At 40.7% G+C, this 144179-nt stretch overlaps 12 protein-coding genes across 14 annotated transcripts in view; 11 read left to right on the top strand and 1 right to left on the bottom strand.

Moving 5' to 3' along the window:
- Positions 1-37680: 37680 nt before the first annotated feature.
- Positions 37681-42981, top strand: LOC102701288 (pectinesterase-like). The gene is made up of 2 exons (XM_040526667.1): positions 37681-38776; positions 42076-42981. Exons 1-2 carry the CDS (start codon positions 37846-37848, stop codon positions 42810-42812), a joined length of 1668 nt encoding a protein of 555 aa, XP_040382601.1. The 5' UTR covers positions 37681-37845; the 3' UTR covers positions 42813-42981.
- LOC102701569 (pectinesterase-like) lies at positions 42917-45310 on the bottom strand. Its single transcript, XM_006659401.3, has 3 exons — positions 44192-45310; positions 43946-44106; positions 42917-43861 (listed from the first exon to the last, which is right to left on the bottom strand). The coding sequence occupies exons 1-3, from the start codon at positions 45136-45138 to the stop codon at positions 43161-43163; spliced, it is 1809 nt and encodes a 602-aa protein (XP_006659464.2). The 5' UTR covers positions 45139-45310; the 3' UTR covers positions 42917-43160.
- A 9801-nt stretch (positions 45311-55111) lies between these two features.
- LOC102701848 (1-phosphatidylinositol-3-phosphate 5-kinase FAB1B-like) lies at positions 55112-65286 on the top strand. Of its 2 annotated transcripts, none has more exons than XM_006659402.3 (11): positions 55112-56200; positions 57012-57704; positions 57947-58100; positions 58222-58566; positions 59081-59968; positions 60040-60368; positions 60437-60560; positions 60636-60806; positions 60927-62363; positions 63596-63859; positions 64532-65286. In XM_006659402.3, exons 1-11 carry the CDS (start codon positions 55524-55526, stop codon positions 64853-64855), a joined length of 5406 nt encoding a protein of 1801 aa, XP_006659465.1. In that variant the 5' UTR covers positions 55112-55523; the 3' UTR covers positions 64856-65286. The 2 variants fall into 2 exon arrangements, with proteins under 2 accessions (XP_006659465.1, XP_040383025.1); XM_040527091.1 differs by having other exon boundaries at positions 56088-56200; positions 57053-57704.
- Positions 65287-66196: 910 nt separating this feature from the next.
- Positions 66197-66772, top strand: LOC102712286 (transcription factor MYB77-like). The gene has a single exon (XM_040527171.1). It carries the CDS (start codon positions 66197-66199, stop codon positions 66770-66772), a length of 576 nt encoding a protein of 191 aa, XP_040383105.1.
- Positions 66773-67727: 955 nt separating this feature from the next.
- LOC102712564 (conserved oligomeric Golgi complex subunit 3) lies at positions 67728-78778 on the top strand. 2 transcript variants are annotated; one of them, XM_006660117.3, is made up of 25 exons: positions 67728-68148; positions 68257-68340; positions 68973-69071; positions 69262-69306; positions 69386-69460; positions 69563-69658; positions 70524-70601; positions 71227-71312; positions 71400-71466; positions 72090-72152; positions 72227-72328; positions 72441-72545; positions 72653-72745; positions 73305-73393; positions 73959-74178; positions 74716-74799; positions 75123-75239; positions 75349-75381; positions 75511-75597; positions 75687-75749; positions 76668-76784; positions 76992-77084; positions 77431-77556; positions 77628-77728; positions 78495-78778. In XM_006660117.3, exons 1-25 carry the CDS (start codon positions 68071-68073, stop codon positions 78622-78624), a joined length of 2331 nt encoding a protein of 776 aa, XP_006660180.1. In that variant the 5' UTR covers positions 67728-68070; the 3' UTR covers positions 78625-78778. The 2 variants fall into 2 exon arrangements, with proteins under 2 accessions (XP_006660180.1, XP_015696109.1); XM_015840623.1 differs by lacking the exons at positions 67728-68148; positions 68257-68340 and adding an exon at positions 68784-68810.
- Positions 78779-93242: 14464 nt separating this feature from the next.
- Positions 93243-94545, top strand: LOC107304733. The gene is made up of 2 exons (XM_015840140.2): positions 93243-93787; positions 93919-94545. Exons 1-2 carry the CDS (start codon positions 93420-93422, stop codon positions 94097-94099), a joined length of 549 nt encoding a protein of 182 aa, XP_015695626.2. The 5' UTR covers positions 93243-93419; the 3' UTR covers positions 94100-94545.
- A 2576-nt stretch (positions 94546-97121) lies between these two features.
- On the top strand, positions 97122-97448 carry LOC121055207. The gene has a single exon (XM_040527172.1). It carries the CDS (start codon positions 97122-97124, stop codon positions 97446-97448), a length of 327 nt encoding a protein of 108 aa, XP_040383106.1.
- A 1782-nt stretch (positions 97449-99230) lies between these two features.
- On the top strand, positions 99231-100734 carry LOC102702122 (probable E3 ubiquitin-protein ligase RNF217). Its single transcript, XM_040527133.1, has 2 exons — positions 99231-100172; positions 100268-100734. Exons 1-2 carry the CDS (start codon positions 99265-99267, stop codon positions 100338-100340), a joined length of 981 nt encoding a protein of 326 aa, XP_040383067.1. The 5' UTR covers positions 99231-99264; the 3' UTR covers positions 100341-100734.
- Positions 100735-102159: 1425 nt separating this feature from the next.
- LOC121055197 (probable E3 ubiquitin-protein ligase ARI9) lies at positions 102160-103581 on the top strand. The gene is made up of 2 exons (XM_040527124.1): positions 102160-102940; positions 103242-103581. The coding sequence occupies exons 1-2, from the start codon at positions 102342-102344 to the stop codon at positions 103249-103251; spliced, it is 609 nt and encodes a 202-aa protein (XP_040383058.1). The 5' UTR covers positions 102160-102341; the 3' UTR covers positions 103252-103581.
- A 2251-nt stretch (positions 103582-105832) lies between these two features.
- LOC102713112 (subtilisin-like protease SBT1.5) lies at positions 105833-108650 on the top strand. The gene has a single exon (XM_040526548.1). The coding sequence runs from the start codon at positions 105866-105868 to the stop codon at positions 108263-108265; it is 2400 nt and encodes a 799-aa protein (XP_040382482.1). The 5' UTR covers positions 105833-105865; the 3' UTR covers positions 108266-108650.
- Positions 108651-130652: 22002 nt separating this feature from the next.
- On the top strand, positions 130653-131566 carry LOC102713390 (auxin-responsive protein SAUR76-like). The gene has a single exon (XM_006660119.3). The coding sequence runs from the start codon at positions 130679-130681 to the stop codon at positions 131078-131080; it is 402 nt and encodes a 133-aa protein (XP_006660182.2). The 5' UTR covers positions 130653-130678; the 3' UTR covers positions 131081-131566.
- An 11415-nt stretch (positions 131567-142981) lies between these two features.
- The window catches only part of LOC102713660 (dnaJ homolog subfamily C member 7 homolog), a 1950-nt gene continuing 752 nt past the window's right edge, over positions 142982-144179 (top strand). The window contains exons 1-5 of the mRNA XM_015840341.2: positions 142982-143143; positions 143261-143357; positions 143559-143626; positions 143752-143808; positions 143896-144003. Of these exons, the coding sequence (XP_015695827.1) occupies positions 143048-143143; positions 143261-143357; positions 143559-143626; positions 143752-143808; positions 143896-144003 (426 nt within the window). The 5' untranslated portion in view covers positions 142982-143047. The remainder of the gene's footprint in view (positions 143144-143260; positions 143358-143558; positions 143627-143751; positions 143809-143895; positions 144004-144179) is intronic.

Here is a 144179-nt window from a genome sequence, read left to right on the forward strand (position 1 = left end):
TGCTGTCACTTTTTTTTATTGGCTAGGATTGCCAATTAGCATACCCTATAAACATGTATATAGTTAGATACTGCTACCTCCGCTTCATAATATAAGATGTTTAACTGTTTTGGTTATAATGTTTGACCATTTGTCTTATTCAAAAATTTAGTGCAAATATAAAAAATGACAAGTCATGCTTAAAGTTTTTTTTGATAATAAAGTAAGTCACAAGTAAAATAAATGATATTTTCATAATTTTTTGAATAAGACAAATAATCAAACTTTGCAAGCCAAAAAGTCAAAATTTGCATATTTGTTTAATGATTTTGTGGTTAGTTAGCAATTTGTGTGGTGTGCAAGGGGTAATACACCACTAGATGCTGATGGTATATATCCAGTAGAAGTTACAAATAATGGTGGTGGTAGTTATTGTTCAAACTTGAAAGGGAGTTTATAAGCATGGTGCAGGCTTGGATCAGTGGATATTCAGAAGCTACAGATCATCTCACTTTCTTTTCAGAGAGTAGAGAAATTAATATTGATTGGTGTAGTGTGCACATAATGATTAAACTGGGCAGTTGGTTTGCAAATGGGATATAAATGTAAATATGGTTACAACTTACAAAAATATTAATCCTTATAAACATGCATTCTGGGTAGAGATGGTGTCAAAAATGCTTGCGAGATTGTAGGAAATTGAACACAAGACAAGATCAAGATGACAGGAAAATTAATGATGCACCCAAGAGAAGGAAAGGGGAAAAAATAATGTTATCTTGAGGGAGAGAGGAGGAACAGAGAAACCTAAACTAGAAAAAGAAAAGAGAAGCTCTAGTTTTATTTGTGTACTTGAGACTAATGAAAGTCATGTGTGGATTCGCACTTTGCCACCATTGTGGTGCTCATGCAAGCTTCATCATGATGTCCTGCCATCGATTGGTCAATATTTAAATGAGATGGTAGTATCAAAGCTCGATCTAGAAGAACTATTCTAACAATGGTAAGGTTAAGCCTCCTTAATTTGAGCATGGTAATTTTCATGACTTCTGTAGGAATTGAACTGAATTTTTGTAAAAAACCCGCAAAATTCTTATATAAATATGGCAAAACCCACGCAACCAAAATTACTACTCCATCCAGTTTAATAATTCTTGTCATTTTGGACAATGATATTTTCTTCAAAATATATGTTTGACTATGATTTTCCACTAAAATATATGAAAAAATAACTAAAAGTTTACTTCTATTAAAATACTCTTCAAGACTCATCTATAGTTATTCCAGTATTTTCAAACTAAATACTTTACAATTTATTAATAGTTAAAGTTTTAAAAGTTTGATCATACTCTTATCTAAAATGACAAGAATTATGGAACTATAGGGAGTAATCTTTTGTTTGTTAGCTTATCGGTCACATCTCAAATTTGAATTTTGAAAATAGTTTGGATTTTTTTTCATCACAATATATTTTATAGACTTGAATTTAATCAATGAGTGATATATATAAATATAAAAAGATTTCCCCGTAAAATATTTTCTAGACTAGTGGGGTTGACCAGGATCATTTGGGTCGCTTTGCAAAAGTTAGATTAGGAGCCAGAAGCTCTCCCAACTACGTCTGTAATTCGCTCTCCACCTTCATTAAAGGTTTTTATTACTGGTATGTGTGCTGTGGTGATGTGAATTAATTAATGAAAACGAGTGGATCTTTCTTGGAAAATTTGAGTATTTGTTGCCGACCTTTTTAAACACCCCCAACCCCTCGGTCATTCTACAAGGTGAGTAGACCAATGTTCACATAGCATCCCACTTACACTTGTTGTTTTTGTTTTATATAAAAGGATTAACTCAGAGATACTATGCTTGAGGTGAACTGGGTATATAAATCGATCTAAATCTATAAACTTTTTATGTAAGACTAATCCCACCACACGAGCACTTAGGTCAAACGGGCCTAACAGGACGAATCGAAATGAGAACACATGGGTTGTGGTATTACACTCCCCCATTAACGTTGACACCCCCAACAACTTACTGCTACTTTGCAGGTGAATACCCATGATCACTCCTTAGTATCACGATGCTACAACGTGTCCCTCCAATGGCCACCATGTACGCACACTCGTGCAGCATGGGTTGAGGTTTTGATATCACTTGTAACATCCTGGCTCTCAAATTCTCATAGGCCACTCTACACGGTGAGTAGGCTCACATTCAAATAGCACAGCACTTACATTTTCATCCTCATTTGGTGTAAAAAGGTTAACCGGAAGGTGAACTGGGTATATAAGCTAGCCCAAATATATAAACTTTTTATGTGGGACTACCACCAACCGAACATATGGTGCTAACAGGCCGAATTGGAACGAGAACACACGCGGGCTAGGGTATTGCACCTTTAGTATGGAGCTCGGCTCCTCGATAAATACTCTCTCCATATTTTTTTATATGACACAGTTGATTTTTGAATTTATGTTTGACCATTTGTCTTATTTAAAATTTATATCTAAATATGTAAAATTATAAAGCATACCTAAAATTTCTATAATAATAAATCATATTATAATAAAATAATTAATAATTATATATTTTTTAATAAGATAAAAGGTTAAACATGGAACTAAAAGTCAACGGCGTCATATAAAAAATATGGAGGAAAGGGAACGTATAGTATTTGTGAAGAATGCACTATACAGAATGAATATGAATAGAAGCAGAGAAAGTCATAAAGAAAATGAACTTGAAAATAAGATAATTTGCTTGTCATGATTTAAGCATGTATATACTTAACTCATTATATATGTTTGGTGTATCCTGGTAGCCCGGCATAATAACAGACATGAAAGGCAAAAAAAAAAAAAAGATTCAAGCATGGGACCTGCAAGCAGGTGCGGATCTATGGGGGTCCCAGTGGGGCAAAAAAAATTCTAATATAAGGTATACATTTATGTGAAAAAATGAAAATAATTCTAAATAAATAGAAAAATGGAATAATCTCTTAATAACGTGTTATAATATTTTTTAGTTATTGTTTAACTTGTACGATATATTTGATTTGACATATTATTTATGGTATTTAAATAAATTTATATAAGTTGGACCAACCAAACTAAGAATTTTAGAGACGCCACCACCTACAAGAGCCTACATATATATGACAATGCAAACATGAGTTCCTGTCACTATATCAGCATAGGTATATCGCACTGGTCGGTCTTGCAACGTCTTGCAGAGCGACAGCTTATTAACACTTATTGAACAAAAAATAATGAGGATGGAAGATTAGTTAGCTGCTGCTGCTGCTGTGTTAGTTGGCCTTTACCAGCTTTTCATGTTATGACCCATGCATTAACGAGTGAATTTAATCAGTGGGCTGGTTTGTGGAGGCTGACACAAAGAGATCAACTAACCCATCCATGTTCTCAAGCAAAATGCTATAGGAGTAAGAGCTCACATATGTACTTGTGTCTGCAGAAACTTGTGTTAATTTCCTAGCCTCTTTTCTGATTTCACTGTTGAGTTAATTGCATGCCTATGCTTAGCTTTAACCATCCTAACCTAACGCTATCGAAGACCAAATTTTTAGTGGTGTGACACTTATAGGTATTATCCTAATTAATGGGCTTGCAACTGATCTTCAATTATATCTGAGAACGTACGTGTTTTAAGCCATGCAGGGTGTGTATGTGCTCCCATTTCTTGGTCCAATTTGTCATGAAAAGTTTTAAGTTAATTCAATAACATGATAGAACCTCATCTTTTTGGCTTATATTAACCATAAGCAAAAAAGACTTATTGATGATTAAAAAATATTTTATGAATAAAACTTTTATATACATATTCTTAGTGATTTAAAAGCAAAGGCTAAAAAATAAACTACGATGAAAAACCTCATAATCAACTCCAAATTTATGTTTTAGAATTCATTTTGGCTTTTAAGCATAAGCATAATAGAAAAGATTTTGTTTAAAAAAAAGAACAAAATATATACTAGATTGTAGTATTATCTATCACTATATACATATGAAATGTCAAAATTAATATAATCATCTAAAAAATATCAATTCGCATTTGCATCTGGATATTTTTTTCATAAATATGTACAAAGTGTTTTTAACCTGCATGTACGTATGGTGACATAATATTCTTGACCATTTTTTTTCAAAACTATTGATAACTATTTGGACAGTTAGCAATCGAGAAAGGAGGAGACATATATGCACTCAAGGTTTTAAAATCCATATCCATTATAATCGTAATTCCAATTCATTTTAATTTCTAGGATATGTATGTTGTGTGGGATTCTGTTTGGCTATTTTGTGAAAGAAGCTGCAATTACCTGAACATTGTTTGGCTTTTTCATGCAAAAAGTCAGACGATATACTTACAAATGAAAAACAATTTATGAATAAAAGTTTTATGTATGTATTCTTAGCAATCTAAAAGACAAGGCTGGAAAATAAACTTCAGTAAAAAACTTCAAAATCAACTACAAATTTAAAGTTAAGAATCCAAATTTTGGCTTAAAAGCATATGCAGAACTGAAAAGAGATGGTGGTTTCTAAGTTGAAAATTCAAATTTTGGTTTATAACTAAACATGTTGGTGTACATGAAACATATTTAATTCGAAAAAGAACCTTATGGGCGCATGCCTGCATGTTTGAACTGAAAGTACAAGTACTAGATAGTAAATATGTGTACCTAGGTATAAATATACTTGGTAAAGTACATTCATGATCACCAAAGGGAATCCCCTATTGGGTGCCACCTCAGGTGTTCCACACTTATCTCTAAGCTACGCCTAGTGTCTTATGTATATACGTGAATTGCAATACAAATAAACAGACACAATATAGCTGTACTTAGTACCTACTTTCTGCACTACCCATCTCTTCTCATGAGTTTTGATGACTTGAACAAACCCAACTAGTTTGATTCAAGATACATTGAACGCAACTAGTCTGTTAATATTATTTGTTTTCTCTAATTGTTAATATAGGCAAATAAAGTAACCAGGGTCTACTATTTTAGAATAAGTAACTATACCAGGGGTTACTTAAATTTCCATTTTTTTAAAAAAAAGTTAAAATCAGTTACTTTGAATGAAATTATCAAAATTTGGAATTTTTGCTAAATTTGAATATTTTTCTATTAAATAAAAAATATTTTTTCAGTCGGTAGAACATCCTATGAGAACCTACCAAAATTTTGTTCCAAAATTATTAACCCTGGATATAATATGGGAAATTCTAATATCAATTTGTTGATACCAAAATTTGGACCTAGTGATAATATGACAAGATTTGGCCTCACTAGGAACATCCCGAGCCTTTTCTAACAAATTAAGGCAGATTACTTACCCATGGGTTACGAGACAGGCAACATAGTGGTGGTCCGGCCAGTAGCTCTGATGGTCTGATTGACAGACTCCAAGACTGAGTCTAATTGAGGTCTTTCTCATGTTTCCTTCTGTGCACACAAGGTTTCCTATGTAGTTAATCCTAAGACCTAATAACTAGGACGCACATGGTGAAGGCTTTATGGAGGCAAACTAGCTCAACCCTTTTATAAGGGTCTAAGACCAGATCAATTGAAACAACCAATAACACAATCAACAATCAATCCAATTAGCCTGGTGAACCATTCTTTTCAATTTACCTCTCTACCTGTTCCCTAGTTTGCACATCTTTGTTTTGTCTATGTTATAAGGTATCCGTCCTTTGCCATGAGAGTATGGATATCCTTTTAGGTTTATCTCATAAATCTTCTATTTTGATCTCGAGACAAGCCATATCCACAAAAGCATTTTTTTCATCCTTGAGGAGGTACCATGAGGTATTACTGTTTTCTATATAAAATTTGATATCTTCTAGTATCTAAGATATCAAGAGGTACCAAATTCTATATAAAAAACAGTGGTACCTCCTGGTACCTTCCTAAGGATGATAAAATTGCTCTATCTCCAATCTATTGGGATTAGCTCCACTGGCCAGTTTTCATTTTGAAAACCCATCTTAATATATGTCGACGTTGTGACGACTCCGTAACACAGTGAATCTTTAGGTGACACCATGTTGGTTAGAAAAAGCTCCAACACAAATATTTGAGAATTAATGCATGATTGATCACAAGAAGGATCGACGAGAGACAAAAAGTATTGTTCGCCAGGTATGACAGATGTATGTGTGTCAAGGCCGGAAACCTTAGTACAAGTTTGAGTTATGCATAGCACACTAAGCATTAAAGATGATGTAAATATATATGAACTCGAATGGAGATGATTGCGATGTCCGGCTGTTGGGTGCGCTCTCGCCCAAATTAATTCTAGAACAAATTAATTATCTACAAGTACATGTACCATGCTGGTTCATCTTTTCATACCTTTTTCCATTTCTTTCATTAATTTATGCCTTGACAAGTTTTAAAGCATTTCATCTTCATATGGAATCCATCCATTCCTGTGTGCAATCTAATCTAGTGCTCCACACCCACCACCTTTCCCATTTTTTTCTCCTTTGTTTATTTTCTTCTCTCTCTTTTTTTTCCCTTTCAACAGTTCAACTACTTGATCACTATAATCTGTAGAAAATCATGAAAAACTTGTAGTGTCACTACTCACACCTAACAGCTGCATCTTGGAAGAACAAAACACATATATATAGATAGAACAGAAATATACATACAGTGTAATTAAATTTATAAAATCACTCATGAACTGGATTAAGTGATATCTGGAAAAAGCACATACATACATCACTATATATTGGGCATCCGTTGAGAAATGAGAGAGATCTTGAAACAAGATATGCCTTTGGGCAGTGATGTCACATTAACATTAAAGCCCATAACTTTGGCTCCTTGCTGCACAATTATGCAGGTCCCAGCACCTTTACTTGCAGCACAAAAGCTAGGTACCATGCAAAGCTAGATCATATTACTGATCATGTAGCAGTCAGTACCCATGCATGCACTGGGATTCTGATGAAGAAGTAATTAGTGAAGGTTAATTAAAGAACATGTAATTCTGCCTTCTAGCTCCAAGTGTTTGGGTGTGTGACAATAGTTTATGAATATGTTGGAAAGGCTAGCTAGCTGAGCAATCCAGCCATGCACCTTTAGTAACGTGTCACCAAGTTTGTCCAGGGAGGTGAATCTGTGCCACTCATGTCAAATTGTCATTTGTGTTTATGCTTCTGCCACTAGCTTCTTTTCTTTTCTCCCCCTCTCCTTCTTTTCCTCTTTCTTTCTTTCTCTCTCCCTTTCTCTCCCTTTTTTTTTTCTTGATTGCCTGCACTAGACTTGTAGCAGCTTGTTGATAGATCCTACAGATTTGTAAAGGCTGCCAATTTGAGATCTCCGGTAGATCCAAGGGCGAAACCAAAAATTTACTAAGCCTATGGTAAAAAAATGAAATATAAATCATTTGATAAAATTTTAACTAAAAATAGTAATTTTCCAATGTAATTTTTTAGCTAGGCGTGGGGCTCCAGCCTAAACTACTTCACGGCTGGTACCGCCCTTGGGTAGATCAATTGTATATTTTTGTTTGAAGGGCATTTAATATAGTACAACCAAAATCAGCTAGCTAGTTACCTTTGCATGACATGAAAAAAGTATAGCGGTACTTGTTCAGTTTTTTCCCAACAGCTACCATCTATTGCATGCCTGACCTGGCTGCAAATAATCATGATGTGAGCCCTCCCAAAGGTTTAGTATAGTGACTATAAAGGGCTGTGGTGTTAAGTTTCATGTTTCTGGCTGGTGTGCTATCTTTACTTAAAGAAAAGAGATTTGCTTCAGTCCAACAAAAAATATCTCGAGGTATCGGTATCTCGCGGTACCAAATCATTTATGATCATTGGATCTAATAGTGCACATCATACTCAACTAGATCCAATGGTGGGAAATGATTTAGTATCTCGAGATACTTTTTATTAGACCAGAGCAAATCTCTTTAGAAAAATCGCGCAGATTGTAAAGCAATGCAGCGATATGTGCCTATCCAGAGATCGTCACAGATGTTTACAGATCCATATGGTTTTCTTTTTCAATCTATCGACATAGTGCAAAGCATGCTTATGGTAGGGGCAATCCTTTTGGTGCAATGTGTGGTAGTGAAGTTGACTATCATGTGCTGAGCCCCTGAGATATATATCCTAGACTAATGAGCTAATTAACTAGTGGCACATGATTTGTAATGTTGCAGTTGTGTTTCTGGCCTTAAATGGTGGAGAGGTTAATTCTTTTTATGTGGATGATGTACTTTGTGCTTGTTTAATTATTGGCTGTGAGCATATGATGGGTGATTACAAGGGGGGTAGACCCAACTGCTACCTTCAGAATCTAGTGAGGCAATTGAGGGCAGGCACTTGATTTGTTTTCTTGCAACCATATGTGTGCAACTGCATGCATCTCTCTCAACTCCCATATCATGTGAAGTTATTCCAGCATCAACTAAAAATTTTTGTTGCATTCAGATATATGCTCCAAATTAAAAAATAATAATCCCAGATACCACTGCTAGAGTGTGCTCCACTCATCCACTAGGGATTAATTTGCTACTCATGAGTCATTTTCACATATCAAGCACATACAAATTAATTGGAGCAATTTTACAGCCCAACAAAAAGTAATAAAAAGTACCTCGAGGTACCGGTACCTCGTGGTACCAAATCGTTTCTGATCGTTGGATCTAACAGCGCACATCCTACTCAGCTAGATCCAAATAATTTGGTACCTCAAGTTAGGTACCGGTAGCTCGAGATACTTTTTATTGGACCGGAGCAAATCTTAATTAATTGGGGACCATTTGTACACATTTTTTTCGCAATCGATCGATCGAATGAGGCCGCGGATTGATGGATTTGTACATAACAATCGAGCATGCACACATGGCCTGATGGCGATGCCTCAGTGTCGATCTGCTAGCTAAGCCAGCACTTGTTCTTCGAGATCATCATCGATCGATCCAGTGCCCAGGGAATAAATGTCAAGTCGAATAAGATCGGTGGATTAATTATTTTTGATCATGAAATGATCGATCGATATTGATCCCCACAAACATGATCCATGTTTGGTTATAATCGCATACCCTTTTATGGCCTATATATATAGATGTGATTCCTGAAGTTATTGGTCATACTCATACCATGCAATAATTAATCCTTATCGATCGATTAGCTTTGGAGAATCCCATGCAATTGGCATGCGCTGATCTGATCAATCAGGTGTTAATGGAAAGGGCCAACTCCGGTATATTTTACTAGTATTAGAATTTAATCCATACCGTTGATCTATTTTTATCGAACGGATGTAATTAAATTATACTATCAATAATATTATGTGTAGTAAGAATTTAAAGGGGTAATATCGTTCTTTTTATCGTGATCTTTATTGCAAAAAAAAACAAAATTACAGAATACCGCTAATAAGTAATTAACAAAGTTCAAAAATACTATTTTTCTACTGGTAGTATAATACTACCAGTAAAATGTACCGAAGAGTTGCCCTAATGAAAAAGCTAGTGCATATGACTGCACATATATATTAGTTCTATGCTGTGCTAATGCTATTGCTAGCTTCATGAATCTGAAAGAAATATCTGATTATTAATTAGCATTCCTTTCTTCCAAGACCAGCATATTTATATAGGAATCTAGGAAGAACATGCATGCTAACTGACTAGCTAATAGGTAGAGAAATGTGTATGTATTACGCTTTGCATATATTGACTAAGCTTTATAGACAATTCTCTCTAGCTCTCTGATTCAATTGGTAAAATGAAAGATTCTACTATCTAAACAATTCTCTCTAGAGATCGATCGATGTACACATGTGTCCTCAAGGAACATAGGGAACAATAATTCTACGAGAATATATCAACTTTCTTTGGGTTTGCAAGAACAATTAAAGAGTTGGTCCATTGAAAAAAAACACTTAAAGGAGTTGGACCAAAAAGTTGTAGAGAGATAGATAGATAGCTCGTAGCTGGATGGATAGATTCTTGTGGTTGCTTGTGTACATGTAACCTAATATGTCTCTGCTATGTCTTTAGGTCTTGGCCCCTAGCAGGGTATCTTCCTTTCCTGAATGCTTGCCTGTATATATAATCTATGGGGTTAATAAGAGCATGGCAGGCATCTTTTTCATGGTTGTTGTGAAACTAAAACCAGATGCATATATGCCAAGACTCATACACGAAGGCACATGCTGCCCACCATTGATTGATTCTTCATGGATGCATATATGTGTGTGTGAGTGCATCTAGACATGCAGTTTATATATATACTACCTCCGTTCCTAAATATTTGACGCCTTGACTTTTTTATACACGTTTGACTATTTGTCTTATTCAAAAAATTTATATAATTATTAATTATTTATATATAATTTCATTTATTGTTAAATATACTTTTATGCATATATGTAGCTTTATATATTTTTTAAAAAATTGAATAAAACGAATAGTCAAACATGTATAAAAATGTCAACGGCGTCAAATATTTAGGGATAGGAGGAGCATTTTTTTATGATATATATGCAGGACATGTACAAACAACAAAAGCCATTGCAACCTGATAGAGAGGACTAATCAACTTACTTTTGGGCTATGTGAGGGGGTGTCTGTCTGTGTGCTGAAGATCAAGAGGGGAATGAGTGAAAGGGAATTCAACTCTTCAAAATCCATGTGCTCACTCAGAACCAATCACCCCTCCTTTTGTGCAATGGCAGTAGCTAGCAGCCAACAATGAGACAGAAAGCCTAGCAAAAGGGAGGAAAAGAAGGGGAAAAGGGAGGCTATTGTTTGTGGGTGCTGCAGGGAGAGGATGAGTCAATTGGATTCTCAAGTACATACATTATAAGGAGAAGAATGGTTTTGGCTAGCCATGCATGCAAGAATGTATCCAGCACTACCAGCCATAGAAACAGGAGCATCAATTCAGTACTCCTCATTTGTTTATATATGTTTTATGAGTTTTACTTACATCATTCCTTTTGAACCGCGAGGTACTATACCGTGAGGTATTAATATCCTCACTCGTGTTATTCGTCCCATGACCAAGCTGGTATCTCGAGGTACCATGCAATCGTGATCGTTCGATCTATCATCACCAGTAGTCGGGATTTTAATACCAACTTGATCGTGAGGTAGATAGCATGAGTGAGAATTTTAGTACCTCGCGGTACAAAGGAAGGATGAGAGTAAAGCTTATGTTTTATATATGTAAAAGGCTAATTAATGTTTGCCTAGTCATATATACACAGACACACGAACCTCATTCATGCCTGTAACAAAGTGGCCATGAAAACATGTTAGGAAATATGTTACATGTCATACCGTACATTAGTAGACACACATTGGATCACTTTATGTTTAGGATAGATTAGGACATGTCATATATTATAAATACTCACACACTCTTTTTTTTTCTTTTGAAGTGAATGGGAAATTAAAAAGGAGGAAAGAAGCAGACAATGGATGACCAACCGGGTCCCCTAAGAGATGCTGCATGCCTCACTCCATATATTTCTCTTTCTCCTTCACAAGCGAGGAAATGGTACAACAATCTCGATCACTCAATCATGACCACTGGGAGAGTACAAATTAATTAGGCAAAAGTCTATTTTATAACTTGAATTTTTATGAGAGTTTGAGAACACCATCATGAGCTATCAGAACATGGTGGTAGCTGCAAAAACAACATTTTGGTCGATTGTTTTTCATTGAAGTGATCACTAGAAGACCTTGCTTCACATCTTGGAAGACCTTAATCAAGGAGGATTTTACTCCACTTCTGCATAGAGTAAAAGAAACAGACAACATTTTGTAATCTCCTTTTGACTTGTTTTCTTCCTCTAGTGGTATACAATCTATTTTACATATTTGTCAACTCTTATATTTAATATAGCACAGTAGGATACTCTCCTGCTATTTCAGATCATAAAAAAAGAATCAAAACTGCCAACCTCTCATCATTGTCAAAAAATTAGAGAAGTTTTGGGAGACGACGTGAGTTGTGCGTTGCTAATTAATGTGGCCCAAAGCATATACAAAATTTAAAATTTATAACATAAATAGAAATTGGATTTAAATATTTGAAACAAAAAAGAGACTACCACCAGAGTATTATACCCTAGAGAAATTTGGTACAAATAAACAAATACATTACAGTTACCTTGTTTGCGTAAAATACAGTACAATTACCTGACAAAAGTAGTTCCTAAACTAAATAGGACCACTTTGTTTTGCTATTGATCAAATTGATTTTGATTTCAACTACGTACTCCTATGCACAACTAGGATTTTTTTTTTGTCATTTTTATGGAATTTACTAGTTATAAGTATTAGAATACCATTTTAGCCATTGGTATTTTTTTTGAATCTTTACAAATTGTGATGACAAGGTTGAACAGTAAATGGTTTAAGTAATTTAAGTTTGGAGGCTGTCCAGTTTGAAGTTCTAAGTTATACACAATTGGTGTTTCTTACATATTAAGACATTGAGAAAAAACAAAGGAGAAAGAGGGGGTGGGAAGAAAGCCACCCTTTGTACTCCTCACCCCTTTACAAAAGAAGTCAATGTCAATATCTTGATACCTTTTCTTTTTTTGAGAAAATGAAAATCATTTGAGCTTCCACATTTCATTGCATCTTCCAGGATCTACCATTTTTTTTATTTGACATCTTAGAATTTGTCATGTCAAATTTACAATTATATATATGTTTATATAGATAGATTGATTGGTCGTGGGTGGTTCCTAATGGTGGGGGTCAGTGCTCACCACAGATACTGAAGAACAAAATTAATTGTACAAATAGTATATATATATATATATATATATATATATATATATATATATATATATGTGTGTGAAGTTACAAACATAAATAATATATAGGGAGATGTGTAGAATAGATTGCATAGATAGATAGATGGTATGGTGATACCCACCAGATCTTGTACTTGTGATCTGCACTTGCTTCAATTGGCCCAAATGCAGCTGTGGACAAGCCACCACCTGCACCCCCATTCAACAGAACATATCAAACCCTCTCCTCACATATAATATCTGAATCACTTTTCCAAGCCATAAAATTATTAAATTATTTTATGATTAGCTACCCCTGTCCATCCTGTGCTACACACATGCATACACAGGGGCATGAATCATCATCAACCTGCATATGCCAACTAAAGTGTGGCATGCACTCAGGGGCACAGGTACATAAAACATACATTGTGGCCAATCTCATCTAGACAGCACTTAATTAAGCCCCATTTAGTACATAGTAATTAAGGAGCTAGTGCAGAATATGTTAACTAATTCATCGATAGTATTAATTAATTAGCTACTTTTTAGGAATATTATATATTAATCAATTTGTTGTTTCTGGAATAGTGTATTAGCTATACTTGGATGCTCCTATGCACAAGTGGTGCAGTCCAACCAGACTAACAATATTCCTCATGTGATGAGCTACACATGGGAATAAAGGAAGGTTATATTCTGCAGAACAATTAAGCATACAATTCAAGGGGAGAAGGGTGGTATATGTACTTGCTGAATCAGACATGTCAACCATAGCCACGTGCCTGCCCATTTCCTGGTCGTTTTCCCAAGCACATTTTTTGTTCCTTTTTTTTATTTTTTTCTAAGAAGTGACAAGAAGACATGTAGAGCTGTCTGTGATGCTTGAGCTCCATACCCAAAAATAAACTTGAGCTAAGCCCAAGGAAGCCTTGATTGTAGCTCAAACCTAGAGATTTTAGGATCAAACATGATCGGCCAACCCGATATCGAGCGGCCAAACTAGCTACTACCTCTGTCCCATAATAACTTTATTTTTTGATTTTTGTGTCCAAAATTTGACCGTTTATCTTATTTTAAAAAATTATAAAAAAACTTTAAAAAAAACTAGTCACGCATAAAGTAATATTCATGTTTTTACCATCTAGTAACAATAAAAAATATTAATCGCAAAAAAAATTAAATAAGACAAAGAGTCAAAACATTGTATCTAAAAACTGAAAATGAACTTATATGAGACGGAGGTAGTAGTTAGGATGGCAGAATTTGCTATTGAGCATTGTGTAGGATAATTGTTTGTTGCTTAGCACTTCCAATGCCGTCGTACGACACTAAAATTTTGTGTTTATTTGTCTAGGACATTAAAAATAGTTTTCGAGAAGTCAGGACATGCATACAGAGAAATTAATGTCCTGCATACCATGGGTTTGTCTATCTCCCTCGAAGGCATTATGTGGGCCCAACATGTCATCATCCCTTCCCCAATCCTCCTCCACAATCCCTTTTGATGTGGAGACCACATATACATCGGCTGCGTTCGTTTGGAGGGGAGGGTGAGTTAGTTATCCGGCGCGGAAAACGTAGTAATAGATTATTACATGATTAATTAATTATTAATTATTAAAAAAATATAAAATAGATTAATATGATTTTTTAAAATAACTTTCCTATCAAAAATTTTCACAAAAAATATACTGTTTAGTAGTTCGGGAAACGTGCGCGCGAAAAAAGAGGGGTGTTAGATATCTAACTTGAGTTGCCGAACACGGCCATAGTAATGGATATGTTCTTATTTGATGTGTTATGGTAGGAAATCTATTTGTAATATTCTTTTTATTCATCTATTTACAAGAAGAACCTATTTTTTAAAAAAAATGCAAAATATACCCATTCTACTAGCACAAGCGATATCTGGCCAAACCAACTAGGCAACATACAGTAGTCGTCATCCCCCATTTTCCAAAGTATGTTACCCTGCAACATGCACCAATTTCCATCTCCCAAGACATGCATGCTTCCCATGCACAACGTCACCGCTTCCCTGGCAACAAAGGTGTGAAGCAAATACATTCAATAATTCATGTTTCAATATATATGTAACGCATGCATACTCCACACTATAGTTTTCAACACCATGTTATCCCTCCTTTTGGCTATAATGCATGTGAGGCAATCAAGTATTTTAAAAAGACACGCCATTCTAGCAAATTGTGAAGAATAAGGGATATTTTTTAGAAAAATCTTATGGTAGTGATAACATATAACACAGCTCTCTGAAGTGTGCAATAAGGTGGTCACCTATAACATGGCTTTACCACTAGAGTTACCTAAGACCCGGGGCATGTTATTCAATGATATTGGAAAAATGGAAGCCTAACCACTTATTATCAAAGTAGATGCCTTTTGAATATGAGTGGGGTTCCTAGTCTAAGTCGCGCCTTGCATAGAAAGTTTGTGCGCATTGGATACTTTTCCATTGCGGATATGGTGGTGTGTGTAGACACAAATCCCTTAGCAACTCCCCCGCCCTGTCGGCAAAACAAGCATCTAGATAATACTAGCAATGCATTTGTCTTCTTCACTCTAAACATAGCCATAGCCATAGCCACACATACATTAATTGACCTAATCAAATTTGATTGAATTAAAGTTGTTACCTATATCTAGCACGATAACAATTTTGAAGGGTGGACTTAAAGCAATTGAGCAAATAAACACAAACATTGATAGCATTAATTATAATATAAACCAAACAAACTCAAAAGGGACATATTATCATAAGAATGTGATTTGATGTTGTTATTTGTATCATAAACATATAGTTGGCACACCGACAACAAAACCAACTTTCAAAGTAACAGCATAAATTACAAATACTCATATTTCTTTATACTAATTGAAGGATCTCTTAGAAGTCAACCCATTTTTCTTAGGAGGTTAAAATTCTATAAATTTGCATGTTAATATAAAAAAAAACTCTTAGGGCTTGTTCACTTTGCTGCCAAAATCAACATTTACAAAAAAAAATTGCTAATACCGAATTTTGGCACATTTTTGTATTACAAAATTTTGTTAACTTTTGGTGTGCTTGGTTTGGAGTCTTTCCAAATACTTATAGTGTTTTTATGAGAGGAAACTTCGAGAACTTCCAAATTTTTGTAGTGTAACACCATGTCATCATGTACTCAGCAAAACCACCTATAAAACCACTCTAGGGGATATTTGAACTTGTTTCGTACTTTAGGGGGTAGAATATCTAGTTTTATATATTAGGGGGTTAAGTAGACCAACCCTGATAGTTCAGGGTTTGAAGTAGACTTTTTCCTATTTAAATATGTTGAAATGATGGATGAATTTACCTTTTGTGGGATATATAGATGAATGTATGTTAAATATGTTGAAATGATGGGTAAATATACGTTGAAATATTATGAAAATAATATAGAGATGATGATTTGGCATGCCTACATATTAATCTTTAGAATCTAATAAATTGTAGATGATGCGGCATGCTTGTATGAGCTTTAAATATAATAGTTGTTAGTGGGTGATGATATGACATGTTCGCATGTTAAGCTTATTTAGAACGCTTGCATGAGCTTTAAATATAATAGTTGCTAGTCGATGATGACATAATATGTTTGCATCTTGAGCTTTATAGCTAGTGGGTAAGAACTATATAGGAAGAATACATATGTACTTAATTATGACAAACACATGATATGTTGTAACATTAATAGGGACTAGCATGGTTTCATGTTCAAATAATTCTAACAAGAAATTAGTTGGCTATTCCATTTAGAAAATTAAATAAACCATAAAAATTTAGCTTAGAATTTTATAACCCGTAGTACTTAAAAATAGGTTCGGGACTAGCTTGTTAACAAATAATAGGAAGTGGTTTTCCACACCTTAAGGGGCAGATATCTCCTCATTGTCGCATGTTATACGCGTAGCAGTGAAAAAAGTACAAACATAATAAGATGGATTAATATGTGATATATCATTAGGCAAGGTGGTGAGAACTGAGGGAAGGAAGGCACGGCGAGGGTGGTGGGCATTGTTGAGGCTAGCATTGGACAGTCGTTCCCAAGCTGGCAAGAGCTCTAGATCTAGGTGAGGGAGGGAGGCCAGTCATGGCAGGATTTTGAACTTGTGACCTCTCCCCCTCATGTGCTCACATTATTTATCAACTCACTTGCAAATAAGTGTTGTTAGTATTAGGGGCACAATTAGGCCTAGGACAACTAGCGCGCAAGCCCTGGGCCTAGGATTCAAACTCCGGATAAATTCCTTACAAATTTTAGAAGAAAATAGTGAATTTGTAAAAAGTTTGGATAAAATAGCAGATTTGAGCCCTAGACGGGGCTCCTAACCGGTTTTGCCCCTGGTTAGGATGATATGCACGTATTTGTCCTGTTGACCCTTCCAATCAGAGATTTGAATCGCATATTTGGGCATTAAAATGACTTGAAATAAAAAAATATATCGATTACAAAATTCTACTGCCTCCGTTTTATAATGTAAGATGTTTGACTTTTTTGGTTACATCGTTTGATCATTCGTCTTATTCAAAAATTTAGTATAAATATAAAAAATGATAAATCATGCTTAAAGTTCTTTTAATAATAAAGTAAGTCACAAGCAAAATAAATGATATTTCCATAATTTTTTGAATAAGATAAATGATCAAACATTGCAACTAAAAGAGTCAAACATCTTACGTTATAAAACGGAGGGAGTAGATCTCATCGAGAGATACAGTTTCATGTACTATTTATCTTGATCTAAGTTTATATGAAAAAAAAGTTATGTTCGTATCAAACCGGAAGTAATATGAAAGGGGTGATCAGTGTTGATTCATAGGAGAATTAATTCACATAGATGAGGCACTCAGTAGTAGTGCCACTTTATATCTAGAACCGACACTAATAAGGTCGACCAAAATTTAAACCGGTTCGTTCCTGCCATGAACCGGCACACGGTATCTCACTAATTTAGTGCCGGTTCATTCCCACAAGCGGCATTAATTACTATAATCATGTCCATCGGTGCTGGTTTATTCCTCAAACTGGTATCAATATTTGTTATCAATATAATGCTGGTTTTTGTCTGAGCAGAAAATTCCCATCAGTGCCAGCTTTTGTCCGGCTAGCAAATTCTGTGGTAGTGACCAAATTAAAGAAACCACGCTGGGTAGGTTTACTGTTAATTACACACCTATCTAACTTTTTAGCCCATGTAAAAAAATTAAACAATGGTACATGGGATATAAAGTTGAATTCGCAAGACCATATATATTGGATATTCATTTCTAAATTAATTGCAGTGTTCTTGAACCTAACCTACACATGTTCAATCAGAGAATCAGACCATATCAGGGAACCAGGCTGAATCTACTTAGAGATTTTAGTTAGTGTGCATGATGGAACACTGATTAGAAAACCTACATACACACGTCAAAGCTAGTGTTAAAATATGTGTCAACATATATACATAGGTTTTACAAATGTTGTGTGAGCTGTCATTTTGCACCGGCTTGACTAAACTTTCTGTGCAATTTTTTTCCCTCCCATGTGTATTTTACTGGTAGTATTATACTACCAGTATAACAATCTTAGTCATTGATTAAAAATGATATTTTTATACTTTATTAATTAATTGATTAATAGTATTTTATAATTTTATTTTTTTGCAATACAGGTCACAATAAAAAGGATGATACTACCCCTTCAAATTTCTAATACATCTAATATTGTTGGTAGTATAATTTAATCACGATACTACCCCTTCAAATTTCTAATACACCTAATATTGTTGGTAGTATAATTTAATCACAGTCTTTCGATAAAAATAGATATCTCACAGTGTTGATTAAATTTTACTGTCAGTAGAATGCACTGAAGTCGACGGGCCCTATTTTTTCCTCTATTCTCCTTTTGATTTTTTGGATCATGGAATCATACAAAGACTAGGGCATCAATCCTTGGTCTAGCTAAACCATGTAGCTTTAGCCAGTAGAGCTGAATAAAATGCAGATACGGCCGCCCTAAGCATCTAGGGCTAGAGCAATTCGATTGATCGATTGGAGCAACTTTTAGAATCTATTACTTGCGTTAGCATCAAGGCAACACATCAGCTTGTAACATTAACCATCCCTTTAGCATGAGAGTGATCGAGATAAATTAGTGTGTGTTCTATATACAAGTATATAGTACACTAGGCCACTGTGGCCGACAAAAGTTGGGGCCTCTGGATTTCACAAACTTTGGCATCATCACAAACCTCATGTAAGTGCATGGTATCCGTAGGAATTAATGGTTTTCAAACATCACAATGGAGTATTCTAGATGATATATTCGCTTTTTAAAAAATATCTTGTTTTTCTTTTTGTTTTACATGAATAAAACCACATTCAAGATTTTGCACAAATAACCCAATAATGGGCATTGTTACGGTACGTACCAGACGGCTCGGAATCATTAAAGAGTACCTTAAAAATCTCATAATAATAACTGCACTGCCAAGCGGAAAAAGGGATAATTTTCCATTGGAAGAGAGAGTTGATCTTAGTCATTTCCAAGCCGAAGTTTACTACATCAGAGCATATGCATGTCAACAACATAAAGGACTAAGGGAATACAAAATTAATGACTGTGGAACCACAGTGCTAATTGCAAGTGTGATTATGTTGTTTATTCTTGTAAAATGGAAAAGTGATTGTTATTTTATTATAGTCATAATTTGAGGAATTGCTATGTGCCTATATGTTGAACTGTGGAGCTATGCATTTAACTTAGATTAGTTCTATAGATTTGATGATCAACTATGCTATCAACTGATATTGGTTTTGACAATGTAATATACTCTATATATATATATATATATATATGCAGGATATGATCTGATTCCTTGACATGGATGAATAATTTCACAGTAGGAATTGAAGATTTCCTGATCTTATCAATCAGTTGGGTCCCCCAAAACTCTCACTTCCAAGTAGTGGATTTGTGACCATTGTGCATGAGTATGTAGGAAGTGACGTAAGTGTTAGTACACCTGGAGTAGCTAGGTCTTTTTCTGGCCTATAATCTAGCCATTATGAGCATATCAAAGGTGAAGCACTAGATAAAATAATTTTGCATTTTTGGACGTCGCTTCCTGTCCATTCTCTATTGGTAATGGAGCAAATCTGGAGCTGATGTTGTATCCTAGGACAAATTATGGCTCCCACTTACAATCAAACTTTCCACTGAAAAGTTCTAAACAGAGGTCATAGGATAAATACTACTCTGTTAGATCAATAAAATATTTGATTATCAATAGCACTCAACCCAGCTCCTCAGGGCACTCCCAATGCGGTACCAATAGTAGTTTCTATCTCTATTTATTATGTTGTCATATAAGCAAATTGATGATGTGGCAGGTCATTTATTGAAAAAAGAGATAAAAATAAAGAAATTGGTTCTAGATTAAGACCCAGTATGTCTTCAAGTAAAACAAGACTGTATGTGAAAGCGACAAGTGGGGTCATATTGTATGTAAAAGCGACAAGTAGGGTCATATGATAACAAGATACAGAAGTTACACTGTGATAAATAGTTTCTTAACATAATATACTAGAGTATAGAAATCAAGATAGTTTCTAGCATTGTGAGTGCCCTCAGCTGGTCAAGCGGCTGCTCGGGCTCAATAAGGGTGTGGGATCGACTAGCCGTTGGAAAACACCGTAAAATAAATACCGCCGACGGGTACTATAGTTCTTCACTGCTTAGGCTCAGTGTTCCTGGATCCACCACTTACCCCAGAAAGTTCTTATTTCTTTTCTTTTAATTAATTCCTCAACCATTGTTTAGGCCGGTATTGGAGAATGATATTACATCTCCAGCTTCACAGCCATAGAATTAGTCAGCCAAAGTGGAAATTAACTAGAGGTACTTGTTGAGGGATATAGTTCACACATATTTAAAACTTTCTAACCTTGCCTAAATTCACCAATTGATAAATGTATATAATTTATATATATGTCTAGATTCATTAGCGTACATATGAATCTAGACAAGGTTAGAAAGTCTTACATTATGAAACGGGGGAGTATGAAACTATCGAAGAAAGTTTCCATCGTATCCCGTGGCATTGGCCCAAAGAAGTTTCAAGGGCAAATGAGTAGTTGATTTAGAGTTTTAATTCCAACAAGTAGCAAGCAATTAGCTGATATGCATGTCTTCATCAGAAGGTGAAACATGTGTCATGATTTTTAGCACAAAAGTTTCACTCTGAAATTAAATGTGTCTATTAGATGATTTGCTAACTAAGTACAAACTTCGAAGTATAAAATATCGCACATCTGATGGCTTAAGTAAAGATATATAAATTTATTTTTAGTTCCAGTTTGTTTGTTTCTTCCCATATTTATTTCACACTAACTAGGTTTATTTGCTTTTCCACTGGTTTTTGTCTCCTGCATGATTCTCCGTTTGTGCACCCTCGGTATATGATCAACCATGGGCAGGAGAACAGTAGAAGATTAAACAAAGTTAGATTAATTACACTTAAATCAATCATAGCGAGCTTCAAACTGAGAAATAGACTCTAAGTGTGTTAAACGTTATTACCCTCTATTCCATATTGAAAGTCATTTTAGTTTTGTGCTTAATCAAATTTCTCTAACTTCGACTGAGTGATCTTAAAAAATAAATGCACTGACATATACAATATAACAAGTAAATACACAGTCAATATATTTCACGGTGAGAGACTAATTTCATATCGTAGACATTAGTACATTAATTTTTATATAAACTTTGTCAAACTCAGAGAAGTTTGATTTAGACGAAACTAAAAAAAATATAGTATAAAATATAGGGAGTAGGTGGCAAGTACAATAAATCAGATAACAAATTCAAGCATTCATTCTACTTTATACTTTTTCCGTCTCTAAATATTTGACGCCGTTGACTTTTTTATACACAATTGACCATTCGTCTTATTCAAAAAATTTACATAATTATTAATTATTTTTATATCATTTTATTTATTGTTAAATATATTTTTATGCATATATATATAACTTTATGTATTTTAAAGAAATTGAATAGGACGAATGGTCAAACGTGTATAAAAAAGTCAACGGCGTCAAACATTCCGAACAGAGGTAGTACCAGCCAGTGAGACAGCAACAGCGGTTTGGCCGGTATGCATGCATCTATGCTAAACATTTATATGCATGCTGCCGTACCCGGATACATGACGAGATATTCTGTGGGCAACCGAAAGTTAAATATACCAGGAGAAAAGTGGTAAAGTGAGTTTGAATTTAATAGATGCCTAACTAAAATTAGTCCAATTCTTAAATTAATTAACAGGGGGATCTGTACTTAAAGTAAGTTATCTAGGGTAGAGGAGTGGGCAGGGATGTATTCTCCAAAATCCAACTTACATTGGTGATGATCAATAATGATCTTGATTTGCGCAATAAAAAGCTCTCTCAAGTCTAGTTAAAGTTAATTATGCCCTACATTGAAGCCCAGTTGCTTAATTAAATTCCCACCAAAGAAAAAGGTTCTTGGTGAATTTGATAGTTCTGCTCAATTTGGTTGATTTGCATCAATACCCAGGGCCAACCTATCTCTCTCTCTCTCTCTCTCTCTCTCTCTCTCTCTCTCTCAAACTAGATGTTATAGAAAGTGTGTGGTCTACTTTTCAAAACACTAACAATTATTTGTTATAGACTAAAGTATTTAGATATGCCAAGAGAATTATATTGGTAGAGTTGCCATCATAAGTTTCATTGCACATGTACATTTGACAGTTGGTTTTCTAATCATATGTTAGTGGAAATTATTTAAAATAATGGTACATAGAAATCATAGCGATGATTACACTCACTATTTTCTTTTTTTTTATGTGACAGATCATCGTACTAGTACTTTTGTTTATGCTAATAATGGTACATAGAAATTTTTCGTGGTCTAGCTGCAGATATTCTTTACAATTTTATATCTATTTGAGAAGAGTAAGTTCACTGTACAACTCTTTACAATTATAGTTAAAGGTGTCTATAGCGAGCTGTATTAAACAACATCTGTTTAGGAATTAATTAAGAGTGATAGATGACAAATTAACCTGATTGCACCGATATTTAGTCACAAAACATAGTTTATCTTTAAAAATATAGTTGTATATGCATCCTAATTTATGCTGAAGTCAGAAGTACTACCTTTGATTTATTTTTTTAATTTGACAAAATTAACTTTTGAATCTACATTTAATCATTCATCTTATTCAAAATTAAATTTTTATTAATTATTTTCTTGTGAATTGTTTTATCATTAAAGGTATTTTAAGCATTGCTTATAATTTTGCACATTGGGCCAAAAATTTTAAATACAAAGAATGGTCAAACGTTGATTCAAAAGACAACAGAACCAAATAAAAAACACGAAATAGTAATACTTACATTATCTGAAATAGAAACATCATTTTTATGAAAAAAATATGTCCGTTCTTGACTTTGACTTCATCTCAAAATGTCAAATTAAACCCAGATGGAAAGATAAATTAACAATGATTGATTTGTTTTGTTTGAGTTATAGCTAGGTTGCTAATTTTAGTGTATAGCATAGTTTGGTGGATAATAGCCTCTCATTATCATGAATCATTCCTTGTTTAAGTGGGTGTTCATTTTTTTAATTCTTGGGTGTAGGTACAGCAAGGATTAATTTGTCCTTTCTGCAATGGATTGGTTTGGATTGCGAAGTTCAGGAATGCTTTGTGTAAGATATACATTATATAGGAGTAAATAGTGGAGCCTTTTAGAAAAGAAATAAAAATAAATATGGGGTTTAGCACCTACAAATCTTCAGTGCAACTCGTAGCAAACTACTCCCCCTAAATTAACAAATAATTCCAAAAGAATCTTTCAGATATGAGCAAATCTAACTAGCTATAGCAGCTAGTGCAACGAAAAATAGTTGGTGCCTTCTTCTTTTCCATCTTTTAATCAATATAGATTAGTTAATTAATTGATTAATTAATCATATCATTTTTGCGGTGCTATAAGCTATGGGGCAGCTAACTAATTAATTCAACTGCATTTTCCTCTCCTGCAGCCTCAGCATGATGACCACATCGATCCCTATTCCTTTTGCATCTCTCTATGCAAAAATTGGAGATATGCCGTCCTGACCCAAATATCATTGACTCATGTCATTGAGATACCAATGGCATATCCCTAACTTTATAAAATTATAATGGCACGTTTGGAAATTTCCCTAAAAAAATTCTAAGGATGTCATTATAATTTGGGAAAATTCCAAGGATGCCGTTATAATTTTGCAAAATTGGAGATATGCTATCCTGACCTAAATGTTATTGACTCATGCGGGTCCTACATGTCATTGAGATACCAATGGTATATCTCCAACTTTGTAAAATTATAATGGCACGTTTAGAAATTTCCCAAAAAAATAAAGCTGATCACTACTACTGTTGCTGCTACGACAAATTTCAATGTTCAAAGTTCTATATATTCTGAACTTCTTCTTCTGCGATGTAAAAGGAATTTGTACTCAACATGTGCCGTCGATGGCGATGCATGTATATGTGTGTATGAGATCACATCAGACACCATAGTTCTTCGATGCCTTTTCAATTTCCTCCTCCTAAATTGGGAGGTTTAATTGATTCTGGAATTGTTAATAGCACCTATTCCCAATGTGTTCAATACCATCGTTGCCTACGGTCGCACACGGAAGAATATATACGAATAAATCTCTTCAAGTATTAAGAAATATCTAATGGTTCCGGGCAAACACCAGTGCATTTTGGCACTTTCTAGTGTATAGAGTATTGTTAGTATTAGGTGAAATTATCCGGTTCACTTTTTTCGGTGTCGTTATGACTTCGTCAATCTTAATATATTCATTCTAGTCGTTGGAGGTGCTCAATGAGTAAATTTTGTCCAAAGTTTATCAGGTGAGTGTGTATACATTATGAGTGACTTGAGTTTATAATGTGTTTTGTATAATAAAGTTAGAGATACTTGCGCATACACCCACACACACCGTACTCATGTCTACACACGCCAATAGAGGTGTATCCTACACACATCCAAAGATATTGGAGGCATAGCCTCACAAAACGTGGTTACATGCCTTAACAACATGCATATGTACTATTCCTCATGAGATTTATCTTAGAAAACAAGAATGCCACGCCAAGTTTAGGACTTGATTGATGTTGCAATATAAGACCCTACGCATTTTTACATTATTGAGTCAGATTGTTATAAGTTGGGTTATTATAAGCTGAATTAGATAACATACAGCATAATAGGTAATTATTTTAAAGTATCCGAGAGTAGTGGGTCTTAAATCACTCAATAATCTAAAAAGCACCCTTGTAGGAGTTTATCATATTACAGTAATATGTGCTCTAGATTATAATAATATAATATAATCTATTTTTTATTTTAGAGTATTTCTAATACTCTAAATTACAATAATCCTAAGCGGTAACAAACAGACCCTAAATCGTTCCATTCAGTTCAGCATTGGAATCATGTTGTGAAGCACATATTAGCAAATAATGCTACGGACTACTGGTCTCAGAAATTTATTGACCTTTTGGAACATGGGAAAATTTAAGGATTTTTAGGGGCCCTGTCAAACACAGGATATGAAAAAAAATGGAAAAAACACAGAATTTTGATGTGAATACCAATGTGAAACAGAAGAAAATTTCCATGAGGTTGGAGATCATGCTAGCTTTCCTTCAAAATCTCCATTTCTTTAGCTATAGGATTCAAATCCTGCAAATTTTCTATGGTTTTTCAACGATCAAATATTCAATCCTATGGATAATATTCCTTCAAAATCCTATGGAATGAGTTGATTCATAGAAATTTAATTTGGAGAAAAACTAATGTGAGGTCTCACCTCATAGATTTATCTTCTTGTGTTTTCAATTCATAGTTTTTCTTGTATGTCATCCAAACAACTATTTTGGAATAATCATGTTTTTTTTCTGTTTCATGTAGAATTTCTTATTCTTGTGTTATCACAATCCCTCATTTCAAAGGAGCCCTTAGAAATTTCAAAAGAACTTTTTTTTAATTTTTTGCTCATGCTAATATCTTGTCAAGCAATTATATGATGATAAAATTTCTTAACTAACCTTTCCAAAATCTCAGGAATTCAGACATCCTGATCTGAGATTTCAATCTTAGTAACGTTAAGTTCTCAAACATTTTCTGTGATGTTAGAAGAAATCCAATTTCTTTATAAAAAAAACAGATTTGTTGTCTGACATTCAACAAAAATTAGGAGAAAATAGGTCTTTTATTGGCGATTGAATGCACACGGAGAAGCGAAATTAGGAGGGAAATATGACCCCTTCTTTAGCCGTTGGATGCATGCCGAGGAAAGAAAAAATCGCTACACATTTGGGAAGTCAACTTGCAACCTCATCATGTACACACACCTCCTACTACGCCAAAAATGATTTTTGCAGACAATGGGACAAAAATTACGAGCGGAAGAATCATCGGGTATCTATAAAAAATAATATAACTGATGGTTAGATTATGCGCCATGCGGTCCATAAGGATGTCTGCCTGTAAATTCCATTACTTTTGCATGTCGGTAACCTTATGGGCCGCGTGTAAAAATCATTTTTGCATGCGGATCTCTTTATGACCGTCGCTTACAAAAATCATTTTTGTTGGCAGGCCATGTCTACTACTTATTATATGGAGATAAGATCACATATTCATCCCTCTCTCGTCCACTCTCTCTCTCGCCTCTCCACGCATTGTTCCTACCTCTCCTCCACGTCCTCTCTCTCGGCGACGATGAGTAGCGTGTGGTGGCTCGGCGACGGCGGCGCGAGGATCCAACGCGTGGTAGCTCGGCGCACCCATGGAGGTGGCTACGGCAGCGGTGACCTGATCCAGCCACGGCGACCCCTGGGAGGCTGCATCTGTCAATGGCGACCTTGAGGAGGCTAGATCCGATGGTGGTGGTGACAACGGCGATGGGCGTGATGTGCCACGGAGGTAGTGACGTTGGCGGTGGCCGGATCTGGCTGCAGGACCACGGGGAGGCCAAATCCCACAGGGGTGGTGATGACGACAATAGCGGCGAGCCACACATGGACTAGCACAGGCAGCGATGACGACATCAGTTAAATCCAGCCATGTCGGTCGCAATGAGACTAGATCTGGCGGAGGTGGCAAAGACGCTGATGACGACGTCAATGGTGACAACGAGCTAGCAACCGACACTAGATGGAGCAATTAGGTGATTTTTTTGTGAATTTTTAGGATTTCTTTGGATTATTTTTGTCACGATTATTATTACAGGTGGTAGATAAAGAGCACCATCTGTAAAAATAGATTTACAGGTGATGAATGAAACGGATCACCTACAAAAATGCATATTTGCGGGTAGTGGATGGGTGCACCGCCTGTAAACATGTATTTTCGCAGGTGACTGCCCAGCTGCTTTGGAAGATTGACCGCATGTAAAAATTGTTCACGAAGTAGTGTCCCCCTCTAAGCGACAATGAGTTTTATGTGGTTACATACAACTTACACCCTAGTCGTAATGTAATTACATGTTGGTTACATAGTACTCACACTAGGATAATATTTTAGTTATATTTGGTAGATTTGAGGGGGGTGTTCTATAAAATGTTAGATAGACAGCCCGCCAAAATCCTCTTCGAAATAAGTTGCAGCCTTACCGGGCTGTTTGTTTTCGAATCTTAATTACAAAATGTCCAAAATGTTGAAAGAAAATCCGATGAGTAATATATATGTAATATAATTGTCCAAATTAAAACAGTGTAGTCCGAGAGGTAAGTTCCCTTTTGTCTTGGAGCTAGCTACCACAGTTTGAATTCCACCAACTATATGAGCAACTAAGGGCATATTTAAAGGTAGAGTTTAATAAGAACTTTTATTTGATCCACATCAGTAATAAGAATCTATTTTATGATGGTACGTATAAAGGTTGAGTCATGTATAGTTTCTTTATTAATATAACAAAATAATTTTTACTACACTACTTTTATTTTTATTTATCCTCATGCAACAAAGTTTTATTTAATAAATGCTAAAAGTCGACTCTAAGTTGTTGTTGTCATGTGTAACAATGATTTTTTTTCTCTTCTTTCATCTTGATTTTTCTTTTTTCTCCACATCACCAAATTTGCTTGTACGGTGATTAGTGGAGTAAGCTAATAAACAGCTTTGTACATGATGTAATAAATCATTTACATCCTTGAAAGAAATTGAGTTCGGTGACCAATAGAGCTTCACCTTAACTCGAAAGTGGAGGGACAAATGCAACTTTTCACTACCAAGTTAGGTTTATTGTGTATTTATCTGCACTTGTTTGTGTGATATGTCTTGGCTGCTAATCTTTTAATTATCTGGGTTTGTTTGTGTGGCATGTCTTGGTTGCTACGCTTTAAGAATGACTGTGATAACCCATTATGCCTCTTGCAAACAAAAACAAACCCAAGTTGGAAGAGTTTGGCCCTCTCCTTGAGATGTCAAATCATATGTAGTAACAAAAAATACTATGGCAGCAAACCAGCTTGAGATGACACACTTGTGATTGATTAAGCATGACAGGCCATGATGCATGCACAACGTACATGCCTTTGCTAATCCACCTTTGGATTCAAAAGAATTGGTTAGTTTCTCTAGCTTTCCTCTGCACTTGTAGCCAGGATTGATGCCACTGCAATTCTTTCTTTAATTTTTTCTCTCTCTTGGGGGTCAGAATTAGTGATGGGTGATGATACCATTACCAGCATCTGATTTTAGCATGGACATCTGGTCTTGATTTGGCAAATCAATCACCCCCCATATTTTACGAAATCTCTTCCCTGACAAAAGAAAAGGCAAATGGCACTTTGATATCAGCATGCATTACGCATTAGTTTTAATTATTGGTGACGGAATCATTTGCAGCGTGAGCGAGTTGGGGAGTTAGTTCTTGGATTAGTTTTAAGAGGCAAGGCCCAATACCAACTAGGCTAGTTGCATCAAACTCCCCAAAGCTGATCTGATCTTCGATCTCTTTCTTCTCCTTCATCTCCAGCAACTTTACTTTGAGTGAGCATGCACATCTGCTCATCCTTTCCCTGTACCATTGAATAGTTAATGGAAGTGAAGATATCATTTGGGTTTCCAAAAGAAATTGAGGATATCACTTAGGGGGGGCGTCATCTCGCTTTTGCACGTTGCGTGTTATGGCTCAACTAGAAGTCTAGAACACTTCACCATTGTCCTGAGGTACAAAGGCTACATTCGGCTCTCTCCTTTCTAAGAGCAATTTTACCATCCTTGAGGCGGTACCAAGAGGTATCACTGTTTTCTATGTAAAGTTTCATACCTCTTGGTACCTTAGGTCCTAAAAGGTACTAAATTTTATATACAAAATAGTGGTACCTCATGATACCTCCTTAAGGATGAAAAAAAAAGTTTCCTTTCTAACCCCAAATTTACTCATTTTTCCTGGTATAATTTTTACGAAAAATTTCTATAGAAAATTTATTTTTAAAATCATATTAATCTATTTTAATTTTTTTAATTAATAATTAATTAATCATGTACTAATCTATTATTATTTTTACGTTTTTCATGCCAGATAACTATCGTTCTCCTCACGCCAAACATGGCCGGTGTCTTGTTCTCTCCGATGCCAAATATAAAGTCCATATTGAAACACGGGGCAGGAAAAACGTATGGATTGAAGTGGTATGTTTCAAATTCTAACGCAAAGGAAAAGTTTCCAAAAGATTGGACCTCTTATATATGAGCTATAGGAATGCAGTCCTATAAAAAGATTCCATCCTTTCGTATAAATCGATGGGTTCCGTAGGAAAAAATTAAGGGTTTCTTTGGAATGCATGATTCTTAAAACACAGGAATAGAAAATAAAATACAAGATTAGAGTCCTGACAACCTAAATCCTATGGGTTAGAGAAACACATGAAAATACAGAAAAACCGTTTGAGGCTCTTTTGGAATGTAGGATTTTTGAAACAGTGGAACAGAAAAAAAAAAAAGGGTATGACTGAGATGTCCCGTATAAGCAAATCTCATGCGAATGCAAAACACGTGAATTTGCAAGATAATGTGTTTGGATAGCTCATAGCAAAAAAAACAAAGAAATTTGGGTTGCTTTTAGAGATAAAGAGAGATAAAGGGGGGAAGAAGCATTGGAATTTCAAGGGAATATTAAAATGAGGTTGGAGTTCATGGGCAAAATTCCTATGGAATTGGGGTATAGGATTGCAATCCAAAGGAATTTAGCTAGCTTCAATCATATGTCCCAAACAATCTGTAAGGAAAATTTCCTTAGGATTTGGATCTTTTGAAATTCCTACGAAAATAACCCATTCCCCCAAAGTAATCCTTGGATCGAACACAGGAATTAGGAAAAGATGGAGATAAAAAGAAATTTTTCCAAGAGATTGGAACTCATGTTTAAAATCCTCTAAAATTCCTATGTTTGGAGACATTCCTAAGAAATTTCAAAGGAATTTGGAAGAAGCATTTCTTTGTTCCAAATGGTCATTTAGGAATTTTTTTTTTCAATAGAAATCTAATCCTTCAAAATTACTTTGTTCCAAAAAAGCCCTAAGTTGAGTCCTCCATACTCTCTATGGCAATCCTCCATCGAAGGGTCCCCGAGTCATTTTAGCTTTGCTTGCTCTTTACTTGTTTCCAATAAATCATTTTACAAGTTCACTTCGAAGCACTTCTTATATATATTCAAATGTTCCTCACAAATAAACGACGTGTCTCCTTAAAATATAGTGTGATTGAGGAGTACAAAATCATTCGAGTTATGTTCCTAGTTCCTGTATACAACTCTAAAACGATGGAATAACTAGAACTGCACTACCCAAAAGTGAATACTGTTAGAGAAGGGTATTTTTACCCAGCATATATATCCAATGGAATATATGCAGCTATTTTTTTAATTTTTAAATCTAGGAACTAGCCCAAGTAGGAAACTAGCTCGTCACTGCAACCACTAGTCCACATGCCCTTTCACTACAACCAAAAGTGCATACTTGGTTGCAAAATATTTAAAAGGATAACTGCAACTTAGTTGCAATCTTCAACATACGCTGCCGTCCCTGATAGTTAACAAAATATTTTCCACTTAGCAGTTCCTATCGTTCATAAAAACAAACACCACCTTATCTTTCTGTCTCTTTCTTTGCCAGCATATCGTGTGCATTTTTAATCGATTGAATTGCATGATGTGAAACCACGCATCGAGCCAAAATGCTGCAACTGTTATGCAGAACTATAGTTATGGCTGGACTTAAATGAAGTGGTTCACTTCTCTTGTAAACAAGAAAAAAGGATGAGGAACCAACTGGTCCACGTTGAGTCTGCCCAAAGAAAGGGGATACAGCATCTATCTAGAAATAAACAAACAGTGCAAAGATAATTCATAATCAATCAGATGAAAAGAAAGGTTTGACATTGCACTACTGTTTAATTGGGGGCATTATGCATATGAACTCAGCAAAGCAAATAGAAGAGACAGAGAGAGAGAGAGAGAGAGAGAGAGAACAGGAACCTGAGAGTTGGTAAAGGCAGGCATGCTGCCCCTTGCCCCTGGGTGGCCAATGACAGGCCAACATAGTGGTCTATCCGTTCGGCCACGAGCTCCATGCCAGCGACAACACACAACACACAGCACGCCTCCAATCTCTATCTCAAGCCAAGGAGACCGTGGGCCGGCGCGACGGATTTGGTGGGGTTGAGCAAGTCGATGGGGACATGTACAAGGAAGAACCCACTGTTGGGAGTTGGGACACGTCCGCTTGGGCCTGGAAGGGCTGAACTGAAAGCTCAGGCTCAGGGAGCCGCTTTGCAATGCTCCCATTCTGATCCTGACAGCTGCAACCGCACAAGTACCACCTAACTCTGCAATTTGTAACTCAGAAACCACTACCAGAGCATCCATCTTACTCTCCTTTCCACGCGCAAGACGAAGATCTTCGAGTGGGAGCCCGATGCACATGGCAGTTGGCACATTCCTTTTCTTATAAATAACAAGAAAAGGTGTTCCTCTCATTTCTGTTCCCAGGTAAGATGCAGCAGTGGTTTGTGTGCCAATGCTTGATTGTTGAAGCATCCAGTCTCAAGCTATAGGTTTTGCAGTGTGTCTGTGAGCATACATTGCTTTCAATCTTGACATATCTTGGCGCGCTGACCCTCCTCTTTCTTTGCTCTTGTCATTACCTGCACATGGTTGTGGCGTTATGTGCATGCGGCATGCTCTTCGAGAAGAATTCAACCGATCTAACAGCAACCTACAACTAGCTACTGTGGAATCAGAGTGCAATGGACTGGACTGTGGATATGCCTGCAAGGTGGTGCCTTTTTCTTCACGCTTGCCTCCCTAATGGGGAAAACAGAACTTCCGTTCAACTCCCTGCCTTGATCATTCTGCCAGGTACAGTAAGAGATTGTTAAGGAAACAGTCAACAGAATGTGAAAGATTCTTCTGAAACCGTATCAAAGCGCAAAAGAAAACTTACTGTTCTATCAGCTTGCTGAATAGCTGTATCCAAAGGTTGTCATATTATTCCTTGACACGTTTTTTATGAGCAGACCTTCGAAACTCCTCCCGTCTATGAACTTGCATCAGTAGATAGGCCATCAAGTTTTCGGAAGCGTTTTTGATGTGACTGCTCCTTCAACTACATTAAGTATTTAACTACATTGGCAAATTGCTCATGGCAATTGAACAGAACAACAACGGGTCGGGCATCTAAATCAAACGAGCAATTTTTATCCTTAAGACTTAAAAAATATCGGGAGGTACCACTGTTTTCTATATAAAATTTATTACCTCTTGATATATTAGATAAAAAAAATGCTGAAATCAAACCGTTTACTCATGTTGGTGCGCATCTGGATCCAACACTCTTGGAACCTGTGGCTTCTCCAGGTACGTATTCTTATATTCATGATAAACATGTTCATAGATATTACTTTTATAGTTAGCATGTTGTCTTCTCGCTAATGGTTCATAAGCCAAATTTGGGATCTTAACCTTAAACATGGAGTTGATTTTAAGATTTTTTTATTTAATTTTGTTTTCAGTATTTGCTTTTAGATCACTGAAAACACATATAAAATGTTATTTATAAATTATTTTTTATTTGTAAATATGTCGCCGGACATGCGAATTCTGACGATCTGTCGATTCCGATTGCAGCAAATAGTGCACGGCGCTCGATTGGTCAACTGGTTGCGTTCCTTTTGCTATATGAATACGAGGACGAAAGATTTTAATTTTGTTGACACATGTTTAATAGTGTAAATGTTGGAATTAACTGCAAAGTTAAAAATATACTTTAGAATTATGAATGGTGAACTTTATATTTTTAAAAAACACATAATTTTAGTAATTCAAAAAACATGGTAAAAAAGGAAAAATATATGTAAAACAACACACTCTAGATGAACCACCCAGTACATAACGAGTTTAGAGCTCGACTAGAGAAAGACAGAGACCATACGGTGTGAGCTTAAAATATGTTACATAAAGAGTTTTTTTAGTAAAGTTTATTTTTTAACCTTTGTTTTTAATTGCTCAACATATATATATATATATATATATATATATATTATTTATAAATTATTTTTTATGTATAAATATGTCGTTTGATTTTTTTTAGAATGGACTGCTGACGTCTGTCCATGCCTCCGCTGGATGGAGCATGCACGTGAGAACAATTTTTTATTTTTTAATAGTATAAATAATTTTATTACTAAACCTTAAAGAAAATATTTTCATCGTTGGTATGGCCAAAAGGTTCCCACGGTAAAAATATTTTTTTCAAGGTCTAGTAATAAAATTATTTATTAAAAATATATTTAAAAAATTAAAAAAAAAAAAGTCCCGCGAGGTCATACAGAGCTACCGAGATGCATGGAAATGGATGCTGTGGTGTGTGCGTGCAGCATGCATGCATATGGTCTCTCATCTATAGGAATGGCAATGGGTTGGGTCAGATCGGGTATGGGTAGAGTAGAGACATATCCGATCCGATACCCGTACTTCTATATCTGACCCGTACCTAAAATTACTCGCAGGCAAAAATCTCTACCTAGGCCTGTACCCGACGGGCGCCCGGGTACCCACTGGGTACCCGCCGGCTGCCCGCCACAGATGGCCGCCCGAGCCGCTCAATCCGGCCGTCGCGTCGAGTGCCCGTTGTCGACGCCGCCCGACCCGTTGCGTGGACCAGGCCGCTGTTGGCATCGCCGCTGCCTGCACAAGTCTGCCGTCGACGCTGCCCAAGCCGTCAACGCCGCCTGAGGCCTCGAACCGCCGCCACCGGTCGCCTGAACCATCGTGCCGCCTGAGTCTAGTGTCGCCGCCGCGCCAAGTGCCCACCGTCGGCACCGCCCGAGGCCTTGAGCCGCCGCTGGCCGGTCCACGCGCCGTGCCGAGTGCACGCCGTCGACACCGCCTGAGCCGTCGCGTGGACCGGGCCACCGTCGGCGTCACTGCCGCCAGCACGAGTTCGTTGTCGGCGTCGCCCAAGGCCCCGAGCCACCGCCACCAGCTGCCCGAGCCGTCGCGCCGCTCGAGTCTGGACCGTCTAGTGCCGCCGCCCCCCGCCGCCGCAAGGACTTAGCCCGGGTGTAGAACCATAGGGGACTTAGGGTTTCAAGATGGTATATATATGATTTTTGTATGGGCAAATTGGGTCAGAGTAGAATAAGTCTAATAAACATCCTTCATATAATTTTTGGGTCAGGTACGGATTGCCCACAGATAAAATTGAATACACGGCTTCTACCCGTTTAGTATTCGGATCACGGGCGGACGTACCCACGAGCAAAAATTTACACCCATACAAGTACCCATGGATAAAATTGCTATCCTTACTCATCGAGTGCAACGCGCGCAAGGTGTAGGCTTGGCATTTGAGTTCGTTTGAGTAAAGCCCTGAGCTGTCCATGCGCTGTGCAGGCCAAAACGAGGCCTAAACCATAAAGGAAGTTATGGCCTTATGGGTAGAATGATACCAGTTTGATAACTCTCGTCGCTGTGGATATTGATATTATCTTCTAAATTTATTTTTAATTATAACTTTTTATTGAAATATACATAAATAAATAAATATTTAATTTTATCAAAATATTTTTGCAACCCATCTGTATATGTTATGCTAGTGTTTTCAAAATAAATATTTTTAAAAATTATTAACAACTACAGTTTTTTAAACTTTCCCTGTTTTTATCCAAAACAATGGGAATTATAAAAACTTCAGAGGGAGTTGTTGGTACGTGCATGACCGATCGGTGGGGGCCATGCCGATATCACGATATGCATGCATGCACCCGAACCTCGCTCGGTCAACTCGACGCTGCGGCGCGCGGCCCGGCCGGTCGATCCCGCTGGACCGAACATGGCATTAATGGCCAGGATTTATTTCACGCGGCGAGAGTGGCAGATCGATCAGCCAGTTTGGCCACGCTTGTCAGCTGCACGCACGCATGCAAGATGCATCGATTGTCAATCAATCCGGATTCTCTTACTTTTATTCAAAATTTATATAAATAAACAGTAAAATAAGTTTTGATATAAAGTGTTGTGCAGTGAAACAATGTGACAACAATAGAAAATAGTAACGACCAATATTAACGTTCGCTGCGAATTGGATGTCTGAAAATAAATATCACCAAAATCATGATACTTTACAGTAGATCGTCCACGCACGGACGGACGGATCACCTCAGCTGCGCGAGCAGGAGCGGGCGCGCGGCTCCTGTGCGGTACGGCGACGACGCCCACAGTTGGGGGGCGAGCTTTTAATCGGAAGGGTTTCTCCCAACACGTCACATGCAGGGCACGCACATGGGTTTTTTTCGATCGGTGCCTCTCCCTTGGCATCGCGACGTGCCGTCGGCGACCAAACTGAGCAGGACGACACGGGATGCAGCAGTCGCGTCGGCGTCGAACCATACGCCCGCATCGCGTTGCACACGCGCGTGTTTCTCGCTGTCCGCGACGCGAGGGGCCCCTGTACCTGTACACAACATGCGTACGTGTCGGTGAGCTGCGGTGCACCGTGCCGCACTTTACGTGCTCCATGACGAGCAGAAAGCCAGATCTACTTTTTTTTTTCTTCTCTCTATGTCTCTTTTTTTCTAAACTGTAAGTGTTTTTTCCCCCTCCTGATAGAATTTGCGAGGTGTAGTCGTGCTCGTGCCAAACGATTTTTGTCTTTTAAGAGTACAAACCAGGCTTTAATTGCGGCAAAATGTGCGTATATATAATTCTGTCATCCCGTGGCCCGGCGACTCGGCGATGGGGTGATAACAACTTGAGCAAATGGGCTTTACTGAAAGCAAGCTTTGATAGCGCTACCTGTCTCTGCTTTAAACGATTTTGCATATGACCAAACGGTGCTCGTCTGGTCGAGTCACATGGTAGCACACAGGCTTGCTGATCCTGACTTGGATAGAGGACACCTTTCGATGGGCCGGAATAGATTATTCCATGCCGGTGCCATTACTTCCTTGACTACTCGGAAGAGCAAATTAAATCCATTTCTGCATTATTCGGTTCTGGGAGTGTCGGTCTGGCATGAATAGCAACTACCCAACCTAGCTCGAACAATGATGGGGATCACTGACGTTTGGTCAATTCACTCATGTGATGAGTACAACAATGCGTAGTGTACCAATGCAAACGATAGCACTCTGATCGCGATATATCTTTGTCCGGTTACCTGACGACTATTCCAAGCATCTACTACTAGTAACTCAAATATAAACAAAAAGAAACGGACAATTTAAATCATCTTGGAGAAAACTGGAGGCGAGCCGGGACGGTAGCATCGATCATGTCCACCGCCGGAGAGATTCCTGATCAAAGCACGCGGCGCGGCCGCCACAGGAAAAGCAGCGAGCTCTGTACGCTTTACACGCGAAACGCAGCTATCGCGGCCGGACGTGCTCGTGCATGGATGCATGCATGATTGGCATTGCGGATGCATCCAGCGAGCCGCGTCGTCGCTGGCCTGGCCTGGCCCGGTGCTCGGTCGGGTCGGTGCTTCATGGCTAAAAAGATCGAACGTGACAGCGTTCAGAAAGAGCAAAGACGCGTTCGTGTCGACGCGTAGCACATGGCCGCCACAGCCCCCTTTATTTCTATCTACGAATACTTTTGTTGTAGCTGATGCGCACACAAAGATGGGGGACGTATTTCACTGGCCTGGAGAAAAGCAGAGGATGCCTGCAGTCCTAGTGCTGCAGAGATTCTCCGAGAATAATGCCCTGATTTGTTCTGGCCAACTCGGTACGGTGTGTTTTGCCCGGATGGATCTGTGAACTGAACTGTGGGTACTGTAGTACGTATGACTAATTATAGATTAATTAGACTCAAAAGATTTGTCCACGATTTCTTACGTAACTGTGCAGTTAGTTTTTCATTTCATCTATATTTAATACTCTATTTAAATGTCTAAAAAGTCGATATGATGTTTTTGGAGAAAAAATTTTAGGAACTAAACAGGAACAGTTCTATTCCTGACCAGGATCTTGACCTTACATCCAAAAAACAAAAGGCCATCAGTCGGGTGCAGTGACTGCAGTCCTCGGCACACCATGTCTAACCACGGGCCACCGTGCATGTTATCCTGATCTTTTCTTCTCTCTCGGACCCGCCCATCATCTTCCTGAGTTCCTCTTCTTCCACGTCCATAGTTCAACATAGATTCGCTAGCCCTCCTGAATTTTTTTACTGGCAAATTTTTCTGTACCCGTTGAGTTTTCTCTAATCTGACTGGAACTCATTTAACAAATAGACAATTGTGCTTTTGAAAAAGTGTTCAAAGCTTAAACTAACATGTCAGACTGTCAGTGCACAGTGGCCAGTGAAAACAATCCGCTTCTCTTTATATAAATCCTTCAATCCACGGCCTAAAGCAAAAGCACGCACATCCACGCTCTGTCACTAGCTGAGCTAGCTAGTGCAAGGCCAGCCATGGCGTCGACGTGTCCAAACTCCATAGCCCAGCTCCTCCTCGTTCTCTCCCTGAGCGTCTTCCTCCTCTCCAATGCGCACCCCGTGGCCCCGCAATCACCGCTGCGGCAGTCGCCCGCGCCTCCGGCGGCCGCGAATGGGGTGACCGGCATTTCGCCCGCGCTGGTCTCCACGCTGCGCGAGACGCTTGGCGCGATCAAGAACGTCGCGTCCATCATCTCGTCGTTCCCCATCGGCGGCATCCTCGGCGGCGGCGACCTCCGCCTCTCCTCTGCCATCGCCGACTGCCTCGACCTGCTCGACCTGTCCTCCGACGAGCTGTCGTGGTCGATGTCCACCACGTCGTCCTCTGCCCATCCCGCCAACGCCGGCGCCGCCGCGGCCAACCTGGGCACTGGGGACGCCCGCTTCGACCTCCGGTCGTGGCTGGGTGGCGCGCTGGGCAACCAGGACACCTGCAAGGAGGGCCTCGACGAGACCGGCTCCGTGCTGGGCTCGCTCGTCGGCACAGCCCTCCAGACCGTCACGTCGCTCCTCACCGACGGCCTCGGCCAGGTGGCCGCCGGCGAAGCCGCCATCGCGTCGTCCCGCCGCGGCCTCGCCGAGGGCGGCGCCCCGCGTTGGCTGGGACCCCGGGACCGCCGGCTGCTGCAGATGCCGGTGGGCCCCGGTGGCATGCCCGTGGACGCCGTGGTGGCCAAGGACGGGAGCGGCAACTACACGACGGTGAGCGCGGCCGTGGACGCGGCGCCGACGGAGAGCGCGAGCCGGTACGTGATCTACGTGAAGAAGGGCGTGTACAAGGAGACGGTCGACATCAAGAAGAAGAAGTGGAACCTGATGCTGGTCGGCGACGGCATGGGCGTGACGGTCATCTCCGGCCACCGGAACTACGTCGACGGCTACACCACGTACCGCAGCGCCACTGTCGGTGAGTTCCATCCACACCCTCCGGTTCCAATCATTTCTCATCAACATCCTTAGTACGTTAGTAATTAGCTCCGTATAATCCCGTGCTTGGTATGAGTATATCATGTGGTCAACGAGCACACGAGTGAATGGTCAATGCCATGCATGCTTGCCTGAAGCTAAAGATTCACCACACCTGAGGTTAGCTCATCACGAGCACCAGCCACCAGGGCGAGACCGTCGTGTCACTGGACGTGAGGTATGCGCGGTCAATATCTCATCATTAGAACTGTGGACCGTGAGTATACATCATGCACGCAGCGTACCAAAAGGAACCCAACACGAAGCCACATGCACATGCACATGCACATGCACAGCCGCAAACACGAAGCCACTAGCATATGGGTAGTAGGGTTTATACGATCGGTGACCATGTTACTTTAACTTTATATTAGGGGTTTTCTTATCATCCTTTAAACATATCTTAAGGTACCAAAAATTTTATTATAAATTTTTGACACCTCAATATATAATCACACTTTTACACTAAGATGGTAAAAAAGTAGTATAAGATATGCTTTCCACTTACATACGGACAAGCTACCAACATGTTTGATATATCAGACTTAGGGCGTGTTTAGTTCACAAAAATTTTTAGGTTAGGTTTTACATCGGATGTTTGACCGAATATCAGAAGACTATTTCAACGACTAATTAAAAAACTAATTATATAAGGTCTCAGGAAACCACGAGACAAATTTTTAAGCCTAATTAATTTGTCATTAATACATATGAGTTACTGTAGTAGTTATGACTACTCATGGACTAATTGCTTTCAAACTATAAAATTAGTTATTTTTTAACTATTTTTAATGTTATATACATGTGTCTAAAAATTCAGAATTAAATAGGACCGTGCTTACTAATAACAGATAATAGATACCAGACAAGAATGGAACAAATGTGAATACTGTTCCTCTGATCTTAGCCGCGTCCATACATTCAAGTCCCACCGGTGTTCACCGGAACTAGATCCTCTAGCTTAAGTCAGAGGGACCGATACATGGATCCGTGAATAGTGAGACCCACGTGTTAGGGACCCACGTCCCTCTGACTTAAGTCAGAGGAACGACGTCCGGTGTTCACCACCTTCCCAGCCTTGAATACACACATGCTTGCATTAACGCGACATCGTTTTAAAGCAAACATTAACGCCACATCCGGTTGTTGCCGTGCACCAACAACGAATTCAATGAACATATATACATATACGGGCTAAGCTATATATCTCTGCAAGCTGCCTGGCTCGTTCGAACTCAACATGGCCGGCACTCCCGATCTACCGTCCTCTTTTGCGTACGGGCGTGCCAGTGATTGTGCCAAAGTGGTGCGGTGCGTTTTCATCTAATCCGGTCTATGGAATCCGTACGCGCATGTGGTGCACCGTCCACGGTGTGGGTTTTCGTTTTTCTTTCTCTTCTTTCGCAATTTGCAACGAGCCAACGACGACGCTACGTATGACGGTATGAGAACAGGAGTAGTATGTACTCGCACGAAGATGCTACCTCCGCCTCTAAATGCTTGACACTGTTGATTTTTTTATAAATGTTTAACTATTTTGTCTTATCAAATATTTTTATCAAATATGTAAAACTATATATATACATAAAAGTATATTTAACAATAAATAAAATGATATAAAAATACTTAATAATTATGTATTTTTTTAATAAGACGAATAGTCAAACATGTATAAAAAAGTCAACGGTGTGAAACATTCAGGGAAGGAGGGAGTAATTGCTATCATGTCATTCTCAAAATATGGTTTCGCTATAACGCCAACTTGTAGTTTTTGCTTCGCTAAAATGATATTCTCATGAATGCAACACACTTAAAATGTTAGTATTTATCTATTCTTGTGGAGTGCTATTGTTGTTAGAATGTTAATCAAATAAACTACTCAAATATTATTAGAGCCCTCGGAATTATAATTGAGTGATGTATTGGTGCATCTATATTATTTTTATTTTTCATATGTATTTTGGTTTCTTATAAATATATGATTTGACACCACATTATTTGACATTACATGTTTCATTATTTTTGTATTTTTAAAAATATTTCTCCAAGTGCCCATGTCATCTATTATATATATATATATATATATATATATATATATATATATATATAAAATAAAGTATAGAAAAAGGAGTCTCCACGTTGTCTCTCACGAGCAAAAAATTCTGAGATTAATCGAAGAAATATAGGAGAAAAAAAGAAAAAGGAAAACATCAATTAGACAAAAGGAAGAAACCAATCGGATAGCAATAAAATTAACCGGATAGCAATCGATCTGCACATTAAAAATATACCAATCGGATAGCAAAAAATTCAACTGGACAAAAGAAAATTCTGAGATTAATGCGTTGGCAAATTGCTCTGGACATTAAGCAGATCGATCGTACACGACTGCATGAGGTAATTAATCAATCGGACATGGGAGAAAAAAGAAAAAAAATCAATCGAACAAAAGAAAAAAACAATCAGATAGATCAAGTGCTCTTATAGAATCCTAATCAACATAAGAGGGAAAAAAAGAGAAACGAACGGTTTCTTTTGAATCAGGCGATGAAAATAAAAAAAAGATCAATAAAAAAATTTAAAAAACTAATAATAAGAGTCATGTGTAAGAAAATTTAGAAAAATCTAAATCTCGGTTAATTTTTTTTTAAAGTGATTGATATCTAGGGAAGAGTTCATATATAAATACAATTTGGAAATATATAAAATTCAGGTTAAAAAGAATCAGATTAGAAATATAATTTCAGAATTAAAAATAAAGAAAAATAATAAAAAGAGTCCATGTGTAAATATAGTTTAGAAAAATTCAAATCTCAGATTAAAAATTTTAAAGTAACTGATATTGATGTAAAAGTCTAACTATAAATACAATTTGGAAAGATCTACAAACCACGTTTATTCTCACGGGATAGAAAATCTCATATTAATTGAAGAAAAATAAGAGATAAAAAGATAATATTTTTTTTGAAATCAGACAAGAAAAGAAAAATCCGAAGCGTTACGAGGCCGTGGAACTAGTTTAGATGATCATCCAAATAAAGATATGGATGACCAAATTTAGATAAGCTGATATAGATAAGCTGATAGGGATGCTCTAACCTCGGTGGTAAATCCGCCCCGCTTACTTCTGACCATCGATCCAATAATTTGATTGCATTGCTAACAATCAGCAACACAGTAGCTAAATCACTGTGTGCAAATTACTAGCGGGCCTCACCTGCATTGCATCCACCTCTGCAGCTGTGAACGGGAAGGGGTTCATGGCGAGGGACGTGACGTTCGAGAACACGGCGGGGCCGTCGAAGCACCAGGCGGTGGCGCTCCGGTGCGACTCCGACCTCTCCGTGTTCTACCGCTGCGCCTTCGAGGGCTACCAGGACACGCTGTACGCGCACTCGCTCCGCCAGTTCTACCGCGACTGCCGCATCTCCGGCACCGTCGACTTCGTCTTCGGCAACGCCGCCGCGGTGTTCCAGAACTGCCTCCTCGCCGCGCGCCTCCCGCTGCCCGACCAGAAGAACTCCGTCACCGCGCAGGGCCGCCTCGACGCCAACATGACCACCGGCTTCACCTTCCAGTTCTGCAACGTCACCGCCGACGCCGACCTCCAGGGGGCGCTCGACCAGGCCGCCGCCGGCAACGCGTCCTCGCCAGCGGCGGCGGCGACGCAGACGTACCTCGGCCGGCCGTGGAAGCAGTACTCGAGGGTGGTGTTCATGCAGTCGTACATCGGCGCCGTGGTGCGCCCCGAGGGGTGGCTCGCGTGGGACGGCGAGTTCGCGCTCGACACGCTCTACTACGGCGAGTACATGAACACTGGGCCCGGCGCCGGCGTCGGCGGCAGGGTCAAGTGGCCGGGGTTCCACGTGATGACGAGCCCCGACCAGGCCGGCAACTTCACCGTCGCGCAGTTCATCGAGGGCAACATGTGGCTGCCGCCCACCGGCGTCAAGTACACCGCCGGCCTCACGTCGTGATCACCGGCGAGCATGCATGCCTTGTGCGACCGTAGTACAGCACATCATCATCATATACTACAGACGTTGGAAAGGAGGTATAACTAAAGACATGGTGTATAAAATCTTTTAGGAATTGTGGCGTTCTGGGAGTTTTTAGTTGTTTAATTGGTGGTTAATGGAACAAATTACGGCACGGTGCAAAGTTGTGGAGGTTTCAGCAAGTTTCGCCATGTGTTTTTGACCTTTTGTTCTAAGCTTAGTGCTGCTCAGTGTGTTTCGGGGCAACAGCTGTGGTTGAATTGCATGCAGGTATATGTACATGGCGGAAGCTAGCATGCAGCTTGTCGGCGGCGGTGACAAACATTGTCAGGCCCACATGCCGTACTTCACCGGCGTGCCGGTCGGCTTGATCCATGGCTCGGCGTGCAGGAAGTTCTGCACGGTGAACTTGGTGGCCTCCTCCTTGCTGATCACCTTCTTGTAGCCCGGCCAGCTGACGCGGCCGGCCGTGGCGGCCCCGGCGCCCTTGTTCCCGTACTCGGCGTACCAGAGCGTCCTGAGCCCGAAGTCGCCGCTCCACGGCAGGTAACCGGCCTTGTCGACGAAGGCGGGGATGTCGGAGTCCATGATGAGCGTGCGCGAGTACTCGCGCCACGGGCGTGCGAGGTAGCTGCGAACGGCCGGGCGGGAGGCGTCCTTGAGCGCCGGCTCGGCGGCGAAGCGGCAGTGCTGGAGCACGAAGCCGGTGGCCTCGCGGCCGTCGGCGCGGCCCTGCGCCGTGGCGATGTTCTGCTGGTTGTCGAGCGGGCGGCGGAGCGTGAGGACACAGTTCTGGAACACCGCCGCAGCGTCGCCGAAGATGAAGTCGACGGTGCCGGAGACGACGCAGTTGCGGTAGAACTGCGTCTTGGAGTGCGCGTAGAGCGTGTCCTGGTAACCCTCCATGCGGCAGTTGAGGAAGATGGACTTGTCGGACTGCACCAGCAGCGCCACCGCCTGGTGCTTCGCGGCGCCGGCCGTGTTCCTGAACCCCAGCGCGATGCCCATGAACCCGTCGCCCTGCGCGCCTGCGCGCCGGTGCACTCGTCAGCGTACGTGTGCAGGCTGCCATGGAAAATGGAGAAGCGTTCAATGTGTTCTCTGGCTCTTACTGAAGGTCGCCGTCTTGTAGGTGGTGCGGCCGTCGACGAAGTTCCGGTTGCCGGTGATGATGGTCTTCTTGGCGCCGTCGCCGTACATGGTCACGTTCGCCATCTTCTTGGTGATCGTCACGTACTCATCGTACACCCCTTCCTTCACGTAGATCACGTACCTGCAAGATCCATGTTCAAGCTCCGGCGAGTGGATTTGGTGAGGGGGGATGCTTGACATTTACGGGTGCAGGCGCATGCACCGACCTTCCTGTGTACTTCTTGGGCATGGCGGCGAGCGCGTCGTTGATGGTCTTGAACTTGCCGCTGCCGTCCTTGGCCACGACGACGTTGGGGGTGAGCTTGTTCTGGAACTTGCCCTTGAGCAGCCTCCTCTGCTGCCGGCTCACCCAGAGCGGCACGTCGGGCTGCCTCGGTGTGTCTTCGTCGAAGGCGAAGCTGAGGAGTCGCCGGTGGCTGGCCGCCGACGACGCTGGGAGGTTGAGCGCGGCGAGGAACGACGAGGCCTTCCCGATGATGGCCAGCGCGTTGCTGGTCAGCTCCTTGCCGGACTCCATGGCGTCCCTCATCTTGTCCTTGAGGTCGCCGTCGGGGAACCCGTCGATGCATGTCTCCTGGTCCGCGATCACCGCGCTCAGCCACACGCGGAGCTGGTACCCGCCCTTGGTGAGCCCGTCCACGCCGCCGGCGTCGATGCCACCGAGAGTGCGCTCGAGGTCGTCCCTGGCGTTTTCGTAGATCTCCTTGCAGTCGGCGATGGCGGCCTTCACGCGGGGGTCGTCGCTGACGATCTCGCCCGACTTGTCGAACGCCTTCTCGACGGCGTCGCCGATCGCGGCTACGGAGGCGCGGACGATGTCCCTGGGCGACGACGACGCGCTGGCGTTCGAGGCGACCTTGGCGAGGCTCTTCTCGCAGGTATCCCTGTAGTCCGTCTGCGCGCACATCGCCTTGATGATCTTGGAGACACCGCTCAGGCTGGGCTGCGCGCCGCCGTCGCCGGAGGAGGAAGAGGAGGAACCACCATCACCGAAGCCCGCGTTGTAGGCGACGGCGGCGCCGCCCATGACAATGATGATAAGGAGGACCGACGCGCCACCGACGGCGACCATGAACCGCCTGCGCTCCTGGCGCTGCCTCTCGACACGGCGGCGCTCCGTGAGCGGCCCGAAGTCCGAGAAGGCCGTCGACATCGCCGCCGACGTTCTCGCGGCCTCTCTCTCAACAAAAAGAAAGAGACCTCTTTTGCGCCGCCGCCGCCGCCGCTCCCTCCCTCCCTCCCTCCCTCCCTCTGCCCTCACCACGATCGGCAAAGGCAGAGAGGATCGAGAGAGAGCGAGAGAGCGAGGAGTGTGATGGAACTATGGAAGAGACGCTTGTTTATTCAGATGATTCAATGGCGGAGAGAGATTTCAGGGAGTCAGGTTAAATTAATCCAGGAAGGGGTTCGTTCTCGTTTCCTGGCATGCAACGGCAGAAACGGCCGCTCGCGAGCTCGTGACTGCATGGCCGGCCGGCTGGCTGGCTGCCGTTTTTCTCGCCCCATTCCCAAGCAAAAACAACGTGATCACTGATCGTTTCGCTTCCGACGACGAAGCCACGAAGGACACGCATCCAATCTTCCACTGGGCCGTTGACCCCGTGCTGCTGGACTCGTTTCCTCGTTGGGCCTGGTGGTTCGCTTCGCTTACGGCTCGTCTGAGTCGTCTCGTTGTTGGAGAGACGGCAGAAACGAGTTGCTGGCGCGTGCGCTCTCTCTGTTAACCTTTCGGCTTTCACGGATTCCAGGCCTTTGCTCTGCCGTTGAGGACGACGAGATTGTTTTCTCTTTTTTGATTCAATCACGTTGAACAAGCATGATTTGTAACGGTAAAGTGGCAAACACGCGTACGTTGCCCAGGAAAAACATGTAGTTAGACTTTTCCGTGGTATAACCACAGTAGTGCCGAAAAAGCAAGTGGCGACACAGACATTGTCAGAGGGTTATGCCAGTACTTACTTTCTATGCTGATTTAGTGATTTTTACAGGACATTTCAATTATAACATGCGTCATATCTATTAATTAATTAAATTTAAGGGTATATGTAGGAAAATTACTTCTTATGGTATAAATATTTGACTTTCAAGATAATATTTGGTCAACTTTTGTTGTTTTAAAATGTTTGCAATCAATTCATAACCGAACACGGTTATAAAGTCTAACAACTTTATGATACTATGACAACACTACTAAAGACATATCTACGTATATCTTTTTCAAAATTAAACATTTGATAGCTTATTGATCATCAAAATTTAAAAGTTCGATCTAATCCGGTAATCTTATCGTAAATGTCAATTATTCATGGCGGGGAGTACTTCAAGATTTCTTTTATAAAATAAACCATTATTATGTAACGTAAAACTTTATAACTCTGCTCGGATTTGATGGATGCTAACGCATCAAATATATATAAACATATATATTGATCAATTGATAAATCTAGATAAGAATAAAAAGTTTTATAATATAAAATAGAAGAAGTATTGGTATTTTGTCAGCCATCAATGGAAAAAATTCATTCTTAAAAATAAATGCGTACTATAAAAAAATCAACGAAGATATAGTATATTGATGATGTTTCCCGTTAAACTCTTTTTGCGAGGAGTTTTACGGTTAGCTCATCATGGTTCTAACAAACTTCTAGTACTGGAATACAGATACTTGTACCTCACGCGTGTATCTTTCGACAATCCATGTCGACTTTCTGCCGTCGAGATGATGTCCCAATGATATATACAGCAGCCATCAGCCAAATTGCCGAAATATACGTGTGGTGTGCACAATTTCTTGCGTTTTTTTTTCCTACGGATAATTCAGAGGCTGCATCTACATGATCGTTCCGGTCTCGGGTGGTGACTCTCAGCATGACTCCTGATTTCTGACAGTCGTCCACTCAGGCCCGCCCAGCGAGGCCTGAGTGAGCTCAGTGGTCAGCCCCTGACGTTAGGGGTCTTTCCCTCTGACTCCCAATCGGGTTACCTTCCCGGGTCTCGCCGGTGTTGCCTGTAGGTCGTGATGTGCCTCGAGATGGCCGTCTCCTGCTTCAATCGGAATGATTTAAGCTCATGGCGCTCCGTAGTTATAACTGCTTATAAGCCAAAATTTTAATATTAGAACTTAATTTTGGACTTGATTTTACAGTTTTTTTTGCCATTGTTTGTTTTGCACATTTCACTTTTAAGTCACTATAGATACATATATAAAAGTTATATTTATAAATTATTTTTCGTTTCCGAAAAATGTTTTCGCTTATTTCTCTGGGAAGCGAAACGATGGGAGCCTCGTCTTTTAGCATCGACTGGACGTGACACAGAACAAGTTTACTACGTTTGTGGTGCCCTGGGATCTGTCTAGGAATAAGAACGGTTTTTTTCCCAAATTAGAGGAAGGGGCGATTAAGGAGTTTGTGTTAGGCCACGTTCGGCAACCAGCTTACTGTTGAAGTTATTCAGTTGTATGCACACACATGCAGTCCAGATAGAACAAGCTATTGCATGCACATATGACGATACTTGAGTTCTTATCTAATAGGTTGTTACAGGTAGCTTTGATAATTATAGCTTGTAACCATATATTTGTAAACTTGTTCAGAGAGGTTAGTATCACGGCTAGAGCTCTTCTGGCTATATATAACACGTACTAGGCAACACACGGATACGGTGTGGTTGTTTCTCCCAAACTTCACGCTTGCTAACCCAGATTCTCCTCTTTTTCTGTGTACACTGTTTCCAAACTACTGACGGTGTGTTTTTTTATAAAAATTTTCTATAGGATAGTCATTTTAAAATACCATATTATTAATTTTTTATAACTAATAATTAATTAATCATATACTAATTTATTATTACGTTTTTTACGCCGAATAACTTATCCCCGGATACCAGGAACGAACGCTGCCTGCCTTAATATGACGAGTAATAATGCAATTGAAGGTTCTTCGAGGCTTCGACCAACTCGCAGATGGCTCTTCTGAAAGCAGTGGTTATAAAATACCAAACAGATCTATCACTCGCTCGGCACATGTGCAGGCTTCCAACACAACAGGTATCTATTTTAATCTTTCCTCGAGGAAAATTCACTCCACTAATTGACTGTAATGTTTTTTTTCCTCTCTCCTCACCTTCCGTCTCGCGTCACCGTCTTGTTCCCATCACACTACACTGCACATCCAAACCGTCCGTTCTCCCGGCCATGTCGACAACGACCCCGCGACCCTTGCCCCGGCCTGGTCGGCCCCCCTGGACGTACGAACCGCACGCGCGATCTCCACCGGCCTCGATCTCCGGCTCGGGTGGTGGTAGTAGCTACGGCTCAGCGGACGACACGACACGACGGGCTTCGCGCTGGCTTGCGCGCGGTCGAGCGGGCGCTCGCAATCGTAGTCTTAGAACAAGTCTACTAGTAGCTTAATCTAATAGCAAATTTATATAATAGATATATAGAAACTAATTACACTAACATGTCTCACCTATCATACAATGCATATTAAAATCCGTGTTGCGGTGGCTATAAATCTATAGCCCAGCTCTTCTCTCTCCTCTCTTATCTTATTAAAATATGTTTAAAATATATTTACAGCCAGTTTATAGCCTGCTATTGTATCTGCTCTTATGGTGTTTTGGAGGAAAAAACAAATAATATATTTATAAACAGAAAATAATTTGTAAATAAAATCATATTATATATGTTTATAACGATCTAAAAATTAAAACTGAAAAATAAATTTAAGGGAGAAAAATCTAAAAATTAACTTTAATTTAAAGTTAAAACTTAAAAATTAGGTTATAATTCAAACCCCAAGCCCAAAAGATGACAAGCCCTGGTAGTAGGCCTGCTAATGGGTTGGATGGAAATGGGTTAAATGAGTTGGTTTTAATTTGGATTGTGTTTGGTTGGGTGCAAATGGATTGTAACTTCAAATGGTCTGGATTGGATTGAGTTATAGAGACAAATGGATTGGTATGGACTGGATTTGGTTAGGTTATTTTATGTTCTAAATGAATTTAACCCATGGAGGGTAAATGGATACTTTAATTGAATAGCTAATGGATAAGATAATAGACATACGTGTGGCCCATATATATAGAAATCGACCAAAATTTGCACAAAGTTGCTTTTATACCTAACAGATCATCCCACTAAATTTCAGTCAAATTTGATAAACTTTTATAGCGTGAACGCGAGTTTTAAAATTTTAGGTACGAGTTTATACATATCAAATGGTGCATCCATTTTGCAAGAGTGGGTTGAATCCATTTTAACCAAATGGGTTGGTGTGGATTGGGTTAAAATCAAAGTTGGATTGGTTTGGATTGAATCCCAATAAAAAATAATTGGTGCGGATTTGTTTGATAGACTAATCAGTAAAGAAATGGATTAAAACGGATTTAGATTGGATTACACTTCATTGGCAGGCTTACCTGGTAGGCCACGCATGTCGCGCCGCGCCGTTGCTCTCCGCCCGTTCACGTCCCTGTCCCTCCACACACGCGCGCGCGCATCGGCGCTTCGTTCGTCTCGGCGACTCGACTCGTACCGCTGCGCGGAAAACGGCAAAACGAGGCGAGCCGGGAGCATCGTAAGGCCAGGCAGGCTGCCGTCGCCGAAACAGGACACATGCTGCTACTGTTCCAGGCACGGCGCGACGTGTAATCTATTGCTACCGCAACGGCGGCGTATAGTATAGTAGCTGTATAGGATGCGTAATAGTAGGGTTTTTTTTTTTCGCATTCGGTCGAGAAGGTTCCGTGCATGATGGCGTGACAAGTGCGCGTATGCATGCGTGGGTTAGTGCCACGTGGGGAGGGGGTGGTGACGAGAGCGAGACAGCAATGCTGTATTGCTGTGGCGAAGCGAGATTTCTGTACTCTAGTCCAGAGAAATATTGTTGTCGTTTCATCTCAAGCGTGGTTTGGTGCCAGTATGCATTTGCTTTGCTGCACGTACGATGAATCCTCTCAGTTTTATTATAATAGTTCACCCATCATTCGATTTTAGGAGGTCACGTTATCGTTAAATCATAGCCGTCCGATCAAATTTGGTGGCTCTAGATCTTTACCACATGTCAAGCACACCATCCCTTAGCCCAAAAAAGCCCACCATCGTTCTCGCACCATCCCGATGAGGGTATATGCTGAAACGCATAGTCGTGGTGTTGCTGATATTGATGTAAGGATATGATATAAGGCGATACGCGCATGCAAGACGGCAACGGAGAAACTAATATATGATTCTCATTACAAATCTAAAACTGGTAGCATGTCAATCGTTCATGCTAATGTTTAAATTTTTTAAATTTATAATATATCTGCAGCAACGCGCGGGTATTAAGTAGTTGACGTGATGATCGATCGATCTACCGCGAAATCGTGAAGGGTAGGCCGATCTTGGTGGCCCGCCTCAGAACGGCTCTCACGGAGAGAAAACTACGCCGCGCGCGCTGCGGCGCATGGTATCCTGCAACACTGCCTGAAACGACGGTCTTGGTATGTACTTTCGTCGTTGCTGAATCTGGAGGAACATTAAACCACATAATACATTTTTTTCCATTCTGTAAACGATTCTTCTATGTGAACTTTTTATTTGGAGAAGTGTGAAAGGGGCCTGCATAAAAGTTTTAACCCATACCAATAATAAAATTGGAGGGATAGAAATACATGTCAATATTAATTCACCGAATTTTTTTCAAGAGGTTTGAGTGGATGAAATTTTTCTATGCTTTCTCTATGAAAATTATTTTGGTTTTTTCATACCTCGTTCATACAGACCAAATTACTTTCATATGAATTAATTCATAGAATTCTAATACTTTGTTTTTCTCCAAACCGAATGACTCCTTAAGGCGTATTTGAATGCGCGCAATTGAAATCTTAAATATTTGATAAAAATTGTAAAAACAATCACATAAATCTTAGTGGAAACTAAACATGGGCAAAAAAAAATTGAACATGTGGTTGGTGATAATTGGATTTACGCTATTAGAAGAGAGTCAGACTCGGGAGTTCTTGCATTGCATATTTGCATGAATGTCAAACCATGTGCAAGCATCGGTGAATTTTTGTTATATAGAAAATAACAATACCAACGTTAGTTGTAGTTTTCTTCATGCTGGAAATTGTTTAAATGGACGCTTGGAGTTTACTTACTTAAAGAGCGATTTTGTTGTCCATTTATGATGTCATCATTGGGGTAACTCTGATGCTTAACACTACTATTCAGAGTAAATTATACTTTAGGCTATTTTTATTATTTAAGTTTCTCTTTGGACCATCTGAAACTTATATTTTTATTTTGGATTAGAAAATTACCGTTATTATAGTTTCAACCAATGTAAATTATTTTGTAATACACTCAACGAATTTTAACACATCTACTTTGATATCTAGGAGCCTCTCGATATGGAGTCCATAAATTTGTTAAAGAAATGCTAGACATGGTTAGAAAAACAGGGTTGAATGGACAAAATTATAAAAACAAATTTATATGGTTTAAAGTAAAAATAAATAGGTTTATGTTTAGTTCAAAATCGAACCCTGGTAATCAAAGGTAGCATGAACTATTGCCTAAACATTATATCCTATTCAATTGGATCATCCAATCGACCATAAAATCCCTATGCTCTTATGTTTTGACTCGTTAAATATCTCGAGAAAAATACAATCAGAATGTCACAAATGAGAAAATGACCTATAATAATTACGGATGTGCCATGTATTCAGGGCAACAAATATGGTCAAACATTGCACAAAATAATTAAACATGGCTAGTCAACCTATCACGTAGCCATTATATTCATGCTTATTACCGGTTTTCAAAATGAAGAATATTAGCACCATGATTGTTCTTTTTTTATTGTGATGCTTCGAAAAACCATACAGAGCCCGCGTTCGACAGGAGGGGAAGGTGGGTTAGTTGTCCGATGCATAAAACATAATAATAGATTAGTACATGATTAGTTATTTATTTATTAAAAAATATAAAGTAGATTAATACGATTTTTAAACAACTTTTTTATATTTTTTTGAAAAATACACTGTTTAGCAGTTCGAGAAGCATATGTGCAAAAAATAATCTTAGTTATTTAGCTGTATTGCTGAACGCGGCCGGAATCAAAGAGTTAACGGCAACTTTTTCTTCATACGGTTCGTTCTGATGTCAAAATACGATAAAAGAATCTGTACGACCATAATTAAATGTGTTAAAAACTTTAGTGCTAGGGAGAATATTCAAAGGAACTAGTGGTATTGAAGAAATTACCACATGATTTTATACACTACGGAACAGAAAAGTGATCCTCTCATTTAGACAATGCATGCGCGGCAAATTTTTTTTAAAAAAACTTCTACACACAAGCTAAATTGTGAATAGTTTTACGAAATCCGTTCATACTTCACAACAAAAATAAAGTATTGTTAACCCTATCTTTTTACTTTTACTTTTGCTTATACTTATAAGCTAAATTTTGAAATCTCAACCTTAAATTTGGAGTTGGTTTTAGAGTTATCGCTGAAGTTTATTTTTCAGCGTCGCCTTTTAGATCGCCATAAATATATATACAAAAGTTTTAATTTTTAAATTATCTTTTTTTGCAAATATATAATTTGGTAATCACATTACTTAACACAAAATCTGAGTTAATTTGTCTGTTTTGTTAAGGACAGGTAACCGAACCGAAGACACCATATATCTTCGGTACAGAGTGGAGGCAAATAGTATAACCACAATCATCACAAAATTGGTAACACAAGTTTTAGAAATATGTATAAATGTATATTAATATTAACATTACATCACCGTTCTTTCTTTCACCTTTAAAGGTAAAAATATCAGCAGTTAGCATTTCATTAGTACTTAATGCGGGTTTGGACGATATTTTTGTCCTACCTCACTATGAACAAATTTTCATTTATCGGTGAGCCTATCTCCAATTAAACTACTTAGGGTTTATTAGAACGACGAAAATGTGGATTGATTGATATGTCAACAAATAAATCTAATAAGCCCAAAAAAGCAGGTAATTTGTTTGGAAAACAACCAATGTTAATTAATATATCAATACAAGAAAAAAACCAGCATGCTCAAGGTTAAGGATTTTTTAATGACCAAAACCAAGGATCCTGTCAAAATATTTCTTTCACTGAACCCAAAATATTTGGGGATTGCAAGGGAAGCAAATACCGCCAACATAAAAAGAAAAGAAAAATCTAAGCATATGTAGACATGTATAGCACAAGTTTTCATTGAACGATCAATCTAAATGAGCTAGCGGCCTATCTTTTGGCTTTTGCTTGGTTGTGAGATAAAAATTTTAATTTTTAATTTTTAATTTAGAATTGATTTTGGGATTTTTTTATCATATTTATTTTTCAATCCTAACTTTTAGATCGCTATAAAGACATATATAAAAGTTTTATTCGTAAATTATTTTTTATTTATAAATATATTGTTTGACTTTTTCCTCGAAAAAATGAAAAGACGGCTCCAACCCAGATAGCAACATCAAAATCCTATTTTGTGTGATAGATACACGGAGCAATTAATTCGTTCATGATACCAAGATTATTCTAGAATGAGCACGTAACGGAAATGAAACCCATAAACCACCGAATATGGTCGTTACTCCGTGGCAGATCTGACCAATAAAATTAGAGGGTCTGAACAAGTTAGATAAAATTTCAGAAACTTTCACATAAAATTTTGGGGAGTGCTACAACATGGGATCCCATTTTGAAAGAGGATGATTCTAACGATGTATCAAACACGATACCTCGTCGGTATCAGATCTTATACTAGAAACAAAATGATTCCGACGAGGTATCATCTTTGATACCTCGTTAAATAACAGATCTGATAGTGGAACGAGATGATTCCGACGAGATATCAAACACAATGCTTTATCGGTACCAGATCCGATATAGAAAATAAGATGATTGAGACAGTGTATTAAACATGATACCTCGTGGTACCAGATCTGATACTAGAATTGGATAATTCCGACAATGTATCAAACATGATACCTTATCGGTATTAAATCTGATATCGCATAAGTACCAAGTGATACCAATGTGGTAACATTTGATACTTGGTTAAACCTCGTCATCATCACCGCCGTAGTCGCCGCGACCAACGTTGGTTGCTCCCGGTCACCGCCATCGTCATCGTCCTCATCGCCGTCATCGCCATTGGAGCCCCATAGTCATCACCACCGCCGTTGTTGAGGAGGCGGGAGGCGGTCGGCGAATGCGGTGGGGTGGATGGTCTCTGCCGGCAAGGACGGGCCTACTCGAGCATGAGGTTGATAGCGTCCCATGGCTCCCTGGCAGCATCAGCATCGTCATCGTTGCTGTGCACCTCCTTGAGGCCCAAGAATGTCTCTAGCTTGCAAACATGCACTCGCGAAAGCTGCCTTTGATCCGCGGTCGGCGGGAACGACGAGAAGCAGGAGCTCTCTAGCATGCTTGTCCACTATGACAGTGGCTCTCCGCCGCCCAACGACTTGCATTTGTAGTGGATCCCATTGAGTATTTCCATAAAATTTTAGTTGTCTTCGTCCCCCGCCTCCCCCTGCCCCCATGTTAACGGGGGTAGCGAGCCCCCGGCGCCCCCATGTTAGATCCTCCCCTATCGTTACTACACAAGCTTACGATACCGGGAAAAATAGCATTGAATGGAAAAACAAAATTTCTCGTTAAAATTATCGGTTGGAGTTACATGCTAAAGCTATATCACATGATAGCTACAAAACAAAATAAGTTTGAATATGTATGATATCCTATTTACCTATCTCCAGCAACCAACGTACTGAAATTTACTTTATTTTCAAAAAGTCATATGAATTTATTTCCTTGAAGGAAAACCTCAATAAATCTTGATGGCGAAGTCGATGAAAGAAAACCACCCAAAGCGTCTCTTTCACATCCTTGAGGGATGAGGTAACGGGAGGCGGCAAGAAAAACAAATAACCAAAAAGCCAAGGAAAAGAAACAGAAACAGAAACAGACAGCACCAATCAAAAAACAGAAAAAAATACTGAAGAAAACCCCAAAAAAATCCGTGCCTGAAAAAGATTTGAAAAAAACCCGGAGACGCGTCGGTTTAATCCCACCTCCCTTTTCTATCCCTCCTCGTGAATCCGCTCCCGTGCTCCACTGGCACTCTTCTGGAACCCTCACCCGCCCCCCTCTCGTTAATCCGAGCGATTTTTCTCTCTTTGCTTAGCCCAAATCACGTCGTCTTCCTGCAAATCCTGCTTCGATCCTGCGGGCGTGGTAGGGTTCGTGGGGGGAGTTTGGCCTTGGAGTTGTCCTGCCCAATTCGGGGGCGGTTTGCTGGGAGTTAGCTGTCGCCCGGGTTGAGGTGATCTGATCCGGCGGCGTGCTGCGGGAGGGAGGTGGGAGTGGTCTCCGTTGGTTTTGGGAGTGGGTGAGTAGAGAGCTATGTGGATTGAGGAGTCGCCGGATTGAGCATGAGGGGTGGGGTTGCTGGTGGTGGTGGTGGTGGTGGTGGCGGCGGCGGCGGCGGTGTGGGTGGCCTGGATGATGGGATCACCCGAGGGGCGGCTAGTGGAGCTGTTTGGTGCTGTGAAGTCGTGGATGCCGCGGCGGGGAGATCACTCGCCGCCGCCGCCGCAGGCGGGTGTGGGTGGTGGTGCGGCATCGCCGCAGCCACATGACCTGTCGCGGGACTTCTGGATGCCGGACCAGAGCTGCCGCGTTTGCTACGACTGCGACGCGCAGTTCACCATACTGAACCGGCGCCACCACTGCCGCCACTGCGGCCGCGTGTTCTGCGCGCGGTGCACGGCCAACTCCGTGCCGCGTGCGCCGGGGGACGCGGCGCGGGAGGACGGCGAGCGGATCAGGGTCTGCAATTACTGCTTCAGGCGCTGGCTGGAGGAGGAGGCGGCCGCTCGGAGGGATGTGGCACATCCGTCCAGCCCTGTGCTGAGCACGTCGCCGTCTGCCGTGAGCGTCGGGAGCGAGAAGTCCGGTTCGACTGGGCGTAGCAGCACCGGGACGAACGGGCAGATGTCGTCTTACACGAACTTCAGCTACACAGACTTCCCATCCGTGCCGGTCGACGGCCAGGGAGAGTGCTGCGAGCGGGACGGCTGTGCGGAGAAGCAGCTGCCTGCAATGGAGCCGGCCGGGGGCGTGGAGCCTGCGACTTATGTGGACAACACATCGGATCCATACAGTTTTTGCTTGCATAGGTATGGCTTTTTGAGCTTTATGCCAGTCTGCCACCAACAAAGTAAGATCACATATGCATGGATTGGTTGATAGGAACTTACATTCGTACTTCTGAGAACATTACAGCATGTTATGTTGGGTTTTGTTAAAAGGTATTGGACAAGAGCTAGTTGCCACTTGCCAGTTTGTTCATAATATTTTTTCCTGGGTGCCTGGACTTAGAAAATCATTGTGCTTGTGCTTTGATATTCTATATTGGAGAGTTTGCCCACTGACATTGCTTTTGATACATGTGAAGAATAGGAAAATTACGAGCTGGCTGCTGGTTAGCCAGCAAAGTGTGTTTGGAACTGGTTATACAATTATGCTCTTAATCATCAGCACCTAAACAGTAGGTGCAGATGAGAAAGTATGGTCACATGGCTCTATTTTTCCATTTTAAATATTTCAATGGTGTGGTATTTTTTTCCAACTCTTACACAAAAAGGCTTTGCAGCTTTGTTTAGTGAGCTTAGTGCCTTAAAACTTGCAACTGACACTTGTTTCAACTCATTATGGTGACATTCTGATTTGCTGTTACTGCTCAGACGTGATGTTATCTTAGCAACATATTTCACATTCTGTGCCAGTTTTTAAATAAAATGTGCATATTCTGCATGCTATTTTAGCTGAGATGCCATAATGTTACTTGATAATTAGCACCCCAGTTTTTGCTTTAGTTTAGGACTTCCATGTTTTATTTTTTTGGATAGTTGCACAAATTGAAATGAAGAATGATTTTAAGTTGTAACTAGCATTGTTTTGACTAATTCAGCACCTGTTCAATGCTAGGAGTGATGATGAGGATGATGATTATGAACTTTTTCAGTCAGATTCGAAAGTGCAACACTTGCAAAATTCTGATGAATACTTCAAAACTGTGTGTTTTGATTCTCACCAAGTTGATTCTAGTGATGTAAAAGAATCTGTATCCCCAAGGCAAGATACAGAAAATTTTATTGATTCTGTGGGAATAGATAAGATTGGAGATCACATCATTGATATCTGCAATACTCGATCTTCTTCCTTGTATAGCATGGAAGTGCAAGAAAATGAGCCTGTAGATTTTGAAAACAACATCTCACTTTGGGTGCCTCCTGAACCTGAGGATGAAGAGGATGACCATGATGGTGCTTTATGTGATGAGGATGATGGGGAGGATGCCACTGGAGAGTGGGGATATCTACGCTCAAACAGTTTTGGTAGCGGACATTGTCGAAGTAGAGATAAATCAGCTGAGGAACACAAGCGAGCCATGAAAGACATTGTTGATGGGCATTTTCGAGCATTGGTTGCTCAACTTCTTCAGGCGGAAAAGGTACCATTGGCTGATAAATCTGGCAAAGAGAGTTGGCTAGATATAGTTACTTCTTTGTCTTGGGAAGCTGCATCTCTTCTAAAACCAGATACCAGCAAAGGGGGACGGATGGATCCTGGTGGCTATGTGAAGGTGAAATGCTTGGCTTGTGGTCGTCCAAGTGATAGGTAAACAAATTTACTCTTATGTGGATCATGGTCAAACTGTGTGCTTTTGAATGTTCATTTGCCTTATTGTTTAAAAACATGATCACCAAATTGATTCTTCCTTTTGTAACTCAAACTTGTAATGCTAATTTGTGGCAATTTATTTTTCAATTTATAGTCGTTTGAAATTCTACACTTTATTGCTTTGTCGTGCATCTTCTTAGTGCTCGATGTAAGAATTCCTTTTGGTTCTTCATTTCCAGTTTTGTTGTAAAAGGAGTTGTTTGTAAGAAGAATGTTGCTCATCGGCGCATGGCATCAAGAAAAGAAAAGCCACGCATCCTGATCCTTGGTGGTGCACTTGAATATCAACGCATATCAAATTTGCTTTCTAGTTTTGATACTTTACTGCAGCAGGTATTACTACATTAATCTCTTTAATGGATGTGTAGTAAAATTAAAATGCACTGAAAGGGCTGTATAGATGGGATGTTATGTTGCTATTATTGATGGCTTGTCATGTCTCTCTTTGCTCCAGGAAACAGATTATTTGAAAATGGCAGTTGCAAAGATCAAAGCCCACCAACCAAGTGTAGTATTGGTAGAGAAATCTGTGTCTCGATATGCTCAGGACTTATTTTTGGAGAAAAACATTTCCCTTGTTCTGAATATCAAAAGACCACTTCTGGAAAGGATATCACGTTGCACTGGTGCTCATATAGTCCCGTCAATTGATTATTTGTCATCCCAAAAGCTTGGGCATTGTGATTTATTCCATGTGGAGAAATATGTTGAAGAGCATGGGACTGCTGGAGAAGGTGGGAAGAAAATGTTGAAGACCCTTATGTTTTTTGAAGGCTGCCCGAAGCCTTTGGGTTGCACAGTAAGTATTCAGATGCTAACTCAGTATCTCAGTTATAACACTTCTTTGTCAAATATTGCAGCTCCTTTGCTTTATCTATTTAATATTAGTCCTTGAAGCATCTCTTTTCTAAACTATTGCACTTTTTTTTTCATCCGATAATCCCTAATTCGAATATTCTGCTAAAGTATGACAATGGAAAGAAATAAAAATAATCAATGCATTTTGAAGGATATAATGCAAGCCAGAGGTTGAAAGGTCTCAAATTTAAAAAGAAACCTACTGGTGATTGTGTATTAACTGTTGTGCGATTGTGAGCTTTAAAGAACCTATTACTTCACAAACAACTAATAATGTTTAATAATTTTCTTTAAAAAATAAAAATGTACTCTTTGATCCTACAACTGTGGATTTTTGCTCCTCGAAGAACCAAGAGTTTGTGCCTTCATGATCAATGTCAAACTTAGTACTTTATGAAAGAATTGAAGAATAAAATGAGGTAATTTTCTTGTGACTAACTATTCCTAATCTGTAGATATTGCTCAAAGGAGCTGATGGTGACGAGCTGAAAAAAGTTAAGCATGTTGTGCAATATGGAGTTTTTGCAGCCTATCACTTGGCCCTGGAAACATCCTTTCTTGTGGATGAAGGTGCAACCCTTCCAGAGCTCCCTCTTAAGTCACCAATTATTGTTGCTTTGCCAGATAAACCTTCTAGCGCAGATAGATCCATTTCGACGATACCTGTTGTACAAATGCCTACTGCTTCATCACAAAACAATGGTTTGGCATTAAATGGTTTTCGAACTATGGACCAAACAATAGTAACATGCTCTCCTGAGTATAAAAGATGCAAAAGACTGGGAGCTGGTTCTATGGAACCTGAATCTGCTCATTTCATCAGCCAGGACAAAACCATTGCATGTTTGCATGGTATGGTCCCTCAGTCGTCTACTGATCCCTTGGTTCAGCAGTCAAACAGTTCATTTTGTCATTGCCCTTCTTGTGCTAGAGATGTAGTTAATGAAATACATTTTGAAGAACATCAACGTGAAACGTCTGGACATACCCTGGATAATGATTTCAATGCATTGTCTGCACATCGAAGAAATTTGGGGTCTGCTGAGAGTGGCTATTTATTTATGTATAATTCTGAGAGTGGCGACAAGATAGCAGCTAAATTGTCTGTTCCTCTCAATGTGCAAATTTCTCATGATGACGACAGTTCAAAGGATGATTCAGTAATAAAAAAAGACGAAATTCCAGCATCTCCTGCTGACAATCAGAGTATATTGGTTTCTCTGTCCTCTCGTTGTGTTTGGAAAGAAACTGTTTGTGAGCGGCCACACCTTCTCCGCATAAAATATTATGGAAACTTTGACAAACCTTTAGGAAGATTTCTACGTGACCAACTCTTTGATCAGGTTAGATTGTCATTCTTGAATTCAATTTATAGAAACTTTATACCTTGCTTAACTTTCACATTTTGTTTCAGAACAATAATTGTATCTCTTGTGAGTTGCCACCAGAGGCCCATGTTTATTGCTATGTCCACCCACAAGGCAGCTTAACAATTTCAGTGAGGAAACTTGCAGCGAAGTTGCCTGGTGAACATGATGGTAAAATATGGATGTGGCATAGATGCTTACGGTGTCCTCGTGTTAATGGACTACCTCCTGCAACTAAAAGAGTTGTGATGTCTGATGCTGCCTGGGGCCTGTCCTTTGGAAAATTTCTGGAACTTAGTTTCTCAAATCATGCAGCAGCTAGTAGGGTAGCTAGTTGCGGCCACTCTCTTCACCGGGATTGTCTTCGTTTTTATGGGTACCCTCCCATTCCTTTTCAATTATATTGAACTGGTAAATACTTTGGCTTACATGTTTGTATTTTAGCTTTGGTGAAATGGTTGCTTGCTTCCGATATGCATCGATCATGGTTCATTCGGTGTATTTGCCACCACCCAAACTTGATTTCACTTCCCAGCACCAGGAATGGGTAGAGCAAGAAGCAAATGAGGTAGTTTGTTTAATGTTGTGACTTGTGAGCAATTATGTAAAAAATTCTAGCTGATGCTAATTGTCTATGATTTAGGTGGTTGACTCAGCTGAACTTCTGTTCACCGAAGTACTGAATGCACTCCACCAAATTTCAGAGGGAAGGCCAATTACAGGTTCTTTTGATGGCAACATGAAGATCCTCGAGTTAAGAAGGAACATTATGGAGCTGGAAGAGATCCTGCAAATAGAGAAAGCAGATTTTACGGTAAATTGTTTTTTTTGTTTATTAATGTTTTGTTATGAAGCCATACCTCCACTTGGCTCTGCCCAAAACAATGACACATAATTAAAGTTGTATTCTAAATATTGGATAATTCAACTTTAGGAATCATTAAAAAATCTACTGAAAAAGGAGATCAGAAAGGGGCAGCCGTTCATTGATATTCTTGAGGTTAACAAACTAAGGAGACAGCTACTGTTTCTGTGTTACCTGTGGGATCAGCGGTTAATCTTTATAGCAAATTCAGGTGGCAAGTACTGTGACACGCTAGGAGGTTTGCAGGTTGGAAGTAGGAGTTCTGACTCTAACGATAAATCAGTTGGTACAAGTGCAAGTACAAAACTAGAGAAGGCCCCAAAGGGCCCTGAAGTTCTTTCAAATTCTAAGGATGGATCCTTAAATCAGAGCTCAGGCCCACTTCATGCGAATGACGAGGAACCGAACAGTTCAAGAATTGTTTCAGGGTTGAATGGTATGGAAGATACCATAGCCAAAATCAATCATTCTAATAGCGCAGATGTTAAAGATAACCTGGATCATCAAGAATCTAATATTGGTGTTCGTAGGGTTTTTTCTGATGGGCAATTCCCAGTAAATGCTGATATTTCAGACACATTGGATGCAAAATGGAGAGGAGAAAATGGAACAGTTCCTGATACAAGCATCCTGAAACCACTAGCTCTGCTTGAAGGTACAGCTGATCTTAAAAATCAAGCTAAGGCAGTAGCAGCCCAATCTTCTTTATCTGTCAGGTCTGGAGATACAGTAGAAGACTTATCAAGCTGGCTTAAAATGCCATACATGAAATTCTATGACTCCTTAAACAGAAATTCTGGTACAGCACCAAAATTTGGGGCCCTGGCTGACTACAGTCCTGTGTATATTACATTGTTTCGTGAGTTGTCACAGCAAGGTGGAGCAAGACTTTTTCTGCCAACTGGAGCTAATGATATTGTTATTCCAGTATTTGATGATGAGCCAACCAGTATAATTTCTTATGCACTTATTTCACCCATGTACTGCTTCCAAACGTTGGATGAGAGCAACAAGAATAAAGATGGTGCAGATTCTATGCTTTCATTGCCTGTATATGATTCTGGAAATTTTAATCCTTTTCATTTGTTTGAGGATTTTGGATCCACTGACGATTTCACTTCATCAATATCTGGAACTAGAGGGTCATTTGTTCCCGACCTAATTCACCTAAGAGTTTCCTTTGAAGATGGTGGCCCACTCGGGAAAGTGAAATACACGGTGACATGCTACTATGCAAAAAGCTTTGAAGCTCTCAGAAGGTCTTGCTGTCCATCTGAGGTCGACTTTTTAAGATCTATCAGTCGATGCAAGAAATGGGGAGCACAAGGTGGCAAAAGCAATGTGTTCTTTGCAAAATCTTTGGATGATAGGTTTATAATAAAGCAGGTCACGAAGACAGAGCTTGAATCATTCCTTAAGTTTGGCCTAGACTATTTCAAATATTTGTCAGAGTCCATAAGCACCGGAAGCCCCACATGCCTTGCAAAGATTTTGGGAATTTATCAGGTACATTCCTTTGACCTTCTGTTTTCTGTTTTATAGATCACTTTTGTTCTAAGAACTTAACTTTATTCATCTGTTGATTCAATAGAATTCATAATATTAAGTGATGACTTGTTCTAAGGAAATAGCTAGGGGCATCTGGCTATCAAGTAGAACCTCGATTGAAAACATGGTTCTGCCTGTCATTTGTGATAAATCTTTGGAAAACAGCCAAATAATACAGCTATGGTGGAAGAAATAATAAAATGCATCTCTTTGTCCATTTTTTGGAGCAAAAACTAACTGCTCTAGGGAAAAAAAAAATCCAGATTGGTGCTATCGTTTTGAGTTTGGGGCCGACTCCGGTGCATTTTACTGGTAGTAGAATTTAATCCATATCGTTGATCTATTTTTATCGGACGGCTGTGATTAAGTTATACTACCAACAATATTAGGTGTAGAAATTTGAAGGGGTAATATCGTTCTTTTTGTTGTGATCTTTATTGCCAAAAAAAAACAAATTACAGAGTAATGCTAATCAAGTAATTAACAAAGTACAAAAATACCCTTTTTCTACTGGTAGTATAGTACTACCAGTAAAATGCACCGGAGAGTTGCCCTTTGAGTTTTCAGATGAATGTAGTAGTATCTGCTGGAAATCTCGCTGAATTTCTATGGTCTAAATATCTAGTATTTTTCTGGAGACAGGAGTATTCTTTTCTTTTTGTAAAAAAATATTATACAATTATCCACTTTCACAATCATATATGAACTTTAAATGTTACAAGTTGTAACTGGAAGGATATGGCTGTATTCTATTTCTATTTGTTTCTTTAAGTTATACTTTAATTCTTTATCTACTTGTAAACATTACCAAGAGTAGGTTTTATTAAAATTTTAGAACTGTACTCCATACAGGTTTTGGAGATCTATTCTTTTTGTACAACATAATAGGCGGAATTGCTTTATTTGATCTAGTAGATGTTCCATTAAAATGCTTCTCCATAAATCTCTACCTACAACTGGGTGTTTGCAGGAAGTGTGGTAACTTTAGACCTAATTTTCACTCTCTTATAAGCTCCCTGGATAAATCAAGAGCAAAAACCCATGATTTGTATAGTCATAGGATCATGCATGCTGTATTGATGATACCAGGTGCATCTTATTGGCTGGAAAATAGACCTGCTGAAGTATCTGATAGGTAAAATTTTCACCATGAAGCTTACTATACTAAAGGGGCTATCTTTTTTGCTTAGGTTACAATTAAGCATGTCAAGGGTGGCAAGGAGTCAAAAATGGATTTACTTGTGATGGAAAATCTTTTATTTGGACGGAATATTACAAGGCTCTATGATCTCAAGGGATCTTCTAGGTCAAGGTATAATGCTGATTCCAGCAGCAACAAGGTTCTTCTTGACCAGAACTTGATCGAGGCAATGCCAACGTCACCAATTTTTGTTGGGAACAAGGCAAAGAGGCTTCTGGAAAGAGCTGTTTGGAATGATACTTCCTTTCTGGCAGTAAGTTCAGATTCTGTTACCGTGAGAATTATCTATTTTGTACATGAATGTTGAGCTACAACTTCAAAAATTGTCAAACATGTAATATTTTATTTTTAGATCTTCACCTTAATTTAATCTAACTTTGGCCTCTTACAGTAACTAAGGTGCTTCTGTTTCTTCTTTTCAGTCTTCACCTTGATTTATATTTTGAAATGTTGCTTACAATGTATAAGAGGATAGCTAATGTTGCATACTTACCTTTTCAAGAGATTTTTTTTCCCATTTAATCCTCCTTTGGTAGATTTTATTTGTTCATGAGTTGCAAGAATGCAAGACATAGTTCAGCGCTTTTGTGCAAAACTCAAAATCGTGAGTGAGACTAAGGTCTATTGTTTTTCGCCAGGCTGGCAATTGCCAGCCGAGATTTATTAAGGTCTATTGTTGCATGTGCACTCGGTGGAGAGTCCAATCTTTAATGTAGGACTGCAAGTTACTCGTTTGCCCTTGCTAGTACCAAAGGAATAAAATGTTGTTTTGAGAACGTTACAATGTTTAACTTCGTACTTACCACTACTGTCTCTTTCCTTGTGTTCCCTTTTCCTCAATTTTGTTATAATTTATAAGAAACGCTGATAAGATCTGTTATCTACTCGTATATAAACTCATTAACAAAATCTTGTGCTCTTCCAGGGAATTGATGTGATGGATTATTCATTGCTTGTGGGAGTTGACGAGGAGAAACATGAATTGGTCCTGGGAATAATTGATTTTATGAGGCAGTATACATGGGACAAGCATCTCGAGACATGGGTCAAATCGTCTGGTATTCTTGGCGGGCCGAAGAATGCCCCTCCAACTGTAATTTCACCGATGCAGTATAAGAAGCGGTTTAGAAAAGCCATGTCTGCGTATTTTATTGTAATTCCTGAGCAATGGATGCCTGCAATAATCAATCCGAGCAAATCATCAGTAAACATTTGCGAAGAAGATCCTCAAAATGCTTCACAAGAGTAGTACAATGTTCAGTTCATTATACCGGGCAGAGGGTGCCTGGTTTGCTTTTGATCCAATCAAAAGCGCTAAACTGATCGGTCTGGAATCTGGATGCTGCGGCATCAATGTGATCTTCCTACTTGGAGACTTATTCGCACAGATCCGATTGCAGTGGAGTCCTGGCTCAACAATCATCGGGGTGTATATATTCTTGAAACTGTAATTATGCATTAGTTTTTTCTTTTTGATCTGTCTTTCAAAATGTCATCGCTTCTCTGTAGTTCCCATTCCATTTTTGGTTGGATGTAATAGAAGTGGGGCATTTTTTTGTAAGTGTTCGTTGTATATTGTTACATGTATGTCATGTTATTTATTTGGGGGCTATTGCCGTCTGTAATAACAAATAAAGTAGTTCATGCAAATGTCCTATGTCCAAACTGACATAAACACAAGTGATTGTTGAGGTCTGGAATAAGAAAATATAATTGACCGCTGTCAACAGAGCTCCTCTGTGTGTTAAGACTTAAGAGACCGTGTTCTGTTTATGCGCATCTATTGGCCTCTCGCTAATATTTGTAAATTGTAAGTATGTTTAGGGAAAATTTGCCATAGGGCTTGCGTATTTTGCGTTCACAAGAAAATTAACTTCTTTTACAAGACTACTGAATGAAAGACTAACATGAGGCTTGGTCGCTTGGATAATTTCATTATCCACCAATAAGTTTATACATACATGATGGCAATGAGGAGAAACCTAGCGTAGTTGCTTAAGAGCAAGTATAATAGTAGGCTATAAACTGATGTGGAGAAAAGAGATAATGAAAAAGAAGTGGGGTTGGTTCTCATCTAAGAGCCAGCTATAGACCAACTCCAAAAAAAATATATTAAATACAAAGATAAGAGAAAGAGATAAGAAATAAAAATTATAGCTAACCTTACAGTCAACCTGTTATATGTGTTGACTATAATATAAACTTATAGCTAGTAGGTTGGCTTTACTATTAAACTTGCTCTAAATGCATAATTATACGAAGAAAAGTTTATCTCAATCCCAGCTGCTGTATTCGCCTGGATTCGAATTGGAATTAGGGTGCTCTTTATTTTTTTTCTTGTATACAGGTAACCCTCTCTCGATCCTCCATTGTGCCAATTTCATTCGATTTTGGATTGATTCCTTTCCTTCAATCAACACATTCACTTTTTTTCCATCTAATTTTAATCCACTTTCTCTCTATAGATTTTCTTCTAATACGTGTTGTAGCTTGTGTTTCCAAAAATAAGCCATTGATCTTAACCCCACACCGCCATGTTTAAGTACAGTTAAGGCCGCTGCCTGCACCCCGACCGCTGCACCGGTGCAAGATGGCGGCGGGCGGCGGCGGCAGGAAGACGCCGTGGACGGAGGAGGAGGACGAGGTGCTGCGGCGAGGGGTGCGCGAGCACCGGCGGCAGAACTGGGCGGAGATCGCGCTGGCGCTGCCCCGGCGCGGGCCCAAGTCGTGCCGGCTGCGGTGGTGCCAGCACCTGTCGCCGGAGCTGGACAGCCGGGCCTTCACCCCGGAGGAGGACGCGCTCATCGTCGAGCAGCAGCGCGTGCACGGCAACAAGTGGGCCACCATCGCGCGCTGCCTCACCGGCCGCTCCGACAACGCCGTCAAGAACCGGTGGAACTCGACGCTCCGCAAGCTGCGGCCGGCCGCCGCGGAGAAGGCGGTCGCAGCCGCGCACGACGACGCCCCGGTTTGCCTCGAGCTGTTCCCCGCGAGGGCCGGGGGCGTGAAGGAGGCTGCGGTGTCGACGGTGGCGGCGGGTCGGTTCTCCCGTGAGAAGGATGAGGAGGACGTGGCGACCGGACTGACGCTGGGGTTGCCGGTGCTGAGCGAGGAGGCGGAGGAGCTGGAGCTCAGGCTCCGGCCTTCGTGGCCGGCGACCATGTGAACCGTTTCGTCGCCTGCCATTGCGAACGGATTGCGAGCGCATGCATGGTTACACTACACCACCGGTTGCACGCGTGCCCGCCTGCCCGGGCATAGTTGGATCGTGTAGGAAAGTAGATTTTTTTTTTTTTGGTTACGGGCTATGTCATCTTCTACAAGACTACAACTATACCAGCGTAGATTCGCTGCTCGTCGAGTGTATAGTTTTCCATCTAGCATCAAGCTTGGTTCGTTTTGTAGGAAAAATGTAATTTCTATGCGTGTCATCCATTTAATAGGAATAGAGCCTAGAAAAAATACCGTAAATTTTCTTTCGTACCGGTAGTAGAGAAAATGTAGTAAATTTCACACCTGCTTCAATTTTTTTTGATGTATGCATACATTCCTATTTCTTCAGTTTTTCTGTTTTTATGGATTAAAATTCCTCCAAACCGAACAAAGAGTGTTTAATTATTGGGAAATTAAAGCTAATGCTATTTGTTAGTTTGGTATCTGATTTGATCAGTGTGCCACGTACATGACTTCATGTAAAAGTGATCCTTTTTCATTTTCCCTGAGCAATTTTTTTTAGTATATTTTCACGCTGAGGGTTCGATTTTCCGAACTTTCCTCCTCGCACTTCCATTTGGATTAAGTTTTCCAGTGGCAACTCATTTTAATTAGGAAAATTCATATATTTATTAGAAATCGCGAAATCAGCTCTGCCATATCAATTACTTTCTGCAAACTGTCAACGAATCCAGCCCACAAGTGCAGCCTGAGATGTCAACGATGCCTTTGAAGGCCCACACTGGCGATTCCTTTGGTGGGCTGGTAAATTTGGCCCAGAAATACAGGCACTTAGAGTCCAGTCAGCCTGTTGGGCCGAACAATTATTTTATTTGATGCCGCAATGCGGCCCAGTGGCTAGCCCACGACTCTCTCTGCTTCCAGCTTCCTCCTCCTCCTCCACCTCTCTTTCTCTCTCAAGCACTGGAAGGTCCAGTGCTCCGACCACCGCGCGCAAAACTCCCCGACCGCCGTGAGCCACCGGACAGCCGGCCACCGCCGCCGTTCGTCCCACCGAGCTTGTGCCGTAGGTTCAACAACCTAGCACAAACCACGCTCAGAGCGAGCACAGACCCAACATCGCTGTTGGATCTGGCCGGATTTGTCGACTGCGGCTCACCTCCTTAACGTCGCCGGCCGCTGCCGCTGCCACGGCCCGCAGCGCCACCCAGCGCCGGGACCTTGACCGGGAACGCCTCTCGCGATTCCACCCGGGGCCGCGGCTGCATCTGCCGCCCTCCGGGGACGCCCATGGCGACCACGCCGGAGACGCTGCCCAACTCGGAAGCCGTCTCCCACGCATACAAGTTTGCCTCCACCTGGGAGAAGGTCGCTTCCTCGTTCGATCGCTCAACGCGCCTTCCTCCGCGTCGGGTGGGTGCGATCCAGTAGTTTGGTGGATCTGATCTTTTGTCCTTGGGGTTTTTGCTGTTGCAGAACGCCCCGCTCACGGAGCAGCAGAATGCCGCGATCGCCGCGCTCTCCCGCGCCGTCTCCGAGCGCCCGTTCCCGGCTAACCTGGTGAGTCACCAAATCTCGAAATTTCGTGATGATTTGATCGATGAGCCTCATTGCTTGAGATGAGTAAATGTTGTGGTCTGGTGCTACCTTGGTTCGGTTTAATTTAGTATGCTCTGTGCTAGACTCGGGATAAACTGTGACCCTGTCAATTCGTTTTGTATTTAAAGAATTTGAGATGCTTCAGTAGCTGCAACAAAGCATACATACTCCATTTGGTAGTTCAGCAGTAGGGGTTAGTTTGGTTTACAATTAACATAGATATTTTAGTAGTTGCAACAAAGCATACGTACTCCATTTGGTAGTTCAGCAGTAGGGTCTAGTTTGGTTTATAATCAATAGCGCAGGAGTCAGGTGAATTTGTAATTCTGCTTTGTTGATGATGTTCTTGTACCACTATTACTTAGCTCATGCTTCATAAGTCAATACTCTATCTATTGCTGGACTTGTGATGATGTTTGATGTTTAATTGGGTATCAAATGGGTTTCTAAGTGTGTTATTTTTTGGTTTTAGTAAGTTATTTCATTGGAGGGCTGCTTTCATAACTGGATAGAAGGCTGTATTCTGAGTTTATTCCCCTTCCAGCTTTAGATTATTGCTTTCCATTAAAACATACTGCTGGGTGTTACCTCAGGAGAAAAGTTTAGTGAAGGATGGGGGTGCTATTGTGCCAGAAAAAGAGGCTGCTTTAGAGGAGGGTGCAATGGATGCGGTCTTGGTAAATACACATCAGGTTAGTCTTCAAGTCTTGTTGGTTAACTTTTGCACAATGCTGCCAAATACCACTTGTATGATTGATCAGAGAATTTGGTATTACATTTCTACCTTTTTGTTATTCTGTTTATTCAACTTTAAGTTGTGTCTGGATAGATGGTAAACTATTTCTGCAGATTGAGCTAATATTTTTTTTTTACCTCCTGTAGTTTTACAAATGGTTTTCTGAACTGGAATCAGCTATGAAATCTGAGGTTTGTGAATGTAACTTGAATCAGCTATGAACCGGAATCAGATTTCTTTAGTTAGTCACCCCTCTAGTTTGTTTGACAGACGGAAGAAAAGTATCGTCTGTATGAGAGTACATTAGAGGAACGTGTTAAAACATGTGATGGTATTCTTCAACAAGTAGGTTTATGAACCCCTTCTTTTGGTTAATACTGGTGAAATCTTTCAAGGAAAATGATCATTCATAATTTCAATTCAACTTATTAAAGTATATCCATTCAGGTGGATGACACACTGAGCTTATTTGAAGAACTGCAATCCTTGCATTTGAGTGTTGCCACAAAGACAAAAACGTTGCATGATGCTTGCGACCAACTTGTATGTACCCTTTACTATATGATTCTAAATACTTACAATTTTGTTATTTTTTTGTTATTTTTGAACATTTTATCTGATTAATTATTCCTACTGAAACTTCCACTATATAATGGAACTTAGTAGATCACGTGCGTTGTATGGTGTAGATTAGGTAAATTTATAGTATGCCATACCAGGTGCCCAGAGGAAAAACTCATTAGCTTGTTTGTCAGCCTGGGTGTAATGTTAATGATATTATAGTGATATATTATGTATAGCCCTTATCATTTTTATTATGAACAAAATTACAAAATTTTTTGATGCTCTGAACAATTGAGTGGAAGATACTCCTTATATACACTTTCAGCATGTATAAATTTAACATATGAAACTGTTCCATTATTTAAAAATATCATTTTAGTTAATTATGTCACTAAGGATTACTGGAAATGAGTACAAACCAGGGTGTTGGCAAATTCCACTAGAAAGGCATACCTTTATTATGCTGGCAAGATGTAAACAAACTAAAATTGCTAGCCCTAACTATCTTTTGTTTGTAGGAAATGCATTCTGATCTATAGGCATGCTTCATTTTATTTACTAGATTCATACATAACTTTACTTTTTAACTGTCCTTTTTTGTGTACTATTCTCTTCGTGTATTCATGTTGTAAAAGAAAATATATATCTATAAGCATGCTTCATTTCATATACTAGATGCAGATATAGGTTTATCTTTTAGCTATCCTTTTTTGTTTAATATTCTTTCAGTGTATTCATATTTATAGAAGCAAATATATATTCTCATCTGGCCATATTTCTGGTCCCTCTTCTGATTTTGATGATGTGTTTCAGTCAGTGAACTATCATTTCTAATATAATGCAGTTGTTGGAGAAACAAAGGCTGATTGAGTTTGCAGAAGCACTTCGGAGTAGGTTGAACTACTTCGATGAATTGGAAAATGTAAGGTTTGGCATCCCTAGTTTGTTTTGAAAACAAGATTCAAATACTAAAGCTTTTTCTACACGTTCTACATATCCCACAAACATAACCACAATTCACCCAAGCATACTGAACTATGGTTTCTCCACTACACTTATCTTGAAATTTTACTATTGAAACTTATGTGGAACCTATTCAGAATTTTCCAAAGTCATGCTACTAGTATGATAGCGATTGCATCCTTGATCATTTTGTTTATTGGAGATGTTAGTATGGACCCTGTTGTTCATTTGTGCCAAAAAGAAGTTTATTTCATGATTTGGTGGATATATAGTATATGATTTGACTCCAATGGTTTTCTCAATCTGAATTGGTTAATGCTAACTTGTACATAACGACGAGTGGCTCGTATTTTGTTAGATCCAACTGTTGTTTTCGTATATTCTGTAGCTGCATAACTTGTACATTTATGATTGCTAAGTCACACCTATCCAATTCCACTAACCAAGCACATAATTTATGATGTATGCAAATGATTGCACCCATTATAATGTATAGATGACACATTTTTTTTTTAAAAAAACAATTCCCATTTCTGTCTGCATAAACTGCCTCTTATGGTTTAAATTCTATTTCCATTTTGTAGGTCTCCACTAGCTTTTATTCTCAAACTATGAACATTGGAAATGAACAGTTTCTTCCACTCTTGAAACGGCTTGATGATTGTATTTCGTAAGTTGTCACAGACAGTGTCTATGTTTAGTTTTAGGGTGCTGAGATTTAAGGAGCTCATGCTGTATCCTGTTTGGGTGCTTACAGATATGTTGAAAATAATCCACAATATGCTGAATCTGCTGTTTACTTGGTTAAGTTTCGCCAACTTCAGGTAAAGGTCTACTTGAATTGAACTGTGTGCATATAGGGGTGGACAGAAAGCTCGTGGCTCGTTAGCTCGCTCGACTCGTGACAAACTCGGCTCGGCTCGACTTGGCTCGTTTCATTTTTCTAACGAGCCAAGCTAGCATTTTAGCTCGTTAGAGATAACGAGCCAGCTCGAGCTGGCTCGTGAGCTACTCGCGAGCCTAATGAGCTAGACCAAAGACACAAGATTCATCGGTGTTCATTGATTTTACCCTGGAATGCATGTGTTTAGTACTTTATAGGTTCACCATGTGATTTATTGGTTCAAACTTTAATATTTAAATACAATTTCATACGATTTGCATGTTTGAAATAAAAATTTGCTTGTATAACCTATTAAAAAATTATTTAGGTTAACTTTTTATGCATGGCTCACGAGCCTAACGAGCCAGCTCAAGCTTTATAACGAGCCGAGCTGAGCTGGGTTTTTAGCTCGTTACGATAACGAGCCGAGCCGAGCCAGCTCGTTATCTTAACGAGCTGGACCGAGCCGAGCCGAGCCGAGCTGGCTCGTTATCCAGCCCTATGTGCATAGCCATCATGAGTGCTATACTCTTAGCTGATAATTATATGCTTCTTTTATTGCAGTCTCGTGCATTAGGTATGATTCGTTCACATGTCCTATCAATACTTAAAGCTGCTTCATCCCAGGTGATTTTCCATTGAATTTTGGCAGGTACATGTGATATAACTAGTAGTTACTGGATAATGGTTTTTTTTTTCAGGTTCAAGCGGCAATTCGAGGTAGCGGTACTGCAAAAAACATTGTTACAGAGGGTGTGGAAGCATCTCTTATCTATGTTCGCTTCAAGGCAGCTGCTAGTGAGGTATACTTTTCATCAAATGATCTATACTCTATAAGAAAGTTTAAAGAAACTATAGTTATGTAATCTTTATATCTAGCAGGATCCAGTAACACCTTTGGTTCTTGTTTTTCAGCTCAAACCAATCTTAGGTGAAATTGAAAGTAGATCTTCAAGAAAAGAATACACACAGATTCTCTCAGAATGTCACAGCTTGTTCTGTGAGCAGAGGCTCTACTTGGTAAGATAAAATAGTTATTAGTTTTACATTTTCTTTCGCGGGGGGGTGGGGGGGGGGGGTGGGGGGGGTATGGACCTGACTACTTATCACTTGTTATGCAAATTCAGATACGAGGCATGGTGCAGCAACGAATTTCTGAGTTTGCTAGAAAAGAGGCTTTGCCTTCTTTAACAAGATCTGGATGTGCCTATCTGATGGAGGTACTGGCATATTTAATACTTTCTAATTATCTTGTTTGGGTTTCATCTGTGTTGTAGCTTTTTTTTTCCATGTTCAGAAGCTTACAACTTGTAGATATGCACAATAGCATTCTGAAATTTTGAGGAATTGAGCAACACATCGTATATTCAGTTTCCCAATATTACATGCTCATAGATATAGTGTAGTTCTGCTTACTATGCATTCTGAGTATGATGCATGTATGTTATACACAAATTTGTTCTGTATGATTGAAGTTTCATGATTTCAGTTTTATACCACTGAAAGTTTCAGATTTGCTTTATTAACATCCCAATGTCACCTTATTCCTCATTTTATCATTTCCATCCTCTTGAGGCCAATAGAAGTTAGTTTTGCCCGCAACCTTTGACTTTCAGTGTTATAAAACTTAAATGTGAACCTTAGAAGGCACATAGCCAATTTTATCGAATCTCAAGTATTCATGCCTTTTATTTTTCCGGCATATTAAAATATTCAGATGATTTTGAATTCAAATATGCAAGAAGACATATTTTGCTGATTTTTTCTGTTGCTTGTCAGGCATGTCAATTTGAACACCAGCTTTTTGCCCACTTTTTCCCAGCATCTGCATCAGAGGCTTCAAGTATTGCTCCTTTAATGGACCCATTGTAAGCTTTTTTTTTTCTTAATTCTCTCTGGTTCATATACTGCAGTGGGAACAAGTGATTTGTTGCGCAAAGTCACCAAACTTGACTTACTTTCATTAAGCTATTTATTGACTCAATAATTAAGTAATAGGTTTTAGAATACATTATACATATAGGATTTTCAGGCACTAGATATCTGGATCTTAATATAAGACACAATTCTTTTAATAATTTGTAACCAAACTGTTAATTCCTATCTTAAAACGAATTTGCAGAATATTTCATCAACATAAGAAAGAGGTAGAAGTTCCTTTATTAAAAAAGATAAAAACAGGAAGGTTCTTACATCTGCATATTGTTTAAGTTTTGTCATATAAAAAACTTAGAGCCTCTAGGTATCTTGAAGCTTCATAAATATATTGTCTTGTTAATACTTAAGGAACACAAATCATTCGGTTAGTTTCTGCAACAACCCCCTGTTATATGAATCAAATTTAGGTTGATGTGTTGTATTGTTTAATGTTCATACTTTTATGTTCTCAGCTTTTCATCTAAGGTGATTAACTGCTATACCTTTTTTATTCAGGTGCACATACTTGTATGATACTCTGAGGCCTAGACTGATATACGAGGGAAACATTGATTCTCTTTGTGAACTAGTTGACATTCTGAAGGTTGAAGTCCTAGGGGAACAGCTAAGTAGACGTGGTGAATCAGTAGCTGGGCTTCGACCAATATTGCAAAGGATACTTGCAGATGTTCATGAGCGGTTGGCCTTTTGTGCTCGGACTCATATTCGTGAGGAGGTACTATTAAAATATCTCCCTTATTTGGTGATCTCATGTTTTTTCAGTATGTTTTTGTTTCAGTGCATGGCACATATTTCCTTCATTTGTTCACAAATAGTGTGAGTACGGTTCCTTTAATACTCAGAACAGCTGTCATGTGGACTTATGTCCAGTTTGTTGTAGATCCTGCAAATGCCTTGAGGGAAAACTTCATTGTTAAAACGACACTTAAAATAATTCAATATTTATTTGAAGTGCTTGACATTCTTCACTGGTGATCTGAATGATGTTTTGTAATGAGAATTACCAGATGTTGCATGCTAATTACAAGAGTAATGGTTGGTTATTGTTTCATTTAAAGCTCTGATAGTAAAAATATTATTAGCACTGTTCAAAGCAAGTCATGAATTCAGAATTGCTCTTGAAGTCTTGAAGATCCCTGGTGCTAGTATTATCTAGGCAAGCTTGAGCTCAGGAATGAAGCAGCCTTTTGTTATATATTGTTTAACCTACTTAACTTTCTTTTTTGCTTAATCTTACCTCACCAATTTTCAGATTGCAAACTTCCGCCCATCTGATGAAGATCTGGACTATCCTGGAAAGCTTGAGAGATCTGTAGATGCAACAGCAAGTTCTAATGTTAGTTTTGTTCCTTTTCTTTTAATAAAAGTTCATTGCAATTTAACTCTTTATGGTCCTAGACATTCAATAAAAACCTGTACTGACACTGAGTTGTTCACATGATTGTAGTTGATGTCTGCATACGATGGTACTACCATTAATTATATTTTGTAATTTCTCCCCTCTATTCTTATGTGCTAACAGCATTTTGCTGCATGATTTCATCTGATGTTAAAGAAAGCACATGTTGCTTATGACTGAATCATGTTTTAATCACGAACATTAGAACTTATGACAGTCTTGTTAAATCATTAATCTAATTGCTTTGTGTCAATCTGTAGGCCAGTGGCAACTCAGACATATATGTTACATGGTATAGACCACTGGAAAAAACGGTGTCTTGTCTGTCAAAACTATATCACCGCCTAGAACCTTCAGTTTTTACTGGATTAGCACAGGTATTGGACCTCTCAGAGCTTAGTAAGAGAATTTCTCTTGTTCATTGTTTTTTATTGGTTGATGCCGTGGCCATTGAATTTGACATATAAATTTATTAATCTCCACCAGGAAGCTGTAGAAGTTTGCTCCACATCTCTTCAGGTCTCTACTCTCCTTTCCTTATTGATCATGTCTTAACAAGTTCTTTGTGCGCTACATGTTTTTTTTGTGCGCTACATGTTGAGCTTTACTGTTTAATATTATGAGCAAATCTGTTTATACCATGAACAGAATGCAAGCAAAGCCGTTGCAAAAAAAGCAACCGCGATGGATGGGCAGCTTTTCCTAATTAAGCACCTCCTTATTTTAAGAGAACAGGTGATGCAGTTGTCTATTATGTCAAGTCATAACTCCATTGCATGCATTAATCCATCTGGCAACTCATAGGCTACTATGCATGTTTACAGATCGCTCCATTTGATATCGAGTTCTCAGTCACGCATAAGGAGCTGGATTTCTCCCATTTGCTGGTATGTGCAACTTTATTCTTTGTATATTGAGTATGAACTGTTTGGCCCTCTCATAATCATGGGGACCTTTCTGGTATTCACCATTTGTTATATTCATGGAAAGATGTCACTCAAACTATTTTACTAGGCCTACATGAAATAAAAAAATGCTGATGTATTTGATAATTCTCATGACCATAAAACCAGGCTTCTAAATTCTAACAGACCATCTGGCAACAGATAAATCACTAACATTTTGAATTGCTTTCATCAGATATTTCATATTTGTGGTAAGACCATGAGAGTAATCGCTACCAGATTTCTCCATGGACAAGTTCTTATTTTTATTTCCTATTGTTCTTGCACCCACATGAATCCATGATAAATAGCATTTTCCTTCTTTCTCTTGTCTACTGACCAAGTGAATGAGTTGAGAAAGATTTCTTTTTGTTTGTAGTAAGATTATACTAGGAAAATAAAATGACCTCCCAGGCTCACTAGCTTGGACAAGACATTAATGTCTATTGCATTCTATCAAATTAAACTCAAGGGTTGGTGTGCTGAACTTTAAAAACACTTGGTGCTATTCCTGAAATATGGTGTCAAGCATTGGTATGCGGTCTTTATGCATTGACAAGAGTAACTGCTACATTCTAGACTTTATTTAGAGCAATTTTTATATATGATATTTGTCAGAAATCCACATCATGCTTGTACTGTCTATTTCCGTCTAAGTTCCAGTAAGCTTTATAAAGTGTCTGAAGATTTCTAATCAGGTTGCGTTGCTTCTTGATGAACCATTTGAACTATCTAATATTCTATGAATTAATTAACGGTAGTTCCTCAGAAGAAAGGTTTATGTTTTATCTGTACCATAAAATACCACGCATATGGATTGTATCTGATCAGCTATGCTGGTAATAACATTCCGTTTTACAGGATCACTTAAGAAGGATTCTTAGGGGGCAGGTCTCATTGTTTGATTGGTCAAGGTCAACATCACTTGCTAGGACGTTTTCTCCCCGTGTTCTGGAGAATCAAATTGATGCCAGAAAAGTAACTATCTTAAACTGATAGCTATTGCTTCTGGCCTAAAAGTTAAATTTAAAATGCTTATATTAATTTTTCATTAGTTGACAATACAAATTCCAGTTCATTTTGTGAGAACTAAAAGAACTTCAAACGTGATGCAGCTCAGTTGCTCGCATCCTCAGTTTTTTTTGTTTTAAATTTCAGCTAATTTTCTTACTGCTATTTTTTCAGGAACTGGAAAAAAGCCTCAAATCTACATGTGAAGAGTTTATAATGTCCATTACAAAATTAGTAGTGGACCCAATGCTTTCTTTTGTTACTAAGGTATGGAATTAGCGTCCCTTTCAAGTGAGAAAGAGCACAGCCTTTGTAATAGTTGACTCACTTATCAATCCCTTTTTTTCATGTGGAAAGTCTCAGTTCTCAACCTAAGGCCTTGTTTAACACGCCTTCCCTGTGCATGTTCAGGGTTTTAGTTCAAAATACTGTGCTCATTCAATTTGATCAGTTTCTCCATGTAGTAGAGTCGAATTTTTAGCATTCCTTTGTGGGATATTGAAAATTTCAAATTATGAACTCACCTGTTTTTGCCAAAACCTGAACCTGCCTGGTTCTGGTATTCTTTTCAAAATTTACTCTTATGGAGATCTAACATGATTGTCTGGGCCAGGTAACTGCTGTCAAAGTTGCACTGTCCTCAGGTAGCCAGGGTCAGAAATTGGATTCTGTTCTAGCAAAACCCCTTAAGACCCAAGCATTTGCTTCTTCTGATAAGGTTGCAGAGCTGGTTCAAAAGGTATTTTACAGGAAGATCCAAGTCAGATCATTCTCCTTTTTCGATATGTTCCATAAAAATCCCTTTTGCAGGTAGGGGCTGCTATTCAGCAAGATTTACCTAAAGTCATGACCATGATGAGGTTGTATTTGCAAAATCCATCTACTCGGTTGATTTTATTCAAACCCATCAAGTAAGTATTTATCTGCAGGCGCTCTATTTTGTTCACTTCTGCTTTCTACTACCTACGTCTCCAAATATAAAATTCATAGAAAAAAACCCTTGTATTTTATGACAGAGCTAGTATATCCTGGCATGATGGCTTAATAAAATAATGTTATTGTTTATTTCAAAAAGCGGGTATCTTTAATTATTTTGCCAGGGTGTTCAGTATTAGTTGTTGCTAATATGAAAACATATATAAACATAATTTACGTGACCTAACCATACGAGGTGAAATAGAAACAAATCAGTGCTAAGGAAATATACTAACGGGCAAATTGTCACCAGTTGTCCACTAACAGTTTTCTAACGAGTGCATTATTATGAATGCGTATACAAAGTATGTATGATTTCTATAGTTGACTTGAAGAATGGAGTTAAATGCCACTGAGGGCATTTCCATCCTGTTATAACTTTAGTTCACGGTTGTCAAATCTTTGGTACGTTTTTCTGTAAGATGTGTTTAGAGGCAGACTCTTTTATCTGAGTTGCTCGGTCATTTACCAATCCAGTTTACATAAACTATCGTTTGGTTTTATTCCTTTACTTCTAATAAACTGTCGGCAACAAATTGAATTTGTTATTTGAAAAAGAAAACATTAATCCCTATCTCTCAAATGGATTGAAGCTAAGCTTTACTGAGATGTGCGCCAAACAAAAAATGATGTATTACACTTTTATGTGCTTACAAAATACTTTACTTGTGGGTATCTGTTCTAATTCCATCTTTGTTTCAGGACAAATATAGTTGAGGCTCATATTCAGCTCCACTCCCTTCTGAAGTCGGAATACACAGCTGACGAAATCCAATCTATTGGTATGTTGCCTGTAGGTGACCTCCAGTCTCAGCTGGACGCTCTTTTGTAGCCGGTATCCAGACGCAACACTATGTTTTGCTCGTCGAGATGGTATTTATTATATCCTGAAGTACAGTAACTCCCGTTGTACAAGAGTTATGTTGCATTGTAAACTACTATAGGGCTCTCTGTTACTGTGTAATGGAGCGTTGTTCTTGTGTGGAGGTCAGGGTGCACAATGCCATGCTTGACATGGTGTTCCCACTGGGCCAGCCATGGCGTGTCCGTCATTGCGTCTTTTCATCTAACAAGTACACAAGTGGTTCCGTCTGGCCAAGTACTGGACTACTCCCAACCCCCCCAGCAGTTGTGTCATGTGATCACCCTTTAATACACCTGAGATCGCTCTGTGCTGTGAGTTATAAGACTTGCCGTCCATTAGCGTCGCAGTTCGTAAACTTCTCCGGCCAGAAAAACTTCCTACGGCGACCGGCGGCGCCAGTCGCCGTCGCCGGTGAGCCGGCCGGAGAAGAAGCAGAAGCAGGGCACGGTGATATAGCCGCTGCAACCAGGGACCCTACCTCCTGTCGCAATCCGGGCTCGCTCTCTTTTCAGCGCAACGCACGCTGGGTTGCTCCCTTCCTCTCGCTGTCAGCCGAGCTGGCCCGGACGCGATAGAACTGAGCACGTTACTGTGATCGATATGTCAGCTTCGGGAGCAGCAAAAATGATCGCATCACATCACATCCGTTGCGTTTGATCTGTGGCCCAGCTCTCGGTATAGTAGATGCTAAAGTCTACTAGTACAAGCTATCAGAAGCTAATCATCCACGACAAGACACCTTTCATTTCGAGCAACGGCTTGCTCACTTGTACAGTTTGTAAGCGTTTTTTTTTTTTTGGGAATACTCATCTCTTTTGTATTAAGCTCAGGGAATATCGTTTTTTAGTTGTTTAGATGGTAAAAATTTTTGACAGAAATGTCACATCAGACGTTTGATCGGATGTCGAAAGGGTTTTTCGGACACGAAGAAAAAAACGAATTTCACAGCTCGCCTGGAAACCGCAAGACGAATCTTTTGAGCCTAATTATGCCATCATTAGCATATATTTGTTACTGTAGCACTTATGGCTAATCAATGACTAATTAGTCTCAAAAAATTTGTCTCGCGATTTCTCCCATAACTGTGTAATTAGTTATTTGATTTATCTATGTTTAATACTTCATTTAGATGTTAAAAATTCGATGTAATGTTTTTGGAGAAATTTTTTGGGAACTAAACAAGGCCTTACTTTACATTATCCCAAACGAAAAACAAAGAGCTGCTTCACTTATCTCAAAATTGAAAAATATACCTATCTAGTAAATTGTTGTAGGATCAAAATGTCGACTAGAGGGGGGTGAATAGACGATTAAAAATAAATCACCTCTAAACAAAACTAACCTAAGATGCTAGGTTTGATGGAGAGCAAGACTACACAAGCAACTAAGTTAAGTTCTGCGATCCTAGGGTGATAGTGACTCAATAGTATCACTAGGAAAGTAAATAACACCTCCTAAATCTAGTTTTGTAATTCTAGGGTGAAATGATCACAAATATATCTCTAGAAATGTAAATTGCACAAATGTAAAAGTGATGAGCAAAAAGGCAATGAGACAAGTAATTTTTCACCGAGGTTCGGAAACTCGCCGGTTTCCTACTCCCCGTTGAGACGAGCCCAACTCCACCGCTCAACCACAAAGCCACCGCACTCCCCCTTCGTCAAGGGGTGGGCAAAGTGGGAGCCGGCCCAAGGAGAGGACTACCCAAGCTTCGATCACTAGGGTTGTTCTTCCTCCACTCCGGAGATGGCGAACACCGAGCCACTCACAAGCCGGCGCCGGGTCTTTTCCACAACTTCTTGAAGAGATCACTGGGCAACTCCTCCACAAGCCGTCTAGGAGGCGGCAACCTCCAAGAGTAACAAGCGATGACCCGACGTAGAGATGATCAAGTGCCACACTAGCTCTACAATGAAGCAATGCACTTGATTCTTGGCTAGAACTCCCTCAAACACACTAAATGGATGAACCCTAAGCTCAAATGACTGTGTGAGAGATGCAAGGGATATGAGCAATTGAAATGGCAGCCAAGAGAGCTCCCTTGCTGCTGGTGGGGGTATTTATACCCCCACCAAAAAAAATCTAGCCGTTGGGGTCGAAATGCCCCAATTCTGTGCTCCGCCAGTCTGACCGGAGGTATGTGGCCGGTCAGACCGTGCTACTGTGCAACGGCTAGAAAACTAGCCGTTGGAGCTCTGACAGGTGATGTCAGGGGCCCGACCGGTCAAACCGGCGTTGAGCAGCCGGTCAGACCGCCATCAGCTCAGTCTGACCGACTACGGCTCCGTCGACTCTGTATCGGCTACCCCGAGGGGCTAGAAATCGGTCTCCAGGGGGGCGGTCAAACCGCCCAGTAGCCTGCGGTCAGACCAGCTGAACAGGCCGGTTAGACCGCCATAATATGGCCAGTCAGATCAGACTGTGGCCGGCGGTCAGACCGCCCTACGACTGTCGGTCTGACCAACCTTGGTCTGACCGACTTCAGTGAGTTTTGCAAGAAAGAAAATATGTTTCAAGTGTTTATGCAAATGACCTAATGTGGCTATTAAAATCATCTCTTTGCTAGGTCATTACCCCTCTTAATAGTACGGCAAAGCTAAAGATGAACTAGGAAAAATTTGATCGCCCCTTCACCTCAATCAATTTAAAATTAAAACTCTAGATTTACCAACTCCTTCCAATTTGCTTTGCGCCATCAAATTTATACGTCAATAATCATCCATGAGCAATTATGAGTGAATCTAAACTGAAACACATATCTCAAGTGTATGGTTAGTTCACAATTAGCGCTTGTCATTAATTACCAAAATTAACAACGGGGTCTATGATGCTTCAATTGTTCCTATTCGATTTGCTGTAATAGCTAATGTCTCGTCATGTACTTAGATAGATGTAATGTCTCGTCGTGTACTTAGGGGTTGTTTAGATAGGGCTAAACTTTTTGTCCCATGTCACATCGGATGTTTGGATATTAATTTGAAGTATTAAACATAGACTAATAAAAAAACTAATTTTATAAATGAGCAGTAATCCACGAGACGAATTTTTTAAACCTAATTAATCCATAATTAGAGCATGTTTACTGTAGCATCACATAGGCTAATTATGGATTAATTAGGCTCAATAGATTCGTCTCGCGAATTAGTCTAAGATTATAGATAGATTTTATTAATAGTCTATATTTACTATTTGTAATAAGCGTCCAAACATTTGATGGGACAAGGGACTAAAAATAAGTCCATATCCCAAACACCACCTTAGATAGCTATATCATGAAATGGGAGAGTAACGAGAAAGAATTGAGGGTCAGTTGGCAACGCCTTGCAACACAACTGGTGGACAGCTGATGGTCCTGCTCTGCCTAGTGTATTCCAACTGTTCACTTATAATTTTTTACCATTCGTCTTATTCAAAAATTTAGTGCGAATATAAAAATTTATAAGTAATACTTAAACTACTTTTAACAATAAAAAATAATAAATAAAATAAATAATACTTATAATTTTTTGATAAGACAAGTAGTCAAAGATTATAAACAGAAAGTCAAAATCTCATATAATATGGGACGAATGTACTATTAGATAGGCAGTGCAGCTGTAGGTCATGATTTCGTTCTTGAAGAACCCTGTTACCATGCTCCTTCCAGACCGTCGATGACCGCGGTTTCCTATACTGTCAAAATAGTCCTCCGATCAACAATATTTGGGAGAGGAGTTGAAAGGAAAGGTGATAAGTGTTTGGATCAAATGTAGCATGGTGACTCCTATTGGTTTGCCATAGCATGTGGCTCCTATGGGCTTGAATATACGATAGATATTTTTCCCGTGGGGTACAGAGAGTGACAAACTGAGAGCATTCGTTGGACCACCCTATACGTTAATGCATGAGTATGAAAGGAAATGAAAAATAGTTTCACGAATGTTTCGTCGTCCAAACTTAAAAGAAAAATTAAAACAGCTCCATGGATGTATACGGCTGGGAAAAGTGACTTCCCTATGCCCCACACAACCAGCGACAAGTGTGCTCTAAAAAATAGAAATGGAATGCTTGCCCGACGCCACGAGGTAGCTGAAGCGTTTGCTTGGCTAAGAACGCATCGGCCATCGAATCCAAGTCGCATTCGATCGATCCGTTTAATACGAGTGGTATGAGATCCCGAAGGGGAAAAAATGTATCGAAAAGTTGCAGATTTGACCTAGATAATGTTGAATCTGATGGTGTATTGTTGATGGCACTCTATCGTCCGATCGAGGTGTATCATCCACATTTTGGTTGTTGGGAAATTGATCTAGGCCAGTCTCACTGCATAGTTTCATGGCATAATTACAAAAACCGTAAATTAGATAACCGAGCGTGATGAGTTTTATGAAGATGAAAGTCCTCTCTCATCTCATCAAACTCTGCCATTTAGTGACACTGGCAAGTCAACAATTTTACTAATGTGACACTCTATTTAATATACATGACACCCCTATAAAATATATGTATTTAGACTAGCCTTACTGATCTGGAAAAGGAAACATAGCCTGCATGCAGGTCGATTCTAATTAATTAATTAATTTGGTATGAGTCATGTACACTTTCAGTCTTTCACCGATTTGATGAATGAAGTACATCAAGTACCCCCTTGAATCAAAGTTTGGAGTTTTTCAAACCTTATAAAATTCCTAAGAAATGGCACAAGCCATATAGATCTTGAAGAAAAAATAGCAAGAGCTCTAACCTCTTGAAAAATTTCATTTGAATATCTCTCTTATCTGAATCTAGCATTTTTTATCTGGTCTATTTGAACACTCATATATTTTCCATGTGTTTTATAATAAATTATTTTACACTTGTACTCCTATTAAAATATTATGTCTTTTATATTTGTCTATTTTCTCAATCCTGTATTTCAAAGGAGTCCGAAAATGAAGAAAATCCCTTGCATCTAGCAAATAAGATAGTCTAGCTAGTCATACAAACAAGAGCATTTTTCCCATCCTTGAATAGGTACCATGAGGTACCACTGTTTTCTATACAAAATTTGGTACTTAAACAGTGGTACCTCATGGCACCTTCTTAAGGATAGAAAAATTGCTCTACAAACAAGCTTCAATACGTAGGCCGCGTTCGGCATGGAGGGTCTTAGTTAACTTATCCCTAGCACGAAAAACGTAGTAATAGATTAGTACATGATTAATTAATTATTATTTTTTAAAAAATATAGAATAAATTAATATGATTTTTTAAAACAACTTTTCTATAGAAAATTTTTATAAAAAATACACCGTTTAACAGTTCGGAAAGCATACGTGTGGAAAATGAGAGCATATAAGTTAACTTACCGGGCATCAAACGCGGCCGTAGTGCACACATACATCCATGATTCATGGGCAAAAATTCCTGTGGCTAACACACTTTTAGTGACCAAATTACATATAAAGGATTATACTTTTAGCATTAATTTTGCCGGATAGAAAAATGACCTCTTTTGGAATCGCAGTGACTACGATAAAGCTTCAGTAGTGCTACGTGCTGTTCTAAAGGATGCCCATATAGCTGCACAATATTCTCTACTATTCCTTTTTTGGGATTTGTACTGTTCTCTGCACTTGTTGTTTAATCACATGGACTAATCCTGAGAACTACTGCAACTGCAACATGAACTTTAATAAATAGGACTTGCTCCGGTCCAACAAAAAGTGTCTCGAGATAACGGTACCTTAAGGTATCAAATCGTTCTCACTATTAGATCTAGCTGAGTAGGATGTGTATTGTTAGATTCATCGATCAGAAACGATTACCGGTACCTTGAGATATCTTTTGTTACTTTTTATTGGACCGAAAAAAAACCTCTTAATAAATTGGTGGACAAAAGTACATGTTCACCTGTAAGGCATGATCTCGCCTGCCTTTTGCAGCCATTGACCCAACAGATGAAGACTGGCATCCACTTGGGGGCACGACACGAGGTACTTGAGTTCGATTACTGCCCAGCACAGAGCCAATCACACAAAAAGAAAGAAAAATTAGCTGCTTGTGGTGAAACCTTTTTGACCTAGCTTTGGTGTCAAAGCACCGAGCAAAGCTTAAGAGAGAATTGGATAACTAAGGTTGTTCACCGTGTAAGAACCTAACGAGTGATTTTATCATATCACGTTAGATGCATATATCCGTAGAGATATATCCGTAGAGAAGAGAGGGTGTCCGATGTAATACCTTCATGAGGATGCTCATGTGTTGCGTCTTGTAGAAGATAACAGTTAACGGGGATAGAGAAATGTAAAGTGGTCCAAAAAAGTGGAAAAGAAAAGGAAGGATGGAGAAGATGTGTGTGGAGCAAAGTGACACCTACCACCTAGACAATGTCCCGTCATGGCTAGCTAACGTCGAGCGTTAACATAGATGAGCATAAAAAGCTAGCAGAGTACTCTAGCAAGCAAATTCGTGCCATAGCACCACACATAGTTGTGGAGCTCGCTAAACCGAGCTCGTCTCTTATCAACACGTGTCATCACCACCGATCTCTTCATCACTGGATCGGTAACAAAAGCGTTGGATCTGCACTCCCGGAGCTTCTGACGTGATGTGGACCTTATCACAGACCTCGTTGTTCTCTACAACTTGGTGTGCCCTGTCACTGACTGTAGTTTCTTGATGCCCACCGATCGATAGATCTAAAGCGGCTATGAGGAGTATGGAAACGGGTATCGGCCTCCTCAACCGCCAGCACGGTGTGGAGAGAGGGGAGACGAGGCAACAATGGAGAAGCAATGGCAGGAACTTAGCGGCAGGGGAGCTCAAGGAGTCTCACGTCACTGTTGGGTTGGAGTGAGGGGAATTGGGGGAGAGTAGAGATGAAAGATAGAATAGGGGAGATCTTATATTTTTCTAGACTTAGGGTGTTTTGTGTAAAATTTTAGGCTTATATATAAATTAAGAAAATGAGTATTGAAATAGAAGTATTATGGGTTGGTATAAAAAATTAAGGACAGCCATAAAACCATTTTGCATTGTGGGAAAAATTATTGCCTTCCGCATGTACTCCCTCCATTTAAAAAGGGTGTATTTTGTATTGTTAGGGTAAGAGTATTACTGACAATCACTTTATTGACATGTATTTTTTGTCTTAAAATTGATGTTATTAGATGTGTACTGGTACTTTTTTTATTATGATTTGTATCACATAAATGATATGATTTTTTTTAACCCTAAGGTATCATATTGGTAAACTTGTCACATCCAAATACTAGGTGCTTCGAGGTGCAAAAATTTTATACTAGAATTTGGTATTACTATATACTTTATCAACCATAAAATTTCTCAAATGATATATCAATAAATTAATCTTTGGTCAAAGTTTGGTCCTAAGAAAACAAAATAAACCTTATATCATGAAATAGAGGAAATACTACTTCTCTTGAACATAAGAGATTGTTAAATGATATATTAATAGATTAATGTGTTCCCAAATGATAGGGGTAGTAATTAACTAGTTTCCATCGACCCTAACATAAATACATTTTTAGCACTATAAAGATGAATTAATTTTTTTAAAAAACAACATAAATATCACTTATTAGATAAGATCATATGAAGTAAGAGATAGGTCAAGATAATATAGAGAAATTTAAATATTAAGTGATTAATAAAACAACTAACTTACTACCTCCGTCCCGAAATAAGGTCATTTTTTAGTTTTTTAATATAATGTTTTGACTATTCGTCTTATTTAAAATTCTTTTACGATTAATAATTTTATTCTTACTAGATGATAAAACATGAATAATACTTTATACATGACTAATTTTTTTAGTTTTTTACAAATTTTTTAAATAAGACGAATGGTCAAACGTTAAACACAGAAAAACGAAAAATTAAATTATTATAGGACGGAGGTAGTAGTAGATTATATCTTATAAAATAAATTTAAATCTAAAAATTCATGACGGAGGTAATACTCCAGACAGTAGCCAGTTGCCTGGCTCGCACTAGCTCAAAAGCGGCATCACCGATCAAGAGTTGATTCGGCAATTTGGCGTCTTGCGTGTACTGCCACTGCTGTGTACGAATGTGCATGTAGTAATTAAAGTTCTCTTTTTTTGTCGCGCGCGGAGAAGGGAGAAACACGTTGTTGGCTTGTGGCAAGCAGGTTTGCTGGCTTGCAGCACTGCACATTTAACACAGAATCACAATGCTATTTCTCTCTAATCATCTGAGTAATCGAATACTACATATACTACGGCCGCCATTTATCAGCTTGTGCTTAATTTTGGGTTAAATTCGCTCGCCCATACCACTCAATAATACCTATGAGATATGATGGATTGATGGTAATATGCATACACCCACTCTGTTTCTCTGCGTGTTAACATTGCCATCAACGACTATGTAGCTTTTCCTTATCAAGGCTATTATCAGTGTTCAACTGTTCATAGAGCTTCATCAACAGCAAGGGGCCAGTTGCATGTGCTACAGGTACAAAGCATCTTCCTGTTCTACAGCGACCATTGTACTCGCAGGAAAGACGTGTTTTCTCATCATTGTACCTATGTGTTGCACATACGTATCAAGACATGACATGCATGCATGTTGCACATATGGCACGTCCACTAGGCTATTAGGACATCTCTAATGTTTATTTTTTAAAAAGATGCTAGAATAGATATGTCATAGTATGCTAGTTTAGTAAATAATGCTCCAATGTTGTATCGTGTATATATTAGACTAAGGTGGGTCCCACTGAGATAAAAAAAAATCATTCTTTTCTAACTTTCTCCATCCTTCAACCTTACATGTTTTAGATAAAATATTTTTTTAATCTAAGCCCTAGGTGCCAAAGTAAGACACATGTGCTAAGAAATTCTAGCCTACCGGCTACCAAACTTGCTCAAATGTATTGCACCTGTCTCATATATTTCTCTCTCTTCTATGCACCTCCTTAGATCACACATCGAAGCTGTCCTTAGCCTGTTACTCCTTCGTCAAAAAATATTTTTTTTCAATATTTTTCACATATATTTAAATACCGTTAAAACGTGAATATCTTTCATCTTTTAATATCCCAATATATTTATCTTTTATTTTGCCAATCTTCAATACAATATCTTTTCGAAAATAAAGTATTTCTGGGATAAAGAGGATAAGGTAAAAACTTCTTTTTTTAAATAAAAGTAGTATTAAGTTATTAACAATGAAAATTGTAACAGTACGTCTCCGTGAGCTTATATGCATTGGCTCAGCCTCTAGGCAACATGAGTGCACCTTAATTGATTTCCTCTGATTTCTTTACGAGTTTACGACATACTAGTACTTGCAGCATCTGGCACTTCCAGTACAGATCATAAAACCGAACCACACTACAAAATTGGTCATGAACGGGCTTTCCTGTTTTTGCGAGAACCGTTAAATATTTGTAAACTTTTACAAAAAAAAAAGTATTAAAATTAATTTGAATTTTTAACTTGACAAGTTTATCTCTAGCAGTCGTGATGTCGAGCCAGCCTCATTTTTCATGGAAATTGAATGGTTTTTAAACCTCAGTAATACCTATAGGACTTCTGCTATAAGCATACAATTCATGTGTGGATTACAACTGCCTCCCCACACATATAGAAAGCGTCCAATTAACCTGCAAGTTAAGCTAGCTTGGATGATTGAAACTATATATAATTGATTTGTTTTGTTTCTGCACGGCACATACTAGCGATGGCCCATGCATGCTCATGCAAACGAGATATTGTTGATTCGTGCAAACTATGAGTATGAACTCGGTATGCCCATTTCGGAATATATCCGAAGAGCTTTTCTATCTCGGGAAGTGCATTTTGGTGTGGTGGTAGAATCATGGGTGCATGACTAGCTTCACCCACCAAACTTCACCCACAAATATTACACATAGTACATTTTCAACTGAAATTTAGTGTGATAAGAGATGTGTCGCTGGTTTACGTCTCTTTAGGCATGTGTTAGGAGACATTTGTAAGTAGTACCCCGTCTCATATTAAGTTTATTTTTCAGTTTTTAGATACTGTTTTAACTCTTCGTTTAATTTGAAATTTTTTTGCGATTAATATTTTTATTGTTACTAGATGGTAAAATATAAATAGTACTTTATACGTGACTAATTTTTTTAAGTTTTTGTATAAATTTTTCAAATAAAATGAATGGTCAAACATTAGATATAAAAATCAAAAAGTAAAGTTATTATGGAACGGAGGTAGTATGTGAATATGGTGTTGCGTGTATAGTGGTGTGTTTGTGTATATCTATCATGTAATTAGGGGCAGACCTAGGTCCCAAGCCATGACCTAGGCTTGGTTGCGAAGACCCATATAGCCTAACATAATTTCACTGTATATTAGATATACGGAATTGCTATATCTCATTCGAATGAAATTTGGGGATAAAATTTTACAGATTTCGAACCATTGGATCCGTCCCAAGATTCGTGCACCGGCTTCTCTCCTCCAACTCCGGCGGGCTCCCCTTCTTCTCCGGCGCCGGCGACACCCCCAACTCCAGCAGAGCATACGGGTTAGGGTTTGGGGTTGGGGTTAGGGGAGGGGGAAGAGGGGGGTTTTCTCAGGGCTTAGAGGGGATGGCCGTAGGCGGCGGAGGGCTGGCAGTGGGCGGTGCACTCCGACAGGCAACGAGGCGGCGGCGGCGCCACCAAAGCCGCAGGGATGGAGGAGGGCGATGGGCCGGCGTCGGCGGCGGGGGCAAATCAAGTGTGAGATTAGGAGGCTGTGGCCGGTGGTGGTGGATCCGGTGGCGGAGAGCCACCGGAGACGGGGAAGACGGCGGAGTGGGGGCATCTCGCTGTCACTGCCTTGAGAAGAAAGAGAGAGGGAAAGGAGGAGGGGGCTCGTCAGGGAGGTGCGAGGGGGGCTCGCTGGCACCATTGATTCCTTCCGGCCAGTTGACGAGGTGGGCGGCGGCATGGTGGCGGCGGCGTGGTGGGAGGGAGTGGAGGAGGCACGGACGCACGGGAGAGGGGGGAGGGACAAAGTTAGGGTTTAGGGTTTGCACGAATCTTAAAGCATATCCAATGGTCCAAAATTCTAATGACATAAGGTGAGATTTTCTGTCACATGATATATAGACAGCCCCTTAGATATATGGTCCAAACTTCCTATGAAACGGTCTAGTATCCCTCAAAATGTTGGATCACCTCTTCATGTAATCGGGAAAAAAAGAGCTTTTCCTCCTCGTGAGTCCCCCTAGAAAATGGCATTTTATATCTTCACATTTCCATATATTTCAGTAAATCGAAAAAAATGCATACGCCTATATACACGTATAAAGAGATAATTTGGAGATAGGTAACGGACAAAATACACTCCGATCTGAAAGGGAAAAGCGTACGCACGATGGTTATTTGTGTACAACTATCTCTTCTTTTTCCTGATGAAAACGACCTCCACAATTATTGAGATTCCCTCTTTTATGTATTATTGTGCACGAGCAGGAAACACTTTGCTTGGAGACAAACTATTATCGTTGCTGAAATCACAAAGCTTGCTGGGCCCTAGGACCACTTCGATCTGACCGCATTTCACTCAATATTTTGATCTATATCACACTCAACAAACGGTTTGTTTAAGTGTCTTTTTTTCCTGTGTACTTCTGCATTGGTTGAACATTTTCGATGAACTGGTGGCATGTTACTCCATCTTAGGGGGGGCATCTCTTCTCGTTGTTAGGAGAAAAGCCAAACAACATAGTTACGAGCGAAAAATAATTTGTGAATAAAACTTTTATATATATGTTCTTAGTGATATAAAATCAAAAAGCTAAAAAATAAACTACAATGAGAAAAACTTAAAAATCAACTCTAAATGTAAAGTAAAAAATCTTTGACTTATAAGTATAAGTAAAAGCGAAAAGATAAAAGACAATTAATTCTCTCCTCAAAAAAGGTCCCAACAGAAGTTCAGAGGTAAAAAAGACATCCTAACACGTCTAATTGTGAACTACTCCCTCCATATTTAAATAATTAATGCTGCTAACTTTTTGACATATGTTTGACCATTTATTTTATTAAAAAATTTTGTACAACTTTATGAAAATGTTAGTTATAATTAAATTATATTTAGTAATAAATCCAATTAATAAAATAAGTAGTAATTAAGTAGTTTTTTAATAAGACAAATGATCAAAGCGGCGATGGTTGCTAACCAATTACTCTCATTTGTAAATGTATGATGTTGGTCGTGAAACAAAAAAATAGAGGAAGTATATAATTGGTTGAGAACACATATAACTGCTAACTTCACGGGCAGAATTATATACAAACATTGGTATTTGTTTAGTATCACCACAAAATGTGCTGATTTTTCTTTTTTGAAATTAACCAATTCAAGCTCAGAATCTGATTCAAATTTGAAAATCATTGTGGTGAGTGGGGGTCTACAAGTTGGTAACATCACACAAAATCCAATTTATAATCTCTTCTCCTACGAGAAGACAGTGCACCTCATTTTCTTGTCTACGTCTGTCTTTATCGATAGTACCCCGATTTAAGCCTTCTTTACAATCCAGGAATTGTGTGGGATATTCACATGATTCTGTTCAATATTGCGATAGGAACAATTAAATTTCTCACGTTCCAAAAAGAGACGTCAAGACTATATATGTACAAGCAAAATGTACATACGCTGTTATGAAATTTAAAACAGCATATCGGGCACATTGGAAAGAAAAAATCCATTTTGAATTTTAGAGCTAATAAGAGGTTTTGGTTGGGACGGGGGTGGGTCTGCATATGGGTATATAATCCGTGGTTGGCTCTAGTTTAATTAAATATATAAAAAATATTATTAAAATTTAATTAAACTAGAGCTAGCCAGGGATATTATCCACGAGTCGACCCATACACATCTCTATTTTTTGGTTGCCAGTTTTTTAAGTAACTAGTTGAATGTGTTATACATCTTTTCTATAGGAAATATTTATCTTGTATCTGGCTATATCTATTCAGATTTGATTGTTTCTTAATATTAATAAGTTCAATGGAAAATTTATATACTTTATAATAAAGGTAGACACACCCCATCACTATCTTCTTCTAAGTGGTATAGAAAGAATGGATAATGGTCTCACATGTCAGAATTTGGAAAATTTATAGTGGGTATAGATGGCCATATGGGCCGCACGACACGGCACGACACGGGCACGTCAAAGCACGGCACGGTAAGGCACGGGCACGATAGGCACGACTTGTCAACCGTGCCGTGCCATGTCATATGTCGTGCTTACCAACAAGCCCAGGCATGGCACAGAAAGGGTTTAAGCGTGTCGTGCCAGCACGTTTGGCCCGTCGTGCCGTGCCGGCCCAAGTACATACACAAATCACCTCGGATCGACACATTCTGGTTCACTTGCGACCCGTGGCTGATGACGCGGCGGCTTCATTGGCGCCATCTGCTTCATCGGCACCGGTGGCGCCACCAGCGCCAACACCCCTATCAGCACTGCCACCGAACACCTCGACGTCGTCCTCATCGTCCCCCGGTTCCCCCAACAACCTTAGCTCATCGTTGATGGTCATCGGGTCACCACCGTCCGACATGTCGAGGTTGGCCCTCCGGTCCCTTGACGGCGGCGTCGCACTCACTAGGCACTCCGAGGAGCACCGGCCAACAACATAGAAGAAATTAGAAAATTAGGGTTAAGGTTAGGGTTAGGAGGCCGAGACCCAAGAGCAGCGAGAAGGGGAGAGAGAGAGCTCACCTGCGCTGCCGAAGCACCGGAGTTGCCGAGATTGGGGGGATACAAGAACCGAATCAACAGCTTTGCTCACTCCAGCCGAGTGCCGACCGATGAGACTGTGTGTGGCGGCGTCATGTCGAGGTTCAGCGGCAACGGCTGACGAGTCACAGGAGGAGTTGGGCTGCCGGAGCCGGCCAGAGATGACGAGAGAGCGGGAGGATGTGAGGGCTAGAGCCGCTAGACGGCAGCGGCAACGCCGCGACGGGAAGAGAAAGCCGAGGAGAGGCGAGAGGAGAGGAGAGGCTAGACGGGGGACGAGGCCAGGGTTAGGGTTGCCGATTCGGCGCCTCCCTTTTATACGGCGGCGGATGGCCTATCCCCCTCTCCAACGGGCCGATCCAACGAGCCTCCTCCCCTCCCAGGCCAGCTGCCGCCAGCCCATCCGACCATTAAAGCGGGCCATATCGGGCCGTCGGTTTTATCGGGTCGTGCTCGTGCTGGCCCAACATGCTGGGGTTACGGCCCAAACACGGCACCCCACCTCGGGTCGGGCCGGCACAGGCACGAATTGTATTGGACCGGGCTATGTTCAGGTCGTGCTTTGCCGGGCCATGCTCGTGCTTTTAATAAGACCCGGCCCATATGGCCATCTATAATAGTGGGTGGTAAGATGGTGAATATAGTTTTACTACTCACCACTATCATTGCTATTTTTTCAAGAAAAATAGTATATATTTCTAAGTATGTATATATAATATATATGATAGGTTCCAATCACACAATAGAAGATTCTTCTTCTTCTTCCATAGAACGACTACTATTGAGTCATGTGGAAGCAGTGACAGAAAAAAAAAAGTATTTTTGTGGACATGGGGTGGTTTTAAATATCCATCACTCCTCTCCCCTTCACACCCCTCATCTATCCTTCCCTCTCACCTCCACCTCCTTCGCCACAACGTCTAGCTATTCGGCGCCAGGCGTTGGTGGTCTCACCGGCTCACCGCCTCAGGTGAGGTGATTCCACCGGCCAGCCGCCGCCGCCGCCGCTTCCACCGTCGCCAGCAGCCATGCTTCCAAGAAGCCAGAGCATCTTCCACCTCGGCGAGGAGGGCAGTGTCCACTGCCACCGCGGAGGCAGCAGCCTCGTCGCGGCGGCCATGGCTGGTGGAAACGGCGGGCGCCGCGTGCGCGTGCGCGAGCGCCTCGTCGTCGGGCTCCAGATCCTCGTGCACAGCCAGCACCACCATCACCACCACCACGACGGCCGGCACGCCCACGCGCACGGCCACGCGGCGAGCATAGTCCTCAAGCAGATGGTCCGGCCGCGCCCCGCCGCCGACGCCGCCGCCGCCACCGGCGTCTCGTGCAGCTTCCTCAAGGCATGCTCTCTGTGCCGGCGCGAGCTCTGCCCTACCAAGGACGTCTACATGTACAGGTACCAAAATTAAAAGCCTAACCAAACCACATGAAGACACCTGTTGCATTGATCCATGCACTGCACATGACGAGATCTATCTGACGAACACTCGTCGTCTGACAAATCCGTGTGCACATATGAATTTGCAGGGGTGACCAAGGCTTCTGCAGCGAGGAGTGCCGGTGGCAGCAGATCGCCGTGGACGAGGCCCGGGAGCGCGAGGCGGCGGCCGGCCGGCCGGAGCGGCGGGGATCACTGGCTCGCCACCACAGTCCTCACCGCGCGGCGCCCATCCGTGGAAGGACAAGGAAGACACTAGCCGTAGCCTAGAGAGTACTCAAGTTAAAGTACACGTACGTACGTAGCAGCAGCACAGTGTTGAGCATGACACTGTTCATCACTCTCGTTAAGCTTCGAGAGAAAGTTAATTAATTAGCCTGGCATGCCAATAACCGGTGGGGCTTAATTTGCATGTGTATCGGTGTATGCATGCAGAAGCATGACGCGGTGATAAGAGAGAGAACGATAATTAATTAAAGAGAGGTTATGGAGAACAAAAGGGGCTCGAAGATCAGAATATTGGATCAGTGTTTTTTGTTTTGTTTCTATTTTTGCATGTTATAATCCTGGATCGATATGCAACTTGTTAGATCGATCTGTGTGTTTGTTTGTTATATATGCACGATCCGATTGATATTTGATTCTCTAAAAGTGGAAGCTAAGGATTATGGAAGGAATTAACTTACGTGGAAGAACAATAACAGATATATAGCGTGAGGTGCTGTGTGATTTGTTAGGTCTCAGTTGGGTCCAACGTGTATATATGACCGGACGGAATAGGTTCGATATCCCTCTGAACATTAGTGGTTAATGATGCTGAATTTGACACCTCGCTAGAGAATTGGGGAACAAGGGTGGACGATTCTGTGGCATCTAACAACTTGATGGGAAGAATCGATGTACATGTAGGCGAAAATGGGTATCTTTTAATTTGTGTATAGTACAAAAAGTGTGAGCAGAATATATTACATTTATGCGCCCATAAAAAAGTAAACTATTCGCAATTAGAAGAGACTAGAGCATCGATTAGACATGTCAATTGGTATAATTCATCAAATAACCTATGCGGAACTCGGCCAAACATCTTTAGTTCTTTACCAATGCGTATATATACAGTAAGATGTGAATATATTTTAGAGTAAAGTACATGGCTGGTCCTTAAACTTGTGACGCAGTAACACTTAGTCCATAAACTTAGAAAATGTACGTTTAGGTCCATGAACTCGTTTTAATATTAAAACAAGTTCATGAACTTGGATGGTACATTAAAACAAGTTCATGGATCTAAACGTGTATTTTCTAAATTTATGGACCTAAGTGGTACCGCGCCACAAGTCCATGTACTTTACTCTATATTTTATTAGTGAATACCAAAATATACATATTTCCAATTAATTGAACTAAAGCTATAAAAAATAGTCAAGCTAATATATAGGTTTTATCACCCTTCCTAACTCTTAATTTATGTATATCAACTTCCATGGTGTCACTTCTCTTCTTTGTCTCTCGCACCGAAAGAATGTCCTATATACTACTTCCTCCATTTCATATTATAGGATCTTATGGGTTTGCCTATATTCATCCATATATTAATGTATATGTTTTATATGTGTGTCAGATTTATTAGCATTCATATGAATTTAGATAGTGTTAAAAAGTCTTATAATATAGTACGAAGGGAATACATGGCTCAAGGTCTTATTGCCCATTAGGGCCCGTTCATTTTAAAAGATTTGTAAAGGAAAAATATAGTAATATGAAATCTTTAGTAATTTACACTGTAGCAATATTTGTTTCAAAGGAATGCACCCAAGGAAACTGTAGGAAAATTTTCCATTCCTCCACTATTGGGGGCAAAACATAGGGAAAAAATCCACTCCAATCTCATTTTCACGTGCAATCTTTTGGTTAACTTGCATAACAACTAGAGGGAAATTTCCTATGTTTTACAATCCTATAGATTTGCACATGTATTTATACCATATTTCTAAATTTTTTTCTATTCCTATGATGTATAAATCCTATAACCGAATAAACCCTAGATCGTCTTTCTAGAGGGCTCCACCGTCGTGGCTGCTTTCTTCACTGCTACCTACCTTGCAAGTAGGGCTATACATACCCTCTTTCAATGGAAATAGTCGTGGCTAGCCGGCTACCGAGCAAAACCGATGAAAATCAAAAACAATATCATAAATTTAAAATTGTCTATTTGTTTTAGAACTTGTTAATATATTAGGTGTTTTCTATTACCACACCTCGATGGTATATCAAGCAATTGTTGTTACCATGCGGTAACCACAATAACACAAACTTTGCGTCTAGGTTTGTAGCTAAACACCATATCCCGGCAAAGGATAAGGTTCGTCAAGCACGAATCTTAGAATAATTTGAAGGAGATGGGAATTTTCGTGACTATTATGGCTGGACACAACATTCAACTAGTTAGAAATTACTATATTTTTTCTTGAATCTTTTCGAACTATCCAGCATTTTCTTAAATTTTGCACGGAAAATTTTCCAAACTACCCCGGGAAGAGTTCTCGGTAAGGTTGTGAAGTCGACGTGTGTTTGTTCCTATGCGTATAGCACCAGGGAATGTTTGTTGTTGTGTGTTTTTTTGGTTTCCCCCGGGTGTTCAGGCACAAAATAAGGAGCTTTCCGGCTTTCCGCTCTCTGGTAGTGATTTGTACTTTTTTGTTCATGATGTCTATGAATTCATTTTTCACATATTAAAACCTAGTAATATTTTGCATATATATTAGTGAGGTTTTCATGATTGACTATACCTATATTTTAAATTGGGTTATTTAAAGTGATAAATTTCCTATTTAGGATAAACTCGAATTAAAATGTACATATCCAACCAGATATACAGCCCGGGTAAAATACTCTGATCTTCCATTGCTTCATCATCAGACCTCACAAGGTGCGCGCACGTTCAAGGCCCAAGAAGCAATGGGTAGAGAGGGGAAGGCCCAATTCACTACTAGCACATTCCAATTTCTAAGGCCCTAGCTCTCCGATCGATCCCTACAGCCTGAATCAATTGCCTGTGCTCCAAGTCGAGCCGGTTCTTGATCTCTACACGCGAGCGAGCCGCAGTTCAATTCGTTCGTCTCCGACTAGGACTCCGGCACACGTACGTGAGTCCAGCCTATAAACGCGCACTAGGCCCGATACGATCTTATTACCAAGCCACGAAACCCTAGCTAGCACGATCGAGACAGCCGCTCCATTACTGCAACCATATCGCTACCATCAATCCGGCCTCTCCGAGCACGATCGATCGAAGATGGCAGCAACAGCGGCGGCGGCGCGATCCCTCCTCTCGTCGGCACGGGTCGCCGGCGGCGCCGCGGCAGTGAGCTGCGGCCGCCGCCGTGCCTACTCGGCACCGGCTGCGGCGGCGGCGCGGCAAGAGCCTGCCGCTGCTGCTACGGCGGCAGGGCAGGCGGCGGCGGCGCCGGCGGAGGGCGCTACCGGGAATAGCAGTAAGGAGGGGTTCTTCTGGATGAGGGAGCCCAGGACGGGGAACTGGATGCCGGAGAACCACTTCGGCGACGCCGACGTCGACCCCGCCAAGCTCCGGTCCCGGCTGCTATTCCCCAAGAAAGACTAGCTAGCTATAGTCAAGGAGCCAGCAAGGGACGCGTGATGCATGCGTATCCATGCATGCACACGCGGATCGACGCGCACTACAGTTCGTGTTCATAGTTTGTCGCGCGCGTAATCTGTAACACAATTTTGGAAAATATACTGTGTTAGTTTCACCAAGTACGTGCCAGAGTTTATTTGTGTAACACAATATTGTAAGTGCTATGTTAGTCTTCGTGTAGCTAGCCACCGATCGAGTAGCAGAGTCTAAGACTCTTTCATTGTATTTGTCTGTGGAACACGAATGAGTCAACATTGTGGTCGTGTGTGTGGAACACAATTTGAATTTTTGATATTGTGTTAGTTTATTCTTTATGTGTACTTCCTCTTTTTTATGTTATAAGATTTTATATGTTTGCTTAGATTCATTTATATATTAATGTATATGTTGTATATATGTGTATCTAGCTATAGATTCATTAGCACACAAAAAAATCTAGGCGATATCAAAAAGTTTTATAATATGAACAAAAAAGAATATAACATACTTGGAAGTTATAGGCCGCTATAGTTATCGTCACCACGAGATGCAGGAGCATACTACCGTAGACATCTAGATTGACGGTGGTTCGGAGATGGCTTCGGAATGGCTTCGGAATCAATTGAGTAGAGGCAAACAATACTTGAGTTATCCAAATCCGACGATTACTCTACCGAATCGATGACCGGGGAATCAACTCAATCCTCGTCCATCTTTAGAGCTTGCCTTACTCATCGCTACAACAGACTCTTAGAGTAGAGGTTGTCCTTGTCTTACTGGTCATTGTCGTCTTGCCTCACCGTCCTCAGCATCTACAACAGTATCGAGTGGTGGTGACACCGCCGACCTGCGGCGTTGGACCTTACTGGCCTGCTCCTTTACTAACACCTAACTTCGACAGCAAACGATGCTGAACTATAGGTGGCCATACGACCTACCCAATCCACCATGCCCAAGCATGGCCGGACTCGAGCAGAATTTTGTCGGCCCGGCATGGCCCAATCAACACACCGGGTCATGCCGTGCCAACCCACCCAACCTGGCATGGCCGGACTCAAGCCGAATTCCATTGGGCCAATATAGCCCAATCAACACACCGGGTCATGTCGTGCCGGCCCACAGGCTGCAACTAACGCCCAGGCACGATCCAATTACACCCGGGCCGGCTCGAAGGCATGATGGCTCATTATACTTATTCAATAAAAAAGTCTATTTCCTCCCTCGTCTCTTTGGACTGGGTGGCCTCACCTCTTTGGAATGCGTGAATAAGTCTATTTTTGGTCCCTACTCTTTGGGTTGTGGATTGTATGGCTAGAATAAGTTATTTTGCAGACATCTCTTTTTGACTAAGTCTTATATGATTAAATTAAGTTTATTTTAGATCATATAATATTTTTTTTATCCTACTAGTTAAACCAGGCCATCCCATCGTGCCAAGGCATTGGCCCAACGGTCAGGCCAGGCCAACACGGCCCGATCGCCGTCATGTTGTGCCGTGCCTGGGCCGGGCCATCAGGCCTTATGGCCATCTCCTGAACCCGCCGGCGTATGGAAGGCCAACAAACCTCCACCATAATAGTGCTCTCTGTTAAAGCGGCATCGGGAAGATGCATATGCCCCAAAACCACCAACAGTCACGGAGTCACCACACGGCCACACCCGCCAGCTCGTCCGTCCACGTTCTCAACCCAGATAACCAAACGCCACCGCGCGCAGTTAACCACGCTCCTCAGATTGATCAGTGACTTCTCTATTTAATCTCCGCGACGTGCGAGAAACCGCCGTGGGAACGAACGAGGCAATGGCGTCTGGGTCATCCGGTTCCGGCGCCGCCGCCGACCTCACCGTCCTCGTCGACGACTTCTACTTCTCTGTGCTCTCCCACGGCCGGAACGATGGGGACATCGACGACGACGAGCTCTTTCCGATATCCGACGAGAAGTACGCCTCCGAGCTGCAGCTCCAGGAGGTGATAATGTCGTCGTCCGCCGTCGTCGTGGCAGACGCGGACGCGGCCAGCTCCTCTCGTCGGCCTATGAGGCCCGTCATTGAGGGCCAGGACGTGGTCGTCAAAGGCAACTACTCGTACGCTGCGTCGTCGTCTCGGTCGTCGACCTCGACCCCCTCCGCGGCCGCCGCGGCGGCGACGCTCGTGTTCTGCAAGATCTGCATGGACTCCGTGCCGCCGTCCGACGCGCACCGCGCGTGCCGTGGGTGCGAGCACGCCTTCTGCGCCGACTGTCTCGCCGGCTACATCGGCGCCAAGATCCAGGACAGGATCGCCGACGTCAGGTGCCCCGAGGAGCGGTGCCGCGGCGTGCTCGACCCGGAGCTCTGCCAGGGCATCATCCCACGCGAGGTGTTCGAGCGGTGGGGCGCGGCGCTATGCGAGGCCATGGTGCTCGTCGCCAGGCGGGCCTACTGCCCCTTCAGGGACTGCTCGGCGATGATGCTGGACGACGCCGACGGCGGCGGGGACGCCATCACGGAGTCGGAGTGCCCGAGCTGCAGGCGCCTCTTCTGCGCGCGCTGCGCCGTGCCGTGGCACGTCGGCCTCGACTGCGCGGCGTACAAGAAGCTCGGGAAGGGGGACAGGGGCAAGGAGGACCTGCTGCTGCTGCAGATGGCCGAAGGGAGGAGGTGTAAGAGGTGCCCCAAGTGCAAGTACTTCGTGGAGAAGTCGCAAGGTTGCCTCCACATTACCTGCAGGTGATGCATCATTTCATCATTTCCTATATGATTCTTCAAGATTTCAAGAGTAACAATTGAGTATGATTAATTTGATCGCCATTTTTCTTTTGCAGGTGTGGCTTTGAGTTCTGCTATGGCTGTGGAGGGAAGTGGGGTGCTACTCATTCTAGTTGCAGCACATCATAAGATGCGAAAATTGGGTCTCTCACTACTCTTGTTTGTAACGCATGGATTAATTTCGCGAGTATCTCAACAAATTTAAAGATTTTATGGAAATTTAGCGGTTCAATTTCTGGGGAGTGCTTACTTATTATCTTGTTTTCGGTTTGGAGTAAAAATGAAGGATCAAGTTACAAGGAATCAATTGATTTTTGGAATTGAAGCATAGGAAAGCCAAAGTAAATTTTATATTTGTATAAGCTGTTTTGAGAAAAAACATACTAGAAAATTTCACATCCACTCAAACCTATTGAAAAAAATTATATGCATTGATTTTGTGCATGTGTATATATCCTTCCTCCAAAGAGAACAAGCCCCCATGTATCCTAATGTTGTGTTCTGAAAGAATCACTCTCCTCATTCTTCCTCATTGCCGATGTCCTTAGAAAACATATGCATGTAAATGTGCACATCAGGAAACATGCAAATCTCCTAGATTGCACTAATCTTGTCACAGGTAATAACACGGGATTTGTACGTGAACTAATTTCTTTGGACATTTCCAGTTATGTTAAGTTATATCCCTTCTGATTACATTCTACAACAAAGTTTGTTCGTGGATTCATTATCCAACTAAAAATCACATCTTTTTTATATAATTATATGAAATACGCACAGGAACGTCGGATATGCCAAACAAAAATTCCCATCTTATTTGAACATTGAGAACAATAATACTCCCTCCATCCAAAATGATGGTCGTCTTACGGAAAAACGAAAATCCTGAATTGATCGTCGCATTTGAGTTGAATGAGTGTCTTCACTTGGGAGCCATGCAGACGTTTCCTTGGTTTCCGCTGAAAATTAATGCGTTGCTGTTGGCCGATCTCATGCATGTAAACCACCAAGAACATGCAGTTTTGTTGCAATAGGCATGCAACATGCATGCAAAAGCACAACGCAACCCTGCAGAACACGAAGCGATAGAGCACCCATATCGATGAGGCTTTTATATCTGATGACCGAAGTTTTGCTATCCCTTGGTCTCTGTGTGCTACACTTATACGACGATCATTTTAGAATGGAGGGAGTATGACATAGTTGGGCACCTCAAATCCTTCAAAAAAAAACCCGAAAAAATGGCCCCTCCCTCCCTCTATCTCCTGTTCATGTGGTTGTCGATCCCATCCTACCGAGGACTTGTGGCAGGGGCGTTAAGTTATGAGCATGGTTAGGATAATATGATATTCTCTCTCTTTTTTAATTTGTTTTTTTATATTCTCTTATGCTGGAGCGACCCGTTTTGTAATTGTTCATCCTTATGATCCTATCCATGTTGCATGCGTCATTCAGCATATGTGTAGTGGAACCTGAATTCTTTCTCCTAATTGAATGATGTTCAGATATTTTTGCCCATTCGAAAAAAAGTACTAAACTAGAGTTCAAGCTTCAACCCCGAGATAAGAAACTATTTCGGCGGTGATTTTTGTAGGGTTTTCGATTATTCTGTGAATAAATGGCCGAAACTGAAATTTTGAACCCTGGCCAAAACTCGTGCATTTCCTTATCTAGTACAGCCAGAATAATATTTGTGCACCCGAAATTCTACATAAGAGATCAGTCTGGTGTATGGCTAATTCTAATCACGAAAATGCGCCTCATTCATTTCTTAAATTATTGTTTTATAGTACAAGAATACGGAACAAGCACGAAGCCACGATTCACGAACACGTCCTGGGAAACAGAAGCGCGCAATAGGCGAACTCTTCGACTCCCAACTAAACCAAATACAAAAAACAATAAACCAAATACAATAAACAATAAACCAAATACAAAAAACAATAAATCAACCAAATCCCACGTTCGAAGCGTCAGCTCGATCGGATTTCCGAAAGAGAAGATAAAGAGGTTTCTCATCTGTTTCTGTACCCATCACTCCACTTCGATCTCAACCGCATTTTCAGCAGCAAAAAAGGGGGAAAAAAACTTCTCTTGTTTAACCTCCCCGCCTCCCGGCGCGCCACGGCAATGGCGGATGCCGCGCGAAACCGGCTGCAGCACCCGACCTGCGGCATCTGCATGGAGCCCATGCCGCCCTCGGAGGCGCACCGCGGGGGCGGCGGCTGCGCGCACGCCTTCTGCCGCGCGTGCCTCGCGGGCCACGTCCGCGCCAAGGTCGAGGCCGGCAGCGGCGGCGCGGTGAGGTGCCCCGACGCGTCCTGCGGCGGCGCGCTCGACCCGGAGCTCTGCCGCGGCGCGCTCCCAGGGGACGTGTTCGAGCGGTGGTGCGCGGCGCTCTGCGAGGCCATGTTCCTCGGCGCGCGGCGGACGTACTGCCCGTTCCCGGGCTGCTCCGAGATGATGGTGGCCGACGACGACGAGTGCGGCGGGCAGGAGTGCGTGACGCAGTCGGAGTGCCAGTCGTGCAGGCGGCTCTTCTGCGCGCGGTGCGGCGTGCCGTGGCACGCCGGCGTGAGCTGCGCCGAGTTCGAGCGGCTCGGCGTGGGGGAGCGCGGGCGGGAGGACCTGCTGCTGGTGGAGGCCGCGCGGAACGGCAAGTGGAAGCGCTGCCCGCGGTGCAGGTTCTACGTCGAGAAGTCCGACGGCTGCCTCCACATCACATGCAGGTTCGTCATCTCTGATCGAGACTTGTCACTCGTCAATCTCTGCACCTGCGTAGTAAGCAGCACGAATTCACTCAAGTGATTAGTCTCGTGTATACTATGTTCGTTGCAAAACATAAATATTTTTAGATTCTTTCACATAGATTAAGATGTTAAGACATTCTTTTATTTATTTTAGTGATCCGGTTTTAGATTTTTGTATTGATTAAATTATCTTTCTAAGCATATGATTGGATTTGAAAATGTTTATATTTGAGACGGAGAGATTAGTAATGCGCATTTGTGTTTTGATCAACCATGCCAGGTGCGGCTGAGTTCTGCTATGGATGTGGGACTGCGTGGCAGTTGATACATGATGGCTGCTCTGGATGAGAGATGGTAGCGCGGCGCTTGGTGATGATGAGATTGTCGTTGCACATTTATCTCTCTTGGACAATGCAGGGTAGTACTTGGAAGTTGGAACTCGTTTAGCTTTTGTGATCACTTGAACTCGCTGATGAAACACAGGTTTTCTTCGTGGCTTTCTTTACACAAACTTTCGCTGATGAAATCATTGTAGAATGAAAGTCTGAAAATCCCCTGATGAAACAATTGCGTGGAACTCTACTTCCTAATTGCACCATCTTCCGCTGATTCTTACGAGGGACAAGCATCATGTAATTCAGGTAAAAAAAAAAGAAACTGCGAGCTCCAAATGAGGCAGTGAACAACATCATGTCAAAACTTTGGCCACTAAAAACGCCACTACGTGGCAATTGGTTCAAGCGCTCCACGTAGGAGCAAGCCTCCAACCATGCATTGATGCATCCTCCGCTGCAGAGGCCACAAAGATCATTGACCTCGTTATGCATCGTTTCGATCTGCTTGTCTCTGGAGGCAGCAGAGAGGATAGAGAAGGGAACACGGCCATTGCTTGATTATATTCATCGGTTAGGCTGGCTAGCTTCGCTGCCGGGGCAGCTTCATTCACCGCGGTTGAGCTCGACCCAGAACGTCTACTCGGGCAACGTTGTTTGGGTCAGAGAGGATGCGGTGGTCGGGAGAGGAGTGGTGCGCTAGCGGCGTGTAGGCAGGTGGAGGCAAAGGAGCCACGAGAAGAAAGAAACAACAGTAGGTAAAGAGTGAGGTGAGGATGGTGTTATACTCCCTCCATATTCTTATATATGACACCGTTGACTTTTAGTATTATGTTTGACCATTCGTCTTATTCAAAATTTATATCCAAATATGTAAAATTATAATGCATACTTAAAGTTCCTATAATAATAAATCATATTATAACAAAATAATTAATAATTATATAATTTTTTGAATAAGACGAATGGTCAAACGTGAACTTGAAAGTCAACGGCGTCATATAAAAAAATATGGAGGGGGTACGATTTAAGGGTATTTACTATAAAATTGTATAGTTACATATACATCATAAAAATACAAATGGCTGATATAAAAAACTAGGATACTTGCACAGTGCGAGTAGATTTTCTTTGTTGTATCACTATCCTAATTCCTACTTAACATGTTCACGACACTCGCATAAATGGCTTTAGCAACCCTACTTAGAGATAGCACTGGGCACGTACCCAATAGGTTTTCACACCCCATACCCACACCCGTTGAAACTAAATCTGTCCATTAAAATACCCCTATCCGCTCGCGGGTGCAAACTTCCCCCATACCCGCACGGGTGACGTGTACCATTGGGGACCCATACCCATTTTATGTATTATAATTGTGCACAATAATAAGATATACGTTGCAGTTAAATGCTTAGATTATAATTTTAAAATTTAGGATTCGAAAGCAGATAAGGCTATGAAATAAAATTAACGAACAAGCAATGCATCCACATTGCAAAATCAATAATTATAAGATGATAATTCAAATAGTGCAAAACACATTAAGACATGTCCAAACTCCAGGCAACAACATGGGTATTTTGAACCCATGGGTAAATGGGTTCGGTATCAGGAGAACGTATTAGCACCCGTCATACCTATTGGGTGAAGGTTTTGCTTATTAACATATCCGTTGATATGATATTTGGAATGTACTCGTCTTCTAATAGAGTTAAAACCCAATAGATTTCGGGTCCCGAGACCCTGTTGCCATATCTAATCCTACTTATTTCTACCCCTGATTCATTTGGTAAAGAAAGAGAAATTCTCCACCTGATTCAGATTTGGGCCCACCTAGGCTCTACGTACATCTCACCCAATTTAGCACGGGCTAGCGAGCTATCTTGATTCGGGCACGCTGGGTTGGGCCGAAATGGCGAAGACAGCATTCCCCTCCCCCCTGGCTCCCCACCCAACTCATCCGTGTCAGGTCCACATCAAACCACCCCCACACTTTCACATGCTCCCTCCCCCAGAAACATTCCCCAGAAAACGCTAGTCGGTCAGGAGAGAAGGCCGCCACTATTGTTCACGGTCGACGACGGCGAGTCGGCAACGCAAACAAGAATACTACACGATGGCGACGAGGCCGAAACGGCGGTGAAACGCCACGGGTTTTACACGCCAAATCTACCCCGTTTTCCTTCTTTTTTTTTTGGTTGTCTTTGCGGTGGTTCACCCTGTCTAGTAGTATCCCGCGCCCGTGACGAGCGTACGTACGTGCGTACACGGACTGACGAACACATGGGAACAAGCGGTTAATCCAAGGTCCAAACACGCGCTGGCCCACTACGCGTCGGCCCATCCCACCCCCGCGTCCCCTCTCCGCTCCGCTCCGCTCCTCCCGTCCCCTGCCCACCGCCACGGCCACGCACGCACGGCCACCACGCCGCATCACCACCAGTCCACTGTCCACCACCACCACCCCACCCCGTGTCCGCGGCCTCTTTACCAGAGCAGCCGCTGCGCTGCGCTGCTCGCTTTGCGCTTTCCCCTCTCCATCCCACTCTCCCGGATCCGGCATTGCGCCATGGCGTCGTCGGCGTCCCGCCATCTCCTCCCCCTCCTCCTGCTGCTGCTGCTGGTTGTGGCCGTGGGAGGCGTGTTCGGTGGTGGGGGTGGGGGTGGAGGGGAGAGGACGTTCATCGTGCGGGTGGATGCGGACGCGAAGCCGTCGGCGTTCCCGACCCACGCGCACTGGTACGAGGCGGCGGTGATGACGGCGGCGGCGTCGGGGGGCGGAGGGGAGTGGCGGGAGGGCGGCCCGCTGATCCACACCTACTCCGCCGCCTTCCACGGCTTCTCCGCGCGGATGTCGCCTGCTGCGGGCTCGGCGCTTGCGGCGGCTCCTGGGGTGGCGGCGGTTGTGCCGGAGCGAGTCCGCCACCTCGCCACCACGCGCTCCCCGCAGTTCCTTGGGCTGCTGTCGTCCCCGCCGTCGGCGCTGCTCGCGGACTCCGACTTCGGAGCCGACCTCGTCATCGCCATCATCGACACCGGCATCTCGCCCACCCACCGAAGCTTCCACGACCGCGGGCTTGGTCCGGTGCCGCCCAAGTGGCGCGGGGTGTGCTCGTCGGGGCCCGGATTTCCCCCCAACTCCTGCAACCGCAAGCTCGTCGGCGCGCGGTTCTTTTCCGCCGGGTACGAGGCCACCTCCGGCCGCATGAACGAGACGGCGGAGGTCAGGTCGCCGCTCGACACAGATGGGCACGGGACGCACACGGCCTCCGTCGCCGCCGGCCGCTACGTGTTCCCGGCGTCCACCCTCGGCTACGCGCGCGGCGTGGCCGCCGGTATGGCGCCCAAGGCACGCCTCGCGGCGTACAAGGTGTGCTGGGTCGGCGGCTGCTTCGACTCCGACATCCTCGCGGCATTCGACGCCGCCGTTGCTGATGGCGTCGATGTCGTGTCCCTCAGCGTCGGTGGTGTCGTCGTGCCGTACTACCTTGACGCCATTGCCATTGGGGCATTCGGCGCGACCGAGGCTGGGATTGTAGTTTCGGCTTCGGCCGGCAATGGCGGCCCCGGTGGGCTCACGGTGACCAATGTGGCTCCCTGGATGGCCACGGTAGGCGCTGGGTCCATGGACCGCGCCTTTCCGGCCAACGTGCGGCTCGGCAACGGCCAAGTACTCGACGGTGTCAGCGTGTACGGCGGACCAGCGCTCCAATCCGGCAAGATGTATGAGCTTGTATATGCCGGAGCAAGCAGTGGAGCTGCCTCATCTGCGGCTGATGGCTACTCGGCGTCCATGTGTCTCGACGGCTCCCTCGACCCCGCTGCGGTGCGTGGTAAGATCGTGGTGTGCGACCGCGGCGTGAACTCGCGCGCCGCCAAGGGCGACGTGGTTCACCGCGCGGGCGGCGTCGGGATGGTGCTCGCCAATGGGCTGTTCGACGGCGAGGGCCTCGTTGCCGACTGCCACGTTCTGCCAGCCACAGCCGTCGGGGCGGCCGCCGGCGAGAGGCTTCGTAAGTACATTGGGTCGTCCACGCGGCAGGCGCCGGCCACCGGCACCATCTTGTTCGAAGGCACCCACCTCGGCGTGCACCCGGCGCCCGTGGTGGCCGCGTTCTCGGCGCGCGGCCCGAATCCCCAATCCCCGGAGATACTCAAACCGGACCTGATTGCTCCCGGCCTGAACATCCTCGCCGCATGGCCCAGCGGCGTCGGTCCGGCCGGCATCCCCTCTGATGGCCGCCGCACTGAATTCAACATCCTCTCGGGCACATCCATGGCTTGCCCACACGTCTCCGGCCTCGCCGCATTGCTCAAGGCGGCGCATCCTACCTGGAGCCCCGCGGCGATCAAGTCAGCGCTCATGACCACCGCCTACATCAAGGACAACAGCAACGGCACCATGGTGGACGAGTCCACGGGCGTCGTGGCCGACGTGTTCGACTTCGGCGCTGGGCACGTTGACCCGATGCGCGCCATGGACCCTGGTCTCGTCTACGACATCACCCCCGCGGACTACGTCAACTTCCTCTGCAACCTGAACTACACCGAGCAGAACATCCGGGCGATCACCCGGCGGCCGGCGGACTGCCGCGGCGCGCGCCGGGCGGGGCACGCCGGGAACCTTAACTACCCGTCCTTGTCCGCCACGTTCGTCGCGGACGGCACCAGGGCGACGATGAAGACCCACTTCATCCGGACGGTGACCAACGTCGGCGGCAGGCGGGCGGCGTACCGCGCGACTGTCAGGGCGCCCGAGGGGTGCACGGTGACCGTCCAGCCGCGGCAGCTGGCGTTCCGGCGCGACGGGCAGAAGCTGAGCTTCACCGTGCGGGTGGAGGCCGCGGCGCCCGCCAAGAAGATGGAGCCCGGGAGCTCGCAGGTGAGGAGCGGCGCGGTGACGTGGAGCGACGGGAGGCACACCGTGAACACCCCAGTCGTCGTGACAGTGCAAGCGCCGCTGCAGTAATAAGACCAAAGGAAAAACGAAAAAAAGTTCCCCGTGCCGACGCCGATTAGAGCGAGGCGAACACCATCTCAGTGTTGTTCTCCAGTGAGTGAGACATTGCTCCTTGGACCATAATAATGGTATTATTAGTATCCACTAGCGGTAGTATTAGTATTTATTATACATATGTATAAGCTTAAGCTATACTTGAACTCTAGCTCAGGGTTCTCTAATCTTCTGCTGTTCTACCTCCCTACTCCCTAATCTCGATCTTCTTTTCCTTTCTTCCTGAAGAATGCGGCATGCCATTATGTGGCTTCGCAGTGGTACTAGAGTTTGAGGGTTTTCAAGAGGTTTATGATGTGTGTAAAGAGGCAAGGAGTTGATATGATATAAATCATCTCATCTAAATGCTGCTACTCGTATCAAATATCACATGGTCCTCACCTGAGCCTCACATGGACGTGTGAGACTCGAGTGACAAATTGGCCCAGCGTGTGTACTTGCTAGTGTACTACCTGGAGCAAGCATAACTGCCTTCAATTCAACCTACCCTCCTGCCTCTGAAATTTTTGTGAGGAGATGGAGGGAAAGCCAAGCCAGGCCAAAGGTGGCTACCACGGCAATACTCCTATAGCAAAGCAACGCGACTCGTCATCCTCATCATCATCGTCGTACGCGGCGTGGCTTTTCCGAAAGGGCCTCCTCCTGCACTGTGTGGGAGCAATTACGTGGCATCAATGGCAGCGAAAGGGTGGGGGCAAAAGCTGGTGCAGTCCGGAGACCAAAAAGCGAAGCTTGTGCCTACGCCACAGAACATGCTGCTAAGCCCCGTTTATTTGGCAAAATTTTTTCACAAAAACATCACATCGAATCTTTGTACACCTAAATAAAACATTAAATATACATGGACATTAAAACTAATTACACAGTTATGTGAAAAATCGTGAGACGAATCTTTTAAGCCTAATTGGGACGTGATTAGCCATACATGCTATAGTAACCAACATGTACTAATGACGGATTAATTAGACTCAAAAGATTCGTCTCGCGGTTTCTAGACGAAATCTAAAATTTATTTTGTAATTAGAGTACGTTTAATATTTTAAATGGGTGTCCACAAATTTGATTTAATGTTTTTGCAAAAACTTTTTCCAAACTAAACGGGGCTAAGTTATTGCAGTGCTCGGGACAGGATTACAGAAAGGAACCCGTCCCTTTGGCGTTGGTTAGGGCCGGCATTCGGGTAGCATGGTTTATTCGGTTCAATCTATTTGGTTTTTTTAATATTTTGGTTTTTGAATATTGAAAATCAAAATTTACACTAAAAAATTATTAACCAAATCTAAATAATCGAATTATTTTGGTTCTGTTATTTTATTTTGATACTGAAAAATTATTAACCGAATCAAAATAATCGAATTATTTTGGTTCGGTTATTTTGATCATTGGTTAAAAACCGAAATTATTAACAGATCTTCATAAGATTAATCGTTATAGTTTCATCGATAAAGTGACAAACTGACAATAATAAGTTCAATACACCATGCACAGGCATCGGATCTCTATAGTTGACTTTTCTCTGCAACCGCTATTGACATGTGGGCCCAGGAGGCGCTGGGCCCACATATCAGCGACGATGCTCTCTGCAGTCAACTGCAGAGGGATCCCAATCCAATAGACTAATCGATATAGACTCACGGAAGGAGACCGAGGAGTGGAGGTCGCATCGCATATTCACACTTGCCTATTGGATTAGGCTAGGCCGCAACCTACAGAATACAGACTAGCGAGATGTTAGTTTGGTTAATTTGGTGATTTCGATTTTCTAAAAATAAAAACCGATAAAAAACCAAAAACCGGGCTATTTATTCAAAACCGATTTAAAAACCAAAATAACCGCATAAATCGATTATTTTGGTTCGGTTTCGGTTATCATGTTCGGTTTTCGGTGAATTTGTCCAGCCCTACGTGGCTAGTGGCCATACAGAGACTTGCGTGAGGGTGATGCTGGTTTGGTTTACCTGGGATAATTAGAGATGCTATAATAATTAACGCAGGTGAACACTAAAAATTACCATATTTATATTTATGTTTATCTAGAGAATAGAGAATAGAGCAGAGGAGATTGAAGAAAAACGATTACAAATTTACAAGTAGCTATAACATAGTCGGTAAGACTTCCACCCATCTTTTTCTTACACATGCTTTTACTTATAAAGCAAAATTTGAATTTTCAATCTTAGATGTGAAGTAGATTTTAGATATTTTTCAGCATTGGTTTTTAGATTATTAATAATATATATATATAAGTTATATTCATAAATTATTTTTCGTTTATAAATATGTTGTGAAAAAGCCAAACATATGTAAAAGGTGGGTGAGATATTAATAAGATACACCCACATCTTTCCGCATACACTTATAAGTCAAAATTTAAATTTTCAACCTTAAATTTATAGTTGATTTTCTTTTCACCAAAATTAATTTCCCAGTCTAGGCTTTTAGGATAACTAAGAATGTGCATATAACATTTTTATTCACAAATTATTTTTTGTTTGTAAATATATCACTTGATTTTTTTTTGATAAAACATCCAAACAATCTCATAGATTTTTATGTCTACTATATATATAAGTTAACCACGAAAACATTTTTGAAGCTAGCACCCAATTCTTCAATTCACCTTGCTCTTGACATGCCTCTAGTACAATCTGATGGGTGTAGAATAATGCTTGTTGACTTGATTTGACTACAAGTACAGAGTACAGACCATAGCTAGTGGATCAGTGTACTGGTACTAACTACAGTTGTACTAGGAGATTGCAATGCGTGGGATTCCCTACGCCTCGTTCTCCATGCTACTAGTCGCAAACAAATCAGAATTTGCTGCTGGGTTTTGTTGTTCGACCACACGCAGGCACGCACTCGTGGTCTTGGGCAATGGACACGCGATGCATACAGAAAAACGTATTTTCTGTGTACCGGTGATACCCCTACGTTCGGCGTTTTGTTGTTGGTTTATTTGTAATGCATCATCGTAGCTAATCAAAGACAACTGATAAGCAAGCATTGTTGTGACGTTAGAGCATCCTAATAATTTATCTATCCCTCTGTCTTAAAAATAGAAGATAAAAGATATCGGTTAAGCTCTAGCAAAACATCTATCTTATTCTTTATTTTTAGATGTCATCTATATTCAGAGAGATACTCTGTTTTCTCTTCCTACTCCAAATAAATATGAAGGATATCATATATGAATAAAGTATAAAACTATTTTAGATGATCATCCAAAGATATGGATGATCAAATTTAGTTGATAAATTGGGATGTTTCTTAGCCAACAGCCGAGCCGCTTCTAATTCCCGTGACACCCACGCCCCAAGTCGCTTAATTCCGTCCACATGCAGGGCAACACGTACCTGTTCTTAGTGCCTTGAGTACATACATACTGTAACTAACTCCACTCCTAACACATGTGTGCCCACGTTACCAACACGCTAATGTATCAATTGAAAGGCGTGGGTACATGGGACTCAAAGCGTGCACTTTGTAGATAGTGAAAGGCAGCCAGGGTTTCCCAGCGACTCACGGTTATCAAGCAGTAACCATGAAAAATCATGATAATTAATTAAGTTCGTATTTCAAACATTATTGGAAGTAAAATTTGAACTCCATGAGGTAATTCATGGGGGTAAGCTACAGGTATTGGCTAACCGCCTAGCCGTGACGTATTGGAGTTGAAAAAAAAAACAATGTAAGACGTAGTAATACTTTATTACATCTGTTACACATTATAGGGTATTTTGACCAAATTTATATGGATACTAATGTATCCGGATGATTGGACACATATATAAAATTGATACTTTCATTTACAGATAAATATAGATAGAGCCAAAAATATCTGATAGTGTAAAACAGACGAAGTAAAAAAAAAAGATATTACATATATATTTAGAAACATAATGCAATATTGCATTATTTTGGTATAAATTTTGCTTTATTTTATCCACTTGACATAAAGTATAAATCATGTCCCAATGACACAAACCATCTCATTTTCATTATTATATGTTTTCCAATTTCAGTGGAGCTCTAAATATAAGCTAAATTTTGTTATTTATACACTTTGTATATCAAATGACAATAAAAAATAGGTAATACTTGTAGGAATTTTTAAAGACTTTTAAATCTTTATTAAAACATGAATTGAAATGAAATTTACCAACCCCTACTTACATTTACCCTTTTCGATCCCGGGCGGTAGGGTGAACCATGCAGGCGGCTACATGCAAAAGATAAATATAGTACAAGGTTCATATAGACAATTGTGCCCTAGGGGTTTCTATCTTAGGCCATTCATACTAGATTTGCGTGGCGCGTGGCCTCGGACCGCCACATAAGACAGTGTAGCACTCGGCTTTTCATTGAGCATGGTGATGAACCGGCTACGGTTGCACGTTGCATGAATTCGGCTCCCTGACGTGTTGTATGGGGCATGTGCGGGAGAAAATCTGCAGGAACAGCCCTCCTGCGCGGGAGATATTGCCCCAATCGGCCGCGAGCTCCTCCAGGTTCTCCACACCATCGGTGTGTTGAGGTGGCGGTGTGGGTCATCGGCTTCTCCAACCATTGGTGTCTCGAGGTGGACAAACTTGGTTACACAACAACAACGGCCTCCTTCGGTTCGGTCCACACAACAATGCTCGAAGAGTCTAAGCAGCCACTTGCAGATGTTTGGGACGAAGAGGGTAAATCTGAAGGGGGTTACCATCCTGCCAGCAACTAGTGGCTTCCACTTCGATGAGCTTTCCTCCTACAACGACGGAATCCCTCTCTAGCTACCATCCAGCACAAAGCGGAGTAGGGCGCCTCCCTCCATGCGTCCATTCCTCCACACCGTCTTCTGCCCGCTGCGAAGACTCATATGGCAGGCGTTGTCATCGTTGCATGATCCGTGCTAGGTCGTTGGCCTTGCACAGGCCGCACATGGGGTCGCCGTCGGCGTTGTACGCACGGAGTCAAGGTCACTGTACGTCTGTACGCACTTCTCTCTCCAGCTCGAGGATAGCTCGGTAATTTGGAGCTGAGGCTGATGGGCTGAGACCACCCCGCTTTCAGTCTTGTATCCTGAAATGTGGTCTTTAGACTTTCTTGGGCCACCTTCAAGCTCTCCTGCATTATGGGCCCTGTGGCCAACATGTGGTCTGGGCTTACATGACACACGGGTGATTGCCCCCACTGTGAATGACGTTAAAACTTGCTTGGTTTGAAGGATCTTTCTACGTACGAAAGTAGGAAAACAAAAAATAAGTTTGAGCGAAAGTAAAATTTTCTATGTTCTCTTTACAACTTATGAGAAAAAATCGTTTAATTTTTCTATACTTTATTTCTACCAACCGAATGATAAATTAATTCTTAAAAATTCAAATCCTTTTATATTTCCCACAAGCCGAACAAACATTTAAAAGGAAAAAAACAAAATTGTGGCTTGCAACTCGTCGCCGTCTTCTATCATTCCTTTAAACACTTACTCCTAGTTGTTATGGAACTTGTCTGTATACTGTTCTCATCTCTTTTTATCCCTCTTAGATATTCATAATAATCATGCCGAGATCGAAATACAAGAGGCCAAATTCGGGAGAAGGGCCAGTGAGCCCGGGTATGCAGCCCATTATAACTGAGATGGACCGAGCCAAAAGGCTTCCCTACGGCCCATGTTAGTTAGGCCGGAACAGGGCTGCAACACGCAGGCGGGTCATATTAGTTGGGCCGTAACGGGGCTGCTTCATATATACGTGCGGGCCATGATTGCGTGGCCCAGTATGCTGAGGCATGCTCATCGAAATGCGTTATGCTTGAGACTTGAGAGATGCACTAACCCTTTGCATTACATTCTCTCTTTTTTTTCGTTAATTTGTTGGATTGCTTCTTGTTTTTATTAAAATTTCGGTGTTTTAAACATTTTTTTTGTTTTTTAATTGATGTATCTTTGCATAATGGACAGGTTAGCAGTTTCGAGTTGTTTGGCAGATTCATGTTTGCACTTCATTGATGTATCAAATTGTGCATGCCTGCAAGCACGTTTCATGTACATGGATTGGTCACCACCAACGCGGAACGGCGTTGTGGCTTGGGTTGGGTGAGGTTAGCTAAACAAACTTTTGGGTTGGGTTGGATTGACGGTTCTGCTATAATTGCTCCTGAATTTGGTTGGGTTTGGGTTGGATTAAGATCCATTAGCTGGGAGACCGGTTCAAAGGGCCTATCATTTCCAAACTTGGTATGGTAGCAATCTAAACATGTCTCAAATATTATACCCTATTATACCATGCCAAGATTTTTCCCGAATATTTTACCCTACCAATGGTAATATTTGATATTTTTTCTAGAAACTTCATATATCACTCAATAAAAAAGGTTGCTTAGTAAAAGTTAAAGTCAAACAAAAAGTCAGTATAGTGTCTCCTATTAAATGATTTATGATGGGGATGGGATGAGGAGAAATTTAACTGTGAGGTGAGTCATGGGCCGGATTAATAGTACTCCGTCCATAGTGATACTATTTTTCGAGAAGTTTTAAATCCTAGAGTGGTAAGTTTTTCGGGACCGAGGAAGCACTTGTGATCGATGTACGCGCTTAATCACCTTACCAAAAAAAAAAGTTGCTTTTTCCGACAGGAATTATACCCGCTACACTTCATGACATCACGGCCAGTGAAAACTCTATGGACCTGAGAAAAGAACCCGATGAATCTGAAATAGGTTTCATCTAGATTAATTGCCTCGTTTAGGTCATTCGGTTTGATGAAAAAACATCGTCGATCATTCACGCACACCCTTCATGCAAAAGTCATGTGCTCCCATGGAGCACTAGTGCTGTGCAGCTCAGCAGTGGCAGCAGCCGGCCAGCCACTCACCGGATGCGAGAGGCGGAGCGGAGTCGATCTATTCGGAAGGTGGCAAACGGCGGAAATTCCTGCGTGCGCGAGGTGCGCTCCGCTCGCAGGGTTAATGACAATGTATGGTTCGTTCGCGGCGCCACACATAATTTGCCTACGCTACGTCCATGTACGTCCTGGCAAACCTTACTTTAAACTGGATTAGATAAACACCAATAATATAACTAACTATTGGAGCAGCTTGAAAAATTGATGCATTATCTTCTAGCTAATTTAATACTCCCTCTGAGAAATGTAAGGCTTCTATAAATAAATCTAATTAAATAAATAATGGTCCAGATTCATTCTTATAATATATTGTATTTAAGAACAGAGCCTGAAGCATGATTATGCCGCTAATTAATATATATCACTTATATTATTTATTGGACTATACGTATTTTAACTAACTATAAATCTATAATATTTTTTCCTCTATGATCTATATATAGAGAGGGGAACGAATCTGATGTAAAATTTGATGCGGCAACTATGTTAGAGCAATATCAGTACAAGAGCTAACTACTAGCGCCAAAATCTTTCTATATGCTATCATATATAATAGTTACATATAAACATATTTATGATACATCATCAATGTATGGTCTACCTGTCATACATATAATATCTTAGAGCTTGTGCTACCGCTGATCGTAAATCTGTAGCTCGTTTTTCTTCTATCTACTTTTTCTCTTTTCTCCATATAAGTATAAATATGATGTGATAATTTTTAAAATCTGCTACATACAGTGATCCGTTTCTTTTAAAACGTAGTGCTCATCGAACCATGTTTCAAAAGAAAATAAATTAGTGTTGTGATATTGCAGCAGGACTCCTCGAACCAAGCTGATCGACGATCATTTGAAAATAAGGTGATAATGGTGCACGTCTAAATATCTGGCTACTATTTTACGTACTCCAAAAATGTGTGTGCAGCCTTCCTGGGCCAGTGCCCTGTCGGCTAGCTTAGCCTGATGGTCCACCCAAGTGCGGTGCCTGCCAGCGTTTTATGCGTACGTGCGCACACAGTTTTGTGGGAGGAGACTGCGTGCGCATTGCAGATGTGAGGGCGAATTACAACATGTGTGCACGTAATTAAACGTAGTGGCTGGTGATCGGCGAATGCTGACACGGCAAAAGTAAATGCCCTGCCAAACTCTGGCCTAGTGGAGCAATTATATTATTTCCTCCGTCATAATTTAGCTGTATTTATAAATTTAAGTTTTCATCGTTTAACTGTTCATCTTATTTTATAAAATATAAAAGAAGTCACACAATATATTGGTATTCATGTTTTTAATCTGATAATAATAAAAATAATAATCATAAAACTTTTTTAAATAAAATGACATGAACAACCATAGACATTGTAACATTTTTTTTTTCATGGGACACAACTAGTACGTACACATTCGTGCATTTGCTTGCAGCAACTTGCACACGCATTGTACGTCCACCCGATCCTCGGGATCTACTTAACTCTATAGGTATTATATATAATTGTAGACTCGTGCATTCGTTCATTTGCTTAGAGCAGCTTGCACGCGCGTATTGAGCGTCAATCCGGGCCTCCGGCCCTACGAGTCTATATAGCTCTTATCAATATCATATACTCCTAAATTCACAGGCTTGTGCATATGCATAGTCTCTTTATTTTAAAATAAGAGTGAAGTGCACTAGCTGTCTCTAAACTTATGAGTACGTGTTATCTAGGTTCCTGAACTCTTAAAATACATTTTTGAATCCCTGAACTTGTCCGGAGATGTCATATAGGTCCAAAGAGGCTCCGACCCACTCCATCTGCTGACGTGGCATGCCACGGTGGCGTCTACGTGTTGGTGGTGCCATGTGGGTCCCACATGTCAGTATCTCTCTCCTCCTTATTCTTTTTTCTCCTTCTCGTAGACGACACCATGACATGTCAACGTCAGCGGATGGAGTGGGTCGGAGCCCGTTGGACCTATATGACATCTCCCGACAAATTCGGCGACCCAAAATTAATGCATTTTGAGAGTTCAGGGACCTAGATAACACATACACATAAGTTTAGAGACCGTTGGTGCACTTCACTCTTAAAATAATAAACCACCAGTCCTAAATTTGATTATTTTGAACAGGAGAAAATGTGAAGCACATGATGATCAATCGACTAACTTAGGCCTTGTTTAGTTCCTAAATTTTTTTTCTAAAAACATCACATCGAATTTTTGGACACCTAAATAAATCATTAAACATAAATGAACCAAAAAAACTAATTGCACAGTTATGTAAGAAATCTTGAGACGAATCTTTTGAGCCTAATTAGTCCATGATTAGTCATGAGTGCTACAGTAACCAACATGTGTTAATGACGGATTAATTAGGCTCAAAACATTCGTCTCGCAGTTTCTAGGCTAGCCGTGAAATTCGTTTTTTCATCCATGTCCGAAAACCCCTTCCGACGCCCAATCAAACATTTGATGTGACACTTATCCTAAAAATTTTCTCAATCTAAACACCACCTTAAACAGTCTAATGGCGTTATTATATAGGTCTAACTAGGCCTTATGGTGGGTCTTAGGCTGGTCCTACCAAAATATAGCACGATATTTAGAGTGTACTGAGTATGTACCAAGAAGAGGTGTTAAGTTGGACCCACATTTCAATACAATACTATTTACAGTTATAGTCACCAATTTTATCTACTATCGGAGCTTACCTTTCCCCATAGGCCGCGCTCGTCAGTGGATAGGAGGTGGGTTAGTTATCCGGCGTAGAAAACGTAGTAATAAATTAGTACATGATTAATTAATTATTAATTATTAAAAAAAATAAAATAGATTAATCTGATTTTTTAAACAACTTTCCTATAGAAATTTTTTGTAAAAAATACACCGTTTAGCAGTTCGAAAAATATACACGTGGAAAATGAGGGGAGTTAGATATCTTGCTGCTGCCTGTGCCGAACGCGCCCCTAGTCACACAACACCAAACGAAACGAGAGAGGTCTCTCTGGACATGGGCAGATCCTATCGTGAGTGCGGTGGGCTCTCAAGTCCCACTACCTAATTAAAACTATGACGGCCCTATTAAAACAAACATATAATTTTATATCAAATATTAATAAAAAGATGCTAATGCAATAGACATATTTAACATGAGAGCGGTTGGAGGATCGAGCCCCTATTGTCACGTTAAAACCATGGGAGCCTTTACTAAGACTTTTCTAAAATTTTATGCCAGAAATAAATGAGAAGAAGCTAAAACTCTATCTAATTTATTCATATGTCTTAGCATAGCTGGTTTGATCCGATATTGGCTAAAGCTCTCTTTAATTTATTCAAACCATTTAACATACATTTTAATTAACTAGATCCGTCACCGCTCTCAATGGGTGAGTCCGGTCAGTAACAGGGGTGGCCCCATGGACACGCACAGACCCAACGATAGAGGAGGCTCTGGTGCTCGTGGGAGGAGGAGGTGGCGGCGGTGCTCACTAGAGGAAATAGCAGCGCTCGTGAGAGGAGGAGGCCAAGATGGCAGTGGCAACGACAGTGACTTACGGGAGGAGGCCGTGGCAGACACGGCGACGTCTCGCATGGATCTGCATCGGCATTGGTGGATCTAGAATGGGGTGGTAGGGACTCGAGTTTCCGCTGTTCTTTTAAAGTCATGAGAGTCCTATTAAGATTATCAAAATCTTATGATACTCACTACGTTTCATAGCGTAATATGTTTGATTTTTTTTAATATTTAATCATTTGTCTTATTTAAAAAATTATAGAAATATTATTTATTTTGTTTGTGACTTACTTGGACGACTTGTCGTTTTTTATATTTATACTAAATTTTTAAATAAGATAAATAGTTAAACATGTATTAAAAAATTAATGACGTTAAATATTTAGGATAGAGGTAGTGCATGCTATTGTCGCTACGATTTTAGTACTTCACGCTACGCAAATACACACGAGTTTTTGATGCTTTAATTAGTTTCGGACAAGTCTCGCTTCTCGGTATGATCTCGACGCCTACGAACCGACACACAAATACACATGTAGCTAGCAATCTCCGCAGTCCAGCAGAGCGGTACAATTTTTTTAATAAAAAAACTCATGTATTTTATTTCAGTACTCTTCGGTGAAAATCCTAAGTATTTCTAAAATTCAAATCCTATATCAAATATAAATATTTTTTTACTATTCATATTAATGCGGATCCCATCGAGAACATTTTAGGTCTTCCTATTTTCACCGTCTTTTCGTTTCAACTTTTGCTTATAAACCAAAATTTAAATTTTTAGTTTAAATTTGAAGTTGATTTTGCGGTTTTTTATCGTTGTTTATTTTTCAGCCTTGGATTCTAGATCCTTAGAAAATATATATAAATATTTTATTCATAAATTATTTTTAATACGTAAATATGCCGTTTACCTTTTTATCGTAAAGCCGAACAATCACCCCTTTACACCCTACACTTACACTCATTTAGGACCTGTACAACAATGAGTTAACTGTCTATATCCATATCAAATTAATCATTAATTCTATGTGTCATCGTTAACTCAACAAAAACTTGGACATCGTATCTTCGTTCATCTATTGTTTAGACACGTGCTCTCAAATTCCATGCAATATTTTCAAGAGAAAAACATCATGCATCGATTACATGTAACAAATACAGTCTATTTAGTATTATACAGATAAGCAAGCAGACTATCCATTGTATAACTTATTTGTTTAGCTGTTTATGTATATCAAATAGATAATGGGTTATCTATTCTGTTGTACGTGCCTTTATAAACAGGCATGACATTGTCATCTTTTTTAACCATATTGCCCTTTTAGAAACCTAAATAGTTCTATATGACGCATTGATCGGACCAAACCCAGTTTAGAGCAAGTTCAATAGTATAGCTAACTACTAGCTCCAATTCATCTAGAGTCAATCTAATAGCCAATTCATACAATAGTTACCTATAAAACATTAGTACATGGTCCCACATGTCATACAAACACTGTGTCTTGAAGTCCGTATGCAGCTGACTACAAATTAGTAGCTCACATTTCTTATCTCTACTTTTATCTCTTTAAAATATACTTATAGCTAGCTTATATTCTGCTATTGTACTTGCTATTAAGAGAGAACACCTCGGGAAGGGGGGAAATTATGGTAATCTTCGTATTTTGTAAAATAGAACCTAAGAAACGGAAAGAACCACAGCAGTTTGAGCCTTGGTTGACTACACGTAGAGGCTTGTTGATCTGCTACCATCGGCCATAGCGAAAGAACACAGGCAGCTACTGTTAAAATCGAGAAGTATACACAGATCGAACTAGGGTATGGTTGCATCATCATTAGATTGGGTATTTTTAATTGCATACCCTCTCTATGCAACCGAATATAATTTTGGGTACTACTTCGATCACTTTAATCACTAGCTTGCATGTCTATTCATAGCCTCTGCATTAAAATTTTATCTGTGCTACAATTTCCACTTAGCTATTTAACTAGTAAATACCGGCGAAGATGAAAGAAGAGAAGCCGTAATTGGGAGTATGTTTTGGGATTAAGAAATTACCCTATCGAGAAGAGGAATAGTTTTTTATTACAGACGAGAAGCTTGGTTTATTAAAGATTTTTTATTTTTAATACATATTTAATGATATAAATGATAGAATTAATTTTAATAAACGTGATAATCTATATTAGAAATGTGAACAATGAATTTTATATATAACTTTTTAAAAACCACATTGTTTAACAGTTAAAAATTAAGTACGTTTAAAAACCATGATAAAACTGAGAATAGTATAAAGAAAAGAAAACTTGAGTAAGTAGCTTGCTGACTTCATAAATCATAAATTTGCCCTGGATCGACATGCCGACTGGTGATCGATGCCACCACAAAGCTAGCTAGCAGGCGTGACCAAATTCGTATGCCTCTCTCTCTATCAAGCTTCGCTGTTTACGAGTGACCACACAAGCGAACACTAGTACTAGCTAGCTACCGCTACGGTAGCAATCAGTACTAGCCCCTCTGTTAATATATATATATAGTCTTCCTACCGTATAAAGACTGATAATATATTAAATTCCAATAAAATAATAAATAAATATATTTAGATTTAATAAAATAGAGAACAAATGGATTGAAATTTTATAAAAAAAGAACCATTGAGTCATGATAGTTTTGAATAGATAAATATGATGTACGTTAAAAATAAAATCTTACAGAACAAGTAGCAAACAACCCTATCACTGCTATTTTTTCATTTTTATATACTTTTTAATCTTAAATTTAGAATAATTTTAAATTTGTTTATTAAATTTTATTTTGTAAAGTTGACTTTTAATATAAGAAAATATATATAAAAGTTTTATTCGAAAATTATTTTTCGTCGTAAAAAAACCAAAATCTTACGGCTATCTGAGCGTCCGACCGCGCGCAGGCGGCCGGGAAAACGCCGCGCCGCTCGTACGAAAAACGCTAATAGTGCTAAAAGAACCCACACCGCACGTACGGCCACACGGCCGGCTGGATGGATGGGGGCGGGGCCGACGCGCGCGGCTGTACCCGTTTGCGTTGCGTACGACGCCAGTTTGCAACTTGCGAGCGGAGGCAGCGGGAATGCGGGATGGCGTGCAGCGGCGAGCAGGTAGCGGGCCAACCGCTAGGCAGGCTGCCAGCCAGCCGAGCCGCTGGCAACGCGGCGCGGGCGACCTGGACGGCTCTTCCACCTCGACGCGGACGACGCAGGCTTTTCTCCGTCGTGTCGTATCCGGCCCTTCCTGCCTGCCTGCCTGCCTGCGTCCTACCGAGGCAGCATGTAGCATCCGTCAGGTTGCTCGCTCGCTCGCGCCCACAGGGTCGCGACGGTGACGGTGACATTTCCGTCCCACGGATGTACCGCGTCGGCAGGGCTAGAAATGGCCGCCGTCGCAACTTGTTAGTACGATGCACAACAGGGCACAGGCACAAAATGCAGGTCGCTACATGAAAGGCCTTATCACCATCCAAAGTTTTAGTACTGCGATGGGGAGTTTAGCTAATTGCTTTTCTGTTTTGGATTACTCCCCCGTTTCTGTATATTTGGCAATCAGGAGCAATACAAAACTCCCAAGGCGAAGAAAATGTCTATTTATTGAAATGACTAAAATACCCTTAGGTTATATTATTATTCTGTTCCAGTTGGAAAACATGAAGTGTTTTTTATAAAAAATAATACCATTTAAATGTAAAATAGTAAAAATAAATGTTGGATATCAAAACATGTAAAAATAGAGCCAAGTTAACGGAAGACTTATCGACATCTATCTGCTTTATCTGCTTGATGAGGGTCGATCGACATAGCCTAGTTCGATAGGACCTCTCGAGATAGAGAAACAAATCGCTAAACTAACCACATTCAATAGGACTGGCGTTGAGAAAGTCTACAATTAGGTGTGAGTCTTATCGAACTCCCTCAGTTCGACAGGCCCTGATATTCATCTTGTGTGCGATACGCCCCATGTCGACTGTGCAAAGTTTGACATGGTCTGATTTTCATCAATTTTTTCTCTTGGATTATATTTTTTACATTTTTATTTAAATAGTATTTAAAAAAATCCGAAAACATGCAATAGAGTAAGCACCATCCTAGCACCAAAACAACTATAGTTCAAATTCCAAAAATGGCTATGGACTAGAAACACTCAAGCTAGGGCTAAGCCTAAATTCAATGGCAAGCCTCTTTTCAAGTTTTTTTTTCTTAGTTTTTATTCACATACTTCTCGAATTGTTGAATGGTGTATATTTTTGGGAAAAAAAACAATAGAAGTTCATCATCTCACATTTCTAAATTAGATTTTAACTTTATAATAGTTAAATATCCAGTTAAACCATAAAATAGCTATCTAAAAAAAAATCTTTCATCTTTTATTTTTGAGTACACAATCTTAAGTATTATCTTGACTCTCCGGTCTCTACTCTCTACCACCGTGCAGACACTTGATGTTTGTTCAACTTGGAACCCGATCCAATTCCTTACGGGTAATAGATTATCATGTAATAGGTAAGTTGAATCGTACCTGGATTAGACTACTCATCTTTCCTCATTCGTGTACAATTTTCTTCCATTACTGTATGTATTCCAAAGCTCCAGGATACCTATTCGTATGTAATGATATATATAGTAATCATGTGGATGTGTTACTCTCAGTATACAAGTTTGGCATATCTAGAGTGCTCACACAATCCCGATGAACATCAGCCCTAGTCACGAAAGCACTACTTCCTATGCACGGCTAGCACCAACGCCCCGAGCATGAGACTACAAAGCATGCATCATCATTGTCAAGCTACGCAACACCCAACTACGGAGCAACCCCAACTCTAACTTGTATGAACAAACAAAAGAAGCTGGTTGCTTGCCACAAACAAGAATGAAGCCAAGAGGGAAAATGCCTCATCGAACTTCATAGACCTATAGAGCTTCAAAGCTGTAATAGGAGTCCAATGATGATCCCCACTACATGGATGAAGTTCTCCAAAGAGGCGACTCCATGGAGGACGCAATGCAAAATATTGCTATCGCCCATTCATACACCGGTACAAGGTTTTCACCCGGAGATCGATGGTGCGGGAGGGAGGGAAAACAACTTCCCTTGCTGACCTGAGCCATCGACTCTACCCTTCCCTAGAGCTACCCATGATCAGAACTAGAGAAGTTCGGCCAATTAAGGGGAGGAGGTCCAAAAAGAGGATAATGCTCGCTAGCAACCAAGGAGACGGGCCACGCCACCAGCTACCTTTTTGCTCGCCACCGACAACCCTTATAGTTTGTCATTGTCAATGCCACTACTCATGCTTCTGCCCTCACGTTGTCGTGCGCATGCCAGACCCACCAAACCTGGCTCCTAACGAACAGTGAGAAACTCTAGCCATCCGGGGGCGAAGCACCCATAGCCACTACCGCCTACACCACACATTGTTGGACCGACTTCGACTACGTCCACGACCACTCCTATCATCTCTAACTTGGTCACCTCACGTACCTGTCATTGTTGGCTCAAGCCGAGGTCCTAGAATTAAGATAGACACCAACAAAGGCATTGTCGAGCGAGAGGTCATAGCTCCTTTGCCCCTCGTCCCTGTCACAACGCAATTGTCACGTGGCCATACCGTGTCGCCTCCACACGGTCCACTGCTGCTTGTTGATGACCATGCTTCCTCCACACCAGATGGGTGACTAAGTCAAGCCGCGTTGTCACCCTCCTAGCTACCCACACGGTTTCCGTTGACTACCTCCGATGGCGGTGAGGCGGAAGAGCCAGTGCAGGGGTGGTGGCGGCTAGGGTTCTTTCCCCACACCTCCGTCGCTTGCGTAGGGGTGGCGTAGGGGGTCACTACAATTCAAAGAGGAATTGCGGGCTTTTTGTTCGTTTAAGAGGAAAACTAATTATCATGTTAAGCAATTCAATTCATGTATTAATTGTTAAAAACTATAATTTAGAATCCACTTAATGTGTCTCCATCCAATTCGTTGATAATATTCTCCTCCAGCATAATGGATACTTTAGTAGACCCTATCTATGATTAATTTGCGACTAACATGGTGCCAAACTGCCAACTATGTATACTGTATACACACACTTGACATCAATCAGATATGGAAAATAACTTGCAGGTTTCGAGTCAGGGCCCTATCTATAGCTTGCTACATTAAGCAATCCCGTTGAAAAGTGCACGTAGAATATTACAAAAATTCGGACATATATGGGCGTATGTTGCTGTCAAGCCAGTGTTTCGCTAGATACTTTTGATCATCTGACATTTGGTCTTCCTCTGCAAACTGCGACTAGCCAGCTACCGATAACTAATCTACTGTTAATTACTACAGTTTTATAAGGAGAGAGTACCCCTCAATTTTAAAATATAGAACATATTTTGTTTCATCGGTACAAAAGTTTGACTAAAGATTAATCTTTTAATATATCACTGATATGCTACAAAAGTATAATCATAATAAAATACTTTCAAATTCAAAACTAATAATATCAATTTTGTTTCATAAAAAAATATCCTAATAGATTAATTTTTGTCAAACTCTTATTCTAACAAAACACAATACACTATATTTTGAAATTGGGGAACCACTAATTAAGACGACATGGAAGTATGAAACAATATGAAACTATCTAGACATGGCAGCATGTAGTCGCATGGCTTTGTCGATCGATCGGTTGTTTAGCAAAATAAAAAAACTAATTAAATCAAAATGGGCGGCCTCTCTTACCTAAACTGAAACATTTAATAATCACCGATAAACATGAGCTTAAGAGAAAAAATAACTATGTAAATCCAACATGTTTTCTTTAATACGGCATCCTTTCATTTTATATTTGGGAATTTGGAATGGACGTTGAGGCACCCAACTGGTGTCGTCTGACATCTCCCATGATTGCAAATGTTGATGCGTGTCGAATCAAATCCTATTAGTTGACAAGCATGGGCATAATAATATTCTTGTTTGAAGAATTGAAGTTATCTTTAACCACTCCTTAATGTCGGAGCTTAGTACAATATTACTAGCGGTTAGACCCCAACCATTTTACTACTCGAGAAAGATGAGCCTGAAGGTTAGAGAAAGAATCTAAAAGTGCATTGCTAGATGTATCTGTTAACAAATCATTATCAAAAGATAGATATGCAGCCAAATATAATTAAGCTGTAACAAATCATTATCAAAAGATAGATATGCAGCCAAATATAATTAAGCTAGGATATAATTAGAGTTAAGGCCACAAAGCAAGGCAAACATAATGCTGACCTTTTGTTGCTTCCTCTGGCCACTCTTGTGGTTGGCTCCCTTAATTCTTGCAAGGGGATTATATTACTTCATGATTAGTTGATTGCCTTTCTCCTTAATTAATCAGGCTAGCTAGATTGGTGCATGCATGTAAGGTGGCACGTTGTATTTTATTATGCGCTTTGGCCTGCAATGCAAGCACACTACTGCTGAATTCAACTGGGTGTCCCCTCTGAAAAAAAAAAAAAGAGGATTGAATTGGGTGTCTCGCACTTGCAGCTGCAAGGCATCAAGAGTGTAGGCCAGGCAGTTGTTGGTCCTTGAGAGGAATATGAAATCTATTTGGACTTTAGAGTTTAGAAGTTAAGGCAACTACCATTCATTCATTCAAAACCTTTGGCCTTTGGGACAGCTTGGATGCTAAAGCGAACCCTCATCCATCGCCCGTACGTGCCTACAAATTAAACCCCTTTTGCTGTGTACAAAAATGTGTTTATTATACTCGTACAATATAATTAACCAGAGGCCAAACCAAAAGATCATGTCTTTGTGTGCAGACGGTAGGACAGAGTGTTGATTAGCAGCTGGAGGACGTGCATTAAACAATCTTAAAACCTTAATTTGGTCTTCAGAAAGAAAAAAAAACTTAATTTGGTGGTTTTCATGCAATTAACCCAAATTAGGTTTAGCTACTAGCTAGCTTGACTGATGACTCCGGACGGCAGCATGCAGCTGATACGTGGCACGAAATTAGCTCCATCAGTTTGGCGCTAATTTTGGGAATTTGGCGCGTCAGTGACAGTTGCAGCGCAACGCGATGACGACAGCAAACTGGAGCCTAAAAATTCAGTGTGATGATAATATATTTTCAGGGCAATTTCGGTGTGACGATATTGACATGTAGCGTGCAATAAAGGCAGGAACAGTGTGAGCTTGTAATTGCCTGCATACTTGTTTCTGAATTCTGTCACTGTTGTCATGTACGGGTATCATGGAAATGTCACTTCATGTGCATGCCGGTTGATTGTTTAAATCAAGTCCCAATCCAATCAGGATACTGAACTGTTCCGGTTGCTCACCACCAAATCTGCATAGAAAACGAGAATTTCACAGGATCCATGGCCGCGTCGCACTCATTTGCACGGAATTCATGTGTTTCAGACATGACGTTGTACCTGCAAGGATCAAATTAGAGAGCTGATTTGGGCCAATTGCATGCTGCTCACTTATGCTCGATCAAATTTAGCGCTTACCATTAATTAATAGTCATCGAGGAATCGAAATCATAATGGTAGTACTGCACAGCACAATCTTGGCTGATATCTCTGAGCGATTCCATGCTATTCTCGCTTCCATTCTGCATCAGCTACAGTACAAGGGAGAAGGCATCCGGATCAAATCTCCTAGCTCCAGCGGATCAAACAGTGAACACTTCGCAACAAAAACGACCAATTAGATTAATGGAAACCTTAGTAGCAGAGCATTAATATATCTCGAGGAATTAGCAAGAGCAGGAGGGGAATTAGCCAGGGATGGGGACCTGTCCCAACTTCCATGCACATGTCTGTCACTTTCAGCGATCTTTAATCTCTTGCTTGCTCCATCCATCGATCAGAAATGGAATATGAGTTCATTGTTTTATTTCTTGAATTTTTTTTTTATTTTTTGGAGACCTGGCTGCTCTGTGTTGAGTGTCTGGTACGTACACGGTTGCAATAGAATTGACCAAAGACGTCGTGAATAGTTAACATTCACGTTTTCGCTTTGGTAGTTTGATGTAGACATTTGTCTGCATCTTCAGGCGGCGGAATTTCAACTTGCAAGTGTTGCGCCTCATGCAGGGTATTAAGAATTATTAAGTTTTTTTTCATATGTTTTAATTATTGTCCTCAAAGTCTCGTCCATCAGAACCACTCCTGTATTTGTCACTTGTCAGAATCTACAACTACAAACACTGTTTATAGATTCTTTACTCTTTATATTTATTTTTGTAGAGTGTAGATTATTGATTGGAACATATTAAACCATTCATTATTTTAAAAAATACTATTCTAGATATTCACAATATTTTAAAACAAATTTAAATACTAATGCATGTATAGTGCAACATGCGTATAAAATGAGCACACCCATAGTGGTCTCTAGAAACGACCTACTACCACTACTATCATCAATATTGGAAATTACCTGAGCTATTGGTTTATAAGTTCCATTATTGCTACAGAACATATGTGCGAAATTTAGTTTTTTACCATTGATTAGTAATCGATTTTATGACGTCGTTATCAGCCCCTATATTAGTTGATGCGGTAGTATATCCATCGGATAAGAGAAAAAAAGTCTATTGATTATATGTGACTTTCAAATATGTAAGCCGAGTATTCATAAAGATATGTACATTCAAAATTATATAAAGTCTAGGCTTGATGAGTGTTGCCTCCTTGTTTTGAAGAAATTAAACATAATCAAAATCACTTATTAACGATTAAAATATAATTTACATATAAAACTTTTATATGTGTGTTATTAGCAATCTAAAAATAAAGGTTAAAAATAAACTACGATAAAAAAATCTCAAATTAACTCTAAGTTTAGGTTTTAAAATTTAAATTTTAACTTATAAACATGTGCATAAGTAAAAAGATTTGTTGTGTTACTTGTGTAGTACTATGGCCAAAACAACATTCTTTCCTATCTCAGAGAGCATTATGCACTGTAAAGCTTAGGACCTGCCCAATAAGGACTAGTCGGTGGCGTCTTCACCGAATTGGACTTGGACATACTCATATATTCCATTCCACAACACACACAATAATACCCTCCCAAAATTTTGCGAAACAATCGGTTTACTAGTTACTTTCTCTCTTTCCTCCACATCGAAATACTGTCAAAACAGAGGAATGAATTGCTCCTAATTGCTTAACTTTCCCTAATAATAGGTCATTGACTGGTCCAGAATTTCCATGACGTTTCATTGCACCACCCTATTTGGACACATCTTACCTGGTTGGAATCCCTACATATAGCATGTCCAACACACATTTAGTGGCTGTTTGGATTCAGGGATTTTTTTCCCTTTCGTATCGGATGTTTGAACGTTAATTAGAAGTATTAAATATAAATTTGATAACAAAACTAATCGCATAAATAAATGCTATTTTATTAGACAAATTTTTTAAGCCTAATTAATCCACGATTAGCAAATGTTTACTGTAGCATCACATTCGCTAATTGGACTAATTAGGTTCAATAGATTCGTCTCACTTAATTGTCCAGAGTATAAGGTGGGTTTTATTAATAGTCTATATTTAATACTTCTAATTAGTATGCAAATATTTGATGTGACAGGACTAAAAAAATCCCTGAGGATCCAAACACCCCCTTAGACTCAGCCACTCTGCTCATCTGCACACAGCCAGCTCGTTTTGTACCGAAATTGCAGGTTTTTATATTACTTGATACTACTACTAGGAGTATTTAGCAATTTTAGGCCAATGATTTTGTTATTTATCTGTAATACGATTTTTTTACTAAAATCATATGAATGTAACTATAGTGTGTTTATAGTGCAATTTTAACGTAAATAGCATGTAATTACATACTGATTATATTACAATTACACTACAGCTGTGCTGTAATTATATTCATGTAATTTAGAGAATAAAAATTATCTGAGTGTAATATGGGTAGAGTACCATATCAATATGCCCGTGCATGCATTGTTGAAATTAGCCATGTAGTGGCACCATTTGTATGCGTCTGGCTGTGGAGACCAGAAAGTTACAGAAATCAACCGTGTTTGACAGTTGGCTTAGTAAACTATGGCCCTGTTTGGAGTTTGGAATGGCAAGTGGAAATGACAAAAATTTTAGTAGCAAAAGTTTTGGCATTGTATTTACAAGTTAATGTTTACATACATGTAAAAGTTGCCTTTTTTAAAAAAAAGTGGGAGGGGTCCGCGTTTCTATACACTTTTTGACGAAACTTACTGGTCCATACCGTCAAATATCAAATGCAAAATTGTTATTTTCTTAACCTAGTGTTTAGATCCATTTTACCATTTTGAAAGATCTAAATAGAACCAATGTGAAAAATAGGGCGGACTAACATATAAATGTTAATGAATATATATATAATATTAATAAATAAATAAATTTAGATATAGCTAAAACATATACTAAATTTATAAAAATATTAATAAATATAAAAATATATATATATAATACATATCGATCAATACCTAAATTGATCTAGCTGAAACATATTAAAGGGGCAAATGATATGAGTCAAAAGATAGTCGGAGGCAGAACGTGGCAGTAACTACAGGACAGTTCACAGTGATACCATGAGTTTACAGTTTACTGCAAATCTGCAACTATAGTACCAGGCGCCAGCCTTGCAGACGCAGAAGAAAAGAAAAAAAAAAACCATCTCGTCGCTCCAAACAAAACGGTGTACAGTTGCCTCTGCACTGTTGCTCGCTCAGCGCCAAAAACAATCTCCCCGGTTTTACCGCTCGCCGACATGCGGGCCCCACCTCCACCCCCACCCCCACCCCTATATATAGCGAGCCCAGCCATTGAGGCTTCCCTCCACCTTCCAATCATAGCACATAGTCGCCTACTTCCTCAACTCTCTCTCTCTCTCTCTCTCTCTCTCTCTCTCTATTTGTGCTGGTGAGTCGTCGGCGGCGGCGGGGGCGGGGGGCGGTGGCGTTGAGGATGGGGAAGGGCGGCGGGCTGAGCAAGCTGCGGTGCATGATCAGGAGGTGGCACTCGTCGAGCCGCATCCCCCGCGCGCCGTCGGCGGGGGACCTGGCGGCGGCGCCGGAGACGGCGGGGGCGGGGCGGGCGGCGTCGTTCCACGGCGCGGACGAGGTGCCCAAGGGGCTCCACCCGGTGTACGTCGGCAAGGCGCGGCGCCGGTACCTCATCGCCGAGGAGCTCGTCGGCCACCCGCTGTTCCAGAACCTCGTCGACCGCACCGGCGGCGGCGTCGGCGAGGCCGGGACGACCGTCGTCGGCTGCGAGGTCGTGCTGTTCGAACACCTGCTCTGGATGCTGGAGAACGCCGACCCGCAGCCGGAGTCCCTCGACGAGCTCGTCGAGTACTACGCCTGCTGAGAGACAAAAAAAAGCTCTTTACTCCCCACCGGCCGTGACGGCGGCGACGACGACGCGCCGGAGTTGGATTTGGAAGCTTCCAGAAGCTGCGGTAAATTTCTTCGTCAACAACAACACAAAAAAAAAACAAAAAAAAATTCCAAAATTTACCGTGTTTTGGTAGGGGTAGAATCGTGAATTTTCGGCCAAACGCCAGGGGCGAAGTGAAGCGAAATCGAACGAAGCGGCAGCGTTTTGCTTAACCTCGGTGTCGGTGCTAATTGGGGAATTTACTGCCAATTTACCATTTTTACCGTAAAAGTGCTGCCCTTTCGGCGCTGTTAATTATCTCTGATCGTTCATGTATTAGCTCTGTTGGGTTTCTCATTATTTCTCTTTTTTTTTTTGGCCCCAAATAAGATCTATGGGCAAACATGCCCGTCGGTCCATGTACATTCCGATGATGTAAAAAAATATTATCATTTAATCTTGGAGTTAATTTGTTGCCTCGTGCTACATTGTTCCTAATGAAGTGTAGGATGCTTGTAGAAATATCCTCATTCAATATGATCTGTTATATTTCAAAAAAAATGTTTCTTTGTAAGAATTTGTGAATATACAATATGGTAAGGTGACAATTTTACGATTTGTGGCACGTTCTCTCGGTAAGACGGTAATCAGTTGTTCTACTTCATAATATGTGTAGGAAATTCTATACTTGGATTTCACATGGGAAATGATCAGTATATTTTCGGACCAAAGAAATTAAAGGATATTACTTAAGCTGTAATCCATTTATATCATAATAGAAGACTATATAGTATTGCATAGATTGATATATATGCTAATTAATATAGACATATATAAAAAAAATAAATACATTCATCGATGGATAAATTTATATAAGGCTAAAAAGTCTTAGAATATAAAACAGATATATCGGTTATATCAAACAAACAGATTATTTGCTTGGAGACATATTCAGAACTCGACCATTTCCTTATTTTCCCAACGGTTTTGAAGATGTTTTAATTTTTAAAGATAAATAATAAATTATCCATTCAAACCTAACCATTTGAGATAGCTCCGCAGCTATCAACTTTGGAAGGTGGCCACGTTTACGGCTCCATTGCATATTTTTTCCAACTCTTATCGCCATGGGCAATGTCACCTCCATCATAATCATACCTATTGCCACCCTGTCAGTAATCTTATTCAGGTTTGATGATTTTTTCTGTTTTTTTCAAAACAATTACAAATGCATACATTTAAAAGTGTGCGCACTTAGCCCTATGAACACATATGTGTCTATCCTTATAAACATGTGCTTTTTTACGATCCTTAAAAAATATATTTACCAAAAATTTTAACGTAAAATTATAGTACCTTAAGTTATATCATATGCTAATGTACCAAAATTTTATACTGAAAAATATGGTATTTTAAGATATTTTTTTAAGAATATTAAAATACTCTATAAGCATATATTAGAATTGAAGAACTCAAAACATGTCTCACTGTCGACGGGTACATCGGCTATCACTTAGAGAATAATTAGCTTTAGATGTAATCAAAGCCCAGGAGCAGGATTCGGACGGACATGTTATCCCCAAGTAAACAAAATACTCGAGCTACACCCGCTTCTCGATAACTTTCTACTTTATCATCCTTTATAGGGTACCCTATATGGAGCTCCTTCATTAAAGATATTTTAGTTAATTACAATTCAAAACTTTCTAATATAGTTCCTTTAATGCATGTTTGAGTGTACACTTTAGTGTTGGTTGCACTGTAACACTTCACTGTATCCATATTCAGAACTATAGCAATAAGATATGTTATCCATTAATAGATTTCTATGTTTTAGAAAGAAGGTGTGGCTGCGTTCTTTAACAACTTTTAGATGAATGAAAGATTATATAATTTCTGTAGTAGCTATTTAATGATGTTAACAATGAAATTAATTAATATAAAATTAAAATTTTATTTTAGAAAGATAAGATATTGAACTTTTGTATAGAATTAAAATACACCATTTAGCAGCGTAAAAAATATACGCATAAAACGAGGATAAATATAAGAAAATCAATCTTTAAGAACAAGGCGATATTCTCTCCTACCTACACCAACATCTCGCGAAACAAAAAGAAAAAAAAGAAAAAGAAAACCGACACACACCAACGTGACAGTGGATCAGTTGACCCACGCGACTGTGTGAAGCCGGCGTCTGCGCAAGAGTCCCATTCGCATCGCAGCCCACGACAAGAACTATTATTATTACTCATCGCCTCCGTCCGTTGGATGAAGATCGTACGCACGGCCACCAATTAGTACACTTCGCTGAGCTACCATTCTTGACTTGACTACCAAAAACCTTTCTTGGACGGCGTAGAGCTGCAGCAAGCCAGCTCCGATCCTCTCCTCTCCCCTCGCCTCGCCCGGCCGGTCGATCGGCGAGCCGGCCGCCGGCGACGAAGACGACTTGACGAGCTTCTGGGCGATCCAGCCATGGGCCCATGGCTGGCTGGCATTGCCGGGCGGGTGGCCTGGCCTGGGGAGGGGAGGGGGGCACGCAGACGCAGCGCAGCAAGAAGGAGCAGCTCAACCGCCGCGCCAATCTCCTCTCCACTTCATCACGTACGCCCGTTTGACCGGATGATGACATCTTCGCGGACCCCCCGGATCCACGCGCAGGCTGGCGGTGAGGTCGGTCGGCCAAGTCGCCGATCTGGTCGTTTCGCTCGCTTCTGGTCCCGCGGATTAGGGGAGAGGGGGGCCACGCCTCTGTCCTCCCCCGCGATCCGCTCGTGCAGCTCACGGGGTCACAGGATCATAATTTATTTTACCGTTTTTATTTTTAGATCGCTGAGAATTTATAATATAAAAGTTTTATTTATAAATTATATTTTATAAAGAATCCAAATATCAATGTATAGTATAATTGTGTATGTTTACAACCCTGGAGCACTGACGAATGTCAGTAACTGAAAAGCACTCAAAACTCATAGAGATGCAGGTGATGCAACAGTGTCCGTAAAAGTGCTGCCAAAAGGAAGTGCGCAGCCAGTTCGATCGATCTGCCAAAACAAGGTTCATGATAAGGAAGAAGGCCCAGCCATCCATCGATCTTGTGCTCCATGCACGTATTCTAGATGAAACTGCAAGGTATGCAAGCTCAGGTCGAAGCTGCGTGCTATCTTCTTTTCATTATTAATTGTTAACTAAGACTTACCTGTTAATCATCATCCATTATTGCAATGATAAATCAACCAAGCACACTCTAGTTAACAATTGCTTGACCGGTCCTATACTCCTATTATCATATAACATATATGGACCACAGCCAGACAACAATGACTAGCTCCATTAATCCTCATTTCAGGGGACAGGAGATTAATATATCTAATTAAGCTAGCTAGAACACATTTCATTTCAGTGAGTTCTCAATATTGACAACTTGGGCTTGCCTCCTAAAGGATGGCACGCACGATCAGAGACGGCTTTGTTCTGGTCATCGTATCATATTATCATATCCCAGCTATTAAACAAATCAAGTGGTGCTGTTAAGCTAGGACGAAGTGAATTAGGCCCTTACCTTGTTCAGTGTAGCAGCTAAACCTCAATGGAAGTTTTAATTTGGTTAAATTCATGCACAAAGTCTGTTGATTAAGGGCACCATTATGATATAGTAGTGCTATGCATTATTATAAGTATATTAAATATTTTATTCTAAACTTTGCTAAGATATATTTATCAATTTATCTATTTTAATATAATATATGACACATAAATTTATCATAAAGTTATATATTTTAGTTCTAATTTTACCCTTAACAAATTTCTATTATATATACTACCGGTATAGCATAATAAAGTCACATATGTTAGATCAAAAGCAATTGACGGCTCATAATCATTCAAGCTACCTTAAAAATAAATCCAAAATGAAAGGGCAACACTGCCATGATCAAGCTTTCAAGACTGGTGTGATATTGAGTAAGATTGTATTAGCAGCATTTAAAGGAAGAAAACATGGTGCTTTGGCGGCTAATAACTGACACTAAGAGAAAAATTGGATAGGTAAAGAATACATGCCTATATTAATCTATAGAAAATTTTCATGAGGTTTGAGTGGGGAACATTTTACTATATTTTCTCTCTACGACTTACAGGAAAGAAAAACTTTCCTTTATTTTTTTATACTTTATTTCTATATACCGAATAGATTTTATAGGAATTAATCCTTAAGAATCCAAATCCATTATTTTTTTCCTTCCAAAACGAATAGTCTCTAATCCATGGCGTAATGAATATCATGTCTGTATGTAGGATTAACACCTGTAAGCAATTAGTAGAACAAGATAGCGCACTGTTTTGATTCTTTCTTCTTTTTGAGTAAGCACACATATGTCCTTTGCTGGAATGCAACAGGAGCATTAAATTAAACTTGAGTTAATTTGATCGTGCACAAATCTTTGAATGAATTAGGGTCGATTTGAGCCGTGATACACTGTAGTTACTTTTGTCGCTCTGTTTAGTCGTCCTATTTTCACCTCTCGGGTCTATGTCTTAAGCCTATCAGATGTCGTGTACCAAAACTATTTTCTTCTAATATATTGACGTGTAAATTTTTTACGCGTTCGGAGAAAATACTGTAGTTACTTTATGTAGATACAGCTTACGCTCTTGATATCTTTGATACATCAGCTAAATAATCAAGAGCTTGCATCAGACCATCGAACGCACGCGCTTTTTTTCAATAATTTGTTCGCTGTTAGCTTCTAGCAGTACAACAAACTTATGATAGTACAGACTGTACCGTGTTACTATTGCTAGCTTTTCGTACGACAATAGGACGGAGAAGACAGGCTAATCTGCCATTAACCTTGAAGCGTTGTTTTCAGTCTGCTGGCCCATGCTTAACTGGAACACAAGAGATTAGGATCTCTTTAGTTTGGGAAAAGAAAAATTTTAGATGTCACATCGGATGTTGGAAGAAGTTTTCGGACATGAACGAAAAAACTAATTTCATAACTCGATTGGAACCACGAGACAAATTTATTAAGCTTAATTAGTCTATAGCACTTATGAGTAATCATGGACTAAATAGACTTAAAAGATTCGTCTTATGATTTACATGCAAACTGTGTGATTAGTTTTTCTTTTAATCTATATTTAATGCTCTATACATGTATCGAAAGATTCGATGTGATGTTTTTTAGCAATTTTTTTTGCCAACACCCTTAATCTGTACTAGATCTGAATTAATAGTAGACACTTATAGAATAAAATCTTAACAACAACATCCGTTTCAGAACTTATCGGGCCTAATGACCTGCAGATGATTGATCATGCAAGCTGCTAGCGGAGTTACCAAAACTGATAAAAATTGCCCGGTTTACGCAGTTGTCAAGGGAGAAAAAATCGAAATTTTGGTAAAATTCGACAAAAATCATGTGTCAACCATGATGACTGGGTGTGGCTATCAGTGATTTGTTTGCCGATCGGTTTTGCGAACCCTGCAGGTTGCTTGTCCACAAGATTTTGACAGATTTAGGTCCAAAACAAAGAATAACAAAAATAATATATATATATATATATATATATATATATAATATAAATGTTTCGATATACTGCAGGAAAAGGTCATGGTTATGGCACTACCATTACATATTTCATTTGAAACTTTGATAAGATAGATTTATCAATTCGTCTATTTTAACAAGGGTTATGACACAAAAAATTATCTCAATATTATATATTTTAGTTTTAATCTAACCCTTATAAAATCTCTACTACATATACTACACCGGTGTGTATTAGATGACTCATAATCATTTAAGGGTATCTTAATTAAAAAAATGACTCAAAAGACATTTTCAAAGAGGTTAGAGCGCTCTTACTAACATTTGTCCAAAATTTATATGCATCGAGACATTTCTTAGAAACTTCATAGGATTTAGCGAACTCCAATAATTTGTTTCAAAGGGCCATATTGTAAAACTTTCCAAAAAAATTTGAACCCTGCAATAATTCTCCAAAAAATCTTTAAAACAAAGACTCAAAGAGGGCCTAAATGTTTAGTAAAATATGCACTGGCAAGCTGCCAGCTGTGCTCTTAAACGATGCTACATACTACCTCTTTTTCATATTTTATATATATATATATATATATATATATTCGTTAGCACCTATATAAATTTTGGTCTATAAATTTTGGTCTATTATACGGTGAAAGAGAGGAGAGCACTTCGGTTTGTATCCGGAGGAGATGATGAGATTAGAGGTGCCCCTACACTGCTGCACAGGAGAATGGGCTCCCTGTCACTGGCCATAATGCTCGCTGCGGTTCGACCCACAATAGTTCGTGTGATGGCAAAGTGTCGATCGCCCCATCCGTGCGAGCCGAGGTACGTACAGTTGGCGTAACGATCTCGTCGCCCTACCACAACTTGGAAGGAGCTCCTGTTCGCTCCATCATCATGATGTATGTTTTAGGCCACGTTCGTTCGTGAGATGGTAAGTTAATTTATCCTCGCTCGAAAAATATAGTAATAGATTAGTACATAATTAATTAATTATTAGTTATTAAAAATATATAAAATAGACTAATATGATTTTTTAAAATAACTTTCCTATAGAAAATTTTTAAAAAAATACAACGTTTAACAGTCCAATAAGCATGTGAGCGAAAAATAAGGAGATAAAGTTATGTTACGGGGGCAAACAAAAGCGGCCTTAGTAGTTAGAGTTGCTACGCTTTCAGTCGTCCATACTCTTCTCAAGTACTGCTATCGCTTAAAGCAGATTAGCTTCATGATTATGCAAGGCCTACAGCTGCGGAGACACTGCCCAACACGTAGCAGTCTTTCTCCTGTAAACATTTCCGGTCTCATCTTTTCTCGCTGTTGCTTATATTTATAAACTAAATTAAAATTTTAAATTTTAAATTTAGAGTATCTTAAATTTGGATTTAACTTTGAAGTTTTTAGTTCATCTTTCAGTTATTTTATTTTCTTTTAGATCACTAAAAACACATATATAAAATTTTTATTAAAAATTATTTTTCATTTTTAAATATGTGGTTGGTCTTTTCTTTTAAAAAGCTATGTTCTTACTCTTATCAAGTACTCCAAGGTGAATCCCGGACCCAAGGAATTGGGCAATGTGCTGGGTATGTTGCCGTTTTGTCAATGTTTAATGATGGCAACACAGCTAATTGTTGCGTCTTCTGTTCGGGATCTAGAAGATTTTGAAGGTGTATTATATCACCAGTGAATATGAACATGCTGCCAAGGATATATCCTGGACCGCACTATGCCCCGTACATGGTCAGCTGACCGGTGGACATCATTCACCACGTGCATTTGATAAGAAATTTGTCTAGGGCACAAATCACAAAAGGTAGGAAATTTTTCTGATAATTCCAGAGTCATCCACATGTTGTGTAGTGTGCATACAGAGGGAAAGAGACGAAAGAAATTTGCGCAGAAACCAAGCGGATGCAAGCCCATCCAGCAGACGATCAAAAGGAAGAGGCCCAACATCTGGGGAGGAAGCAGAAAACTCAAAGCCCGTTAGGAATAGACGATTTATAGCCGAATCTTATACTACTAGCCCAGGCTCAATGAGGTCATGAGTATGTAGCCAAACAAGAACCCTCACACTATTTATGCAGGCCCTCTAAGGCCCGTTCGTTTCTGGAGGTTGGCTGGGATTCGTCGTCTTTTTGTCGTGAACATGTTTTTAAATTGTTAAATAAAATCTTGAAAAAAATGCTATGCAGGATTTTATTTAAAAAATTAAATAAATTTATTTAATTAATTTGTACTAGTTAATACTTAATTGATCATATGCAAAGAGCATATACAATGGTGATTATTAGCTAACTCTTTTCATTGTCCGTGAGCAAATATAATGATACGGAGGGAAAAAGAAATGAGAAAGAGAAAAATGATTGCTATGTATGGCAACAACATAGAGTTGACTTTGAGGCTTAACATTTATTTAAAAAATGCGTTACATGAGATAAGATAGATTAAAAGAAAAAAGTAATAAAAAGTATTTTGTTATATTAATCAAGCAACGTAACCATGTCTGACCTTTCTATAACTAGTTAACTACATGTCGGTCGACCCACCCAGCCACGCCGCTTCTATCCTAATACACATCCACGTCCATATACACATGTGATGATGTGAGTTCGCCAGAAATACATGCTTGAAGAGGTGAGACTGCCAATTAGTGATGAAAATGGTTCGGAAACGGATGGAAACCACTTTTATCATTTCTGTTTTCATATCTTTTTCAAAATTAGAATCGAAATCGGAAACCTTAGATACGAAAACAGAATCGAGTATCATCGAATATGAAAACGGAGCGAATTCGAATCGGAGTGGATACGGTAACGAAAATTTATAGGATTATAAAAACTTTCAAACCGTGGTTTCAGTTTTCCTTCTAAAACAGTAGATAAAAAATTTCAAACATTAGCAACTAACCATACCAACTTTTTTCATAACAATCACAACTAAGTTCATAAGTCACTTTGTTAATGATTGTCTAAATACCAAATAAAGAGTATAATTCACAAATTATTATTGTAAAGTGTAAATCATACAGATTATTATAAAAGTTCACATATCATATTATAAATAAAGTGTGCATCATACAAGTTGTTACAAAGTAAAGTGTTTCTATATATGTCTTGATTAAGGACTTAAGGTTGACTTGATGAAGTGGGTTGGGTTATTTGGGCCGATATTGTGAACTATGTCACATAGGTCTGCAGAAAAATTTTGAGAAAAATTCCGGAAAGTTTCCGAGAAAAATTATGGAAAGTTTCCGACCGGTTCTGATTTGCGACGGATAGCGCCTTACCATATCCGTTTCAATTTCCGATAAAAAAATTCTGAATATGTTTCCATTTTATGTAAATTCCAAAAAAATTCCAATCGATAATTTCCGTTTTCGAAAACTAGTCCGGAATCCAGAAAGATTATGAACGTTTTCATCCCTACTGCCAATAAAATCCCTAGCTCACTGAGGTCTTCTTTGGGATTGCTAAGATTAAATGATTATTTTATTTTTTAATAGCTATTTAAAAATATATATGAAAGATTTAATAACTAAAAAGTTAAACTTTTACTCAACAAAGATTTTATTAGTAATTTTATTTTCATAAAACACATCGTTTACAAGTTTGAGAATTGAGAAGTATGCCGTGATATCCAAAATCCATCGTAGGAAATAAACAGGGCCTAAATAGTCGGTTTTGACATGACCAGGAAAAGGCAACTGTTTCTTTTCAATCATGCTAATTAGAATAACAAAAGGACGGTGAGAATCTCTTCCAGTTCGAGAGGGCGAACTAGATGCATATAAATCAATAATTCAATATGTATGAGAAAAGTAACACTAGTGACCATCTTGGGGATCCAGGTGATGCTGCCGATTGAGCAAGTTGGCATCGTCACGATTCACTTCTAACCCATGAACAACTTGCATTAAAAGGTTGCTTTTGGAGCACAAGCGAAAACTGAAAAAGATTAACGAATATATGATCTATAATTCTGTGTCCCGCCTAAGAGCTACCTTAGGTCTATGGTACTGGAGTCCACGTTATTACTGAAAGGGATTGTTTTCAAATTTAAGTTGTTTATTTCCCATTCTGCATTAACTTTACTTTTTTCGTGAACTAATGGGTATATGCAACTCGATAATTTTGAATTAGAGTATTGAATTTGATATGCACCAACAGTAATTTAGAAGTTCAGATCAACTAGAAAAATAGTCGAAGCCAGAGAAAGATGTCGCTGAGCAAAAATCGTAAACCTAAATATCAAGAACTTGTACTGTTTTGTCTCGACTTTTTTTTTTATCAGATGCCAATTAGCACATCCAAATAAAATAAACATATAGGAAGTTGATCTTTCCCTCCCAAAAACCAGTAAATCAGAATGTCGAAAAGTCACGTTGTGCTGAAATAAATCCAAAATAGATCACCGAAAACATCACCAACATTTATCCTGGCCAAGATGTTAGTCCAAGGACTAATTTTTAGTCCTAGAACTAAATAACCAAACATCACCTAAAAAGTAATCCCTCCATTTCATATTATAAAATAGTTTGATTTTTTTAAATCAAACTTTATTTTTTAAGTTTCACCATATTTATAGAAAAGATCTACGACAAATGTCTTATGGTATAGTCCTTTCATTAAAAAAACAATGTAAGAGGATGGATATGGTCATAGGCATCATCACCAGTTTTTTTTAAGGATAGAGAGGGTGAAACAAACGTTTTTGACTTTGAAAAAAAGTTAAAATGTCTTGTAATATAAAATAGAAAGAGTATTATCTACTAGCCCATTGCATGTTTATAAGATCTTATAAAAAACTGTTGTAGTTATTTGCATGTGTTCTAGGCTTAGTTTGAAGTCGAGTGAATAAGAAGATGATCTTGTAGTAAATAAAAATTTAGTATCAGTTATTGTAAACTTAAAAATTAGATTAAAATATTTTAAGATGATTTTTAATTAGATTATTTAAAAAAATACAATTTAACAATTTTAAAAACATAATCATAAGAAACGAGTGACTTTTTCACCCTATCCCTCACTTTCAAATGGTGCCTAGCGTCAGAGGCGGAGTTAGATCAAAATACTTACTTTTAAATGTTTTGAACTAAGTTTTTACTACTATAGGTGCCTGAGCTTAGATTGAGAGAGGTGCATACATCATAAAAAATACATTACTCTAACTAAAATTTTTTTAGACCGGTGCAATTTAACAATCCTTTTAAAGTTATATTTGATTTTCTTAAAAAATGTACAATTTAACTATTCAAGAAACATGCAGTCGAATAATAATGCAAGTTTTTTTTGGGGTGATAAGCAATGCAAGTTAGGCCGCGTTCGGCATGTACATGTAAGTTAACTTATAGCCTGGCACGGAAAACGTAGTAATAGATTAGTACATGATTAATTAATTATTAATTATTTAAAAAATATAAAATAGATTAATATGATTTTTTAAAACAACTTTCCTATATAAAATTTTCGTAAAAAATTTACCGTTTAACATTTCGAAAAGCGTGCGCGTGAAAAGGGGTGGAGGGGGGGGGGGGGGACGCGGCCTTAGAAGTTTTAGATAAACCTGCACGGACGTACACAAATTAAACCCGTGAGCTGTGAGCACCCTATCGCGTCTGCGGCTCTGCCCATCCCTGGCAACAAAGTCGGTTCGCGAGAATCGCCTCCTACCACGCGTACTGCAATGTAATTCACCCACTGTCCAGAAGTGGCGACCATCACCTGATGCCCACGCCCCCCTCGAACGATGAAATTCACTGAACCGTTCCGCTACACCTAAATACACTACTGCCCTCCCGCCCTCCTCCAGTGGCGCGCGCGTACCCACTGCACCTCTCAACCCCATACCACGCGAGAATGACCCAAAAACCAAACACGGTCAGCGAGTGCGAGTCGGTCACTCGCATGCACGCACGCACACAAGGCGAGGCAAGGCAAGGCAGGTGACGTGCGTGCGTGCAACCGACCGCGGCCGCGGGGACCCCTCCGTCTCTCGTTCGTCTGTGTGCTGCGCGCGCGCGCCTTTTCAGGCCACGACAGCGACGCACACGCCGTCGTCGCGGCCTTTACCCGGACGCAACGGCCGCACGCCCCACCCCACCGCCCCTGCCCTGCCGCGGTTGACGCCGCGCGCGAAGCAGTAGAAATATCGCTGCAGCTGCAAGTGCAAGCTGGTCAAGTCGCGGGGTTTGTTTGGGGTTTCGGGGGCCTCCCGTCCCGGCCTATCTCCCCGATTCCTGGTTCAGGTGCAGCGAATGGTCAAATGCAATCCCCCTGGCCTCTCGCCCCGTCTCGGCTCGGCTATAAGTAGCCCGCCCCGCCTCATGCGCCGCGGCCTCAGCTGAGCTAACTAACCGGCTCCACGCGCACACGCACGCGCTCAGGACCGACGCGACATGGCCGGCAGGAACGGGAGCCTCTACGCCGTGCTCGGCGTCGCCGCCGACTGCTCCGACGCCGAGCTGCGCACCGCCTACCGCAAGCTCGCCATGGTCCGTGTGCTCGCTCAGCTACATATATAACTGGATCGGTTCCTCTGCTCTTGTTCTGTTTCTTGCCCGCGGCACTCTGCTTCTGCTCTGCTCACTGGCTGTTTTGTCCCCGGGCAGAAATGGCACCCGGACAAGTGCGGCGCCGCGGGGAGCTCGGCAGGCGGCGCGGAGGCGGCCAAGGTGAGGTTCCAGAAGATCCAGGGAGCCTACGCCGGTAAGCTCACGCTTCGTCTTCCTCTGCTTCTGTCAACTTCCAGTCACCTGAGGCTGTGCTCACAGGCTCATAGCACAAGCTGCCATTGATTTCGGACGCTGAGAAGATTTCTCTCACTCGTTGATCGGTCTTTTGCTGTTACGGTGTATCGGTTTCCGTTGTTTAACCTTTGTGACAGTGGCGTGGTTTTTAAATGAACAGTGCTCTCGGACCCCAATAAGAGGATCCTGTATGACGTCGGAGCCTACGACAGCGACGGCGACGATGATGTAACAGCGTTTTCCAGCCTATTTCTAATCTCTTTTCGTGCACCAATCTCCGGTGAGATATTTTGTGGCCAGCTTGTGTGCTGACTTGGTCGAGACAAATCCTCTGTGTGTGCGTGTGTGTGCAGGGCGCTGGTGAAATTCTCGGCGACATTCTCGAGGCTATGAACCAATCAGGCTCCACGGTAGTAACAACCTGGAGTAGCATCTAAAAACACGGTAATAAACTCGAATCTGATGTAGACTCATCCTGTTCGTGTTGGCAAACGCAGGAGAATGGCAAGAACGAGAGCTTCGAGGATCTGCAGAGGCAGTTCGAGGAGCTGTTCCTCCGGCCGCCGGCGCCGCCGCCGACGTCGTCGTCGTCGTTCCGGTCGGCGGTACGTGACTGTCTTGTCGTACGCCACTAATTCCTCTGACTGACATGACGAGACCAGCAGTTACCTAGCTGTATGTCCTTTCTGATTAGTGACTACACAAACCATCTCTCTTCAGAAACCTTTTTTTTTTGGGTGTCGCTTTCTCTGACAACTGGTTGCACACAAGCATGTCGGGG

This window comes from Oryza brachyantha, chromosome 8 (assembly GCF_000231095.2).
Source record: "Oryza brachyantha chromosome 8, ObraRS2, whole genome shotgun sequence".
Lineage (NCBI taxonomy): Eukaryota > Viridiplantae > Streptophyta > Magnoliopsida > Poales > Poaceae > Oryza > Oryza brachyantha.

What these genes read in the sequence shown, in the direction of transcription:
- LOC102701288 (XM_040526667.1), top strand. Translation starts at nt 37,846, where the DNA reads ATGGCGTCGACGTGTCCAAACTCCATAGCCCAGCTCCTCCTCGTTCTC. An exon ending in GTACCGCAGCGCCACTGTCG is followed by an intron (nt 38,777 to 42,075) that starts GTGAGTTCCATC and finishes CCACCTCTGCAG; the next exon opens with CTGTGAACGGGAAGGGGTTC.
- LOC102701569 (XM_006659401.3), bottom strand. Translation starts at nt 45,138, where the DNA reads ATGTCGACGGCCTTCTCGGACTTCGGGCCGCTCACGGAGCGCCGCCGT. An exon ending in CCCAAGAAGTACACAGGAAG is followed by an intron (nt 44,107 to 44,191) that starts GTCGGTGCATGC and finishes TGGATCTTGCAG; the next exon opens with GTACGTGATCTACGTGAAGG. An exon ending in CTACAAGACGGCGACCTTCA is followed by an intron (nt 43,862 to 43,945) that starts GTAAGAGCCAGA and finishes ACCGGCGCGCAG; the next exon opens with GCGCGCAGGGCGACGGGTTC.
- LOC102701848 (XM_006659402.3), top strand. Translation starts at nt 55,524, where the DNA reads ATGATGGGATCACCCGAGGGGCGGCTAGTGGAGCTGTTTGGTGCTGTG. An exon ending in CGAAGCCTTTGGGTTGCACA is followed by an intron (nt 58,567 to 59,080) that starts GTAAGTATTCAG and finishes CCTAATCTGTAG; the next exon opens with ATATTGCTCAAAGGAGCTGA. An exon ending in TAGAGAAAGCAGATTTTACG is followed by an intron (nt 60,807 to 60,926) that starts GTAAATTGTTTT and finishes ATTCAACTTTAG; the next exon opens with GAATCATTAAAAAATCTACT.
- LOC102712286 (XM_040527171.1), top strand. Translation starts at nt 66,197, where the DNA reads ATGGCGGCGGGCGGCGGCGGCAGGAAGACGCCGTGGACGGAGGAGGAG.
- LOC102712564 (XM_006660117.3), top strand. Translation starts at nt 68,071, where the DNA reads ATGGCGACCACGCCGGAGACGCTGCCCAACTCGGAAGCCGTCTCCCAC. An exon ending in TTAAAGCTGCTTCATCCCAG is followed by an intron (nt 72,153 to 72,226) that starts GTGATTTTCCAT and finishes TTTTTTTTTCAG; the next exon opens with GTTCAAGCGGCAATTCGAGG. An exon ending in GATGTGCCTATCTGATGGAG is followed by an intron (nt 72,746 to 73,304) that starts GTACTGGCATAT and finishes GTTGCTTGTCAG; the next exon opens with GCATGTCAATTTGAACACCA.
- LOC107304733 (XM_015840140.2), top strand. Translation starts at nt 93,420, where the DNA reads ATGCTTCCAAGAAGCCAGAGCATCTTCCACCTCGGCGAGGAGGGCAGT. An exon ending in AAGGACGTCTACATGTACAG is followed by an intron (nt 93,788 to 93,918) that starts GTACCAAAATTA and finishes ATGAATTTGCAG; the next exon opens with GGGTGACCAAGGCTTCTGCA.
- LOC121055207 (XM_040527172.1), top strand. Translation starts at nt 97,122, where the DNA reads ATGGCAGCAACAGCGGCGGCGGCGCGATCCCTCCTCTCGTCGGCACGG.
- LOC102702122 (XM_040527133.1), top strand. Translation starts at nt 99,265, where the DNA reads ATGGCGTCTGGGTCATCCGGTTCCGGCGCCGCCGCCGACCTCACCGTC. An exon ending in TGCCTCCACATTACCTGCAG is followed by an intron (nt 100,173 to 100,267) that starts GTGATGCATCAT and finishes TTTCTTTTGCAG; the next exon opens with GTGTGGCTTTGAGTTCTGCT.
- LOC121055197 (XM_040527124.1), top strand. Translation starts at nt 102,342, where the DNA reads ATGGCGGATGCCGCGCGAAACCGGCTGCAGCACCCGACCTGCGGCATC.
- LOC102713112 (XM_040526548.1), top strand. Translation starts at nt 105,866, where the DNA reads ATGGCGTCGTCGGCGTCCCGCCATCTCCTCCCCCTCCTCCTGCTGCTG.
- LOC102713390 (XM_006660119.3), top strand. Translation starts at nt 130,679, where the DNA reads ATGGGGAAGGGCGGCGGGCTGAGCAAGCTGCGGTGCATGATCAGGAGG.